General features: G+C 47.2%; 1 protein-coding gene and 1 pseudogene across 1 annotated transcript; one reads left to right on the top strand and one right to left on the bottom strand.

Moving 5' to 3' along the window:
* Nucleotides 1-45,030: 45,030 nt before the first annotated feature.
* LOC146177161 (neprilysin-1-like) lies at nucleotides 45,031-81,728 on the top strand. Its single transcript, XM_084581474.1, has 8 exons — nucleotides 45,031-45,348; nucleotides 49,131-49,289; nucleotides 56,512-56,757; nucleotides 59,183-59,355; nucleotides 68,859-69,927; nucleotides 73,562-73,993; nucleotides 77,207-77,392; nucleotides 81,540-81,728. The coding sequence occupies exons 1-8, from the start codon at nucleotides 45,031-45,033 to the stop codon at nucleotides 81,726-81,728; spliced, it is 2,772 nt and encodes a 923-aa protein (XP_084437600.1).
* Nucleotides 81,729-89,293: 7,565 nt separating this feature from the next.
* On the bottom strand, nucleotides 89,294-132,384 carry LOC146177160 (endothelin-converting enzyme 1-like; annotated as a pseudogene).
* Between the last annotated feature and the right edge of the window lie 11,795 nt (nucleotides 132,385-144,179).

Below are 144,179 nucleotides of genomic sequence, written 5' to 3'. Positions count from 1 at the left end.
CGATAGCGGCAAATGAATTGCTCGGCAAACACCACGTTCCAGTCGCAGCGGGCCTCGACGAGGCGCCGAAAGTCTGAATCGCACAACTCGAGAAGAGTGTCGCGCACATCGTCTTCAGGGGCCGGCAGCAGCCACGTCGATTCGGCGCCCGCGGTAATGACGGCGTCGGCGGCCTTACTGATTCGAGCTCGGTTCTCCAGTATGCTGCGAGGTTCGTGTAACGGTCTGGCCGGAGACACGACCTCGGTCAGGAGACCTTCGTCGTTAATGGGCACGCTGGTCAGGCCGTTTGGCAGACCTGAGCGACACAGCGACAAGTAACGCAGGCTAGTGGAGCCGCCGACCAGCGCGACCACTTCTTTGCGCGCAGCCATGAGAGGTCTGGTCGGTGCGTCAATCGTGAGTCTCTGGAGACGGGTGTTGGCGGCTGCCGAAAGCATGGCTTCTTTCGGAATCACGTTCACGGCACGGGCGCTGCGCGTCCACGTAATGTTTTCCCCGCGAGGCCCACCGCACAGCGCGGTGCACATGGAGAGCAGACACGACAGGGAAACTGCGTCCGTGTCAGTAACAATGCGCACGGTGCAGTGTCGGGCGCGCACGATGCGATCGCCCAGCGACGTAGAGACCAGTTGACGGGCCCAGTCAAGCAGCAGCCAGGCGGGCATCTTCATGTTCCACAAATTCACGTCTACTTGGCGTTTGAAACGCACGTTGTCGCACGAGCAGAAGGGAGACACCGGATCCGGTCCGTGCCGCAGATCGCAGCAGCACATGCTGTACTCGACGGTGGGCCTCATTATGCGAGGGGCCTGGTCCGTGTATGCACAGTAGCGTGCGCGCACCGTGCCCAGGAATTCGACGCACGACACCTCGACGCCGGAGCGCTCGGCGGGCAGGGGTATCTTGCACCATTCAGCCAACTGGGCGTCGGGCTTGCTTGCGAGCCACGTGTGCTTGCGCAGGTTATGCAGCCACCGGCGCGTCATGGACGATAACATTTGGTCGTCGGCCAGGCCGTACGGACTCTTAACCAAATAACTGGCGTAATAGGGACGCTCGCGTTCCATCACTGCGCACACTTCGGACCACGGTTCGTTGCGAAACACCTCTACCGTGCGCACCGACGAGAACCCGATGGTGCCGTTGCGGTTGAGACACTGCAATAGTCTGGGCGCCTCGGCAGGGACAACGGGGAATTGGACATCTTTTTCTGCCAGGAAACGAGCGCGCGTGAGATTCAATGAGACGGGCGCTGTAGACGAGTCCGAGTCGTCCTGTCGCGGCCGTTTTCGCTCCTCTCTTTTCCACGCAAGCAAACGTTGCCTTTCTCCGTGGGGCACACTAAGCATTAGGCGTCTTGCAGTCGGCGGCGTGAATAGCGAAGCGGCGTCATGCTTTGGTGGCGTCAGATAACGAGCATCGTCTTCGCTTGCTTCGGCTTCTTCCCCGTCTTCTGTTTCTTCCGCCTTCTTCTTTAATGGGCGGCGCCGCTTGACGGGGGGGCGTTCTGTACTGTCCGACAACAGCGAGATACGCTCCATCTTGTGAGGCGACATGCGAAGACGCAGAGCCGGTGGTTTGGTGGGAGATGGTTCAGATCTTAGGCGTTCGATCGACGGCGCCTTTCTCGGCACAGGCGTCATGCACGCCATACTCGAGCCGTAGCAAAGAATTTGCAGCCGAGGGAGACCTGCCAGGATCGGCTCGAAGCTGGCAAAGTCGTTGCGCAGAGAGATTCTATACAGGTTGTCGCCGTGCTTCTTCAGAAAGGATTTGAAGCCTTTTCCCGCGTGAACGGAACAGTGCTTCCTGCCGGCGGACAAGGGGCACGAGTCCATCTCGATATCGAGCGCCGTGAGAGACCCGACGAGCTGACTCAGGGGCGTGAGAAGGTCCTGTGTGCAATCGTACGCCATTCCTTGCTCGATGAAAAGAGAAACGGAGCGCACCTGTGGCATTTCTAGCGGATATATGGAGCGTAAAACTCCGTTCTTGGGCGCGTGCTTGCCTCCGCGCACGACAATCTTCAGGCACAGCGTCTCGGGCCCCAGTAGCATCCAAGCCCGATCGTTATCCCGGTACTGCGTGGTGACGTTGCGCAGTATGAGACGCTTGGCCCGCACCGCAACCGAAGCGTCAAAGCACATTGAGTCTACGTACATAAGTTCCAATGGAACGCCGCAGCTCAGGGCGGCCAGGGCAGCCCTGAATACGCCCATGGGATTGTCCGTGCTGGCTCCGTGACCCTTCAATCCCATGTGCAGCCACACTTGGCAAAAGCAGGTGTGTGCCCGTAGCAAATGTTCGGAGTAGCCCAACGCGCGGTACGACACTTGGCTGGTGACATTCATATCGACGACAAATCGAAATCCACCGCCGGCTAAAGGCACGCGGAACTCAGACACGTGTCCGTCGTATTCTGGATACGGCACCGTGAACAGTCCGATGGCCGGGTTCGAAAAGAGGCACGAGCGCATACTTTCGTATTCCGGCGACGAATAGAGCGGGCATGTGGCAGTGTTGCCTGTGCAGGGTGGTAGAGTTGGAATTTCTTCGCAGATTGCCGATGTTCCTTTAGGAGGTAGTATGCCGAAGATGGGGCATACGGCGGCGGCCGTGAAAATCCGTTGAACGGGCTTTGCGGCCATGGCTTGTGTGTGTGTGAGTGGAGTTGGAAACTAAGACAAGCGCCCCTGTAAAATACGCGCCTGAAAGGGGGAAAGCGCCCGCCCCGCGGAAAGGGAGCGGCGCGCCTAACTGGTCGCGGAGAATAGTGACGCGACACGGGAGCGCGCTCTTAAGCGCTGCCAGCGGCGGCAGCATTGGCGGAGAGATGGTAGGCGAGGAAGAGGTTTGCGGTGGGCCCGACTGTTGCTGGCTGCGTTCTCCTACCGGATTCTACTTTGTTACGCGACGAATGAGCGGGCCGTGCTTTACACTGGCTCTGCTGCCCCGCGACAATTCCGACGAGGCCGCTTACGTTCCTGCGGAGGATCTCGGAGACCCCATCTACGTGGTGGGCAGGCCGCTCAGCCTTTGCGCACTGGTCACCGTGGGCGATTACGACGAAGCGTACACCTCGTCGCCCAACATTTCCTACGCTCTGTCTACCCTGAAACGGCATTGCTGCATCGCACAAGTAACTAACATTTTCTGCCACGCATTGCTGCACAGCTGTTGCATTGCTCTCACAACCTTTCTCCATTTGCAGTACCGAATCTTCGACCGCCGCACAGCCCCGACTCCGGATGACTGTGGCAACGCTATAATCTCCTCCGTGCTAACGACGGGCCATGCTCTACGACGTCTGGCGTTGCACAACGTACGAGCTGACGTAGTACTTCACGTGGGGCGACGAACCATTAGTGCTGCCGAGATCCAGACCTACAACGGGAAACTACAGCCGCGGTCGGCGACCGCCGCATTATTTCCACAGTTGCTACGGGATACGACGCGACTCGTGTTGCTATCTGACGATTCTCGCGCCGACCTGGTGAGTATCGCTCTCTCTCCTCTGCATCTCTGTCTATCTTGTCATTGAGAGTCTCCTTCTTTTTTTGCGCAGCCCGAAACGTTGGCCAACGGCGTGTCCCCAAATCAACTCAGAGCACTGTCCATGGAGGAACTGAGCCCCGTGGACGGCATGCACCTAACCGTGTTGCGCACGCTGATCCGTTCAAGCAAATCCCTGCAATATTTCCGCTACGGAGGCCACACGCAGCGGCGGGTCGGACTGGCAGCGGCGCTTTGGGACTGCCGTACTCTGGAGCGAGTGGACCTGGATTTTGCGTCGTGCTCGGTCATGTGGGCTCTGGCCAACCTGCCGTCGTTGGTGAAACTACGAGTGCGCAGCACGGACAGCGATATGCAACACAACTTTCCTCGCTGCGCGTATGCCCAAACGCCATCGACGCCAAAGCCTCGAGGATGGGTGCTGAGCCTGTGCAAGCACTTGCTCACGGATCCGCGGCCTGCACCGGAGCCTAAACAGACGCTGCGCAAGGTACGCCTGTTACACGACGAACAAGAGTGCACTATAACTATGTGCGTTACTGCAGACGCGGACAACGAGCGACACACAAACACGGACATTGTGCACGTGAACTTGCCGCCCAACTGCAAACGCAACGTGGCCTCGGCTGTGTTGCGACTGACCGAACTTTGCGACAGCGTGAGCATCACGCTGCGAGGCGCAGTCCGTTCGGACCTCTACGACGGCAACGTGGTGGCAGCCGTCGAGCGATGCGCGGCTACGTGCCGCCGCTTTTCGTTCGAGTCCAACGTGCCCTGGTACGGGACGTCTGTACGCGGAGGCCAAGCGGCTCCTCTGCCCCTGCTGCTGCGCGCTCTCACGGCTGCAGCGACGAACGAGCGCGTTGAGAAACTGGCCCTGTTTGCCCGCGGTCCCGGAGCGGCGCCCCCCGTAACCACCGAGGGCCTGCACAAGCTACGCGTAGCCGTCGAGGCCGTGCAGGCTGGAGCGCCCAAGCTGCGAGTACTGCGGGGGCCCTGGGTGAGCGAACTCCCTTCCTCGACGTGGCGGTGCGAGTCTGCTAGCCTGCTGCTGCGGCCCGACGCAGGGAACAAGGTAACGTTGCTGCTTGCTTGCTTGCCCAATGGAAGGCTGGGCCGTAACGTCTATTCTTCGCGCAGGAACCCGCACACGCAAACGCGCTGCGATTCCGCAACTCTGCACTGTACTCGGGCGCCGTGGACCTGGTGGCCTCGGACGCCTGGGACGCGGTGCCTTCGGCCCCCGAAGCCCTGGACAATCTCGGACGAATGCATGAGCACATCGTGGCAAGCGTGGCCGAGGCGAGCTGCTCGGCTCACGAATTTGTCAAGGCGGTGGCGACGCGGGCGGGCGGCGACACGTCGGAGGCGCGATTCCGCTGCAGCCGCTTTGCCCTGTGGGTGGCTGCCCGGCTTTGGGGTCCGGACTGCGGCAGTAGAGACAAGGTTGTATAGGTGACAAAGTATTCGTTCCCCCCGGTATGCGCGCTGTGACAGTAGTCTTTAGTGCGCTGACCGTCGAGGGGGCTAACTGGTCGCACTGGGGACGCGGGAGCGGGGCGATGCTGGAGGCGAGCCGCTGGCTGTAACGCCACCTAAACAACGGCCGCGACCCTTGTCCTAGTGCGTCTTGTTGCTCCGTCGAACGGTCACGTAAGCGGCATTGAGATGCCCGTTTCGCTAGCGGTATTGCAGCGTGCATTGCCGTTAGCGAAGTGGGCATCAAGAGGGCCGTTGAGGAGATGTGCGTGGGCTATGGAGCTTCGCCACAACCTCTACATCATCGGCCTTGCAAGGCGAGCGCGCTGTTGGCGGTCTTGCAACAACACGCTCGCCACTGCAACGCCGGTCTCGACAGTGCAAAGGAGCCAGTCCGGTGGAGCATGCTCATGCACCATAGCGTCGACCACGGTGTGTTTGAAACTACACCAGGCCTGCGTCGAGTCTGGTGCATGAGCGTGCACTAAATTTCTCCGTGCGATTGCTCGCCGAAAGCGTCGTGGCCTGAGATCACCCGACCAGAGGTTCGTCACGACGGCTGTCGAGTGGTTGGGCTGTAGCTTCAACAGGGGTCGCCCCGCCACCGATCCCCGATAATAATCCAGCAAGACCCAATATACAGGCACATCATGTACGATTTCATTCCACCAGTCAAAACAATGCTGCTATGCAATAGTGCAAGCCGTACAACTATTCCAGCCGACTAATAACCTGCTGTACGCTTGTCAGTCTATCGGGAATGTATACATGCGTGATAGGCTGCGTCTGGGAGTGCTTAGGAAGCTCTATTTCTCCAGCGTCTGTGTCTTCTTCTGGCAATATTACTGCACCAACGGCTTGCACAATGATTTCGTCTTCCTTTTGCTGGTATTTCTTTATCATGTTGATATGAGATACCTTTGTGACATTGCCCAATTCCATTTCATAGTCGACAGCGCTCCTGGGGCTGATGACCGTCCCTTTCAAGCATGATCCGCTTATTGATCTCTGTAGGAAAAAGAATAAGAACTTGCTTTCCCGGTTTAAGTGTGCGTTTGCGGCTCTTCATGTCGTAGTGGCAGCGCTAACGCTCCCCTATGCTCCAGCTTTTCATTGGCAAGTTGACAGGTTTTCTGTAGTATGCCCCGCAGAGCAAAGATGAACACACACATAGTTCGCAAATCGTCAGGCATGGTTGCATTAGTTCAAACTCTCTAAGTACAGTCAGGGGTCCATGCACCTATCGCCCAGATAGAAGTTCGAATGGGAAAGAAGCCAAGGCCTTCTTGGGGTACTTTACTCTTTCGAACAGGAGTGGTGTCAGGTACCGATTCCAATTAGTCGGCCTCTCCTGACACATGCACTTCAACATTTGTTTTAGCGTGCCGTTAAACCGTTCGACAAGGCCGTTCGCTATTGGGTGGCAGGGAGAGGTATGCAGCTGTTTTACAGACAACAAACGGTTCACCTTTTTCAATAATTCGGATGTAAAATTACCGCCCCTGTCACTGAGAACCTCTATGGGCACTTCTACACAGGAAAACACTTCGACAAAAGCTTCGGCTACCCTTTCGGTCCCGGTATTAGCAAGCGCGACTGCATCAGGGCACAGAGTGGCATGCAACGCCATGGTCACGATGTACCTATTGCCTTGAGTGGACTTTGAGTTGAATGGGCCAAGAATGTCGATCGCCTCCTTCTGAAGCATCTGAGAGCATTTGGACCGAGCGGTAAAGTAAAAATACAGCAGAGTTAGTAGCAGTGATATCTTCCTTCCGCACCCAGTCCTTTCTTACCCCCCCACCCCCGTGCTGCAGCCTGTGTCTCTTAGGGCTCGAACAGTGTAGTCCCCATTCATACGGTCACGACAGGCATGCACTCCCTGGCTGCGCATTCCTTATTAGTGAAACCGGCACTGATGACGGGGATCTTTCCTTCGTCCTTAAATACAAGCTATCCGTTGTCATTGCCTACTGCAGTGAACGCCCGATTTTCCTCTCTGTAATTTGAGGCATTTGCCCAGCATCTCCAGCTTGGATGACCTAGCTTGCCGCATTTTCGGCCTTTCTTGGGCGGTTCTGATTTGTCGCCGTAAACAGCCAGGCAATTTTCGGGCCGATGTCTTGTGGGCGCACTATTAAACATTTGTTTCCATTGCGGCTCTTCGCGTCCGATGATGGAAGCAGTGTTTCCCTTCTCTCGGTAGGTTTGGAGATGGCGTTTTCCGCCTTGTCTTTCGGGAATGCTTTGCTTTCCGAAGTTTGACACGCCATGGGCCTCTATATACTTTTCTGCCCATGGTACAGTTTCTACGAAGGATGTGCGCGAAAACAGTAGAAAGGGCAGAAAAGTCTGCTTGCTTGCTTGCCTGCCTCCTTGCCTGCCCCCTTGTTTGCCTGCCTGCCTGTCTCCCTGCCTGCCTGCCTGTCTGCTGTTGCAGATTCGCATAAAAATCTGCAAGTGGAACGACGAGGAAGAAGAAGAGGTGTTGGACTGGAAGAGGTGCGCGACATATAGACAGAGCGATATTTTGGCACATTGATAGCCAGGGAAAAGTCGGGTATTAAAGATAGTCAGAGGCGGTCGTGGTGTCTCACCCACCTCCCCAAAAATACGTTTCATTCTCTTGGGGGCCTGAGCAAGTTGCAGCTTTCTCGGAGCTTATTGCTGCTCTCACTACTCCACCCAATTGGCCCATTTCAACCCATCAGCTAATACGAAACTCCGCACCGACGCAAGTGGCCATGGCATGGGAGCTATACTCGCTCAGCGACAACACGGCCATCCAAGGCTGATTTCGTATGCCAGCCCACTCCTATCTACACCAGAACAAAATTAATCTATGACCGAGCAAGAGTGCCTGGCGCTTGTTTGGCCTATTACAAAATTCCGCCCTTATCTATTTGTCCGCCCTTTTACTGTCATAAGAGACCATCATGCCTTGTGTTCGCTTTCCCCTCTCAAAGATTCTACTGGCCGTCTGGGGCGCTGGGCGCTACGATTGCAAGAATATACCTTTTCCGTCGTCTATAAGTCCGGCCGGCGTCACCAAGATGCCAACTGCTTGTCCCGTCATCCCGTCGGCTCCCCTAGTCCTACCGACACTGATGATGACGCATCTGTCTTGTCTGTCTCGGCATTTTCTAACATTTCCGACGAACACCATTTAGATCCTTAGCTGCATTCCCTTATCCTCCGTCTTACCTTCGACCGCCCTGATCCATCTCTCGCCCTATTTATACTACACGAGAACGCCTTATTCCGATGTAATAGACGACCAGATGGCACAGACCTTTTGCTCGTCGTTCCCCAAAACCCGCGTTCCACCATTCTTCAACGTTTCCATGATGCTCTCACGGCTGGCCACCTAGGTGTCTCTCGCACATACGACAGCCTGCGCCGACGTTTCTACGGGCCGGGGCTCTATCACTCCATCCAGCTGTGAATTGCCCCATGCGAACTAGGTCAGCGTCAGATAAGCCCACAATTTCGCCTTCAAGTCATTTGCAGCCGATCCCTATACCGGCTGACCCGTGTTCCCATGCAGGCATTGACCGTCTTGGCCCCTTCCCAGTTTCTGCCTCTGTGAACAAATGGGTGGGGGCAGCGGTGGCGTAGCGGTAGAACATCCGCCTCGCATGCAAGAGGACCGGGGTTCAAATCCCAGTGCCGCGCAATTCTCCACCGGATGAAAAAAAAAATCCGCGTGTCGATGGAATTGCATATACAGGTTTGGGGTGCGACCTGATGCCGGTGAACACCTCCGGCAACGCACTCCCTCACCAGAACAGGAGTTGGCCACCCTGGTGCAGTAATTGGCCACAACCTCCTATGATAAGCTCCATAAAATCCCGGCCCTCAGTAACCAGCGGCTGCGGAACAACTGACCACGGCGGCGGTCAGACCTGTGACGCAGCAGGGGGTGCTAAGAAAGCCTGGCTCCGCTGGCAGGCCGCCATTGGAAACTGACCCTGGCAACGTTTAATGCTAGAACTCTAGCTAGTGAAGCTAGTTTAGCAGTGCTGTTAGAGGAACTAGAGGACATGAAATGGGATGTCATAGGGCTTAGTGAGGTTAGGAGGCCGAATGAGGCATATACTGTACTGAAGGATGGGCATGTACTGTGTTATCGAGGTTTACCAGAAAGGCGACAACTAGGAGTAGGTTTCCTTGTCAATAAGTATATAGCGGGTAATATAGATGAATTCTATAGTAATAATGAGAGGGTTGCAGGCATCGTAATTAGGCTTAATAAGCGGTATAAACTGAAGGTTTTACAGGCCTATGCACCTACATGTAGTTATGATGACAAGGCAGTTGAAAGCTTCTATGAAGATGTAGAATCGGCAATGCGAAAAGTAAAGACGCAGTATACTGTACTAATGGGCGACTTCAATGCCACGGTAGGGAAAAAACAGGCAGGAGACAAGGCAGTAGGTGACTATGGCATTGGTTCTAGGAATAGCAGAGGGGAGTTACTAGTTGAGTTTGCAGAGCGCAATAACTTACGAATCATGAATACCTTCTTCAGCAAACGGAAGAACCGAAAATGCACATGGAAAAGTCCTAACGGAGAGACTAAAAATGAAATCGACTTCATAATGTGTTCAACCCCCGCCATTGTGCAGGATGTAGAGGTAATCGGGAAAGTTCGATGTAGTGACCACAGGATGGTGAGGTCCCGAATTAGCCTAAATCTGAAGAAGGAACGCAATAGATTAGTAAGAAAGAAACCCATCAACGAATTAGCGGTGAGGGGGATGGCAGAAGAGTTCAGGATCTCGCTACAGAATAGGTATTCAGCTCTAACTGAGGATGGCGATATTACCTTAGAGGCAAGGAACAATAACTTCAGAGATATCATTACTGAGTGCGCGGTAGCAGTAGGCGGTAGGATAGTTAGAGAGGATACCGGTAAGCTGTCTAAGGAGACGAAAGATTTGATTAAGAGACGGCAGAGTATGAAAGCTTCCAATCCAACAGACCAGATCGAATTGGCCGAGATATCAAAGCTAATCAATAAGCGCAAGGTGGCCGATATAAGGAAGTATAACATGGAGAAAATTGAGCATGCTGTAAAGAACGGGGGAAGCCTTAAAGCGGTAAAGAAGAAATTGGGCATAGGCAAAAACAAGATGTATGCTATAAGGGACAAGGCGGGCCTTGTCATCACTAATATGGACAAGATAGTCAAAGTAGCCGAGGAGTTCTATACAGATCTCTACAGTAGCCAAAGTAGTCAGGACCGTAATGAGATTGGCGGTAGGGAAAAACAGTAAGACGTTCCACCAGTGACGAAGGACGAGGTCAAGAAAGCACTAGAAACTATGAAAAGGGGGAAATCAGCTGGAGAGGATCAGATAACTACAGATTTGCTGAAGGACGGGGGCGATATCGTGCTAGAAAAACTGGCCACCCTGTATACGCAGTGCCTGGTGTCATCGACGGTACCGGAAGCATGGAAGAATGCAAACATTATCCTCATTCACAAGAAAGGGGACTCTAAGGACCTTAAAAATTACAGACCAATCAGCTTACTGTCTGTTACGTATAAGGTATTTACTTAGGTAATCGCTAATAGAAGCAGGACAACCTTAGACTGCAATCAAGCAAAGGATCAAGCAGGGTTTCGGAAACGGTACTCTGCTATCGATCATATCCATACCATCAATCAGGTGATAGAAAAATGCTCGGAATATAACCAGCCCTTATACATAGCATTCATTGATTACGAAAAAGCATTTGACTCAGTTGAAACCTCGGCGGTGATGCAGGCATTGTGAAATCAGGGGGTAGACGAGCCGTACGTGAAAGTGCTGGAAGATATATATATAGTGGCTGCACAGCAACTATAGTTCTACATAAAGAAAGCAACAAAATTCCCATAAAGAAAGGTGTTAGGCAAGGAGACACAATCTCCCCAGTACTATTCACAGCTTGTTTAGAGGAAGTATTCAGAGACTTGGAATGGGAGCAGTTAGGATAAGGGTAGATGGAGAATACCTCAGTAATGTGCGATTTGCTGATGACATTGCCTTGCTAAGCAACTCGGGAGATAAACTGCAAATAATGATTGATGACCTAGACAGGAAAAGTAGAAAGGTAGGCTTGAAAATCAATATGCAGAAGACTAAGGTAATGTTCAACAGCCTCGGGAAGGAACAGGAGTTTACATTAGGTAGCGAAATACTGGAAGTAGTAGGCGAATATATCTACTTAGGACAGGTAGTAACCGCAGATCCGGATTATGAAAAGGAAATAACAAGAAGAATAAGATTGGGATGGAGCGCATTTGGCAAGCACTCGCAGATTATGACTAGCAGCTTACCGGTATCGCTCAAGAGGAAAGTATACAACAGTTGCATCTTGCCTGTACTCACCTATGGGGCTGAAACGTTGAGGCTAACCAAGAGAGTTCTACTTAAGTTGAGGACAACCCAGAGGGCTATGGAACGAAAAATGGTAGGGGTAACATTAAGAGATAGAAAGCGTGCAGAGTGGGTCAGAGAAATAACTCGAGTTACTGACATTCTAGTGGAAATTAAGAAGAAGAAATGGACATGGGCAGGACATGTAGTGCGAAGAGAGGATAACCGATGGTCGCTGAGGGTAACAAACTGGATTCCAAGGGAAGGAAAGCGTAGCAGGGGGCGGCAGAAAGTTAGGTGGGCGGATGAGATTAAGAAGTTCGCAGGGGTCAAGTGGATGCAGCTAGCACAGAACCGGGTTAAGTGGCGAGAGATGGGAGAGGCCTTCGCCCTGCAGTGGGTATAATCAGGCTGCTGCTGCTGCTGCTGCTGCTGATGATGATGATGATGATGAACAAATGGATCGCCGTCGCCGCCAATTACGCTACGCGGTACGCTATTACCCGAGCCATCCCGACTAGCTGTGCCAGAGACGTCGCTGATTTCCTTCTAGAAAACGTGATCCCTCATCATGGTGCCCCTCCTGAACTACTAACTGACCGTGGCCGCTGCTTTCTGTCGCGAGTGGTTGACAAAATTCTCCGTTCTTGCTCCACCCGCCACAAATTCACCACCGCCTATCACCCCCAGATCAACGGCCTCACGGAACGTCTAAATTGTACCCTCACAGACATGCTGGCCATGTACGTGTGTTTGATGACCCCGCAGATTCGGGCGTTAACCTAGCCTTTGTTATATTCGCTTACAATTCATCTGTCCATTCTACCACTGGATACTCTCCAATCCTTCAACACCTCGCTACCCGCGGCAGACGCCACCAGTACTTACGCCAGTGATGCCGCCGCCCGCGCTCATGACGCGCGCCGGATAGCTCGTGCCAGGCTTTCTGCATCCCAAGACTCCCAAAAGTTCCGGTACGACAGTCGCCACCGTGATGTCCATTAAACTCCTGGATCTCTCGTCTTGCTGTGGCTTCCGTGCCGTCGAATGGTTTTGTGTCAAAGACCTTTCCCCCGTTACACAGGCCGCCCTTACCGTGTTTTGCTCCCCGTGACGGACGTCATATACGAAGTAGAACCTGTGTATCTGAAGTCCTCGTCCATAGCGCCAACCTGCGAAATAGTGGATGTGTTCCGTCTGAAGCCCTATTATGCATGTTCTATTTCGCTAACGTAGAACGCACCGGGACTGTGCTTTTCCCGAGGGAGGGGGGGCGGGCCGTGTTGCCTAACGGTATTCGCTGGCCGTGCTGAGGACGATGAAGTGCGACAGAATCCCTGACGCTGAGGGTGCTGCAATCGGTGCTGTCATTAAGTTAGTTGTGTGGACAGCTATCGGACTGTGGTTCTTCCCGTAACAATATTATTCGTTGAACATCACCTGGCTAGATTTGTTGCGCTAAAACCGATGCTTCGAGCGCCCTTTTTGTTTCACGAAAATAAAACAGTTTGTAAACCTTCCTCGCTAGCTACCAACAGTGCAATATAGTGAGCATTTAGTAATCACGGCAACCGCGGTTCTACGGCTATTCTGTCTACTTTGCACACAAAATAAAAATAGAGGACGGTCTTCATTTGTTTTTCATACTTCTAATGTAGCAGTGCTTCTTATTCCATTCCATATGATTTCACGTTTACTGTCTCGGTGTACTTCCCGTCGGAAATAATGTATATATAACTAGATAAGTTCATTTTTAGCACATTTCTAAGGCGCTACCTGTTTACATTGTCGTTTATGTACTGGGAACCTAAATTGAAGGGACAGTTTTCTGCTTTAGCTTTTTCTAAGCATTGTTTGTGGATACCAGCTGTTCTAAGTCCTCCGACTAACTTGTTTCTTTTTACTTATAATTGCATTTTGTATGTCTGCCTGTATCGTAAGAAATCTGGAGCAGCTGATATGCCTCCTCTCTTCTTTGCTTTTATAAAGGAATATTTTTTACTGAGTCGCCTGCGGCCCGAAATTCGCCTATTCGTTATAACTATTTCCAATGCTTAAAAAGTTCCTTTGCCAATTGAACCACATTCATGTTTCAACTAGTTCGAAATTTTTTCTCTCCTTTCTTATGTAAGTTCAGGTGTAATTATTTCCACCATTGCCAGTTTTGAGTGGTCTTAGCTAAGCTGATTTCTATTCTGCTTCCCTGGCCTGCTCATTTGTTTCAGAAGGTTACCCTCTTAAAGCTCCTTAATAACATAGCTTTAACGTAGTTCAGAGTTTCGCCCTCAAAATATTCTCTTTCGACGTCTTCGTTTCCGCTTTCTTGGATTCTTTTTATCCGTCCATTTATAAGGTCCCCGGAATACAATGACTGTGAATACATTGAATGCATTGGCACTAATGACTATGACGTCATAACCAGTCATTACTGCCCCCTTCCTCCTTTTCTTTACAGCTCGGGTAAGGTGTCCGCGCAGAATTGTGACAGATACTGCACCTTTTCTTTGATGTCAAGCAATTTTACATGCTGCTGAGGCCTGCTATACTGTGTCTATTCCTAAATTCTCTTTGGTGCGGCGTTCGAGGAAGCACCAAATTACGGTAGCCAAATGAAAGGCGCCACATGGACGCCTGGATCGAACGCGCGGTGGAGTCAGCTTCGTATATGTGTGATGTGATCTGATAACAACTTTATCCTAGTTCCCTCCCCCGGAACGCAGGCCTGGTGAAAGAACGCCGGGACCTCCGCGATCAGAAGCAGGGAGTGAGGTCTTGGTTCTTTGTGGCTTCTTCCGCCAGGCGGATGGCTTGTTGCTTTGGAGCAGGGACCTCGCTCCGCAGGCCTGCACCACATGGTGTGGACCTGCCCACACAATCCTCCAGATGATCCGAATGCAGTGCCAACAATTGAGGGGTGGGAGGCTGCCCTATCCAGCTCTGGACTAGAGGCCCAACGGGCCATCGTGACACTTGCGCTGGTAGCAGCGGCAGCCGATGGAGTCCCGGACTAGGGACCCCACCTACCATCCCCCTCCCTTAAATATACTTAATAAAGTTTTTCACTCACTCACTCACTCACGCTCCGCAATCCCAAAACGTCTAAAATTTGGCAATAGAATTGCCTGTCGTTATCAATGAAGTGATGGCTGTTGCAGCAGTACGTAGCTAGCTAGAACACACAGCCTTTGGCAATGGCTCTGCAGGAAACGCGAGGTGTATGGAAGCTTTCAGGGTACAAAAGCTACACTAAAAGCGAGTGCGCTCCGACGCCGCCTGGCAGCGCTTCTTGCCTTCCACGAGATAACACCATCATCATCATCATCATCATCTAGTGACGGATGCTGCGCCTTTCCTTCCTTGTGAACGAATTATACAACGCCGGTCAACTTAAACGCGCTCGACATGGAAGCCAAGGAGAGTTTAGCAGCTGGCGAACGGCGCAGAAGACTGGAGAAAAAATAACTTTGATCCCAATGTAGTTACTGCTTTTCGCTACGTATATCCAGGCATAACAGAACTAAGCCATCTGTCATTATTTTCTACCGGGAAGCGGGTGGTTGTCATCGCTTCGCTTCAGCCACCGGCATGTACTGCATGCTCGGGGGCTCGAACACAGAGTTGGCCGCTTCCTGTGGTTGGCCAGGCTTGACACTTCGCTGCATGTTCCTCCTGAGTAGTTCCATCCACCGGAGCTTCCTGAACAATCTCACCCAAGAATATATATAAATATTGTTGCGAAGAAGATCGACAGTGGCGCGAGAGGAGCCCTCAAGCTAGGCCAGCCACTAACATCATTCATCCTGTCACCATGTTGTGCCGTCTCTTCGCTTGTCACCACGTAACGTTTTGGTTGGAGGTGCGGCGTACGTCATCTCCATTCTCACCTTGGAGCATCGACGCTATCTTTAAGCCGTGACCATCGATCAAGAGCCCTGGGATGCCGCCGCGCAGCGTCGCCCCAGCCCTTCCTACCCAGACCCGGCCAGCCGCAAATACCGCCATCCAGCCCCCAGACAGGATCTGAAGACAAGGCGCGCACACGAACTGACCCCAGATCAGATCAAAGACCTGACGGGGCTGAAGAACCGAAAGACCCGAACACGGAACACCCGCCCGACGCGACCTCGAGCCATCGGTCCTATCGGTGGTTTGTTGGCGGATGGCTGAAGAGCTCCAGGGGAGGCGGATCACTCAATAATCGAGGTCATCGTCATCGTGCTGACAAGCACATCATTCTCTTCTATCTCTTGAACATTCTCACCGTCACTTCACCCCCAACTTCAACGAACCGATTGGAACGATCGTTCGGTGGCCCCGGAAGCGTATTTAGGTTTGCTCGGTACGGTGGCTTCGCAAGAGACAAAAACGATAGAAGAGACGAAGAAAGCGGACTGTTCTGACCGGCATCTACCGCCCCCAGAGGCAACGGAATCGTTTCAGGTGTCCAGAGAAACAAGTGTGACAGATACTGCGCCTTTCCCTTCCTTTGAACCAATTGATAATAATAATTTAAAATAACATTATTATTATATATTACTCAAATTATTATTATTATTATTATTATTATTATTATTATTATTATTATTATTATTATTATTACGGATATTTCATTATCGCTTCCCTTGCGCAACTCCCCCCTCTCGCTCCACCAGGAGCGTCCAACTGAATCTTCCTTCTCTTCACTGCCGTCGTATCAGACTTGATACCATATTTCTGTACAAACTCCTTCATGGCCACATTATGTGCCCTCAGCTCTTAGAGGACATCCTACGGCGCGTTCCGCGATAGAGCATGAGAGAATTCAGACCATTTCAGGTTTCTCCTCTTCCTCCCCACTCCCCTCTGGGCAGGATGCAGTGGTTATTTAACTCTTTTTGTCGTCACCTTGACATCTTCCAAAACTCGCTCTGTTCATTTACATTGGATGTTCGTAGCGTTGTATTCTAAATAGTACTTTATCACATATAACTCCCACTTTCTAGCCTTAATATTGTATTTACTTCACTTTTTGCTTTTTCTCCTGTTCAGTGCTGTCTGTATCTTGAACTACTTTTTATCCGTTTCTTACTTATATTTCAACTTTAAACTTTATATTCGAATCTTACTGTCCCTTGTTCAATTGTACTTCTTTATTGTATTACTCTATATTTCTAGCCTGTGTTTTAAGTACCATGCACTTGTTGCGCCTGGAATGGTTGTTTATTTTATGTATATTTCTATACTACTATAATCAATGTCAGCTATTTGTTGTTGTGTTTTTTTTTCTCTTCTATCTACCGTTCTTCTTTTATTTTCTTTCCTGATGTGCTCAAAAATTCTATCACTGTGTGTATAAGTGATGCTACTCATTGATTGCTTACTTTCCGTGATACTTTTCGTCTCAGTTTCATTTCATGTATTATTTATTTCTTCTTTTGTATTCTCTGTGTGTGTGTAAACATGTTTGTGCATTTTAAATTTTGTTTCTTTTTTTTTATTTGTGCTGCAGCACGAAGACCACATGGTTGTTCCTGCGCACATTAAATAAAGATTTATTATTATTTTTATTATTATTATTATTATTATTATTATTATTATTATTATTATTATTATTATTATTATTATTATTATTATTATTATTATTATTATTATTATTATTATTATTATTATTATTATTATTATTATTATTATTATTATTATAGGCTCTCTCATGGTAGTGCCGCGGCGAACATGACGCCTATTGAAAAAATATGGCCGATTTGAATAGTTGATCAAATACGATGTAGGTGCATAGCACCGCTTATCCCCGCTATACCTTTCATGCATACACTTCAGCGATTTACAATCTCTCCAAAATCTTCCCTCAGCTCACGGAAGAGGTGGCCAGCAGTCACAAAGACCAACAGCGCCGGCGCTTGCGCTTCCGAAACACACAACACACAAACCTAAGACCCAAACATTCCGATCGCTGCCCTTGGTCGGTTGTACCCAGGCGGCGGTTTCAAAGGGACACATGTCCGGGCATCTTCCCAAGAAGGCACCGAACGCAGCTCCTTCTGCCGCGCATTCTCCACAGCCCGTGTTTCGCCTCGTTCCAGAGATTTATGGCCCTCGCGCCCTTTCCCCTCAAACCGAGAGACAGAGCAGTAACGCCGAACCGGACCACGTGCGCGACCAAGGCACCTCTGCGAAAGCAAGAAAATCGCGTTCAAATATCCTTGTAGCAGCTTGATTTTTCGCGAGCCTCTCAGAGGCGTGTACATTTTTGGCAGCAGCCTTCGCTTGCAGTCGAGCATCCCGTTGCCCTGGAGTTTCTACCGCACGTTTCTTCCTCTTCGCTTCGGCAACAATTTCACGCCGAAGCTCAGTGTCTTGAGGCGTTTCGTGAGCACTCTCGGCACGTTCCCTCGTTCTTTGTGCTTCTAAATTCATACACCGTTTAGCTGCAACACCAGATTCAGTAGACTCACGTTCCCGCTGCCTTCGTAATAATAGTGCATCAGCACGTCGAGCCCGGCGAACCTACGCCGCAATGCCAGATGGACCTGCTTCGTCCATTGCGACGCGAAGCAAAGGCACACACGCTTGTGCAACGCTGCCCTGGAACGGCCGCCACGTATGCAACTGACACGCCCCTCTCTGACTGTCTTCTTCTCTAACTGGGTGCATTATGCTGTCGCTCCGCCCCCTCAGGGATGTAGCGTCGCCACTTTCCCTTCCTCCTCTCAAGTTTACGGAGAGATGGATGGAGAGAGAAAGAGAGAAGCTTCTACTATAGCTCCGTGGCTGCTCCACCTCCTCAATGCTGAGACACGCGCGAGCCAAAGTATCAAGGGGCTTTAGCGCGAGCAACCTTCTCTTTCTCCGCTTCTAGTTCACGAAGAGAGAGAGAGAATTAGCGGCTTCGGATAGACCCCGGCGAAATCCGTGATTGCGGCTAGTAGTGCGACGCACTAAAAGCAATGCGCCGCGAACCGCTAGGCCGCTCGGCTCCTGGGGGCTGTAGATGCTAGTCGGAACAGCCCGCTTAGTCTCTTCTGTTGTTTTGTCTCTTGCGGAACCACCGGACCGAGCAAACCCAAATACGGGCTTCGCGTAGTGTTGCGAGAAGATGCGCAGTGCCACGAGAGGAGCCCTCGCAATAGGCCAGCCATTAAATCATCTTTCATCCTGTCACCTTGTTGTGCCGTCTCTTTGCTTGTCACCGCGTAACAATATATATATATATATATATATATATATATATATATATATATATATATATATATATATATATATATATATATATATATATATATATATATATATATATATATATATAACACCGCCGGGGTGGCGCAGTGGTTACGGCGCTCGACTACTGTTCCCAAGGACGCGGGATCGAATCCCGGCCTCGGCGGCAGCTTTTCGATGGCGGCGAAAAGCAAGGCGCCCGTGTGCTGTGCGATGTCAGTGCACGTTAAAGAACCCCAGGTGGTCGAAATTTCCGGAGTCCTCCACTACGGCGTCTCTCATAGCCTCAGTTGCTTTGGGATGTTAAACCCCACAAACTAAACATATATATATATACATGGATGTGTGTGTGCATGAGCTGCTCCACGGTGCTCCTAACCTTGCCGTGTAATTTCAGTAACCCCTTTTAGTTTTTTTGAAGTTGAAGTTTCTGATAACAACGATGTGCTGAGGCAGAATGGAAATGTGAAGGTTTTGTAGAATTTAGATTTTTGCGTTTGGTACTCAACTACAATTGTAAAATGCTGATTCTCGTCCTTACCACTTTTATGCGCTTTTTAGAGTGGCATTGAATCACCCGAGGTGATGCTAGGTGATTATAGACCATTGTAACATTCAATGATGATAGACCGTAACTCTCATGGGATGATGTTCCCTGAAGCCGCAACATTATTTGTGCTTAAAAAATCAACTCGACCTCCGCAGGCTTACGATTAAGAGCATGTCAGTTTTGTAAACGTTGGTGATGATCAGATTATTGCTATTCATACAGTAGTTAGCCTAGTTGCCTCCTTTACTTCTTTCTGATAAAAGAGCGTAATTTGTATGCATAAAGGACAATGGTTTGCAAAATAGGGAAAGCCTCCGGTAGCTAAATAGCTGGTTTGAAAAATGCGACCCGTCCTTCCATCTAGAGCGTAATTTGGATGCATAATGGACAATGGTTTGCAAAATAGGGAAAGCCTCCGGTAGGTAAATAGCTGGGTTGAAAAATGCGACCCGTCCTTCCATCTCACTGATCGTTTGTAAATTGAAATGTTTGAAACCTAAGTACATTTTTATTAGTGGACGTAACTCTGCATGGTTTGGATTGTTCTGCTTTTTTAGTTGTTCTGCAGCAATAAACTTTTGGGAGTGTGCTTAATTTTGTATGCACATGTTTGCTCTAGCCTTGTATTATTTAGTGACGCAAGAATTGTGCCTCAATGCATTCTTATGTCGGATGGAAAGATATGCTGACTAGATTGCATTACACAAAACATTTTTTTAAAGGAGAAGCAGTGATGTTATGTTCGTGTTCGGCAGGTAGAGAAGCAGAAGACGATGATCTGATGATGGTCAGGAGGAGATATATATATACAGAAGGAAACTAATTTACATTGGCAAACAGTTACAGTAACAAGAGTCACACAGACAACTGCAACTTAAGACAAAATAGACTCTCACACAGAGAAGTCACTCTACAAGCCCTTCCTTTTCTACCGATCATTTCGGTTAAAGCCTAGGGACTGTAAATACGTGCTAAGCACGGAGCCTCAATCTTGACTGACAAACATGGTCCGGGGACCGCTTTTTGATGGCAAACATCAACAAAGGCCCGAGGGCGGTCGCCTTCGGTGATCCGCCCCGAAAATGAAGCAGACGATCAAATTATCCAAAAACATGCCACAACCCCCGTGGGTTGGGAATAATCTCGGACCCAGGTCCTTAATTACTTCAAATAAAAATACAACATTCAAAACACACACTCTTTCCACTCGCCAGTCCTCAAACCCTCTCACACGGCGCCTGTCTTTGCCTCCCCTCCTCAGCGTGTCTGCGACGCGACCTTGCAGCTGGTGCCTTTGTGAAAGAAACGCCGCGGGGGATCTCGAGTCGAGGCCACTCAGCCGTCCCGTTCGAGGAAAAGGGGGCAGGGGGCACTGTCCCAGAGCAGTGTACAGTCGCCGTCGCACAGAATGTCTCGGGCACAGCGGGAAAGCGCTGGGCTGATTGCCCACTTGGGGGGGGGGGGCAAGGGTCGCGCCTATTCTCGCCCTCTGCAGGCCATTTAGCGAGCGCTTGTGGCAGTGCAAAAAGCTTCATGAACGGCGTCTCCATGCACCCATGCTTGGCGCCATGGCGGGAGATCGCTGAGACTGCTGGACGAGCTGGCCATGAAGTGGCTCGCAGAAGCGTGCCACTCTTGTTCCCGGCTGATAATTGGAAGCGTCTGTCGTTCGCGTCTTGGCGACGCCTCGGGGCGAAATGACGAAACAAAACCAGGCCTCCCGCGTGCCCCGCGAGTCCGCGCCCAAGAAAAGGGGTGAAAAGGAGAAAAAAAACAACAGCGCTCGCTCCTTGGCCTTGGCGCGTGGGGGGTTCGACCGCCAGCGCGACTCCACGCGCGAGTAGCTTTTCACTGCGGCCTTTCACGCCCCTCCCAAGAGGGTAAATGAGCTTGGAATCCGGTCATTTCAGCCTAATAAGGCCGCAACAACCCGCGAAGAAAACAAAACATGTACGACACTTCACACGTGAATGGAACACCAAATGAAACTCGCGACACAAGATGGGTATAACACAAAACAAATCACACATTCGCATCGGCGAACCGGACAGTATTCGTGAAAGTCCCGCGCGCGAGAAATAGGATATCCTCACGTCAAGTTCACGCGCACTCCACCGTTCATATCACACATTGCATCGGGTACGCGGGAACATTCACGCGTCGTCGAAAGGCCATGGCTCAAGCGTGTGCTTGCTCTACGCCCCAATTCGCATTGGGGACACGGTTTAACGCGTCGGCGTTACCATTGCTTGGCTCTTTCCTGTGGGTCACCATCACATTGTAGCGCTGTAGGGCCAGCGCCCATCGCGCGAGTTTTGCCCCATGAGGTGTACTAGTAGTGAGATAGGAGAGGGGGTTGTGGTCAGACACCACATTAATTTCTGCCCCGTACACCCAATGATCCAATTTATTTAGTGCCCAGATAATGGCGAATGCTTCCCGCTCGATCGTCGACCAGCGGGTCTGCGTTGGCGTGAATCGGTGGCTGGCAAACGCTATCGGCCTTTCCCGTCCCTCGTCTCCCATCTGCGCCAAACAAGCCCCCGCTGCAGCGTCGGACGCGTCAGTGAGCAGCCAATATGGCCTTTTAATGTCGGGGGTGTTCAGCGATGCAGCTTCGCACAGAGCTGACTTGAGCCTGTCGAGCGCGTTTTAGGCTTCCTGGCTCCACGGAATCGTGTTAGGTACACCTCGCCTCGTCAAAGACGTGAATGGTGCGGCCACCTCGGCGTATCCTTCAACGTAATCGCGGTAGTAGCCACATAAGCCTAGCATACTCCGTAGCTGTCTCTTTGTTGCGGGGGGCACGAGCCCACGAATGGCCGATATCTTTTCTGGGTCGGGCGCATGGGTTCCGCCTCCCACTATGCGTACTAGGTACTTAATGTGGGCCTGTGCGACCTGACACTTTTCCCGGCTCACTTTAAGCTTGGTGTTGCGCAACAAATCAAAAATTATTTCTAAGTGCCGCAAGTGTTCAGTCCACGAGGAAGAGAAAATGACGATGTCATCGAGATATGCGGCCGCATAAGCCTGATGTTTCGAGAGGAGGGTGTTCGTTATCCGGTGAAAGGTGGCCGCGGCGTTCTTTAGCCCGAACGGCATGACGCGCCAAGCATATTGTCCCTCGTGAGTTACGAAGGCGGTCAGATGTTGGCTCTCCGGAGCTACCGGCACCTGCCAGTATCCGCGTCACAAGTCGATAAGAGTGATATACATAGCGCGGCCCACCCTCATGATGAGCTCTTTAGGGGGTGACATTGGAAAGGCATCCGTGCGCGTCGCTGCGTTTAAAGCGCGATAGTCAACACACATGCGCACCGATCCATCCTTCTTACCCACTCATACAACGGGATGGGCGCACTCGCTTTCCACCGGATACACCAGCCCGAGGTCTAGCAACTCGTTTATCTGGCGGCTCACCTCACTCCTTAATAACTCCGGCACGCGATATGGGAAAGTGCGTTTGAGCTGGTGGCCTTTGCGCAGCTCTATCTTATGTGCCCCAACTCGTGCGACTCCCGGCGTTTCGCTGAACAAATAAGCGTAAGCGGCAAACACCTCCGAGATCTCGAGGCGGTCCTGAGTAGGTAGGTGTGCGAGTTTCTCCGCATCTATCAGACAACCACCACATCTCTCAGGCACAGACCGAGGGGTGTACTCGATTTCACCAAACTCCTCGTCTTCCTCGAAAACTACTCCGACATGGCTGACACGTGCGTAGTAGGGTCGCAGCCTGTTCGCATGCACTATCGCTGTAGCGTTTTTTCCCTTGTCGATTCTGTGCGAGTTCTACCTCTCTTACGCGGTTACGAAAAATGGACCGAGCCATTTGGGGGCCATTTTACTGCTAGGGTCTGTGTCAAAGAGCAATACCTGGTCTCCGACGACAAAGGTCTTGCTCCGTGCGCGCCTGTTATACGCCTGCGCGTAATTTCCCTGACGTGCGCTCGACGTCAAACCCGCTACTTCTGCTGCTACTTCTAGCTGCTCGCGTAGCTGTCGCAAATACTTCGCGGGTTCTTCCCTGAGTGTGTTCGGGAGGGGTTGCTGGCCTGTCCATGTTCGCTGCAGAATTGCTAGCGGTCCGATAGGGTTTCTACCGAATAAGAACCAGAACGGCGCCACGCCTGTAGTGTCATGGGGGACTTCCCTGTACGCCCAGAGAACGAACGGGACCAGTCTATCCCAGTTCTTGGGATCTTTCTCAGTAACATGGAACAACATGTTCTTCAAAACGCGGTTCCACCTTTCCACTGTCCCGTTGCTCTCCGGATGCTCAGGAGTCGAAAAACGCGTTGCGCATCCCAGTCTTGCTAACATCTCACGCGTCAGCTGCGCCGTGAAGCTCGTTCCCTGATCTGAACACACTACCTCAGGTATGCTTGTGCGGCTGAAAATCGTAAGCAAGGCGTCGCATGTTGCCCTAGAGGTTAGGGATCGCAAACAGACTACCTCCGGCCACCGCGTGCACAAGTCAACGAGGCAGAGAGCGTACCTATGACCCCTGCTCGACGGAACATCGAGCGGCCCGATTATATCGACATTTACGACCTGAAACGGATGGTCGGGTCTGGTGAGAGGGGTTATGGGAACCCTATCTTTAATTTGCCTGTCTGAGCGGACTTGACAGCCATGACATGTCCTGCAGTGTCGCGTTACGTCCCCTTCTTAGCCAGGCCAGAAAAAGCTGTACTTAATTCTGGTCTTTGTCTTCCTTGGCCCCAAATGGCCTCCCCAAACGTACTCATGCGCAAGGCAGAGTACCTCTTCACGCCTGCTAAAGGGGAGCACAAGCTGCTTCACTTTGCTACCGGAGATCGAGTCCCAGTGATACAACAAGCCGTCTGAAACAAACATGCCTGCCTTCCCTGCCTTTGCGTCAGCCCACGCTTTCTTTAAGATTTCGTCTGATACTTGGTCGGATCTGAATACCTGGCGCTGTTTTAGGGCTGCGTCCGCGTCACCCTGGATCGAGATTACATCTTCCTTCTCGCTTTCTTCCAGATCTACTTCACAGGGCTGTTCCGTCGCCACACCCTGCGCGACAATCCACTCCCTCCGCCAGCTTATCAGAAAGCGCGCATAGAATGTCTACTGCCTCGGGCCCTGCTATGTGTGTGCGCGGTGGGCCGCCTGATGCTTACCGCAAGAGTGACCAGTTTCGCGTTAACCGTCTCCCGAAAAGCCGAAACTAGCTTTATCGAGCCGGATGGCTCCCGACATATACTTGGCACGAGGCCTTCCCTAACCACGGTTATCTCGCTACCGGTATCAATTATAGCTGTCGCCGGTATCCCTGCGCACTCAATCTCCGCCTGCTGTAGCTTCGATTTGCGTACCTCGTCGAATGACTGGGGCGTTTTCACCTCTGCTACTAGGGTTGTCTGGGAGGTTACTGACGCCGGTGTTTCGCATGCCTCTACGTTGGCTACAGCTACCTTTTGAGCTCGAGCGCGTTTCTCCTTCTTTTCCACGTTTTGTGAAACGCAAGGGCATTCCTTGGCTCGGTGGCCAGGTGCGCGGCACTCATAACCTGAATTGGCCGTTTGCTATCATTGTTCGCCGCTTGCGGGGATCCCTTCGGTTTTTCCGCATACACAACAATTTGTTTCGCTGCGCGCCCCTTGCCTTTAGCCTGTTCGAACCTTTGGAGAACGTCGGATATTTCATCCGGTTTTAGCCACCTCTCCTCCTCACGAAAACGCACATACTCTAAGCCGTTAGGGCTCAAGCTACCCTTTATGCGATCTGCGATGATCAATGATACCAGGTCGTCTTTGGTTTCTACGTTCCGTGACCGAAGGTAGTACTGAAAGTACGTCTTAGTGCGCGAGGCGAACTAGGACGTACTTTCAGTACTATCTTCGGTCACGGGACGTAGAGTGCGCGAGGCGAACTGCGCCCAAGTTTCATCGCGGCGTATCGACGCGCGCTCAAAGCGTTCGAGGTATTCTGAGGGGTTAAGCTTCAGCTCCTTTAAAACGGCTGCTTTTACCGACTCGTAGCTGCCACACTCATCGTCCCCTAGGTTACGGAGAAGGTACCTGACACGCTCAGCTAGTGCTGGCATGATTAAGTGAACGCGGCTTTCGTTTGGCACCTTGAAAGTCGTGAAAATTCTCTCGACTTCCTCGAACCATAACGGCACGTCCGCGTCACACGGCAGCTTCAGTCCCTTAAGGACTTTAGCGCATTGGGAGACTGGATCGGGCCCCATTCGACGCTGATCGTCAATGTCTGACCTTACAGACGTCTGCCCGCTTCCCGCTATCGCCATTGCAACCGCTGGATCTAGCCCAAGTTTCTGTAACTCTAGGCGTTCCTGTGAAAGAATTTTCAATTTTTCCAGCTCAAAATTTAGTTCCATGCGGCGAATTGCAACCGCATCGGATACCGACATCTCCGCTACTTCGCGTAGCGCTCCTTCTACAGGCTGAGTTGTCGCATGCTCCGACTGCTCGCTGTCATCTGTTATATTTCCCCCTGTCTCTCTCTCGCCTACGCTCGCCATCATGCTGCGTGTTAAAACCATGCGCCACTTTACACTTGAGCCATAGCCACTTCAACAAAGCGCAAGAAATCCCGCTTACCCGTGCTGGTGTCGCCAGTTGGGGCCTCCGTCCCTTGGTGCCGCAGCCTCGTCGGAGTCCTTCCCCAGAACGCTTCTCTGGTTCGGGGCCTGGATCACCTTGCTGCTTCTGGCTGGACGTGCGGACGCTTGTTGCCCAGTGGGTTCCAAGGGCCTGGGTGCTCTGGGTGATGCTCGTGGTCGCTGGTTGCCGAACCCTGTCGTGCTGCGCCAGTGATGTTATGTTCGTTGTTCGGCAGGTACAGAAGCAGAAGACGAGAACAGTAGACGATGATCTGATGATGGTCAGGAGGAGATATATATTTACAGATGAAAAATATTATTTACATTGGCAAACAGTTACAGTAACAAGTCACACAGACTACTGCAACTTAAGACAAAATAGACTCTCACACAGAGAAGTCACTACAAGCCCTTACTTTTCTACCGAGCATCTCGGTTAAAGCCTAGGGACTGTAAATACGTGCTAAGCACGGAGCCTCAATCTTGACTGACAAACATGGTCCGAGGACCGCTTTTATATGACAAACATCAACAAAGGCCCGAGGGCGGTCACTTTCGGTGATCCGCCCCGAAAATAAAGCAGCCAATCAAATTATTCAAAAACATGCCACAACCCCCCTGGGTTGGGAATAATCTCGGACCCAGGTCCTTAATTACTTCAAATAAAAATACAACATTCAAAACACACACTCTTTCCACTCGCCGGTTCCCAAACCCTCTCACACGGCGTCTGTCTTTGCCTCCACTCCTCAGCGTGTTTGCGACGCGACCTTGCAGCTGCGCCTTTGTAAAAGAAACGCCGCGGGGGATCACGAGACGAGGTCACCCAGCCGTCCCGTTCGAGGAAAAGGGGGCGAGGGGCGCTGTCCCTGAGCAGTGTATAGTCGCCGTCGCTCGGAATGTCCCGGGCACAGCGGGAGAACGCTGGGCTGATTGCTTACTTCGGGGGGGGGGGGGGGGGGGGGGGGGCAAGTGTCGCGCCTATTGTCACCCTCTGCTGACCGTAAGCTGGTTCGCAGAAGCGTGCCACTGTTGATCTCGGCTGCGTTCGCGTCTTGGCGACGCCTTGGGGCGAAAGGATGAAACAAACCAGGCCTCCCGCGCGCCCCGCGAGCCCGCGCCCAAGAAAAAGGGGGGAAAAGGAGAAAAAAAAAACAACAGCGCATCGACCGCCAGCGCGACTCCACGTGCGAGTCGCTTTTCACTGCGGCCTTCCAGAAGCGAAATCCCAAAACAGCTTATTAATTCTTATGTGCAAGCCACTCGTGACTCCCTTCGTGTAAAATGCACTCACCGTGAGAAATTCATGTATTGGCTGGCAAACAAAAAACACTCTGCAGTGCCAGTCGTATAATTGCACAGTTTCAACCGGCCGTTCGGGCTTTTTTCTATGGTCTGCAGTTTAAACCTTTGCCTCATATTCCAGGATGTTCACAAGTTATCCGAGTGCAGGGCATTAGTCTCGCGGCCCAGAAGAGCGATCAAAAGATACCTATGGAATCAGCTGCTTTTGTCTCATCTGCCAAATCAAGTCAAAACGCGCTATTATGAAATTGCATTTATTATGCTTGATTTTATCATTTTATTGATAGTTTTTTTTTAAATTTTGTTGTATTATATTGTTTGTATTAAGCTGCTTTGGCACACATCCTTATGGAAAATATTGTCGCTTTGGTGCAGTTAGTTTTTGAAATGCAGCCTGGGGTGACATTAGATAACACTGGCCATTTTAGCTACATAATTCTGCATAAAGTGGCATTCGTTCATTGCCATACTTTGGTTTTAGTCATAAAGCATGGTGAAAAATATATTAAGTCAGGTGTTCATATCTTTTCATGTGTTATAAAACAAGAAATCTACATTCCGATGTAACTCGTTATTCATTGTGGGCGCACATTGCTGTTGAAATTATCGCCAGTGTACCTCCGCGTGTTTCCATTCGGTAATGGTTCAAGTAAGTGAAAATGGGCCACTTGCTTATACAGAGAAGTGTTCAGGAATTCAGCTATCTTCCTGGTCTTTCGCTGAATAGGCTTATTTTTTTGTTCTCCTAGCGCATCACACAGATGCGTATATTTTGCCTGCGAAATAAAGCTGTGCGACGTGGCACACGGCGGAAAGAAACCCGACACGTAGCTTATCAATATATCTGAAAAGCATGACAAGATGGCCAACCCCGTTTTCTTCGAACGAACGTCAATTCAAAAAGGCACCTACAATTACTATGGTCCGGTGTGTACCCCTGCGGACAAAAGTAATGGGAGTGTGCTAGTTGCTTCTAACATTTTTCATGCGTTGCATAATTGAAACCAGCAGTCGTGGTATGCGCGAACCGGTAATAGACGCCAGTGCCCTTTCAACTGAACAATTACTGTTTTCTCATTTCCAGTGCACAATGAGTGATTTTAATTTGAACGGAAGAGCGTGCTCCTTTCAATTATGCCCGCAGCTGTACCTGCAATAGAGCTCTCGTTATGACCAACAACATTTGGATGGACTACAGTGATACTTTTCGGAGCTGAAGAGCACACTCATTGTCTCCAGATGACGTTGTGTCTATCTCGTGTGTTGTACTTACGAGAGTTAACACAGAACAGCCCCTCAAGCGGACAGCGAATCGCGCATCGTCTCTAAGCACACGCTGTTGGCTCCCACAAGCTTGGCTCCCGTTGAATAGAATTAGAGCTTTAGGACACTGTTTCGGAACCCGCTTTTGTCTCATTGCGTCTGTAACTTTGTAGACTATTTCCTTGAGAAACCTGGGTAATGGTATGCTTGTGTATAAACGGCATAGCTAGAAGCAGAACAAAAACGCCTGAGCTTTCACCAGACATTACTTCACCATATAAACGGCGCCGGAACTAGATATTTCATCTTCAATATCTAGCACATGTTTCTTGGTTCCCCTGTTTCACTTGATAAGCCTAAATTTTTAGGTGGCGTTCATTGTTTACATTTAAATACCACATAATATGTCTTTACTTATTCCAACATCATCTTATAGTGATAGAATAAATAAATTAGCACGGCAATATACAAGCAGTAGCGCGATGAGAAAATGAAGTTCTGAAAAACAATAAATTGAGGGTTAATCATTTTTCGGACTGCACGACGTATGCTCCAAGAAAATGTATAGCAAAAATTGTCTCTATACTTACGTTGAAACATATCTTTGTAGACAATACCTCAGGTTGAATCACAAAACAAGTATCTTCTGTTCACAACACGTCTTAACCTTGACTTTGACAAAATAAATTACGATGATTCGAATTAAAAATTAAATCCACGAATAATCTCTGAAAATTCTTACGGCCACTTCAATTACATTCACTGCTATAGTAATTGTGTTTGAAAGTTTGAAGATTTTCTTTTTTTGACATAAAATGAATATTCAAAAGAACTTGAGCCACTCGATTAATTTTGTAAAGGTCCACCAAAGGTAAGTTAAGCTTTCTTTTCCGCAGCATAACGATTTAACAAACTGCACGAGAGCAGTAAGGACTAACAGCAATGTTGTTTCCTACACTCACATTGTGTTTCCTATTCTGCATATTCCCAGGTTATTATAAAATTACCTCCTACGTAACATGGAGACGTCGCTGCCCCTGCCATATGGTCACGTAGACTTAGTAGCGATGCCACTGCAGGAAACAAACACATTGCAGACAACAAAACTTCAGTGATCCAAAATAATTTCGTTGAATCGTACCAGCAAAAACATTTCTTTTCATCGATCATAGGAGAATTGCTTATAAGGAATGGTTGTCTACATACCTCTCACGTCTGGATATATTTCTTGCTATGCTTGCTGCCTTTCAAACCAAACTGCTTTGCTGGGTTCCGCTGAACAGGAGGATGTATAAATACCAGGCATATTGATTGATCCTCTCTCCTTTCAGAGACCGTGCGGAGGACAACGATTTTTGGATTGCTGGCACTAAGTCACGCACACAAGAATTGACCGCTAAGCAAGAAGATCGACGGTAAAAACTTTTGTAAACTGCTCTGATAAGCCATGCGTGTTTCCGAACCTAAATCTACGGAATAAAGTTTGCATATGTCGAGCGTATACCTTTGATCGACAGCGAGAGTGTTGAAACAACACCTACCTTATCTGTTTTGTTTACGCTTTAAACATTACCGCATCGAATTCCGCTCTCATGGCTTCAAGACAATGCAAAGTTCTACTTCAATGACTTCGATTCCGCGCAACTACCAGCTCAGCAGCCTAACGAGTACTATCAGTGACAGTGACGGTGATGACTTTATCAGTTTTACGCTTAACATCCAGATTGGTACAACACTTTTTATGCTTCATAATGTGTTTTTCCATGGTCGGAACGTCTGCCATGTTGTTTGTTGCTGTTTGTTTTTTTCGCTTCATTCGCTACAATTTTTAAAATTTTTTATGCTTTGAAATGTGTAGATATGAACATTTTATCAAGCGCAATCTTGAGAATCCCATTTTCATCCGTGAGAATATTGCGTTTGAAGAATGGGAGGTCATGTAAAGTGTGCCGAGTGTGGGTACATGTACCCTCTTGTTGATTATGACATGCTTTCTCAATAAGCTTATGATGCCAAAGGCGACAAAGGCCGCAGGCGTTGCAATGGCCAGATCGTTGAGCAACAAAAGGAGAAATGTTTGAACGGCATCGTATTTGAAATATCTGTAGTTATGGCGGACATGTGACAGTGGCTGGGAGTTCGCTCTGGCCTGCATATGTAAGTGAAGGAAGTGAAGTATTCGACTCAAATCATCTCATGAATAAAATGAAAGGGTCTGGCAGCAAGTCAAATCTGATTGGGTGGCTCGAACATGTGTGCAAATAAACAAATTTCATAAGTGTTGGGCTCCCCGCAGACTGACGCCCTAGACACCCAAGCCTGTGTGCCGAGCGCTCTCGCGCGCTCACTTTTCTTTTGAAGCGACAGTTTCACTGCGAATTCGAGTATGGGCGGTTTTCACCTTCAAGTGACCTTAACAGATACTGCGCCTTTGCTTTCTTATTAACCAGTTTACAATGGAGGGGAAATCTTCACTACGCTAGGTATAACAGGTCTTTGTGTGATACTAAATTTGCCGTTCGTATCCCGTTGACCAAATTATATTGTTTCAACGATTTCTTGGTGCTCACTGAAATGATACTGAGCCTTCCTTTCTCTAAAACACGAAGAAGCAGGCCCTGCCGTGGTGGTGCAGTAGTAACACGCCAGACTACTTTAACGAAGTACCCGTGTTCGAGTTAGTAATTGAATCAACTGTATTGTCCGACGAAAAAGCCTCTTTTCTACCCGGGTCCTCCCTGTAGAGGAGAGGCGCCATCGGTGGTAGTAGAATTAGAAAACGTTTATTAGCCAGGAAAATAAGACTCGACGAAAATAACGATGGTTTGTGTTTTCATTTCAAAACTCCACTGGCCTTGGCTGCCGCTCTAGCCTGAGCAACGAGTGCGCGCTGCACTTCAAGCTCTGAGCTGAGCAGAGTGGTCTCCCATTGCTCCTTCGTTTTATATGTTTTGATGTTCGAGGGTTTCGCGGCCTTGCATCCCCATGTGATGTGGTATGTGTCGGGCCTATCGTCGCACTTGGAAGTTCAGCTTTATGGCGCTTGAGAAAAGGTATGCTGTGTTTGTGGAGATTGGAGAATGTGTCTGTCTGGAGTTGCCTCCAGTTCCGAACTTCCTGAGCATTTAGCTTCTTGTGTGGAGGGGGAAAGTGCTGTCGTTGCTGTCTCAGGAATTGGTGTCGTGTGCTGTAAGTGGCGGAAACTTTGGGAAGAGAATTTCAGTCGGCGTTGAAGCCCGCTTGGTTGGTATGTCCTCGAGCTAGTGCGTCGGCGACCTCCCCCCTAATTCCGCGTGACCAGGCACACACGTGATCTGACGGCCTCAAAGTTTTTTGGGTACTCTTCCTGCAAGTAGGAGCCGACAGGCTGCTTGGGAGTCTGCCATAACGTGTACACTCTGGCCTAGGCCATCGCCATAATGGATCGCTAGCAGGATTGCTGCCACTTCTGCCTCCGTGCTCGTCGCGTATTTCAACCATGCGCTTACAACCTCATTGGGGGATGAGTTCACAGCAACTGCAGCCGCCCTCGTGATCTCGCTGTATGTTGCTACGTAGACATAGACTGTATGGGGGCAGCGGGCCACAGTTTGCTTAATGTATTTTATTCTGGCTCATCGTCTGCCGGTCTCGGCTCCGTTCGACATGTTTTTAGGAATTTGGGTGACGTGGATCTTCGAGCGATATGTGGTTGGGAGGTTTTTCGTGCTCTGGATGATTTGGACTTCTGCCGGGTAGCCTACCCGCTCCATAATTTGCCTTCTGGTGTCTGCACGAAGTAGGCGTGCGCGTTGCGAGAGGAGGACGGCCTCATGAATCTCCTCGAATGAGTTGTGCAATCCAAGAGCCTGTATTGTATCGGTCGGCGTACACGCAATTATTGCCTCAGAGACTACGCTAACTGGTTTTCCTGAGATGCGTTGGTTTATCGACGCAGCGGTGAAATCGAGAGCCTCGGTGATGAAGAACGGCGGCGAGCAGGCGGTCGGTCGGCAGCGGTATCAAGGCCGATGGAAGAGAAGGTACGTGACGTGCTTTTAGGAGTCGCGTAGTCGTAGGGCCGGGAGTAATCTGCAGGCGGCACGACGCGTCGACGAGAATAACGCAAAATGTGTCCAGGGACACCACACTCATAATAAATTGGTAGATTCTCCTAAATACTCCAAGGTTTGAACGAACAGGGGTCGGTCACTGGGGAATGAAGGCATCTGGAGGCGAAGGAGGGAAGAACGGGATATCTCAATAAGCGCGTTGGCTCCCGAGGACGTCGCCGTACTTCGGCGGAGGTGTGTCAAGAGACTAAATGGCTCTTATGGCACTATTTCCACCAGAAAGTGGCCTGTTCTGTGCTTCTTTGCTTTGAGGTTTCGTCCAATGCAGTTTTTGGTCATTTTGGCGATGACGAAAGCAGACAAGTTAATTATTGGATCATCTGTAATCAAGTAGATTATCAAGAGGTTTCCGTTGTCTGTGCCATCAGTTTCATGTATCTTTCATGTAGTTTCATGTGCCATATGTTTCATGTTTCATGATCGGCCCTTGTGAAGGGCCGATCTTTCTTTTTTGCAGACTATTCTATACGGATTGTATACAATACGTGTTCCTGAAACTTTGTCGCCTCTGATTCACATTCACACAGACGAAGGTGCCGGAGCCCGTCGCCTGGTAGACAGAAGAGTAGTCCACCAGCCGAAGCTTGACCTTGAGCTCCACCGCCACGGATCATGGTTTCTGCCCTTCACCTCACAACTTATCCCCACGGTAGGAATGTCAGCTTCAGAATGGGCGCTAGGGATCCTTGGTGGCGCCAAGAATCAGAACGTCTTGCTCAAGGGGCACATGTGGGTGCCTTGTAAGGAGTGCATATTATATGCCTAGTGTTGACGGATCGATTAGGGTGATTAATAGTGTGACTGGTTGGATAATTGGTTAGTGGATAATATTTGGTGATTAATGAAGGAAACAAGCGTGGTGAAAACAAATAATATATTGTGTGTGTTGCTGAATTAGAACACGTGAGATGACCTGTGGCTGGTACTGGAGCGACAACGTTGTCCGACATTGTACAAAAAGTATGTCATAGTGCGGGGTTTCATTTGAGAACATGTTTTGTCGTTCGGCCCAGCTGAAGCGTCAGTGTCATTAAATAATAGGTCATGGAGCCGGTATAATAATGTAGCATAAGAGTAGCAACGAATCGTTATGAAGATTAAGTGACTTTTCAACTTTTCACACCTTTTTGCTTTTGAAAAGAATTAAAGCGTATAAAAAGTTCAATTTTTCCAAAGGTGTGCTTTTTTTGCTTTAGATAGAATTATGAGCTGCTCTATAAACCGAAAGTCACCTTTTAAAATGCTTTCAGATGTCCTTATTCATTAGGGCATCTACATATGTACATTAGGCATGACAAGCAGGTTGTACCAAATGTAGCGTAGAAAATAACCTTGGTGGAACGTAGCACAAGCTGTATCTAGGAGCGATCGGAGGGATTCCTATCACGATTCAACATAGCGAATAAATCAGCAAACAGTAAAATATCTAATTTTGTAGTGCACATACTTCGAAGATAAGCTTTAATGTCAATACTATCCAAGAGTTAGCGGTGAACGACATCTGTCCTCAAATCTCCATCAGATTTCTGGGGCTGACAGGAAATATATTTTAAAATTGTAGGATGCTCTACATTAACCAGCATCCATGACGCACGAGAATTCGTGTCAATATTTATTTTTCCACGATCCTACTTTAATTGAACCTCTTTCAGCAATCTTTTTCGGCTAGTGGCGATAGGGCAGTCATAGCAGGTGCGCTCGAGCTTCACATGCAGAAGGAGAAAATATCTGTTCGCTGCTTCACAACATAATTTGATACACTTCGGTGTTACATATTAAGCCTCACTTATTATGCCAACGCAGAGCAAACTGCTGCGAAAGAAGTCAGGACTGTTGGAATAGTGTGTGGACTCAGCAGCCCCCGCTTCCGTATGCGCAGGCAAGCTGTGGTGATGATTTATAAAATTTATATTCACTAAATTTCACAATTTGGCTGTGTTTTGTTTTCTGGAGCCGCTGCATATAAATTACGTAATCTTCTGCTCTTAGAGAGAGAAGCTCTTCATGTTTTTCGGACTCCCTAAGTCCATACCCAACAATGTTTTATATCTTGAAGCACGGTTGCAATCTCTTACCTCGATATTTCGCATTCTGATCGTCCAAGTATTCTTAAAGTTTTGCAATTTGGGGGACATGTGACCATGTTGGTTTTTCTTTTGCATCCAAGGGAATTCCTAAGTGTTAGGTGGTCTCGCTTTCAGTCTCCCCAAATTTGTTTCGTTGAATCCTTTCTGGAACCACTTAATGTGCGAATTTCTGAAATTGTTCTCATGCGATCAATCATATCATATGTAAATACAATTGTCGATGACATTTATTCACGCAATGTAAAATGACTGCCTTTCTCCTTGAAAGACGGCATACCACAGGACTACTTTAGGACCATTTTCTCACTGTTATAATTCGACTAATGCCTTGGTGTGCGAAGAATAGGCAGGCGTGGGTATTTGTTCTCAGTTCCTTGACTGGTCTTTTTCCCCTAGTCTTCCCGACTTCACAACTATTTATTTAGCGGAGTTACTAGCAGGTTGTTTGGGGTGCTCGTCACAGGCTCCTTCATTTCAATGTGTCCTCTGATGCTTAAGAAAAGGCAGCCCTGAGTGGTCCGATCATTGACCTCCTTCCGACTTGTGCGATCGTCACAGCAGCACATTTTTGTACATATATTTTACTGCGAGAATTAAGCACCTCTGCGCTTACTTCACCTGATGATTTTCATCGCCTTCTATTCCCTTGGAGGGGTAAAGCCTGGCGGTCTAGCAAACTTGGTTTCCTTCAAGCGACTTCGTTGTCGTGTCCCTCAGCTAAGTTTTGACCGTTACAGGCCTGACCTTGCAACCTCTCTTTCGTGCCAATATTGTGATGAATAAGAAAGAATTGAAGATTTGTTCCTCTTTTATCAGCAATATACATCGCAAAGGAGTCGGTTGTTAGAAATGCCATTACAGAATCGTAGCTTGCGCTAGTCGTCAGCAGTTGTTCTTTCTCTTCGGGCTTCTCTGCGTCGACGTACTGATGGGAATGTATGCTCTGCTGTACAAAACGTTTTGCTAGAATCAAATCGCTTTCCATCATAGCTGGTTGTTATAATTCATTGTCGTTTATTTTTTATATAATTTTGTTACTTCTAATTGTGCTTTTCTTAGTTATTATTTTATTATTGGTATAATTATTATTATTTATTCGCATACATTTATACTTGAGCAAGCCGATGCACCACCCTTAACCATAACTGTCACTGAACCGGATTTGTTCAATTTTCTGATCTCAGTTCTGACGAATGAAAGCTCCGAAACTGTAATCACCGGCTGGTCTTGGCCAATCCCTCTTGTGGGTATGCGAAATGTTTATGAGGACAACAGCAACAGCCATCGCTTTCTCGAGTTTCTCGCCGCGTCATACCGTCTGAAGATACCTCCACTCCCCAAAACATGCACCTCTTCTACCATGAAGCTGCTGCAGTGATAGAGCAGCAATGTTTCAAGCCTGTTTTAAGGGCAGGCAGGACGTCTTGTAACAGATGCCGTACAATATGCTGAGTGCATGGGACGCATTTTGGTAACAACTAGAGAAGACAGGGGCTCGATAGTGAGCACCCGACACTCGACCGCAATGAAGACAGAAGAGGCAACTATTGCGCTCGCTTAACCCAGCAACAGGTCAAAATAATTGTCTGTGACTCAAAGTCCGCGATTTGAAACTTTGACGCGGGCCGTTTTAGGCCATAGCGGTATCAGTATCGACCAGTGGTGGCCACCCGCCGGCAGGGAAGATCACGCGCGTTTGGACACCGGCGCACTAGGGGTTGAGAGGGAACGAGAATGCGCAAGTACTGGCACGATGATTAGCTGCATTCCGGAATATCAGTGACGTCTCATGCGAAACCCCGTACCCCTTGAGGATGATTAGCCATTACAGTTCAATGATAACTTTAATACACATCATGATATCCTAAATCATTACAAATTAGGCAGAGGCGGTTATGAGGCGTGAGCTACAAAGCGGTGCATTTCCGAAACCCTTGCTTTACAGCACGTTTCACCCGTACATGTTAGCCCCTGGTGCAAACGTTGCGATGGCATAGCGGGCATGATCCACATGATATGGTAGTGCCCTAGATTTTGACAACCTGACAAAACAGACCAGTCTTGGGAGGCACTACTACACAAACAGTACGAAAAACCCTAAGGTGAAGTCATCCGTCTCGCCCTGACCGCCACTCTGATCCAGGAGATTCCGGTCGATGGTTGCCGTATTCCATTCCCCGAAAACTGCAGCAACGGAAGTGCCAGATGAGTCACTCAAAAATAAAACACAACAAAATGAAAGTCAATAAAGCTATACATTTTTTGAGTATACATTGCAGTACATAAACTAAAATGCAAACGAAATAAAATAGTTTGCTGGATTAAAATTGCCTATTGGATCACGTCCACACATGACGGCTCCGTCATCTTCACATGATTCCGCAGTGATTTCTGTCCATTTTCACCCAAGTTCTTGCACCAGCAGTTTCGTAAAGTGGCAGGGAATTCGTGGATACCTGATTTTGAGGTGGGTCTTCATTTTTCAAGAATCTACAACTACGTTTCTACCACGTGAACGCCGCCGCCGAACTAAGCCAAGGCGTGCATGCCAGACGCTAGCGCTAGCTCGGCGAGACGCCAGCTGCCCTTCGCGCTGGGCGCAACACGAAGATAATGGCAACCAATGAAATGGATAGCTGTGCGGAGGATTTACCACAAGTATCGACTACAGAAGACGACACTGGTTGGAAAGTGGTGACCAGCCGGATAACGAAGAAGGAACGCGCCCAACCTACTGCGCAACTTTCCCAGCAAGCACAACATGCAAGCGACGGGCAGGTGAGCTCTTCTCGCAAGCCTCCTAACATTAACAACCGGGTGATAAGAGCCTCACGCATGCCACACCTGCCGCAAGACAACATCAAGATAGTGCTTCGCCCAAAGGGCGGCTTGAACTTCAAAAAGATCGGACCTACCTTAGTAAGCAAAGCCATAATGGCAGCAGTTAATCTTGATCCACATCAGACCACGGAGGACATAATATGCCCCAATATTACGCAGAACATCATGGTGGCGAGCACGCCCTTTTGAGAAAATGCAGACAAGTATGCGCAAATAAGGGCTATCCGAATAGCCGAAAAAGAGTACGCAGTCAGCGCTTACGAAACTGCCCCAAGCGACACCTGCAAAGGGGTAATCAGACACATCGATAGTGCCGACGATCACAGGACGATTGAAAGAAACATTGTGAATGACCGCAACCCCTTGGCACTAGCGGCGAAAAGAATCAAGGGCTCAGGATCAATGATCATTGTGTTCGATGGTCTTCGCGTCCCAAACTTCGTTAGGTATGGACCCACACTGGTACCCTGCTACTTATATCGCAGACAAGTAGACATATGCTACATATGCGGCAAACTCGGACATCGTGCGGACGTTTGCCCCGAGCCACACTCAACCGAATGCAGGGGTTGCGGACGTCTTAACCCCACCTCATCCCATGTGTGCGATCCAAAATGCAAGCTGTGCGGGGGCTTGCACGTGACGGCGGACAAGGTGTGTAGGAAACGCTATCTCATTCCATACGTAGTACGCGCACGACGACAACTAGCGCGACAGGAGCAACAAGAGGAAGTACAGCCAGTTGAGGAAGACAAGCAGCACGCGGCACGAAGCCGATCTAGGTCCAAGACGCCGACACGCAGCCGCTCCCGCTCTCAATCGAAGAGCCGCACGCATGCGAGGACAAACGGAAGTCGTTCTCAGGTGCGCTTCGGTGGAAAGGACAACTGAGGCGATGGCACGTGGGCGGACAAGTTCAGAGACGCTATCACGCCTCCAAAGAAAAGTGAGTCCCGCAATCATGATAAAGAGCGAATTGCTATGTTAGAACAGGAACTAAGAGAGCTAAAAGCCGCTTATATTAAGCTAACGCTCGAATTAACTGCAATGGGTAAAGCGAACAGCCGTAAACAAACGCTCACACCTGAGCCATCAACGGCTATCGAAATTCCCCAACTCGTTGAGACGAAGAGACATGAACAAATCGAAGAATGCCTGCCTTCTAAGAAGCGCGCTTTAACGCAACCGCGAACCACGAAGGACGCTATGGACGCCATGAACGAGAATATGAGGCTAATGCACGAGAGCATGGTGCGAATGAACGAGAAAATGGACATATTTAGCTCACGAGTACAGAAAATAGAAATGTATCTAAACAATACGGTAGTACCGGCAATGGCAAGGATGATTTCACAACACATCGGTGCACAAGGCCCACCTCGCGATGGTCTCATTGCAAGCGAAGGAGGTTACAACGGCCAATATGACAGTGCCGAATAAGACACGCAGTCTCCGCGTCTGGCAGTGGAACTGCAGGGGGATCGCATCAAAAAAGGCGGTCCTCTTGCAGATGGTCAAAACAGAAACCGAGAAACCACACGTCATCATGCTACAAGAAACACTCACAACCGAACTGGCCATTACGGGATATACGGCCGAAGCCCACAGAAAAGAGCAGGGCAGAGGCGTCGCTTTACTGATTGGAAAGAAGATCCCGTACATTCGGCATGAGATCCGTCACACAGCCTGCTATCTAGAACACCTCACGATTGAGATCATACCGAAAGACCACGTAGGGAACAAGCAAAGCATCTTCCTCACCAATCTGTACAGCAGCCCTAAGGATACGAGGCAAGGGTTTAGATGCATTCTGGCCAAGATTGCGCACATCGCCAAAGACAGTCCGCTGATTATAGGTGGAGAATTTAACGCCCCACACCAGGCTTGGGGCTACGCGTATCCCTCTAGCAAGGGAAATCGTCTTCTCACGACTGCTTCCGATCTTGACTTCACGCTGATCACAGACCCGGAGACCCCAACCAGATGTGGCACTTCCACATGTCGAGACACCACACCGGACCTTACTTTTGTCCGGCGCCTAGAAAAATGTGCCTGGCAGAACTCGGGAATAGACCTTGGGAGTGACCACTATATTCTCCGAATTGATGCAGAGATACCGGGAAAGAGGCAAAGGGAATACAAACTTATCGAATGGGACAAATCTCGTGCAATACGGGCGCAGCCATCCAACTCATCAGGAGCAACCACAAAGCACACGAAAACGAGCTGGACCGAGCAGCTCAAAGCAGACATCGCAGCCTCGGAACGGGCAATTACCACGGACGTTAAGGTAGAGAGGATGGACAGTCGGCTAGCGAATCTTCTTGAAGCCAAACATTCCATTCTAGCCAGGTGGAAGGATCAGCGTCTTAACAGAAGACTATGAAGGAAACTTGCCGATCTCAACAAGACCATTGAATAATACTGCATGGTTCTCTCCCGACAACAATGGGATGAAGTCTGTAACTCCCTCAATGGGCAAATACGAAGAGGAAGTGGGTGGGCACTCATAAAACACCTCCTCGACGAACACGGAACAAAGTCCAAAACAATGCAACGGATCAGGCTAAGTAAATTAGTGCATCGCGAGAAGCAAATCAGTACCGCCGAAGCCCTTCTGGATGACCTTGCCAAACGGTACTTACCGCTTAAATTGGGGCTACCCAGTACCTTACAAAGGCAAAGCTATGACGGTGCCCCAAACTCAGAGCTAGATACGGACTTCATAGAAAGCGAAGTACGCTTCGCAATTCACGAACTCAACAGTAACTCTGCAGCCGGCCCCAAAGGTATCACAAATCGGGCTGTCCGAAACTTAGAGGACGACTCGGTCACGTTCCTAACGCAACAAATCAATGAAGTCTGGAAAACTGGCCCACTACCTGCAGAGTGGAAGCATGCCAATACGATCCTCATCCCAAAACCGGGCAAGCCGCTGGGCCTACCCAACCTAAGGTCGATCTCACTGACGTCCTGCCTAGGAAAGCTAGCCGAACACGTCATCCTGAATAGACTATCGGAATACGTAGAAGAAAAGGAGTACTTCCCTTACAATATGATTGGCTTCAGGCCAGGTCTCTCAACGCAAGACGCTATGCTACGCATCAAGAAAAGTCTGTTGGATCGCCCCACACGAGACACCAAGGCGCTACTGGGACTCGACGTGGAGCAAGCTTTTGACAAAATACAACATCAAGCCATTCTCAAAGCCATATCTGACCACAATCTCGGAACACGCTTCTACCACTACGTCAAGGCGCTTCTGCAGGATCGAACGGCCACTATCCGGATAGGCGAACACGTCTCGAAGAGCTTTAATCTGGGAGATAAGGGAACACCACAAGGCTCAGTACATTCACCATTCTTATTTAGCATGGCGATAACAAAGCTTTCTCGCGCATTGGGTGAAATTGCTGATGTGGAGCACATCATATACGCAGACGATGTTACCATCTGGAGCACCGGTGACAGCGATGCGGAATTAGAAGAGCGCATGCAAGAAGCCATCACGGTTACCGAGGCCCATCTTGCCCCAATGGGACTTCGCTGCTCTTCTAGAAAATCCGAGCTACTCCTCTATCATCCCCCAAGACCAGGGCGCCCATCCAACGACTGGCGCCGACACCACACACCATGCATAGAGTTACACGACAGGGGTGGAAATCGCATACCCACGGTCGATAAAACACGAATTCTAGGACTAATCATCCAAAGCAACGGGTCCAACTGGGCGATGCTTGACAGCATCACGATCAAGATAGCAAGCGCGATCCGGATGTTTCGGCGCATCATGAATAGGCACAGGGGACTGAGCGAGGACAACGCTATTCAAATGGTCCATGCTTTTGTACTCTGTCACATCACATACGTGGCTGCAATGCTCAACTGGAAAAAGGAACATCAGAGAAGGCTTGAAGTACACATACGCCGAGCTTTCAAGACAGCGTTGGGGCACCCCGATAATGCCTCCACTGAACTACTCTTACAGCTAGGAGTGCACAATACCCTTGCCGAAATCATCGAGGCACAGCACACGGCACAGATTGCACGCCTATCAAGCACCAAAGCGGGCAGAGAGATTCTCGTTAAGCTCGGCCTGAACACCATAGTAGAAAAGGACAACGTCCTGCAGTTACCTAAAGTCGTGCGAGAAGCAATCAAAGTGTCCCCCTTCCCAAGAAACGTACACCCGATCCACAATCAAGGAAGAAGGCTCGCCCGCGCCAAAGCCCTCGCTGCGGGTGCGACACAGTTCCCCGACCAGACAGCTTTCGTGGATGCAGCGTACATACCGGGAAAGCATGCCTACTCGGTAGCAGTAGTCGACGGACACGGGCGTACGCGCAACTCACACTTTACACCAAGAAGCCAGAGGTAGCTGAACAAGCAGCGATAGCACTAGCTCTAAAAGACTCGGACTTCACAACTGTATACAGCGACTCTAGAGCAGCCACTCGAGCTTTCGCCAAGGGCGGGATAGACAAGACGACGCTACGGATCTTAGGCGGAAGTAACATCACCAATCACTCCATCGCATGGTTCCCGGCACACATGGGCAGCTTAGGGGGCGGCCTGCGGAATCTCAATGAGATCGCACACGAGGCGGCACGAGGACTCATCGACCGTGTCCCTCATCTTTCCCCTGCTACTCCACACATCCAGTACAGAGATCAATTATTCACGTACAACAAGCTCACTAAGCACTTTTACCTAGGCAGACGAGCATTTCCCCTCCCGGATAAGAAATTAACCCGCAGCCAATCAGTCTCGTTACGCTTGCTCCATAATCATCATCATCATCAGCCTGATTATGCCCACTGCAGGGCGAAGGCCTCTCCCATATTTCTCCACTTAACCCGGTTCTGTGCTAGCTGCATCCATTTGACCCCTGCGAACTTCTTAATCTCATCCGCCCACCTAACTTTCTGCCGCCCCCTGCTACGCTTTCCTTCCCTTGGAATCCAGTTTGTTACCCTCAGCGACCATCGGTTATCCTCTCTTCGCACTACATGTCCTGCCCATGTCCATTTCTTCTTCTTAATTTCCACTAGAATGTCGGTAACTTGAGTTATTTCTCTGACCCACTCTGCACGCTTTCTATCTCTTAATGTTACCCCTACCATTTTTCGTTCCATAGCCCTCTGGGTTGTCCTCAACTTAAGTAGAACTCTCTTGGTTAGCCTCCACGTTTCAGCCCCATAGGTGAGTACAGGCAAGATGCAACTGTTGTATACTTTCCTCTTGAGCGATACCGGTAAGCTGCTAGTCATAATCTGCGAGTGCTTGCCAAATGCGCACCATCCCAATCTTATTCTTCTTGTTATTTCCTTTTCATGGTCCGGATCTGCGGTTACTACCTGTCCTAAGTAGACATATTCGCCTACTACTTCCAGTATTTCGCTACCTAATGTAAACTGCTGTTCCTTCCCGAGGCTGTTGAACATTACCTTAGTCTTCTGCATATTGATTTTCAAGCCTACCTTTCTACTTTTTCTGTCTAGGTCATCAATCATTATTTGCAGTTCATCCCCCGAGTTGCTTAGCAAGGCAATGTCATCAGCAAATCGCAGATTACTGAGGTATTCTCCATATACCCTTATCCCTAACTGCTCCCATTCCAAGTCTCTGAATACTTCCTCTAAACAAGCTGTGAATAGTACTGGGGAGATTGTGTCTCCTTGCCTAACACCTTCCTTTATGGGAATTTTGTTACTTTCTTTATGCAGAACTATGGTTGCTGTGCAGCCACTATATATATCTTCCAGCACTTTCACGTACGGCTCGTCTACCCCCTGATTTCGCAATGCCTGCATCACCGCCGAGGTTTCAACTGAGTCAAATGCTTTTTCGTAATCAATGAATGCTATGTATAAAGGCTGGTTATATTCCGAGCATTTTTCTATCACCTGGTTGATGGTATGGATATGATCGATAGTAGAGTACCGTTTCCGAAACCCTGCTTGATCCTTTGTTTGATTGCAGTCTAAGGTTGTCCTGATTCTATTAGCGATTACCTTAGTAAATACCTTATACGTAACAGACAGTAAGCTGATTGGTCTGTAATTTTTAAGGTCCTTAGAGTCCCCTTTCTTGTGAATGAGGATAATGTTTGCATTCTTCCATGGTTCCGGTACCGTCGATGACATCAGGCACTGTGTATACAGGGTAGCCAGTTTCTCTAGCACGATATCCCCCCCGTCCTTTAGCAAATCTGTAGTTATCTGATCCTCTCCAGCTGATTTCCCCCTTTTCATAGTTTCTAATGCTTTCTTGACCTCGTCTTTCGTCACTGGTGGAACGTCTGACTGTTTTTCCCTACCGCCAATCTCATTACGGTTCTGACTACTTTGGCTGCTGTAGAGATCTGTATATCTTGCTCCAAAAGTACTTATACCCCAACCCCTGGCGCGTGAAGCACATCGACCCAGACTACGACGGACAACATGTGTGTGAACGGTGCCGTGACCGTGTAGACTTTAACCATATGCTGTGTGGTTGCGCATCGAACGACGCCTACGCCAAGAACAAGGAACGTTGGGACAAAGTTTTAAAAAGTGCTACACTATATGATCAGCTTCGGGCTGTCCAGGATGCCTGCGCGGCGGCGGAGAGCTTCGGGCTCTCTGTGCCCACGTGGGAGCTGCCCTCTACACCTGGCGCCTAGCCGAGTGTCCTCCAGGACCCCTATTGTGGAAAATAAATTTTTACTAAACCAAATCAATTAAAATTGCCTGCAGTAATCCTCTGATTATGCCAGTTGCATCTGTCGCGCTATGTTTAGTACGTTGTTCAAACCGAATAGGAGCGCATTTAAAGACCGCACTACCCGTTGCTTCTGTGGCGCAATAGATTAACATCATGTATCAGATTGTAAGACATGTGTTCGATTCATACAGGTACAAGTTTTGGTTTCCTTTAAATTCACCACATTCAAATATACTAGGACCATATTTCCTAGGGTATGTTCCCCTTTAGGTTGCATATTAGCATGTATTTTGTTCTTAACAGCAGCAAAACCAGCCGCCAACGCAGCCAGGATGTAACGGTACGACAACGGTTACACAATTCAATTGCCCTTACCGTTATCAATTCCTGTCATAAGTGATTGTATGTTGCCTTTAGGTTGCGTTCACAGACAGCTCTCAGCAGCAATCACCTTTTAACATGCTTTAAAGCTGTGTGCCGATTTACGCCGCGGTGATTTTTAAGTTAATTTATTCAACGTCGCAAAGATGGCGCGACGGACGCTATTGATGCATTACGCTCTTCAAGGTAAGTAATTTCAATCCATAAAACTATCTCATTAATATTTCTTTTCAGTTTTCGTACTGCGGTTCATGCTCGGACAAAACAAGGTTGTGTTTCATTTCTGAGTGATGCGCCCGGCACTTCCGTTGCTGCAGTTTTCGGGGAACGGCGATACGCCAAAGGCTGAAGGGGAGGACTTGGCTAGGACAGAGCTGCACCTCGGATTCTCGCCAACCTTTTGACGGGTGCAAATAAATGTTATTTCTCTCTCTGTCTCCTATTTAACTGAACTTCTTTAAGCTATCGTTTTCGACCAGTGGCGCTAGGGCAGCCATAGCATGCGCGCACGAGCTGCACGCACAGAAGAAGAAGAAAGCGCTGATCGTTGCATCGGCATCGCTGTCTTTCTGCTCATTCTAGGTATTACACAAAGTGTCGAGTTTCTCGCAGCCTCATGCCGTCCAAGGTGACGAAGAAATCGAAGGGTGCCAGGCCTGGCTCTTCCGACTTCGCGGAAGGTGTGGGGAGCGACAAGACCGCCACGGTCACTGAGGCCATGGGTTCGCCCGGCGAACCACTTACAGCTTCGAAGGTGCCCACCCAGTCTCGGACGCAGACCAAGGGCGCCGCGGAGGATCGCTCCAAGCGACGCTCCAAAAGTAAAGGCGCCAAAGCTGAGACGGCTACTTCTGCGATAAAAACTGCGCCGGAGACGACGACCACTCTCGAGCCCTCCACAGCTGCTCCACCCTCTGCTTCTTCGGCTGCAGCGGTAGGTCTGGCGCGACTACACTACTTGTATATCTAAATCGCTAGAGGGTGGGACATTTTTGGTTTCGGTTACATTCCTTTCGTTTTTAATCATCAGATTTCGGTTGATGTCCGTGTGCTCTGCGACTGAGCGCTGTAACTGATGAATGGCCGAGGTATTGGATGTCATTCCGGAGGCTCAGTAGCTACAGTGTCCGGCAGCTGGGACTGAACTCTAGGGTGTAGCCGCGGCCGCTGTAGGAGACGAAAAGCAAGGCACATCGAAATGCTTTGCCTCTACATCCCGTATGGTGCCAGCTTAGTGGCGCGGGTCACGTTCGGCACGAGGCATAATGTCTCTTCTTCGAACTCAGTGTCAGGCGCCAATCGCTATCCCCCTTCAGCGCTGGTAAATATAAAAATGCAGGTATACGGAGATTACGTTGTGCGCTAAGTAACTCTGCGAAGTCGAAGTGCTCCATGTGACTTGCTGCCCAACGTGTGTGAGCTCATGGTCCGCGTAAGAGCACATATTGCACGAAAAAATTATTTTTCTCATTCTTTGGGCCTCGATAAAGCTGAGGGCTCCTGAATGCATGCACCGCCAGCCAGATCTCTGAAACACCTTATTGCGTAAAGGGGGTCCTATAGGTAGTTTGCACTGGTGACCATAGGGCAAACAAATAAACCGCCGGCCGTCATACTTGCGGTGCACGTAGTAGACCAACTGCTCCACGAGCATGCTTTCCTTGCGCGTCAAAATGCCGCTTGCAATTTGCGACAACAGCAAATTCGGCCTACTGTCGCCGCGCGCAACAGCAGCAATAAACTACGTTGCAAATGAAAGCCTCTTTGGATGGGCAGCAGCGCTTCCGTGACATCGGATAGTCGGAATGAAAGCCTTATTGTTACCTCACTACAGTAATATTTTTTAAGCAAAGGTTGCTGCCCACTGTCTCAAATAATGGTAGCAGATTAAGGCACCAAACTTGGTGTATGGGGGGGGGGGGGGGGGGGTTGTTTTTGCACTATGTGCCGTGCATGTTGACAATGTGTCTTATGCATGTTCGATTTGCCTTAAGCATAGAATGGAAAATACCTACACTTCCTCTCCTATCATTTCCTTCCCATCGTTTGCCTCCTATCGGCACTCGCTGTAGGGCTAAATATAATTATAATCGGTGTTCAGGAAAACAAAGGCGCAGTCTGTCACACTTTCTCTAGGCAAGTGTGTTTGGACGGTGCACTATCGTTCCTGTGGCGTGGTGTTCCTTGGCGCGGGATTGCAGGTTGCAGGAATGATAGACAAAAAAAATCTGATTGATTTGTAGGAAGGGAAAGGCGCGGTAACTGTCTCACTTGTTTTCTGTGGACACCTCAAGGGGAAGGGAGGAAGGTGTGAGTTAAATTGGATAGAGAGAAAGAGGAGCCGTAATAGAGGGCTACGGAGTAATTTCGACCACCCGGGGATCTTTAACGCCTGATGACATCGCAAAGCACACGGACGCCTCTTCGTTTGCCTCCATCGAAACGCAGCCGTCAAGGTCGGGTTCGTACCCGGTACTCCAGCACTAGTCGGACGTCTTACCACTGCACCACCCCGGCGGGGCGGAATGCTAGACAAGAACACATTTCGCAGAAATTCGCAGAATATGACTAATCTCGCTCACTGCCCTCGCGCACGGGATTATGTTTCATGAGCCTACAAAGGCTTTCGCTTTAAACGTGCCCGCCAGTATTACCCCGGTATCCTCGGAAGACAAAGCGCTTGCCCCAAGGACTCATTTCAAGGTCCCAAATAATGCGAGATCACATATCATTTCATCGTGCATATGTCTAAGTCATATACGATGGAAATCAAGATTTCTGCGCAGATACGTCGTCTAGAAAAGTTCCAAGAGCACTGCAGAATATGCAGTCGAGAAATGAGAAAGCGTGAGCTTTGCTCCTGCACGCGGTACATAGCAGCCGGTTGTCGCACGCAATCAGCGTTCATTTTTGCGCAACAAAGTTCACCGACGATTTCTAACTGGCTTACAGGAAAGGAAAGGCGCAGCATCTCTCACTCGCGGAATCTCGCTATCTCGCGACAAATCTGCCCCGCCACCGTAGTTAAGTGGTAAGACGCCCGACTACAATGCCGGAGTACCCACGTTAGATCCTGAACGCGGTGGCTGCGTTTCGATTAAGGCGAAACGAAGAGGCGTCCGTGTGCTGTACGATGTCAGCACACGTTAGATTCCCAGGTGGTCGAAATTACTCGGAAGGCCTCCACTACGGCTCTCTATCTCTTTCCACTTTCACTCCCATCTTCCTCCCTTCCCTTACTGCGCGGTTCAGGTGTCCACAGCGAAAGTGTGACAGATACTGCGCCTTTCCCTTCCTGTGAACCAACCAACCAACCAACCAACTCGCGTGCCCCTCGCGGACATGATTTCTTTCTGTGAGCCTAGAAACGCATTTTTTCACTTTAATAATAATGGTAATAATTACTTCACAGGAAACAAAATGTGCAGTATCTGTCACGATTGTTTTGAGGACACCTGACTGATTGATTTATAGGAAGGGAAAGGCGCGGTAACTGTCTCACTGGTTTTCGGTGGACACCGCAACCGCGCCGTAAGGGAAGGGAGGAAGATAGGAGTGAAAGTGGAAAGAGAGAAAGAGAGAGCCGTAGTGAAGGGCTACGGAGTAATTTCAACCACCTGGGGATCTTTAACGTGCGCTGACATCGCACAGCACACGGACGCTTCTTCGTTTCGCCTCCATCGAAACGCAGCCGCCGAGGTCGGGTTCGAACCCGGGTACTCCGGCACTGTAGTCGGGCGTCTTACCACTGCACCACCCCGGCGGCGCAGACTCGCGCAGTAAGGGAAGGCAGGAAGGTGGGAGTGAAAGGGGAAAGTGAAATAGATGCCGCAGTGGAAGGTTCCGTAGTAATTTCTACCACTTGGGGATCTTTACCGTGCACTTACATTGCACAGCACACGGACGCCTTTTCGTTTAACCACAATCGGAAAACAAACGAAGAGCCGTCAGTGACATTTACAGACACGTGTCCGATGCATGCAAATTCTATGCGACAGCATTATTGTGGCACGTCAGCCACCATAACACGATGAAAGCACACCCTCGGAGCAGAACTCGCAGGACTTCGTCTTGAATGCAACCACAATCTCGGAGCAGGACTGGCAGGAGTTGATCTGCTACATGCACCGCACAAATGGTGGACGGCGGCGTAGTTGGGTGCCATGTGGGTGGAGTACATACCAGCTATACTGTCGTCATGCATTCACTTTAAATATGATTGGCCGACTTTCACGGACAGGAGAGAATTCAGAGCTCTTAGTTCTGTGATGCCTGTACAGCGTTTTCTTAGAGATGGGTATCGGATTAAGGGTAGCGCATGAAGCAAACTTATCTTTCAATAAAGCAAGCATCCGAAGCGCTCGTAAAAATTAGCCCCTCACTTCGCGGACGGTTACCGTTGAGCCTGCTGGCTACCGGTTTCAATGGGGCGCCATCTTCACGCACGTTCGTCATTTAAAGTAATGAGAACTGCTTAATTATTTCACACCAGACACTACGAAACCCAGATGCCACTCAGAAACTGCATATCAAGCCACCTATTCAGAAATATTACACAGTAGAGGTTCTAAGCATATAAATGTAGGTCAATCATAGAAGTCACGGCCATTTTAGTTGTTGACGTGATCTGTCTATCTTCATAGGAAAGACTAGTCAGCACTATAACCTGTAGGAGGCCTTAGCAAAAAGGCACACTAAAGTGAATATTTGGTGCAGGACGCCAAAGAAATCGCCAAGCGGCAACTGCCTACGGAAGCACCTCCAGGAGGACCGTCCCAGCAGAACAGGGTGTCTACGACCCCCGAGACACGTGAGCCGTCCCAGTACTACACGTCGACGGCAGTCAGCCAAAGGACAAGGGACGACTCCAGAAAGGTGCCTAATGACCAGCTGAAAGGAGGCATCGACGCAGCTTCGCTGAACTAGTGCTCAGCTACTTGGAAACGCGGCGACGTAATTGGGCTGCAAGATTTTTCTACCATCAAGTAATACTGTTGAGGTTATTTACAAAAATTAGAAAACAAACACGAGTAATAGGTACCCCTTCCATCCTCTCCGCAACGCAAAATATCTTAAGATAGAGCGGCATTAACGCAAAATATTGGCAACCAAAATTGCGCCCTCCTCTCCACTAAATGCACGCTGGGCCGCAAGAAAAAAAAGATTGGTTAGCTCTTGCACGCCTAGATGTACGTAGAAAAAAGCAGTGACTACCTCGGGATCAAAAGAAGTTTTCTCCCGCCTTCTGCGCCGTTCCCCAGCAACTAAACTCTCCTTGCTTCCGTGTCGAGCCCCCGTTCACCGGCGTTCGATATTTCGTTCTCAGGAAAGGAAAGGCGCAGCATCTGTCACTCGCGGAAGGCAAAATGCGCCGCCCGGCGGCGTTGGAACTGTTGTTGTGGCTGTAGGAAGAAGGAAAAGAAAATGCACGGGCCTGCTACTGGCTCTGTAGCTGAGCCACCTCCGCTGCCTCGTGCGGAAAGGAGAAAATAGAGAAGAAAAAAAGAAAAGGGAGAGAAAGACGCACGCCGCAACCACAGCTGTCGTACACCACTGCCAACATGTCACGAGAAGGCCATAATGGGCGGCGCCTGGCGCGAGCGGAACCTTGGCCCACCATTATGGCAACAAATCAGGTGTGTTCTACGTGGATACCTCGGGCCCCCATCCGGGGGACTGGTATACGGTCGCAGTCATTCACAACGGGAAAACGCTCGATGGCCTTACATTCAAGGCCATATCTATAACACACCCTGAAGAGAAAGCCATTGCACTCGCCGCCTCAGACCACACTTCTAAAGATATCATCGCTGACTCACGAGGGGCTTGTCGGAACGTCGCGCAAGGGTGGACGACCCCCTTAGCCTATAGAATATATCAAAATTATAGTCCGGACATACCCTGTGTGCCGATGTCTCATCTGGGCTCCTAGCCAACAGGGTCTTGCAGGGAACGAGGCAGATAAGGCAGCCGCCGGCGCGCGTTCTCTCCGGGCAGTTTCCTCGGGACTCAAATCGGGTGAGGACGTCGATTCCAATCCGGCCTACACATTCAAAGATGTTGTAGTGTTTCATCAAAACTCGCATCGCAAATATCCTAACCTCTGCAGAGGGTTAGGAAAAGCGGACGAGAGGCTGCTCCTGCGCCTCTTCACTAACACGATGCTGTGCCCGGAAATACTTGAACATTTTGACTCGTAATTCACTGGCGAGTGCCAGTACCGTGGAGAGGTGGCTGACACCTACCACATGGTATGGGCCTGCCTACGAAACCCATTTCTTCCCCCAATCGCTAACCCTTCCCGGGAGGACTGGGAGGCGACCCTGCTCGGCTGCTGCGACCTACAGGCCCAAAGGGCCTTAACGCGGTGTGCGCGGGTGGTGGCAACCGCCAATGGGGTCCCTGGCTAGGGTATCCACAGAGTATTGTAAGACCGAGCTCCTTATGGCTCGGCGCCAAACAAACATCCAAAATGTGCAATAAATGTTTTCACCACCACCATTACCACCACCACTGAAGCAGTGGCGGGTGCAATGACGGCCTACAATAGATAAAATAATCAGTGTGTACTGCATCTTAGAATGAACCGGTAGGTATTAATTCACTACTGGTTCTTTCCCTTCCCTTAGAAAAATGTCATCTCTAGACGTATATAAAAATATAAGGAATCGGGCAGATATGAAATATCTGGACCATTCTGGATCAGATAAGGCATATCGGCCCACTTCCTTATTTGCCGTATCAAATTTGCATTTGGCGAGGTATACCTTATCTGCGCAATTCCGTATTTGCAGTACCTGATATGACAACTGATATTGCGCATAAATGTGCTGAGAGCACAACGGATGCTAGATGAGAGCAAAAAGTTACAGCAGCAAGGAAGTTTGGGCGATTTACTCAGGAAACGGGGAAAATAACGGTTTGCACCATCTATATGTCAGGACGTGAAGCTTGAATGTAAAAGCGCGAAATTTAAACATTCATTCAGGCATGAATGACCGACAGCTGATCCCGTCCAGCTAATAGCTTGTGACTAGAACCAATAGGATAGCTATTTCAATCCTGCTTGCGTTGAGCTAGGCCAATACGTGCTGGTGCATATACTCACTGAATCAACAATAAGGACACGAGTAGGATGAAGGAATTGCCAAGGAACAACAACCGGCTGGAGACCATTAACCAGTTATTGAGTTACATGTATCGCACCCATATTTTTCCCTTCTTTTCACATTTCTAAATTCACAGCAGGGCATACAAGGGGGGAGCATATCACCTATGATCTGCAACTCAACATAACAAGTTATTAAAACGTACAGAACGAAAATTTCAATATTCAAGCTAAACAGACAGCCGCACGCTCAATCAAGTTTGCCAAGGGGGAAACCTCATTTTTCCTTCCATACCGAACCTATAGACAGGAATACAGCTTTCGAGCCTCAGGTTTTCTTTTTTCCTCTCTATGGAATCGCTCAAAGACAGGCCTGAATTACTCGGGTACTGAGAGTTAGGCACATGCTTATTCGTTATTAATTATTGAGATCCTACTGATTTACACGCGAAACTATAACAAACTAATGAGGTATCTGAACAAAATAATGGACCTACCTGTTTAACGAGAATCTAAAGAGAAAGATAATAATCTATTTAACTAGATATTAAATTTGAACCTACTCTTTTACACAAGGCATTAACCAGTAAATGGATCTAAAGGAAATAAAGAACGGCTATTGAAATCGATCTAGACTGCTGAAATCGAATTTAAGTGTCTTTAGATACTCAGAAAAGGCGCAGCTAAACCGTAGGGCGATATACCACGCAGTGCTGGGACTGTTTCTAATACCTAAATTTAGCAGTGTGCATAGGCTGTCAGGAAGTACCGGTGTTACTTTAAGCAGAGGCAAGCAGAGGCAAACACAGCAATTTCCTCTGTGCTGGCGGTCAGACTGAAGCCCCTGTATTTTTGCTGTCGCATTTTTGTTACATGGACACAGCTAACAGCGAACAGGCGCTGGCACACATACACGCACACCAGCATCACAACCCTCAGCATGCCCACCAGCCACACCGAACCCCTGATATCTGCCACCGAAAAGAAACGAGTCACCAACACGCGCTCAAACACGTACGGAGCGGAAAGGCAAAAGGACACGAAGCAAGCACACACCAAAAAGAGAGCGCGCGGCATCTGCGGTAGAGCGCAGCAAGCCGCGGAGCCGATCGTAGCAGCCACGAGGAGAGATGAATTGCAATCCCGCGAAGCAGGCAAGCTAAGCGACCGCCGCTGCCTCTGAGAGGGAAGAGGGAAACACCGGACAAAATGAGTCAGCATCTAGCCAGCGAGAAGGATGCCGTATACTGAACTGCCATCATTTTCTTAATATTTTGAATCGCTAAACTGAATCGACTATGCTTCTAGCGAGCGCGGCGGGGGCCTTATACTGAACTGGCATTATTTTCTAGATATTAGTACTCCCTCAACTGAACCGACCAAGCTTAGTGCACCGGACTGCCGCAGCATTTTAAATGAAAACGCGAGTTGGTAGGGGGCAAGAGGAGCATGTAGCCATAACCTAGCGCAGTCTTGGATTATGGAACACATGGTATAATAATGTGCAGCGAAATATGCAGAATAATTGAAATAATAAGAGTCGATCGTAGCTTCTCTAAATTGAATACAATTATGTCAAAAAGCATGCAGGGCATGCTGAATGTGTAAAAAAATTGAAGCTGGGCCACGTGATGCCAAAATTGCATATTTGCAGAAGGTGGATGAAGGCCATCTATTGCTAATCCATAGTCACTATGGCGCCCACATATGGCCCCAATGAGGTTTTATAAGATAGTGATGACACCAGGCATGCCACTGGTCTGTCCATATAAGGTAATTACGACATCATATATGCCCTTTATCAGGTAAGGTCATGAGGGTGCCACATATACCCATATTCTGGCAATGTAAGCTCCCATTACCCGCTCAGATATGAATTGTAAGTTACATGATATAGCCATATCTGAGATATATAAGGGCAATATTTAGTACATATAAGTCCCTATCTGGCCTGATTTCCGATTGGATTTGCCAAGATAAGATTTTATTTGTTGTCCTATATATTTACATCTGGCAGCACATAAAGCATATCTGGAACAGATATGGAATATCCGTAAGGGTTTCCTCTGCGTTGTATGCACTTCCTAACTACATCTTTCACTATGCTTTAGCCATCATAGCCTAGGTACCTGTGCCTTTGTAATCGGCGGCATGACTATTCCTGCAACCACGAAAGATAATCAAATTGATGGGGATATTAAGCTTCGTCTTCAGTTGAAGCGTTATCGCCTTTAAAACACATTTTCATTCCCTGACGTCTTAAGTGTTTTTCTGCAAAATAATGTAAATCTTCTGTTATTTTGCGCAAAAAACACGACACAAAAGAAACGAGGTAGACAGGAAAAGCGCTTGTCCTGTCTACCTCGTTTCTTTTGTGTCGTGTTTTTTGCGCAAAATAACAGAATGCTAAGGCACCAACTAGACTGCAAAAGCGTACTCGCAATGTAAATCTTTTTATAGAAAGGAACTGCGCAGTAACTACCACACTTCCTTGTGGACACCTTAATTGTGCCGTAAATGAAGATAGGCTGCAGATCAAAATGTAAACTGCGCGAAAAGACGGGACAATAGGCGAAGGAACACAAACAAGACAACACGGGCGCAGACTTCCAATTGTTTATTGGTGAACGAAACCACATGCTATATACATGAGGGAACGCAGGCGCGTATCCACTGCTATCTTTAACACTAGGCGTGATAAACATAACACGGTAAAATTTTATCGTAAACGTGTTTCACACTATGAGAAAACATATTGCAGATTGCACGATAAAAGGTCTAGCACTCAGACGCCATGTTTCAAAAAGGCAAACCACAATCATAGCATGTGCTTTCGTTCACCAATAAAACAGATGGAAGTCTGCGCCCGTGTTGTCTTGTGTTCCTTCGCCTATTGTCCCGTTTTTACGCGCAGTTTACATTTTGATCTGCAATGAACCAACTCGCCCGCAAAACTATTCTAATGAAGATAGGTCACCCGCATCGATGGCTCAGTTGTTAGGACGCTCAGATACTCATCCTATGAACCCGGGTTCGAACCCGACAGTGGTAGCCGTGTTTCGATCGAGGCGAAACGCAAATGCGTCTGTGTGATGTGCGATATGCTACGCATCAGCGTTATAGGGGCGAGGGTGACTTCTTAGAACACTTAAGTTCCCCCTATCGGATTATCACTGCCAATATTGAGCCCGCTCTTAAAGATTTTGAGTCCACAAGTGCCGATAAACGAGGGGCTTGGTACATCATGCCCTAAGTATGTCATAAAGGACCGTTAATTTTTCTGCTCTAGGAATACAGGAAGTGAGCCAAAATTTAACATGCGTGCGCTGCATGCAAAGCTACCTTAGGACGCACTTTTAGTGATTACATCATGGCTATATATTAGGAGAAAAACACAATTGACATTTTTACGACGGGACCTGACACAAAGTGGTCTTGAAAAATTGGAGGGACATCATTTTGGACAGACATCATTTTGGCAAGTGCAGAGTGGCCCTATATGAGTCCTACTTATATTCACCTTCTTCCATGCCATATTTACCTTAGCCCACCCTGATTCAACCGCTAATCAAACTTAGTCTGCATCTTATGCTACGTTAATTAGCTTCTTATTAAGGCGAAAATCTTTTTAGGTTCTTGGTGCGTCGGCTGAAACTGACCAACGGACGCGTCATTAAAAAACGTCTGCCGTATGAAGACAGGTTAAAGAATTTAAATGATTTAGAGTGATAGTGATTAATAGAGGTTATAATAGAGATTGGTAGAGGTTATAATGACTGCTAATGACTTGTAATGACTCACATGTCAACGACAGTTTGTATGCTGCAATTGATAAAATTACTAATGACTTATAAGGCCCAATATATCTAACGGCGACTTGTCTATAGATGATTACAAGAGACTTAATTGCTTAGTAATGAGTAGTAATGATTAAAATGACTACTAATACCTTGTAATGACAAATATGCCTAACAACGACTTTTATTGACGACAATTGATCAGAAATCATAAAATGTTTATTAATTTGGAGTAATGACTAAAATGACTATAATTACTGCTGCTAGGTTTTCGCCCTTCGCCTCTTTAGAGATATCGTAAGAGACCCTGTAATTTTTTTAGACTCATGCTCTCGCATTCGCAACATGGAAGTGTTAAGTGGCCTCCGTAACTGTTTGCAAAGTTGTCAGCATTGACTTTCATAATTGTGGTAAGGGGGTCCATGAAGCGTTCTTTGCTAAAATTATAAAGCGAGCACTAAGAATAAGTAACCCATCAACCTCCGAAACTAAAAAATATTTGTCGTCTTCATTAGCACTGAACATATGGCGCTAAAACTTCAATATCCGACAGGTACAGTATCCGCTTAGACGGCGGCCTGGAGTACTTGGACCTGGGCGACGTGTTCTGGAAACCCTGCTCTTGAGCTGACACCCCAGCATATGGGCGATTTAAAATGTAGCTCTTCCTCTCCCCCTTTCCAACTCATCCTAATGCGGCGCGCAAGGAGCAATGAAAAGAAGCCACGACGGTGCCCCTCGCCACTTCGTCCCGCCCGCATAACTAGAGAGCGTCTAATGAGCAGGCGAGGCCAGTATGCACTAGTGACTTCACTGGGAAGGATTGGGAACTGGGATGGGCTACCCAAGTCGATGGCGAGCAGTTGTCACGGGCAGTTTTAAAACAAATTGACTGAGTAATATCGGCTTCACACAAAGCTTCAAATCTGACTTGACTGCTCACAAAGGCCACCTCTGAGGATTTCTTGGTTTATAAGTTCCCCTGAAGTATAATTTCAGTTCCCTTAATTGCTGAATATATTTTCTCGGACAAATTTCTGAAATCGTGTATTTTCCATTTTACCGCTCAATTGAGAAAACAACAAAATCCGAGGATCTTAATAAACTGGACGTCGCTTGTGCGTGCGTTCGGCACAAGCGCGGCTGTGTTCGCTGCTGCTACAACTATCGGCATCGCCGTGCTCTCCATCAGGGGGAGTTTACCGTCAGCGTCTTTTCGCAGGAGCCCAACGACGTCGTGAAGCGAGAGGAGCTTCTTCCAGATGAATGCGACTCCACTCTGGCAAGGGGATCGGCCAAGACGACATCGACCCGCACGTTGCGTGCGCCGTCGTTACGCTCCACGACGTCTAAAGCAGCCAGCACATGGACGAGGGAAGAGTCCATGAAGGCACTGAACGATCTGCTGAACGCCGGCATGGGCGCCGTATCCAACAAGGTGGGCTGATGCTTGCTGCTCCAGCAGATCGGCGCAACGAAAAATTACTCGTAACGGAAGAGTCTGCCGGAGATTAGTATAAAATATTGGCTCATTCTGGTAGATTTTACCACTTGTTGGCAGTATCGATGGAAGAAGGAAATCAGGGCTCTACACATGGTGGTACCATACCATGTCCTTCGTCCTACTAATATTTTTCAGTTTGGAGTGCCGGAATTGAATATACTACGCTTTATGACTACGGCACAGTGTCACGCACACAGGTATTTTTGTTCATATCAACGTAAGGCAGTACAGGTCTTGTTAAATGGAAGGCAGCGACTTTTATACTTTGCTATGTTTTGATTCGCTTTAATATATGTTTATAGCAGAACACCTCACCAACCAATGACATAGACAAAGACGTCGCTATATTTGTGCCAGCGCTGCCAATAGCATTCCTAAAGCAAACACAGTTGTTCTTACCTGCGGTAGGTGTGAACGGGTGTGTTTTCTTTCTTTATTCATTTCATTCTATTTCAAATTGGATATGGCTAGCACTATGGCTGCCGCTTCGGCTTCTGTCGACGTTTTTGCTTTGACAGAGGCGGAAACTGATTGATGAGAGGTTTACCAAATCACAATGATGGCATATGTCATGGGGCGACTGTATTCTGCCGAGTCTACGTAGGCCGCTGTATTGCCAGTAGCATGGGCTTTGTGTAACGCCTTGGCTCGAGCTTCTTGTCGTGCCTGTTGCGTTGTGCATTCCGAGCGACAATGCATGCTTCGTGAATGTACACTTTGGAAGGCCCTGCGCGGGATTTACGCATCTACGTATTAATCCATGAATTTTCATTTCTCCTCAGACATCAATTACAGATCAGGCGCAGTCCTAACTCTGCTGAATAATAAAGCTGGTACCAGCGCCTCTAAATACGTTTTGAATTCTCGCCCTTCGTTCGTAACCCATGTGGTGAGACTCGGCGTCTGTCAAGCGTGGTTGTCCAATCGTATTAGTCTGTTCGTTATCGATGTGAGACTGGAGAATAGGCCGAAAATACGTATCTGCTCTTCCTTTTGAATTTCGGCTGCCGCTATCAGAATGCGAATTTCCAACTGTGCCTTACACAGCAAACAGCTTCGATTTTTGTGGCTAACAAGCCAATCCACGCTCGGCCGTCAAAAAGCGGAGATGCCTTTAGAGGGTGCGCGTCGCTGCTCTGCTTCAATGCCTACTCAATTAATACTGGGTATTGGGATTGTGCGCCCCTAGAACGGGCAGGACTTTCCTGGCTAAAGTAAGAGTCAACCTCGACTGGTGCGCACATCCGAGGGCAGAAAGTGAGTGTATCAGCAAGTGGCTAACAATCCCCTTTTTGAAGCGAAAGCTTCACTACCCGTGTCAGATCGCAACTTCGCGTGGCTCCACATAGCCTAGTTCTGCGCATGCACGTGACCTCACAGCCAAGGCCAGCTGCGCATGCCCCCTTGCCAATCTCTGCCGACGTTACTTAGCAACGCTTAAGAGGTTAGCGACTCCTCGTTATAAAAAAAAATAGTCTCCACCGCGAACCGAACCTCCATCTCTTGGATCCTCAGCCATCACCAACTGTCGGGTAAAAAGAAAATGCAGATGCTTGTTTTATTTCGAATGACTTTTAGTTAATTCTTGAGACAGTTTTCTCTATCTCTAAATTGATGTTTAGATTATAGAAAAGTTGATGCATGGTATTCGGGAAGTGTCTCAATGAAAGCACTATAAGTGTTTTCACTGAGACAATGATGGAACAGGAGGAGTGACATACTTTGTCTCTTTTTCTTTCCACAGAAATATTAATCAAACACTGCATTTTTATGCAGTCTATCTTAACCCTTTCGTACACGGAGAAAATAAATGACGTATCTTTAAATACCATAGTTCTTTCTTCTTTATCATGGCCTCTACCCTAAACGGCTCTAACACTGCATTTCGGCTCATCCCGCGAAAGTAATAATTACGTTTCAACGCATTGAATTATATTGATTTGATCGGTTTGGGGGTTTTAACATCGTAACTTTATTCAGGCTAAGGGTAAGTCATAATCGACGACTCATTTGGATTTTTGATGAGAGCTCTCATCACACAGCCCACCAGAGCTTTGCTTGCATCAATAAAATAGTGGCTGCCACACAGCTAGAACGGAACTCGGGTTCCCTAACTCAGTATAGTGGAGCCTGAGTAGCAGCCTATTTACTGCGCCACATCAGCTGGAAATTGGAATAATGTTTGTAGGTGTTATAGTGATACATGGAGAAGGGTAGAGTTCACAGAGTAGAGAGCTCAACAAGTGACGCATTGAATTGAATGCTCCCTTAAACGTCTGCAACTAATGCCTTGTCATTCATATCGGTTTGGAGCATGCGACACACGTTGCGCTCTGACAATTTGCTATCGCTGTCACAGTTGACACTCTCGCCGCCGACTGTCCCAAGCGGCTTAAAATCGTCGAAGGAGGCCAAGGTGTGCGCCATCATGCTGCTAGTGGGCGTTGTGTTGGCGTTAACAATATTCCTGCTGCCCAGCCCGGTCCCGAAGACGGCTCAACTCTGCACTACACAATCCTGCGCTCAACACAGGTGAGGCGGAGTCCCGTTCTTTCTCTCTTACTCGGTCAGGTTAGCCTAGAAGTGCTGTTCGAGGAACACGCAGCTAGTAGATATCATTGGCTTAGGTTGAAAGCACAAGTCATGCACATACGGCGTTAAAAGGGGAGCTTAATACATTATCGTGTAGTGCACTGGAGCTAGGTGTGTGGCTATTGTTAAATATAACTGGTAACATATTTTTTTGCAGAATTAACAAAATGTTGACCGTGATCATAGCAATGAGACTATGCACAACGCCGGCAACTAGTCATAGTAATTCGACAATCGAAGTCTTCTAGCACGACGTCGAATCGGCCTGAGTACAGCAAAACAGTACAATGTTCTAATTATTAAATTTTCAATAGAAAAAAAAAGACAAGCGAGTAGAAAGTAGGAGATCGCGGCATATTCGTTTATTGTAGGACAGATTTACGAAATATTTTAACAATCATGAACTCCGTTTTCCGCAAACAGGATGGCTGAAAATAGACAATGAAGTCATTGTTTACGCAGCCTGGTATAGTACTTGACACATATGGGCCCGCAACAGGAGAATATATTTTACGTACGATTGTGAGGTATCAAATTCGGCTAGAACTTAACAGAGAACCCAGGGAACCGAAAAAAGCAATTGCTCATCTATATGCTATTGGTGAGGGAGAACGTTGCTAAGCACTGAAAAGGTGAAAACGTGGCTTCGACCTACACCCTTGACCATTTTTAGTTGTTCTTTTTCTTGGAGGGTGCCGCGGAAGAAATGTAAATGTTTTTGAAGATACACACAGGTTCCACAGCGAGCGCAGGCAAGGTGAATAAATGAGAATGAGAAATCATCAGACATGCATACGCTGTACTTTTTGTCGCGCGTCTAAAAGTTGTATTTTAAATGGCGCGGAAAAGAAACGAGTCCTTCTCATAACTTAGATGCTGTGTTGTTCGGTTGTTTACTAGGCTCTAGGCTAGGGGAAAATATACAAATCGCTGCTGAAGGGGATGCCGCTGGTACTGATGTTAATAAAATACCTCTTCCAACGTGCTCCCCTGGTTAGCTTGAAGACCTCAATATACAAAAAAGTTGTAAATTCCTCGATGGTCGGATATTGTGACTTGACCTTTCACGTCACCGCCTTGCGTTCCTGTCGGACTCTTCATTCGCCTTTGGGGACTCGGCCGTGGGAACTCTTCATTCTGGGGCAATCCTTGTTGTTGGGGATGTGTACAATGCTGTTTGTTAGGCTCGATGTCACTGCTATCTGACAGAGTCCGTCTCAGGTGTGCACAAGGTTTCGTCTGCTGCCATCCACTAAACATCATAAGTTATGAACCAATGTGCTCGATCACAATGTATTTTTCATGCATGCTGCTGTATGATCGGGTGGACTGAGTTTGCCCCCTTTTTTCAGAGGCGTGAGATCTTTGGCACATTTGAACATCACACACTGTTGTTTTGCTCACTTCTTTCTCTGAAAGTTTGCTATACTTGACTGCAGCAAGACAAGAGTTGAAAGGATTGTTTGTGTTATTGGAGTGTCGCTGGGCTGGCTCCTATTCCTAAAGGAGCACGTTGAGGTAATACAAGAAGACTAGCTCTTGGTGACTACCAGTTTCAAGAGCTTTTTGAACAACAGCTTCGCTCTTTTTGCCACATAATCCTGCATAATATTTTTTTCGCAATTTGGGCTTGAATTCTTGTGTTTAGAAATGCGATTTACGAACAAAGGTATGAAATTCAACTTTTCAAAACTGCGTTTCAGGTTCACTGATAACAAATAAAAGTTATACTTAGCGACGCGAACCTTAAGACACTTGACAGAACTTGCAGATGCTGTAGACATCAGCAGATCATATTCCAAAATGCACTGATCCATTAATCTATTACCAGAAAAGGATTCCTTTGAAACTCCATTAGGTCGGAAATGGCTATTTGCCATGAGACTCTGGAGTTTGACACTGCAGTGTTTTAGCAATGCTTCTGGTTGTGTGTTGACCTGAACCTGGTGTATTTTCCATGTATAAAATATTCCCCACTCACCATATCTCATTTCTGGCCAGATGATGCATTCGCGTGTACTTCCTAGGTAAGGTTTAGTATCAAGATGAGACGAGAGCAGCCTCTTGAATTTGTCACGTTTGCTCAGAGAATGACGCCGTGTTGAACTCTGTACAGTATTCTGTCTCTTAAAGAGATACCATTAATGGTCAGGCCGACGTCGGCGTTATCGGCGTTTTTGGCATCAGAATTTTCAGCGAAAAATTACCGGCATCCTTTCGGCAGGTGGCTGGTGACATGACGCTGTATCGACTGATCCTAGGTTTGCGATATTACGAAACTGCATGACATTGCCGAGTAGGCAGGCGCTGCCAACTCGGGAATTTATTTTAGATGGATGGGAGAGATCAGAATCTAGCCTTCCATGATCATTGGATCCCACTTTAGATATGTTGGCCACAGTCCACATACCTATACGTTTTAGCGGCGTGGTTAAAGCGGTGCTTTATGATATGTATTAGGTTTTGTTTGAGCAGTGCTTCATTCCTCTGATTAGCGCTTCTGACCGCCTAAAGTGTTTCTTGTCTTACATATTAACATGCAACGAAATTCACGTCTGTCTACTCGTGGCTGCCTTCGGTGTCTGGAAGGAGAGCTGTAGACATTGTGTTTGCGGCGACAAGCTCATTGCCTGGGTAGTACTGAGCTCTATGTTGTATGGATTCACCTGCAGCAGCATGCTATGCAATCTCCTTGGCACTTCGTTGTGCGACGTTGAGACTGTAGATTGCGGGAGACTTTGATCAGTAACTACTTTTCCATGACTACCAAACACATATTGGTGGAAAAGTTCGGGAGTTAAAAGTAATGACCAACGTCTCCTTTTCAGTCCGAGTATGCTTGGTTGAAAAACGGTAGCATTCCGCTTGTAGCAGAGCTGCTCGAAGTCCTTTTTCAATTCCATCACACTGTACGTTTTTTTAAAGCATAGCTCTGCTAGTGCTTCGACCACATGTTTCATGTTCGCAAATTCTTGGTCTTTTGTTGACGTCCACTAGGCATCATGGGGTTTGTTTTCTTATTTTTTTCATGCCATCGAATACGCCACATAGTAATCTGCAGATGTAATAAACCATGGTGCACCTGAACGGTTCCACACATATCGATTAATGGGGATATGCCACAAATTACCGGTCTTTTCAGGGTCTGCCATAGGGACTAGGCTTGTCAGCTCATGACCCAAGACAATCACTTCAGTGTTCAACTCCCGCTCTTTCCAGTTGATGTGAATTCCTTCGTCACATCAAATAGCTTCTGATTCTGGTCGTGCTCACCTCGTTCGTTCTTTCTGCTCTTTCGTTTGCCATACATGAGAATGTCATATGCAACACATCGATGTCTTTCTGACCATCTAAAGTTCTCTGCACCTATCTCAATATCGATATGCTACTCACAGCCAAACTAAAAGGCGAAGAAAAATAGTTGTAGAGTTAAAAGGGTGCCTGGAATACGATTCAAACATTTGACTTAGGTCTACGATATAATGCGACTTCAGATTGAATATAAGAAGCCCTCTGCGTTTTTAGGATTGGCACTGAGAGCTGTTGTCTGCTCATCTTTTCGTTCAGATTATATTGGTCTATTCTTATTCTGAATGCGCCTAATTTCTTTCCCACTGCCATGTGGCTCCCCTAACCTGTTGCTTGATCGTTTTGACGATGATATTTTCTTTCAGTTCTCGAAGCAATACCTGAAGCTGAGGCTTTGTGCTCACAGGAACTCGACACAAACAGCGACATCTGGTGCAAACTGGATTTATACTCTTTAATGCTCTTCCTGGAAAATGTCTCTGATATTGCACAAAAATCGATTAAAACTTGTCCACAGTAATACTCTTTGTGGCTGACTGTGCACCCTGCTGGACCGCTGACGCCATTTTATAGCTGCCTTTAGAGTCGTATTGCTTCGGACGCATTCGTTCTCCAATGCATACCAAGTGGTTTTCCACCAATTGAGTACAATATTAATTTTGTGATAAAAGGCTTCGGGCGAGAAGCCTACAAATACAATTAGAGTGATGACTATTCCATTGTGTAACCCCAGGTGTTGGGGGCTTCATAAAACTCGCTTACTTATGTGTATCCGCTGGAATGGCATATACTGACGCTCCATTTTAAACCTGGAATTTGGTTCGCTGTTTTTCACTGTAAATGAAATTACATCTGTTTTGGCTCAGCAAGAACGTCATCTGAACATAAGTTACTTTCGTAAGCAGTTGTGACTCTTCGCTTGGTGTTGCACAGTTTCGCAAAATGGTTCTTTCCACATTTGTTGCAGTGTGTTTCCTACGCCCGACATGCGCCGTGGAATCTTCCACGGCACCCTTACAAGTATCATCGGAGTTGTGTTAGCTGGTAGAGCCTTACTAATGGTTCTGATAACGTGAACAGCGACCGGTGTTTTGTTTGGGATAAGAAGGTTCACTTTTGAAAGCCTTGATCTGTTTAAATATGTCCTATACATCATACATACCATTGCGAAAATTTCTAAGATAGAGTGCTCGTGCTTCAGAAGGTTTGTGCGCACATTCTTGTTAGCCCTGCCGAAATTACTGTTTCGGAGGATTACTTCTTGCTGACCTTCGACAAGTGATTTGCAGATTTTGCCTCGAGGTCTGCGTGACAAGAGCCACAAGGTTCTTCGGTTTCTTGATTTCTACATCGCAGCAGGTATCTTAAACACACATCGAATTCTACTTGGGCGAAATAAAGTTATGCCTGCGACCGGATGCATTCCTAAAGGCTTTTTCAGGTTCCGGGACTGTATTTCTTTTCAGGTCCAAACGACCGATGGCTGTAACGATAATTATGAAGCCTTTGTTCGGCTCCTGGACTGATTTTAGTTGCCTCATCGAATTCAACCACATTGTAGACAATGATCATTTCCGATCCGCCGATAGACGGAACGCTTTTTTCTGATAGTCTGTTCTCTTCGCTTGTCCCGCTGCAGTCAAATATGGGTCAAAAGCTTGCTCCATATCTTCCGATTTGCACGCAAAACAGCCGAGAAGCGCAATTGTTCGCTGGCGCTTAATCGGCATGCTACTCTTTATTGTGTGTTCGTGAAGAGTGTTCGCGACGACAGGTCACTCGCTCGCATTCATGTCTCGCTTATGCGCAGCGCGTCTCCGGCACAGTCACTGTCATTTTCTAGCGTCATTTCAGGCTGTGAATGCAACCGTGCGCTGCTTCCACCATACCAAAGGAGTCAATGCGGCGTGAAAGAAACGAGCATGTGTTACACTGACGCTATATTGTTTATTATCCACTAGGAGAAAGAATACATTATGTTGCCGTAGTGTATGCAGCTGCTGCTGATGATGGTAGTAAAATACCTATTGTATAAGTATTCACAGAACTCTTTTTCAGAATAGCTGCAATCTGCAATTGAGCTGATGATATTGGCTTGCTAAAATACTAGTAGTAGTTTCGAGGCCCTTCCATTGCTGTTGAATAGTAGTTTAATCTTGTGTACGTTAATTTCCACTCACCTTTCGGCTTTAGTTGCCCTGATCATTGACAACGCTCTAATAGTGCATGCATGCTTTGCAAATTGTCATTATAGGTGCCAGAAAGACTCAAACTTCTTTATTTCATGTCGTCAGCATCATCATCATCATCATCAGCCATCTGAGAGACCGCGTTTATTGAGGAATATGTAAGAGGCCTTCGCCCACTGCAAAGCGAATGCTTCTTACATATTCCTCGATAAACGCGATAGTGTGCTGGCGGCATCCATTTGAACCCTTCCAACTTCTTAATTTCATCCATCCACCTCTCTGCGTCCCCCTGCTAACATTTCCCTCCCTTGAAATTCAGTTTGTTACCCTAAGCGACCATTGGTTATCCTCTCATTGCACTACATGTCCTGACGATGCCCATTTCGTCTTCTTGATTTCTGCTAGAATATAAGTAACTTGAGTTATTTCTCTGACCCACTATACACGCTTCCTATTTTTTAGCGTTACCGCTACCATTAAGGTAAGATACAAATGTTGCATACTTTCCTCTTAAGCGATACCGGTAAGCTGCTAGTCATAATCTGCGAGTACTTGCCAAATGCGCTCCAACCCAATCCTATTCACCTTGTTATTTTCCTTTTAAGGTCCGGATCTGCGGTTACTACCTGTCCTAAGTTGACATATTCACCAACTTCTTCCAGTGTTTCGCTACCTAACGTAAACTGCCGGTCTTTCCCGAGGCTGTTGAACAATGTCTTAGTCTTCTGCACATTAATTTTCAAGCCTGCTTTTCTGTTTTTACAGTCTAAGTCATTATTAATTATTTGTAGTTCATTCCCGGAGTTACTCAGCGAGGCAACGTCATCAGAGGATCGCTAATTACTGATGTATTCTCCATCTACCCTTATCGATAACTGCTACCATTCCAAGTCTCTGATTACTTCCTCTAATCAAGTTGTGAATGTTACGGGGTAGATAATCTTTCTGTGCCAAACACCTTTCTGTGTGGGGATTTTTTTCAGTTGCATTATGCAGAACATGATAGCTGTGCAGCCACTGTAGATATCTTCCAGTACTTTCACATACATCTCGTCTACTCTCTGATTTGGCCATTCCTCTATGGCTGCCGAAGTTTCTACTGAGTCAAATGCTTTTTCGTAATGAATAAACGCAATGTATAAGGGCTGCTTATATTCCGAGCATTTTTCTATCACTTGTTTGACAGTGTGAATATTGTCAATAATGTAGTATCCTTTCCGACAAATTGCTCAATCTTTTGCTTCACTAAAGTCTAAGAGTGTCTTGATTCTGTTAGTAAACACGTTATACAGTAAACACGTTATATGAAAGAGATATTAAGCTGGTTGGCTTATACGGTTTCAAATCCGTAGCGTCCGCTAATGAATTAAGGTAATATTTGCGTTGTTCTATGGTTCGGGTGCCATCGATGACACAGGACATTGCGTATACAGGGTAGCTACTTTTTCTAGCACTATATTCTTCCCTTCCTTCGACAAATCTGCAGTTACCTCATCCTCTACCGCTTCTTTTCCCTTTATAATTGTTTCCAAAACTTCCTTACCCCGTCCTTTGTTGCTGGCGGCACGTCTGACTGCTCGTCATCACTTCCAAACTCATTACTCTCCTGACTACTTTGGCTACTGTTCAGATGAGTACAAAACTCCGCGGCTACTTCGACTATCTTGTCTATATTCGTGATGAAATTGCCCGCCTTGTCCCTTAGTGCTTGCGTTTGATTTTTCCTTATGCCCAATATCTTGTTCCCCGTTTTAAGGCTTCCTCTGTTCTATACTGCATGCTCAATTTGCTCAATGTTATACATTCTTATATCCGCCACTTTATGCTTAGTTATTGGCTTTGATATCTCTAACAGCTTTATCTGGTCCATTGGATTGGAAGCTTTCTTATTTTGGCGTTTCTTAATCAAATATTTCGTCTCCTTAGACAGCATAGAAGTCTGCTCCTAATATCCTATCGCCTACGTCTAAGCTCGCTCAGTAATGATATCTCTGAAATTATTGTTCGTTGCTTCTAGGCTAATGTGGTCATCCTCGGTTAGAGCTTAATATCTATTCTGTAGCGAGATCCTGAACTTTCTGCTCCCCCGTCGCCACTAATTCGTTGACTGCCTTCTTTCTTACTAATCTGTTTAGTTCCCTTTTCAGATTGAGAATAATCAAAAACCATACCATCCTGTGGTCACTGCATCGGACTTTCCCGATTACTTATACATCCTGCATAATGGTGGGGTTAGAACACAGTATTAAGTCAGTTTATATTTTTCGTCTCACCATTAGCAATTTTTTTATGTCCACTTCCGGGTCCTCCATTTGCTGAACGAGGTATTCATGATTCTTAATTTATTGCGCTCTTCAAACTGAACTAGTAACTCCCCCTGCTCTTTCCAGAAGCAATGCCATATTCACCCACTCCCAGAATTCCGTCCTGCTTTTCCCTGCCTTGGCATTGAAGTCGGCCATTAGTAATGTATACTACGTGTTTCCATTCCGCGTTGCCGATTCTGCATCTTTGTAGAAGCTCCAAATGGTTTAGTCATCATGAATACATGTAGGTGCGTACGCCTGTACAACCATCAGTTTATAGTGCTTGTTAATCTTAATTACGATGCCTGCATCGTAAGAATGTTAAATAATTACACTGAAAGAAAAATGACTGTATTCATATGGAGATGGTATCATGATTCCTGCATGATTGGCGAGTCAGAGAAGATGCTTCTATGCCATCAAAGCACATTCATTTGACTTTGTTAAGAAACTGATTGTGTGTATCGCGGTAAATTAAAAAATAAAGGTAGTAATTGTCTTTTTACGGAATGGCCTGGAAAGTGCACAAGAGGTTGCTGAGTAGATCCATTAACACTGTCGAATAACTGATGTAATGCGTAGCTTAAGTGTATCCCGAACATTTAGAGCGAAAACACTCATACACTCAGTAACGCCGATTAAGAATCTTGTCCTACAGTTGTTTGTGCCACCGTTCTTTTTGGTGAGGTTACAATCACGTGGCCTCGCACAGATAATTCAAACTGAGTCCGGTATAGCGGCTGTAACGCGCGAGTCTCCCCGACGAGCCTTTCAATCTTACCAACTAAAAGAGTGACGTAGCCTGTTAGTCACCAGGATCACTACAAGTGATTTATCAATAAAAAATCATTGAAGTGGCCTCGAGCCGATGGGGTTTAAACTGTGTCGTTTAAACCCGTTTACTGCGGTTCAGTAGCATAGTGTCATAGCCACTAAACCACCTGGTGATTACTTTGCCTCTTCATAACCATTCATAAGGAGGCTTAATATATGCCGCTTCAAGCAGCGATTCCCAGGTGGCCCCACACATATGTGGCCTCCACGGTGAAGCGCGTCGTTGCAGCTGAGGTAATCATAAAGGACATGGTTAAACCTGCACCAATAGACGCAGCGGCTACCAGATGTCGCCAAAAGTCCAGCTGATGCTTTGGTTCACTGTACAATAATGTTACTGGGAAATAATATTGAATCTGCCAAACATCGGATCGTTCTCCTGCTCGTTGTTTCCTTAAGACATTTCCATCTCCAGAATTTTAACGACACTATCCGGCTGGTCAGATGAAACTATTGTGTATTACATTTGTCGTCCGAAGCCTCGCTGGAATACTTAGGCCGTATGAAGAAGAGAAGAGAAAGGCGTATGCGCGTGTTCAACCATCCGCTTGGTGTGAATTTACAGTTTTGAAAACGTCGCAAAAAGCGGAAGGTACTGTGTAAAATCCTAAGCTTGTGCGCTACATAAGCCATTGTTCCAAAAGGTGACGCACTCAGAAAGCGACACATGTCACTTCGTTCAGCAACACTTGGTCTAAGTAGTAGGGTACACGTATCCCCCTCTCATTTAAGCTGTGGTCTGAATGCTGTGTGACACAGGGCGGGGATGCAGCAGTTGAGTCGCATGTCTTTGTGTTTTTGATAGGGCCCTAATCGAACTCCAGCTGGACATGAACGTGGATCCGTGCAAAGATTTCACTGCGCACGTCTGCAGTCGTTGGGAGCCCCGCAAAGAATTCGCTGACATGTCTCGCTCTGTGCTTACGGACATGGTGATGTCGTGGCTGGCGAGGGTACCCGACAAACTAGCAGAGGGACTCGCCCGGCTTCCCGCCGGAAGAAAAGCTTCTGCCATGTTCAACAGCTGCATGACGCAGACGGGCTCACAAGTAGGCGTCTTGAAGAATTTCATGAGCGAGCATGGCCTCAGCTGGCCAGAGGATCCGCCAGAAAATGCTACAGGAAGTACTCCAGTGGAAGTTCTCTTCGACCTCGCCTTCAACTGGAACGTCAACCTTTGGTTTTCGCTGAACTTACTCCCATCCGCGGCGGATGACGGCCAGAAGCGACGTCTATTCTTCTCTGCGAACAATCTTATGCTGGAGTGGAGAACCATCTTTAGACAAATACCAAGGCAGTTTTTCGACCGAGTCTACAGCGCCATCTTCAAGCATTTTGCTAAGGACCAACACATATCGCTGCCGCCGGAAAGAATTAAGGAAGCTTACAGTATGCTCCTGCAGATTTTTGACGTGTTCATTTCGTCGAGCAAGGGCAACGTGAGAGTGCCTGCCGTAATGCCATTGGGGGAATTGGGCAAAGTCCTGCATCTCACGAACGCGGCCTACTTAAAATATGTAATCGACGGAATGCTCAAGATTGAGCCGCCTTTCACGATGGAAGATTTATTGCTCACAAGTGATCTGGACCTGCTCGATGCGACCTTGCAAATTTTCGGGAAGTTCAATGATAGCAGCGTGCGCCGTAATTTGGCGTGGCTGTTCCTGGAGGCGTACGCAGCCGTCGCCAACCCCGACGCTGTCCTGCTCATTTTGCATGGAAGTCAGCGCCGAGCCAATCAAGTGCGAACCTTATTCTGCGCCAGCCAGGTTGAGGCGAGCTACAAAGTACTGGTGGCCGCTATGGCGGCGGTGACTTACTTCACTGATGAGGAGCGTCGGATCATTGACGCCAAGCTGGCTAACATCGTACAGGTAAGGGCAGAAACTTGAACAATTCTTAAATCCTTGATTTTAAACTGTAGGAGAGAAGGGTGGATGACGGGTATAAAAGACGTAAGCGCTATTAGCGTCTTTATGCAACATTTGACAATAGGAAAGAACGCCGATACCATCGGAGGTGGATGACTGTTGTCTTTATCTACAAAGCGAGATATATGTCGCAGCAGGGAAGACCACTTCGTTTGTATCTCTGATGCCTCTCTGAGAAACTTTGGGCGAATGTCCAATAGCCATTTGATTATTTGTGGCAATAATATCGACTAAAACGTACTGTACAACTCAACGCTGGGCAGTGCGCAGGCTTTTGTTGGAATTATTTTTTCTAATTTGCGAGGTGGGGACACGCTGCGCCCAACAGACATGCTCGTACGGTTTGATTCATGCGAGGCTTTTTATGTACGTGTAATGACATTTTATTTAATTTGAAAACCTACAAGAGTATCTTGGATGACAGGTTCACAAAAATAATGATTAAATTAGTACCAATGTTCATCAAAAAAAAAAAACGATGCAGCAAGGGAATGGACAGGTGGTAGCCACTAAAAGATCACGTGATACCCTCGAAGTCACGGATTAGGTGTCCTTCAGAGTTTTAAGTGATCAATGTGCAAGGAGGCAATGCACAGAGCGAAACAATCGGTACATAGAGTACTGTGTGCACATTTGGCTGCAGAAAACAATATACGAAAGAGAAGTGCGGACAACATGACTTGCTTTAAATTGTATATAAGTGTGGGGCTCAATATGACCTAATTCAGTTTTATTTTAAAAACAATTCTGAATGCGTGGGGGCAAGGGCTGTATAGGATCGATATATGTGCTTCTGAGATAGGTTTAGCCGTGCATTTTCAAGAGGCAGTGGTAAATAAAACAATGCATTGACTGCGACGTCATCTGCTACTCATATACTAAATCGCTGAAACATGCATGTGCATAAAATTCCTTCACTATGATGTCATCATAGCTTTGGTCGGTATGCAAAGTTGAAACCCAGAGCCAGAGGAAATGTAAACACCTGAAGAGGTCTCGAGGGCACCAGCTCGAGGAAACGTTTTTCTTCTTGGAAATAAAGTGCTTGTGCTTAGACATTGAGTTCTAGTTGTTCGATGTCAGGCTACCAACCACCGCCTTTACTACCACCGTCTTTACTACCACCGTCTTTACTACCACCGTCTTTACTACCACCGCCTAAAACGCCGGTGCAATTGATGCGTTCAACGGAACGCTGGTTGTGTTCGATGCAACGCTCGGTCGCACGCAGCCAAACATTTCACTCCACACTCGTATACCGTAGCCACAATTGGCAGGCGCAAAGAAAGCCTCAGGAGACGACGTGCAGAAGCAACGAATGAAGAGCTCGCTGCATGTCTCGAGAAAACAAAGACGAGGGCTCTGGCAGGTTTAATCGTTGAGCCTGTAGATGGGGAAGGTGGCCGGCGCGCAGATTTTGCACAAAGAGCGGGCGAGCCCTAGTCTGCCACGCGAGTTTCACCACCGCTTCACGAGCAACCTCTTTGAAAGTGCGTGTTCTGTGCGCGACTGGCTGTGGCAAAAAATGATGTAACACCGGTGAGTGAACTTATGCATCCCATTCTCCCTTTGGCCGCAAGTATAATCATGTAGCAGTTGCTTTTGCAGTTCAACCAGGGTTAAACAGAGCTAAGCCACAGCCAACGTTCTCTGGCGGCTTAGACTCTAGGCTGTAACCAGTGGAAACGAATGTACGGCTGCATATTTATTTTGATTCGCCCAGTAAGAAAAGTTGGCAAGCGTAAAAATGTCGCAGAACAGCGTGCCTTTTTTTTTCAGATTCATTTCTGATGGCTCCACTGTGCCTTATTTGAATATTTCTACATTTTGGGACAGGGGTTTATAAATATTTTCTTCTCAGAAAGCAGCAGCCTCCCACGCTTTTGAGCGTTGGTCGCCTCGATCCTCGCCCTTTATTGGCGGATACAATCCTTGGCCTATCAACTGCCTTGAAAGCACACAAGGCTCTGTTTTGTTAGCTAATATCAGTCTTCTGCAGTGACATATTGTGACTGTGCTAAATGTTCCTTTCTTCTTCTCGTCTTTTTTCTCATCTGTTTTCTTCTCTCAGGGTAGCCTTTCTGATTACCGCCCACGCCTTTTCTATCTACTTGTAGGTAAACTTTCTAGAGGTCATATGCAACACATGCGTGCTCTTTAAAACCAAATAGCCCCGTGAGAACTATCATTCTTGCTTTTTATCAGAAAGTTAGTGCTCACATAAGACGCACAGTGCCGATATATGGCGCATGGACTAACTCGACCGTCTTTTTTGGATCCACCCAAGCTCAGAGAAGGCGCGTGACGGCATAGAGTACGCAGACCTGAAGTATTATAGAATGGTTAAGCCACGCTTTAATGTCGTAAGGTTGGCACATTGTTTAGTACAGTACAGTACGTTCAAGTGACCCTGTTTTCGAACACTGCCGAGTTATTGCCCCTTTCCGTATGTAGCCCATTGCCCTTAACGACGGCTATAATCACGAAATAAGCGGCTTGCAAATGTTTTTATTCAGGCGCCAGACATATATTCAGCAACTTCGCTTGTCGATCCAGTCCACATTGCATCAAATGTTTATTGGCGTAAGATGCTTGTCGATTGATTACAGTGCCGACATATGCTGGCATTCCTAACCTCGTATTTATCTCACTTTCTCTAAAGCAGTGAATTCCGATATGATGTTTTTTTTTGCGCAGAGTAAACATTTTGGTTAACCAACGCATAAAACAATGCATAGTCTTTATTCATAAGCTTATTGTAACATGACGTGAACACAGCACGTTAAACGCGACATGGCACACAAAGCTCCTTCCAGCTAACTGGTATGCGATCGAAAACGCTTGTTACTATTGTGCTTGCCAGTGAGTGATATCTTTGTGCGGATCCGGCCAGATAGTGTCTTAAAACGCGGAGTTTAACATCGAGAAATAACATAATTTTAGCACTTTTTCTGGGCACTTCAAACCTCTGCGATAATATGCGCATAGTTTGCGGCAATATGGTTGTCCACATTGTCCACGGTTGTAGTGTCACAACCATCAATTTCATATGCTTAAGCAATAATGAAGGTAATGACAATGTATGTGCTGTAGATGTTAGTAAAAACGGGAGAGGAATGTGGACTTAGAGTGACCGGTGATTCAATATATATATGAAAACTTGCTGGGCGTTGAAATCAGCAACTGCTATATTTCAAATTTGAGAATCCCATTGGAAAGTTTGAGTTAAGAAATGAGCCGAATAAAACAAAACAGAACAAAAAATGACATTCCGGGCGTGACATTACCCGTCGAGATATTTCAAAAGGAATGCCCCTAACAAACATTGTATTTAGGCTGTCGTGATCCTGTGGAGCACTTGGATAAAATGTTCTTGACGAATCTATCGTTTACGTTTTTTTCGGATGAAGCTGAAAGTCTTGTGGGTCGTCGAGAGGGAGTCATCCTCTTCGCGTGTGGTTACAGGCATCTCGCATATATAATCTTCACAGCGCGAACACTGCTAGACGGCACGTTAGCATTTCTGCCGTCTCGAGTACGCAGTAAGAGCATACAGGTGAGCTTCATGCTTCCACAGACTGCCTTCGAGAAGGCATCTGCCGTACCATGGCTGGACAATGGGACCCAAGGTGTCGCGGCCGAGAAGCTCCGTGCCGTGCGCAGCGTGCTGTGGCCGGATAAGAAGTTTCTCACTGCTGAGGGTCTTGAGGAGGCGTACACCAAGTTTCCCGAGAGTGCCCCCTCCTTTGCCCATTTCTGGATCGAGACTCGGCGCAGTCTGCGCGGCCTCATCGGCTCCGACGCCGGCTTGCAGCAGCTGCGGATCGGAGAAAGTATGGCCCAGCCGTACGCTCAATACGTTCACGTACTGAACCAGCTCTCTCTGTCATTGGGAGCTCTGGCCCCGCCGTTATATTACAAGGAGGGCACAAAGGCCATGTTATACGGCGGTCTGGGTTATCTTTACGCAAAGGAGCTTGTCGGCGCTGTGGACAGCGAAGGTGTCAAGGTAAGCGGGATCTGTATACGGGAAACGCAATTCACAGTTTCGTTGTCCTGACTAGTCTCGTTGTACACTCTGCGACATTTTACTTTCGATTACATTGCATGAATTTTACTATGCCGTTAGTTCTGAATTCCCGTGTAAGAGTGAGCCGTTGCGACCAGTTCACGGGAATGTCTTTAAACGGATCCACATTCAAAGCCTTTGCAATGTTTTTGTAGCCGGCCCAGAATGACGGACGGACAGCTGAATGACGTGGGGCGTTATTGAATTAAATGTGACCAGAGTTCTATTATTTCCAAGTTGGCCTCGATTACATTTCATATCTTAGCTGGCTCTTTCCGAAGTATAAGCTGATAGTCAACGCACGGACCATGCTTGATTCTTTTAGGAGGTATTTTCGTTGCCATTAGCTATCGTGTTATACAAATCATTAATTGTAATTTGTTCATCTTATTGAATGCAAAACAATTATCGGTAAGGTTAAGCTCCACCTTCAAGTGAATGGCATGACAGCGTTAGCGGCTCCTGTCGGCTGCTTAAGTTGCCGGTTGTACCTGAATTAAATGCATGTTACTACTCGAATAGTTGCGGACCCCTAACGTTTGCCACTGTAATCTCACACCTAATCATTAGCGTGCCTTCCTACGATACTACACTATACGGAAGACCGCCCATTATGTGGCAAGCTCCGCTTCTCGAATCCGTATATGAACGTGCCTGCTTGGTTTAGGATTAGCCAACGCCTCTGGTCACGTTGGATCGCGTGGTATTGCCAAGTCGCACAAGCAGCTGATCTATCAGTGGGTGGTCTGCAAACTACCGTCACCCTTGCTTGGGATTTCTCGCTAACGGCGCTAACGTCGATGGTGGATTTTCTGCAAAACGGTTATTTAGCCCTGCAGCGTTTAAACAGGGATTGCCTGTTCAAAATATTCCGATGATGGAGTGCTGTGCACTGGTGTCGATGACTGGATCGCTTAGAGGCACCGACATCAATCCTAATGTTGATAGTTGTACACAAGAACAATAAATCATGCAGTAAACGACATTTAATCGGAGAGTTCTACACATTTATACCACGCGTCCCAGCTAACTTGGGCCATTGGTTAAAAATTACATTTTTGAGATTGGCCGCGGAACCAGTTGCAAACAGCTGCCTTCCATATTACGCATCACCGGCAATATGTGTTTCAGAAACAGTTAATTTGGATAATCGATATAGTTTACTTAATACTGACGATAGATAATATGCACAATTAAAAAATTGAAGAGCCTGCTCATGAACCCTTATGACATTTATTGTCGGGAAAGAAAGTGGGACGCGTATCTTTTCTCCGAGTTCCAAAGAAAGCCCACGAATAAAAAAAAATCACGCAACAGGGGCATGCGCGCACGACGATAGTGCTGCTTTAAATCATGGCTTGAGTTCAGGAAATCAGCTGGCCCGTGTGCAGCGGCAAGCCGATATATCTGCGGTGCTTTCTTCGCTCACGTGAGCCAGTCGGTGCATGTGGACGGTGCAAGCGGGCAATCTGCAGCGTGCGCAACGAGCCGGCTGAGCGGGCTGCAGCCATCGCTAATTTATCAGCCTCGCGCTTTAACTAGGTCATTGAGCCACGACCGAAGGTGATTTTGGCTCCCTCACTGCAAGCTTGGGAGCAGCACAATCGCGGCGCGCGAATGCGCTTGACACGTGATTGGTTTTGCATTTCGCGGGCTTCCTTTCTAGTTCAGAAAAAAGACGCATGCGCGGCTTCCTTTACCGAAAATAAGCGAGATGGAAGCTTTTGAATGTGCTCTACATGTTGCAAATCACATTTACTGTTTAAAGTCAATATTAAGTTAATTAGAAAAATAACGTAAATAATTATTCCCGAAACAAAGACGTCTGTGTTGCGCAAAGCAGCCGGTAAAGGCATTTCTTGGCTTATCTCAATTATTTAATTTTTGAAACCTTGACTCAAGTTATGGGGAAAACGTGGGTTAGAGCCTGACAGCATTCCTGGAGCATTCACAGTCCGGGTTGGAAGCGAAGTTCCATAAGAAAGGCCCGGATGTATGCGATAAAACGTTGTTAGGGACTTACTGCATTAAATGCAGCGCTAAGGTTTGAGGCCCTGTCATGACTGCTCTTTCGGCATCTGCAGTTCCTTTGCCTGCCCATTCTCTTTCGCATTTCTGCGGACTTGGTTGTAGCCAGAACTAAGCACATACTTCGGCGTGGGTTGCAAAAACACTCACGTTTTTGTGGGAGTGTACTAAATGTTATATTCGTTGAAGAATAATTTTATATTATAATAGCATTAGAAACTATTTCCAGGGAAAAATCTCTGCCTTGGCGTCGTACGTCGTTTAGGACACGTGTGATATCTTGAGAGTGAACTGCGACTGCAGTGTCGCACATCTTTGATTGGTTGAAGAGGTCAAAATTTCAAGTGATGTCACGTACACGTCAATCCGTCAGTACTCGGCCACGACACTCGACCTTATGTCAACCCGTTGACTAATGAGGGAATTTTGTAGGTAGGTAGGTGGATGCTCTGCCAGTTTGCATGGCTGAGGGCTGATTGTTTAGCAGTTTATGTGACAGTACAGGAGCACGCGACATCGTCTAGTTGCCAGGTCCCCTAGAAGCGAGTTCCAAGATTATGACGTCATCCACAGGGTCGCTCCATCAGCCAAACAGCATTATAAATTGTATGTAAAGAAAGAAACTAATTACAGGGGTTACCTCTGCTAAGCGCATCCGGTGCGAAAGCACAGAAATGTTTAGTCGTAATTTAGCTGAGTGGGACTGTTGTCTTAAAGACGATGCTAACCTTACTCTTGAGAATTTCTTCAAGACGCTCAGTAAACCGGTTAGACATATTTTCTGTGATTACGTTACGTAACCTTAAAGCTGTTTTTACCAATCTGTGTATAAGTATAATATGTAAATTCTGAAGAAACTGCTTGGTTTCTTTGTAAATGTATATATTGCACGCAAGAAAATCGCATAAACTCCTTGAATAAAACTAAGTTTTTGATTTTAGGGGAGAGCAAAAACACATGAAAAGTTTATTTCTATCACACAAACTGCCTTTTGACCACCACCAATCGTTAGCTTATGCTTACAATGTTCGTTGTTATATTGAGGTCTGTCTTTTATCATCCTTTCTGAACCACTAAACTGTTGCGTACTGATAAAATGAAGCTCAATCCAGCTTTACTGCTCAGGTGGACCCGTTGGGCAACATTGTATCATCATGGTTGAGCGAAGCCGTGAAGACCACCTTCAAAGACCGCGTGCTAGGCTGTCTGCCTGGTGGCAATCCCAACCTCTTCCCAGAAGTGCCTGCCATTGAGGTCGCTTTCGCCGCCTTCAAGAATGAGCTACAAGACGACGATCTCCAGCTATCCTTAGTGGGTGATTTGAAATATTCGGTTAACAATGCCGTGGGATATTATGTGCACGAATCTTATATAGGTTGATGTTTGCTGCTTCTAGGAATGCGTTTGTGGCTTGCGTAATATACGACTCAATGTAACAACTTGTTCACAAGTCCTGCAGATGAGAAATTGTAGTTTCAGCCATCATATGGAGCCTTCACGGAGCCATTAAAGACTAAAGGGCCATGAAGTTTTATCAGACAGTATATTACTGTCGTAACAAATACATTTCTAACATTTTAAATGCCCTTCGGTGATTTGCTGATGACATTGCCTTGCTAAGTAACTCGGAGGATGAACTGCAAATAATGATTGATGACCTAGACAGAAAAGTAGAAAGGTAGGCTTCAAAATCAATATGTAGAATACTAAGGTAATGTTCAACAGCCTCGGGAAGGAACAGCCGTTTACGTTAGGTAGCGAAGCACTGGAAGTAGTAGGCGAATATGTCTACTTAAGACAGGTAGTAACCGCAGATCTGGACCGTGAAAAGGAAATAAGAATAAGATTGGGAAGGAGCGCATTTGGCAAGCACTCACAGATTATTACTAGCAGCTTACCGGTATCGCTGAAGAGGAAAGTATATAAAAGTTGCATCTTGCCTCTTATTCACCTATGGGACTTGAACGCGGAGGCTAACCAAGAGGGTTCTACTTAACTTAGAACAACGCAGAGGGCTATGGAACGAAAAATGGTAGGGGTAAAATTAAGAGATAGGAAGCGTACAGATTGGGTCAGAGAAATAAGTCGTTACTGACATTCTAGTGGAAATCAAGAAGAAATGGACATGGGCAGGACATGTAGTGCGAAGAGAGGATAACCGATGGTCGCTGAGGGTAACAAACTGGATTCCAAGGGAAGGAAAGCGTAGCAGGGGGCGGCAGAAAGGTGGGCGAATGAGGTTAAGAAGTTCGCAGGGGTCAAGTGGATGCAGCTAGCACAGAACCGGGTTAATTGGAGAAATATGGGGGAGGCCTTCGCACTGCAGCGGGTATAGTCAGGCTGCTGCTGCTGCTGCTGCTGCTGCTGCTGCTGATGATGATGATGAAATGCCTTTTCCCTTGAAAGATGGTATGACAGCTCCATTTCGCGGCTGAGACGAAATGGAGTCGTGAGACAAATTTTCGCGGCTTCGGGACTTTTGTCATAGATTGTACGTACCTTAAGAAAAGGCTTAGTGGTGGAATTGTGAGCACCCAACCTTTGGCAAGAGAAGTAATGTATTTTATATTGATAGAAATAAGAGCCTAATACTGACCAAAGTTAGGATATTGAATTTTCTTTTTCGAACATCCATTCGTATATTGCGACCTCAGCAAGGAGAATCCTGGTTGCAAATTTTCTGGAGACAAAAAAAAAAAAAAGAATTGTGGTGGCCAAAACATGAATTGGTGGACGACTGAGTGGCGTAAAGTCAGCTACACTCAAAACCTAAATCATTACTTAGTTCTTGGCTGGACGAAAGAGTGGCATCTCTTCATCATTTCTACTCCCCGAAAGGCTCCCATGCGTTGGCAATGTCGTGTTAGAGGCTGGATTGTTTAAGCGCATATCTCGCGTAACGTTCAAAAGTCTGGCCCACTTCGCCGACATATTTATGAACTGATGGGTCATTCCATGTACGTCGAACGGAACCTTGCGAAAGCTTTAATTGCAGATGTCTAAGGTAAAGAATGTGGGATCGTAAAGTTACCTAAGGGAGCTAGCATGAAAGGGCTGTCGTCGTTGCAGAATTCTGACCGCTTCGCCATGCTCTCGAATGCCCCATTTGATCTTCGATATTTTTACATGGTGACAATTGAAGTTTTGGGGATTTCTACATCGCATAGTCTGTGCCCTGTGTCAGACATCACGTGGAAGGTGCAACAGATGGGCAACACAGTGTGGATTGCAAAATTGTGCTGATTGGTCAGTGATTCTTACCGTGTCTTGCGGAAACATTTTTATACATGGCCCTTTTTGGAACCTTAAACTATTTCCATTTCACCCTAAAACAGCCGATTAGCAGGCTGGGAAAAATGTTGTACCCATTGCAAACAGTTGGTTACCCCGCAGAACCAGGAAACGAATAAGAAGAAGGAGAGGTCGGCCGGTGGTTAAGAGACACTGGCCTGCTACTACACACTGGGGAAGGGGGAAGATCATGTTCGAGAGGTAGGGTGAGAATGATGGGTGGGTGATGTCATATTTCTATGAGGTTTCACTTGTGGTCTGAGGTAATGAGAACTCCATGCACACATGAAACGAAGTCGTGAAACGCAACATGCCTCAAGCGTCTTGGACAAACACCACTTATCATTGTAGAAACGCCTCCACAATTTTCAAAACGAACCTGCTACCTCCCAAATGTGAAGCAGATGCTCTAGAAAGCCACCGCTTTTGCAATAGGTTGCAATTGCAACGGGATACGAAAGAAAGCGAATAAACACGCAAGACTAGAGAAAGCACACACACAGCCGCCGGAATAGAACTGGTTTATTCTTGACACAACCACGTACTTAAAACCACCTTCCTGTCCAGGTGCACGTGCAAAAAACCGAGTGAGGTCACAATTTAAGTACGTGACGAGGCACGGCGGTCTTTCCTGATGATCACAACGGATGGATCACTTATGCAAGTCATCTTTTTGATTTTAACGGCTTCAGAAGCTCGCATTCGTGTCTAGTCTTTTTGTAGCGAATTATTCAGGTCCGGTAAAACAATTGTGAACGGCTTCTCCATTTTTGCACATGAAATGCCATGTTGCTTCCATTACCTTGTAGAGAGGAGTTGCCGTGCTTTCTAAGCCTTTCATTCAAGCACTGCTAGTTTTTCCTATGTAAGCTTTTAGCAGTAAGTGGGGATAAATATACTGTCTAGTTTTGGGTCTTTTTTTCGCCGCGCTTTTGCTAATAAACACGAACCAGCTGGCCCAGCAATTCCCTGTTCTGAGCAGGTAAATGAGAACTCAATCAAAACTTGTTTAAAGCTATCAGTTTCTTTCACAAGCGCATGTACAGACGCGACGCCAAGAGCATATGAACGAACGATGGGTGAGGACAGCCCTAAGCTATGGCGTGTGTCAATGATCTGCATAAGCGCCCGCCGCTCTTGCGTTGACTCTTTCCTTTCCAGTAGTTGATCCTATGTTAGCGGGTTCTACCTCGGTATGGAAAGTATTATTTCGACCGTTGTGTTATAAAAAAGGCACATGTTCTGTACGATATTACTGCATGTTGAAGGGCCCCCGGAAGCCATAATTTAATTCTCGGCATGAAGAATTCAATATCGCTGCGACTGTGAGAATTTTTTTTTCTTTCTTGGAGTGCCTGTCTTAGAAACTCCTACTAACGATCCACTTGTCACGTTTGTTGTCATATTCGATACTGTACCCTGACCGATACTGCAAGATGACCGCAACACTTTAGGAGAGCGCATGCGATCGGGGTTACAACACATTTAAGCACTTTTGGCACAGAGAAGAAAGAGGTACAAAACTGATTGGCGCAGTGTATCCACTGAGCTGGGCCATATGACTTGGCTGCTGTTTTGACAACTTTAATAACAGTGGATATTTTTGTACTTGATGGTATGGAAGAGCAACTGGATGTAATTCTAATGAAAAATCCGTGACGGCGGGAAACCGTACACTAAATCCTATTTGTAGTGCACACATTTTCAAAACCTTTCACCTGCGGTCATGTAACGTCAGCAACAAAGCATACAGTTTATTGTGCGGTTTCAGTTTTGGGTCCTATCGATACTTAATTTGTCACCATCCTTCTATGCGACCTACCATTCAAGTACCGAAATCGAGTTGGCGCGTAGAGCTACCCGCGAGGACGGGTTGTGACTGCAGCTATTGTTGTAGCGTTGCCGAAACGGTGGATATTGCTCACATAGGGCCTCTCATAAGATTATTGGTTATATTTCGCCGTGAGTACAATGTGCCGAATGTGGGTTTGTGCGCACTGTTTCCTTGTTCGAGCACGAAGAAATGGAGCAACTCCGCAGGCAAAAGACTGCGAGATGTGAAGCAGCAGTAATAGGTAGTAAATATGTGCATGCATCTGTTACAAACTTTTTCACGCAGCCTTAATGCATGATATCAATGACACAATGTACGCTTTCTTTGACGTAGGAGCTGACAGAGGAGAAAGTGTTCTTCATCACTGCCTGCCTCCTCAGCTGCTCGAAGACGCCAGATGACAACTTGTATGGCGGCGACTGCAACAAGGCGATGGCGAATTTCGCGCCATTCGCAGAAGCGTTCAAGTGCCACCCGGGGTCAAACTTGAACCCGATAACGAAGTGCACGTTTTTCGACTAACCTCTTAGGAGCCCGCACCATCCACCGATCTACATAATGTTTTGTTTTTCCCGCCTCGTTCAACTTGCTGTCTTATTCAAGATCTACTGTGTTATTGGTGAGGTGAATATCATTTGTTTATTGAGTTTCTTATAATTTAGGGCTTGTGTGCCACTACAATCTTCCGGAAATCATGGTGCAATGTCATATCTGCATGAACTGTTATTTCGCACGTGATTTTGAGCTGATACTTTCGTTCTTGCTAAAAGAAAGTTTCTTTAGTTTGGTGATGTTCATTTAACGTTGGTATTTGTTTACACGTGCTTTATGGGATAAGGTCGTTATTGATCGTCTTGGTCTGTGCCTGTATACTGTAATACTTTCTAGGTAGCTGCTTTTTTGTATTGAAATGTGATGTTACCTCTATGTTTCCGCAGCCTGCCGCTGAAGCGCTCCTTTTGAAGCGACTTTGCGATGTGCCTAAAGGCGAAGACGCATTGGTTATTTCTGGTGAACTGCGTTTGTAGTGATATCTTATCTTGTTGAAAACAATTTACGCTGAGGAGTCTTGGATGTTCCACAGAAAATTACTGTAATTGCTGCTCGAAAATGCCATAATTCTTCGTACCTTCTTCTGCTGGATGATTCGCGCAGCCAGTTTGGACTGTTGGGTGTGAGTTCTAACTTGTGATCGTGATTAGCCTGCAATGACGACTAGGATGGGGGCCGTTCAAGACGTGAGTGCCGAATTACGAGGTGCCTTCCTCGGGTCAGAAACTCAATGAGCGGCACACGCCGGTTACGCCAGTGCATGCTGATACAGGCTGAGTGCTAAGACTATACTGGCGTGATTGCTGTGCTCGTTTTCCCAGCGCTGCCATAAAAGTAGCAGCACGGACTGCATACCATGCACTACGTGATCTACCCTCTCGATGTGCTTGGCACCACGGTTGGTTGCCCTCCCCCCCCCCCCCCCCCCTTTCGTTCCAGAGAGTATTCAAGCCTCAATAACGTGTGCGTATGTCGCGGTGGACGAAATGAGCGATTTTAGCATGTTGCCTGGAAGCGAAGCGTATGAACAGCCTTACCTTTGTTTAATAACGTTTGGTAAAAAAAGACTTGTTTGCTGATTCTTAAGTGCATGCTAAGTAGATCACGGTGTTATGCTGCAACCCCTGATAAGCAGCAAGAGCATACGGGCAAGCATTTTTGGCCAGCATGTTTTCCTTATAATTATCCACTGAATAGCCAGAAAGTATAGTAACCGAGCCGGAGTATGAATTTTTGTAGTATGAATGAAGTGGTACTGAGATGATGTGTTTTTTGCTGGAGATCCTTTCTTTCAACCGTTCAATTCAGAAAGATCTCAGTTCCGCATACTAAAGTTCAATTCAGGAACATCTCAGTTCTACATACTAAATACCGGTGTACATTGTAAATATGTACTTCACTGGAAAAATAACACCAATGTTTTGTATTCACTCTACATCAATGGCATGAAGACTAAGTACATATCCACATGTGTATCAAGGTGCCAGAGACAAATATAAATGAGAGTAGAAACACCGGTCAGTTCAAAATCCGAATAAACTGATTACGACGCCGGAAAGGACAGTTTGGCATGGTTTTTCCTGGTGGCAAAGCATTGAAAGACTGGAACACAGCTTGGCAAAGTGTGCCTTTACCGAAATGAACATTGGTTCATTTTGAACAAACGGTTGTGCATTGACACCTGCGCTTTCAATTAAGGGCATTCAATTGGAGGCATACATATGTCGTCGTTTTGCATCCATTGCTCTCTCTCCAATTTTGATAGGATACAAAGTTATAGTTTTGGTATAATTCCTTCCACCACCGTTTTGATGCAACTAAGGCATTCATGCTAATGGGGGAATGAAATTAGGAGAGAGATTGCCTCCCGTTGACTCGATGTGAACCACAGTGGCTATCCTGGTCTTCCTCAGATGAGGACTGAACAGTGATCCCACTCTGTCTGAATGAGGTTAATTGCCAAGAAAATAATAACATTTTACCAACGGCCTCTGGCAAAATCCCAACTTTTGGTTTGCATCGGCACCGTAAGGACAGTCTTTGATAGCTCAGTGCACGCAAAATGCACCTATAGGGTATGCATAACTATAGCTGTAATTCACTCTATAGAGAGCACGCTATGGATGCATGTGTACAGCTCTGCACTATCATCGTACCTAAGCTGTCTCCCATCCACAAGGCTAGCCTGCGTGTCTTAGCTGGTGAACCCAGCAATGTCTGTGCATAGAGAAATGACAGCTGAGCCGTGCTTAGACTGAGCCGTGCTTAGACGATCATATGTAATCAACATGCAGTCCCAAATAAAATTTCTGTTATGACACGGGTACAAAATGGATCTCCTAAAACCTACTGCTCAACTGCTCAAGAACAAGCCCCTTTATTGTAAAACTATCTATACATAAAAGGTAAGTAAATGTCTGAGAAAGACCACACCAAACCAGAGGCTATCGAAGGCAAAAACGAAATAAAAAAAAGGGTGAGACAGTCGCCCCCCCCAAAAAAAAAGTTACGACCAAATATACAAAAACAAATATACAAATCAAAAGCTGGAAAAATGAGCAGAGGACCTATTACGGAAGAAAAGCGCAAAAACTCTACTAGATCCAGCGTGCCCAGAAGCTTGACATGTAGGTGGCAAGGAGGTGGGAATAAGTTGGGAAGGGAAAGGAGGAAGAACCTTTAATGGTACAAGCCCTAGATTGCCCGCTTTTAGGAAAATGATTTAATCAGTAACACTAACTGCCTTTCCGATATTTTCTCAAAAAGCATCCACTGCAGCCATGATACAGACGGACTGGAGTATTGCAAATGGCGTTGACTTTCTTTATACATCTATATGCAAACTTTTCTGTACGTATAGCCAGGCGCTCAGGTTAAGCCTCTCTGTTGCCCCTGCATATAAAAAAACTCTTGTATTTTGCCCTATTTTATTCTCAACTGGTGTACTGTAATCTAATATGGGGTCTTGCAACAAAACTTGTTCAGACTATTTTCTTTACGCGCTTTACGCGCTTGTTCCACAAACCCTTCAAACGACGACCACTCATTTCATGCCCTACATATTCCTCCGTTCCCAGTGTGCTATAAGCATTTTGTTGCTGTACATATCTTTCATAAAATTAGGCAAGACGTCACAACATTTAGAAACAATATCTGAACAGAAATACTGGCTACAGTCTGCGTGTTACCTCTCTTGTTCCCACTCGCGCCCGGACTAATTACGGCATCCAACATACAGATAACCAAATTAGTATAGTATGCAAAGCCTATCCTTCAATAATTGGTGATGCTATAAACAGTAAAACTATTTTTCACTTTAAAAAGAAAATAAATTGCTTTTTTCCACTTCTTGGGAATGCACCCAATCTATGTGACTTGTAGTGCTTGTCATATCATTTTGTTTACATTTTGTGTCGCGAATTGTAGCGTTACTGATGTACTTTCTTTGTTTACGACGCCATGGTTCTTATCTAATTTGTTACAATGCCAAATATAAACTATGGGATTTTTTTTTTCATTGGTTATGTTTTGTTTTGTTTTGTCTTAGTGAAACTGACCTTGACCTTGTCCATCCTTCTGCTATTGATATGTGACCCGGGATGAGGCCTCGTCAGGAAGAATGCCACCAGCTTCTTTCTTTTGCCTCTTCCCGTGGGCATGTTCTGTGTACATGATTCATGTCCGAAAAAGCCTATTATTATATTATTATTAATATATGAATATAGACCAGCTCTTCGAAGAACGGAGCATTCGGGAGCACTGCAGCACTGCAGCTTGACAGAAGTCTGGCTTTCTTCTTGACTAGCGTTTAGCAGAAATATCTGCAGAGTGATTTTTTTGAAGGCTCCTAGCTCTTTAGGTTTACATCGCAGTTGTGCTTTCAATTTAAAGCCTACCTTTCCTTTAGCTTCCTACTGCAAAACCACTGGAATGATACAGCTATTTTATAGTAACTACCTGAACAGAAGTATTTAGTCTCAAAATTGAATTCATTATTGCCGAACTGACTGGGCGGCAATGCTAAAACACGTTTATCCAACCCATTGCACTCATATCTGCCTCCTGCACAGCTAAAAATGGCCATAAATGTTTGTAACACTTTGTTGCCGTATATTCACAATTCTAAGAACTGCCCCCCTCCTCCTCCTCCTCCGCGGTATATAAGCTTCTTATCTCGGAGGAACGTTTTGGAATAAAGTGCGCACCTGATTACTGTTCTCAAGGACGCGGCATCGAATCCCGGCCTTGGCGGCCGCTTTTCAATGGAGGCGGACAGCAAGGCGCCCGTGTGCTGTGCGATGTTAGTGCACGTTAAAGAACTCCAGGTGGTAGAAATATCCGGAGCCCTCCACTACGGCGTCTCTCATAGCCTGAGTCGCTTTGGGACGTTCAACCCCACAAACGAAATGAAACCAACCAGGTTTTGCGAGGAAAAGCGCGTAGATGAGCCTGTCAGCTCACTTGCTCACTCAGGCGTGGAGCAGCAGCCGTCGGAGTCCCAACGTGGTGCGACGTTTGCGGGGTTATTTTCGGCTTGTGTTGATACATGATAGCCCGGAGCACATAAAACCAAACGCCGGCCGAAATCGACTCCGAATACCTTATCAGCGTGTTGTCGCATGGACCTGGAATTGGTAGCATTCTGCTATTCGGCGGAGCTTGGGAGGTTTTGTTAGGCCTCTCGGGCCCGCGTTTGTTGTCAGCTGTCTGTCAGCCATAATGGAAGACGTCATATGAGTACCTGAAATTGTATTTGCCATTTACTAAATATAATGTTCCTTATCACGCATGTGGCCTACGGCACAAAATAAGTCATTCAACGGCCAAAAGGCTGTTTTCTATCTTCTTCACTTCAAGGTAACATTATGAAATTGTGCGTTTCAGCCTCCAGCACCGACGCACAGGTTTCTATGCCGCCAGTGGCGTCATAACAAAACAGGTGACACCAAGGGTAGTACAAAGTAGGAGTACTGCCGTTCCCCCAAAGCTTCTGCAACGCAGTGCCAAGTACGTCACTAAATATAAAAGAAAACAAAAAGGAAGTCAATAAAGTCAATAAAGCCATTTGTCCCTTGTGTCCCTTACTCCGCCCGCCTCCTTTTGCGCTACCTTTTATTCTAAGAAGTCAATAATGCCTTACGTTGTGGCGGTGAACACCCTCTTTTTCTCCTTCACGGGGACATCGCATCTTTACCCTCCTGGCCTCATTTACCCGGAGCTGTGCCGGAGAGGGCGGTGGTGAGAACTGGCATAGCATGCCGGGCGGCCCCTCCTTCTCTCTCCCTTCTCATCTCGGCTGACAGCATCTGCATCCAGAGAGACGACGCCGCATCGCCAGAGCGCGCGGATGCTGCTACGACACCCAGGAAGAATGTTGGGCACTCCCAATAAACAGCTTGGCCCGCTGACTGTGAATGTTATTCCCTGCCACGGATGTGGTCAGAGCTAGCTGCGAGGCGTATTGCTCTTAGAGCGGAATCAGGGCCCCGTTAGAACCCTCACAAAGTGTTTTTCGAGCATAGAGCGCAGTACGTAAATCGAAATGCACAATTAAGGAATTATTTTTATTTTTGTGAATTTCTGCATTTGTGAACCCGAAGCATTCAAACATGCGCTTCTTCGTAACCTATGTTAAAAATTATTATTATTATCATTGTGTGCGTCGTCGTCTGACGGTGTTAGGCTTAGCGACGGTGGTGCGCTGGCGGCTACCTTCCTTTCTCCCGTCGCCCCGCTCCTGTCCAGCCACCCGACTGGTTTTCCCCCTTCAACCGCGACCGGCGAACATGGCGGTGAGTTTGCCTCGCTACGGGCTCTCCTCCTCAACGCGCTTGAGGGAATCTCTTTTCTGAGCGATGAGGTTGCCCACCTACGGGAAGAGAATGAGCGCCTTCGTGGAGAAAACTCGCGGGCTTTCGTACAACAAGCCGAGGTCATTGCCTCTCTACGTGCCGATGTTCGCGGCCTACGCCAGGAGCTTGTGCGGTGCGCTGCTTCGCAGTGTGAGTGTCCTCTCGTCGAGCGTCCTCTCGTTGTCTCCGTGAGCAATCCTACCCGTGAGGAGCAGCCATCTGTTGACTATTCCGCCGCTCTTCATCGAGGAATGACTCCTGGCGATAATACCTGTTCATCTTCTGCCTCTGCTCCTCCCCGTGCGGTCAACTCACCCAGTGCGATGAAGAAGCACCGAAGTCGAGCCATTACTGGCGCATCGAGCTCATCTGTCCTGAACGTTGCCATTTACCAAAAGAAGCGTCCGAAGACTATTTTCGTCTCTAAACTCAGTCCCGATACAACATCGGTAGACCTTACCAACCATCTAAAATCAGTGAATATTACCCCCATTTCCTGCCGGCAGCTGAATACAAGGTACGACTCTTACTCGTCCTTCCATATTGAAGTTGATGAAGAATCCTACAGTAAGCTTGTTGAGCCTTCGATGTGGCCGCTGGGTTGCATATACAAGGACTTTCGTGGGAAGCTTTACGACGATATGCTTCATCCCTCTGAACTGACGCAAAATTGCAGTGGCCCCTAATTTGGATATCTATTATCAAAACGCCCGAGGTCTTCGGACTAAGGGATCTGAATTTTTTTCTAGCGTCTTCTCCTCTTGTTATACTGCTGTTGTGGTTACCGAAACCTGGCTGTCAAGTGATATTCCTTCCAATAATTTCTTTTCAAATAATTACTCTGTTTTTCGTAGCGACCGCCCTGAAACAGGTCCCAAATCAAGAGGAGGTGGAGTGCTCATTGCTATTGACAGTTTTGTAAAGTGTGTTCGACGTTCCGATCTGGAAACTGTTGAAGAAAGTGAGTGGCTCGAGCTCACTTTAAATCGACATGAAAAACCTTCACTTGCAGCTTTCTACATTTCTCCGAATCTTCCTCCTCCAGCCTATGACGATGTCCTGCTCTCAATCGAACATGTTATCACCCGTCATGGCAAACACAAACTTCTTATTTTAGGCGATTTTAATACTCCTTGTATCAACTGGAACTAATTTATTTCTTCTCACAACAATCATTACATATTAAGTAAGTGTAACGCTCTACTTGATTTTATAGCCTTTAACTCTTTGCAGCAACACAATTTCATTGAAAACTGCTGTGGTAATATTCTTGACATCGGCCTATCGAATTTTGAAAGTGTTCGAGTCTCGAGTTCAGACATACAGCTGACTCGCTGTGACAAATTTCACAGTCCGCTTCTAGTTACCACTGCTGTCTCTGCCTCACCTTCTACTAATTCAGATCGGGTGAGGAATTCGCTCCGTTTCGCGTATGCACGTGGTAATTATTTCGGTCTTTTTAATTTCTTCTCTTGTCGTCGACTGGTCACTTTTAAATGACAATAATGATTCAGGTGGACAAGTCAGTCGCTTTACAGAAATGGTTCATGTAAATGAGTGTTCAAGAAACCTACATGGCAGTAAGATGCACCACACCACGGTCCATTGCCAATATTGTGGTAAGCTAAACATGCGGGAAAAAAGACAGAGATGCATCTGGAGAGGATGTTGGCAGCTTGGCGGTTAGTCGAAAAAAGTGCACTTGGTAATAGGGTTCATGTCGGATCCTGGACGTCACTGAAAGGCTTCCGCAAATGGCGCGAAATTTGCCACCGCTTTGTTGCAGTCGCCGCCGTACAGGTTGTCAGCGGGCGTCTGTGAACAGCTTAAGAGGCACGCGGTGATGAAGAAGACCTTTTCTTCAGTGAGGACCTGCGACATCAATGAACCACAATACGTCAGCATTAGACTTTACTCAGTTTAGGGAAAAGCTGATAAAATGTACATGCATATATTCATAAACGCCCTCTGCTGCGTCAGTTAAACGGTATTTTTTGCTTATTGTGGTAGTCAAAAGAATAAGAGATATATTATGCGTAAACCTGCGTGGGTAATTCTTCGTAGTTTGGCAAAGCTATAGCGATGTCTGCTGACATAGTTCTCAGAGCGAGCCTTACACAGACCGCAACATTCAGGCACCAGAATGTATAGCGCCCTCAATGATACAAGCAAATTTGCGATAGGAAACAAACTTTAAGCCATGGAGTAAAACCACGTCTTGATGCCAGTGTTTCATGTCCTGAGGCGACACATCTTATGCGTTAACTTCAAGAATAGGACATCTAGTACTGTGCCCTGCCCACGCGGACAGTAACTTAACAGAACTCGTGCTTCTGCAGAAGGCGGTAAATAGCTTTCGATGGGGAAACGCAAGCGCTCTGAAAAATCGAGACGGAATGAAGAAATCGACAGAACAATCCTCCGATACGGTTTGATGGTACCACGTCGTTACGGTTCCCGTGCCTGGCGATGCCGCTAGTCTTAATATGCGGGACACGGACTGGCTAAACCCTGAGGGCGATCAATGTTCTCGGCCCCAGATCTAGTGGCCTCTCCATCTCACCGACGGCATCATAAAAGTTAACTAGATCATCGGCATTGGTGCCAAAACATGTGTCCTTGCCCCAACGTTGGCTGAGCGCAGCCATCCTCCTGACTCGTCTCCTCCCACTGCGGTAAACAGATTTAATATTGCTACATTAGGCAGTGCATGCACTTATATCTGCATAAGAAGAAGAATCTCGTAAATATTGGTGACGACGACGTTGGAGCAGTGTTGTTTGGTGCCCGGTTAACGCTGTGTTTCTGTGTGCTGTGTGCGGAGTCATCTTGGACGAATCTCTTGGCCTTACCGTGCCAAGTACCATCTTGGTGGAGGTGACTAAAAATCCCCGTTCGCTCAGAAACAGAATATAAGAGCAATATAGCACAGAAAAGTTGGATTTGCGCAGTGGCCGCCCCCTACTTGGGCTCACAACGACGTCATCAACGACCACTATAACCTCCGAGGCAGCCCCTACCATCGCAGCAACATCGGCTGAGCCAGTGGTACTCACGAAGATCCGCCATCCTCCCATCTTTAATGGGGAAGACAAGCCGGACGTTGACGACTGGCTAGATGAGTACGAGCGCTGCAGCAGAAACAACCAATGGGACACGACCATTATGCTGGTGAACGTAATCTTCTATTTGGCGGGAACAGCTCGGACGTGGCTCCAATATCACGAGCAAGAACTAGTGACCTGGGAAATCTGCAGCAGAAACAACCACTGGGACGCGACCATTATGCTGGCGAACGTAATCTTCTATTTGGCGGGAACAGCTCGGACGTGGCTTCAATATCATGAGCAAGAGCTAGTGACCTGGGAAATCTGTAAACAAAAGCTACAGGACTTGTTCGGAAAGGCGATTGGGCGGCCTCTCGTAGCAGAAGCAAAACTTTCCACTGAGACGTGATTTTAGGCCTAGACTTTTTAACAGTCCATTCCGCTCTCATTGACTGTGCCTCTGGACTTCTGCGCCTAGCCCTGCCCCATTGTGTTCACGTCCCTTGTGCTGACCATTCCCAGCCATCGCCTCTGCTCCAGTACATTGACTCGCCTACCTCCCGAGGCGGCAGTGTACGCGCCCGTGTCACCTTCTCCTTCCCTTTCTGACGGCGACTACGTTGTCAACCCCATCACCGACGTCACTCTACAGCGCAACATCGTCCTACCTCATAACATTGTACACGTCGAGAATAATTTCACCTACATTCCCGTAGTCAACTTCAGCATGTCTTCGCAAGTTCTCCCGGAGGGCATTTTCCTCTCCGACCTATCACCTTTGTCCAGCTTTACTATTTCTGCAGTGCTTTCAGACAGTCACGCCGAGGTACCTAAGCAATCTGTCCCTTCACATAGTCCAGAGGACCGCATCTCAGCCATGGTTGCCACTAACCTGCGTTCCGAATATGCAAGCGTCCTTGCCGGCCTTTTGCGGACAGACAGCGACATTTCTGATTTCGGCGACGGATCCCTGGGCCAAACGTCCGTCGTCACACATCGCATCGATAATGGAGATGCCCGCCCTATTCACAGACGGACTTACAGAGTTGCTCTTTCCGAACGCCGGCTCATTCGGGAAGAAGAGGAGAAAATGTTGGCCAGCAACATTATTGAGCCGTCGAGCAGCCCCGGGGCGTCTCCGGTAGTACTCGTTAAAAAGAAAGACAACAGCTTGAGGCTTTGCGTAGATTATCGACACCTAAACAAGATAACCAAGAAAGACGTGTACCCTCTTCTAAGGATCGATGACGCCCTCGACTGCCTGCATGGTGCCAACTACTTCTTCTCCATAGATCTCCGTTCTGGATATTGGCAGATCTCTGTTGACGAAAGAGCTCGTGAAAAGACGGCTTTTGTCACCCCAGATAGCCTCTACCAATTCATGGTGCTGCATTTCAGTTTATGTAATGCCCCTGTGACCTTCGAGTGCATGATGGACTCTCTACTACGCGGGCTCAAATGGACCACATGTGTGTGCTACCTCAATGACATTATCGTATTTTCATCCACCTTCGAGGGCCACCTCCACCACGTTTCGGCTATACTTGGCGTCTTCCGACGAGCTGGCCTTCAGTTGAACTCCAAGAAGTGTAGCTTTGGTCGCCGGGAACTCAAGGTCCTCGGACACTTGGTCAACACCCATGGCATCCAGCCGGACCCCGACAAAATTCGCGCTGTAAGTAATTTTCCTATACCGAAATCTAGCAGCGACGTGCGTAGCTTCTTCGGACTTTGCTCATATTTCCGACGATTTGTACCAAACTTCGAGGCAATGGTCCGTCCACTCACGCAGCTTCTGAAAAAGGGGTCTCCTTTATCTGGGGCCATGAACTATCGGCTGCCTTCGTCGCTCTTATTGCCCACCTCACCGGTCCGCCAGTGTTGGCTCACTTCAATTCGTCAGCTCCCACAGAAGTACGCACCGACGCAAGTGGTCGTGTAATTGGTGCCGTTCCCGCACAACGTCAGATCGGCTCTCCTCACGTCATCGCCTATGCCAGCCGACTCCTCTCTGCTACCGAACGTAATTATTGCATCACTGAACGTGAGTGCTTAGCCCTAATTTGGGCCATTACGAAGTTGAACCCTTACTTGCATGGGCGGCCATTCACAGTAGTTAAAGACCTCCACGCATTGTGTTGGCTTTCCACATTCAAAGACCCTACTGGCCGCCTTGGACGTTGAGCCTTGCGCTTTCAGTAGTACTATTTTTCAGTAGTTTATAAGTCTGGCCAGTTGCATCGCGACTCCGATTGCCTGTCCCGTCATCCAGTGGACCCGAAAGCCAACTTGAATGTGACAATGACGCTTGCGTGCTCTCTATTCCTTACTTTTCCAACATTCTCCGGGAGCAATGCCAAGCCCCTCAGCGTCGAGAAATTATCAATCGCCTCTGCGCCGATCGCATGACCCTTCCCTTCGTTTGTTTGTGCTCCATGATGGCACCTTATACCGGCACAATATGCGACCTGATGGCCCCGACCTTCTACTAGTAGTCCTCAGCACCTACGCACAGCCGTCCTTGAACAGCTTCACGACGTTCCCACAGCGGGTAATCCAGGCGTCTCTCGCACATACGAAAGTGTGCGCCATTGGTTCTTTTGGCCAGGCCTATACCGCGCAGTCCGCCGCTACGTGGCTGCTTGTGACCGCTGTCAACGCCGGAAAAAGCCATCAGTTTTACCAGCTGGACTCCTGCAGCCGATCGACATCCTCATAGACCCATTTTCTCGAGTGGGTCTGGATCTTCTAGGGCCTTTTCCACTGTCTGCATCGGGGAACAAATGGATTGCGGTGGCCACTAATTACACCATACGCTACGCGGTCACACGAGCAATACCAACTAGTTGTGCAACTGATTTCGCTGCTTTCCTCCTCAGCGACGTTATACTCGCCCACGGAGCTCCCCGCCAACTGCTCACCGACCGTGGCCGTTGCTTTCTTGCGCCTATAGTCGACGAGATCGTACGATTCTACCATCTACAGACGAACGAGCTTACTGAAAGTCTTAACCCGACATTAACTGACATGCTGTCTATGTACGTTTCTGATGACCACCGCGACTGGGACATAATGCTGCTATTTGTGACATTAGCATACAATTCGTCGCTTCACGACACTATTGGCTACTCCCCCTTCTATCTTTTATACGGCCGTGAACCTCTGCTTCCTTTTGACAGCCTGCTTCCTTCTGCCGCCACTGCCAGCGCATTTGCTCGTGACGCCATAGACCGAGCTGATGCTGCCCGCGTTCTTGCTCGCAACCGACTCGCAGCCTCCCAGCACTCTCAGAAACGTCGCTATGATTCTTGTTATTGCAAAACCCAGTATTCTTACGGCTATCTCGTGCTACTTTGGACCCCAGCTCGCTGTGTTGGCCTCTAGAAAAAAGTTTTGCCACGTTATACAGGACCCTACCACATTTTACGACGAGTGACCCCAGTGATATACGAAATTGCGCCCTTGCACCCCGCAGCGCATGCCTCTGCACCACGCACCGAGGCAGTCCATGTTGCACGCCTCAAGCCGTACTACACGGACCATGGTTTGGACGCTAGTACACACCGGGACGGTGCTTTTCAGCCGGCGGGGTAGGGAGACGTTAGGCGGTGCATGCACTGATATCTGCATAAGGACGGAAGAAGAATCTCGTGAGTTTTGGTGAAGACGACGTTGGAGCAGTGTCGGTTGGTGCCCGGTTAACGCTGCTGTGTTTCTGTGTGCTGTGTGCGGAGTCATCTTGGACTAATCTCTTGGCCTTACCTTGCCCCGTATCAATATATTGACATACTGTCAAAGTCGGTGTCTCTCGATATCGGCCACCGACGCACCTTTTGCTCCGTCTTTGTAACCGCGTAGGTGCGCAAGTTAATTATCGGTGCTGACGTTTTATGGCGCTACAAGCTCGTCGCTGACATGCGGTATAGCCGCATCTTGGGCTATTAGACGAGCTTGGCTGCCCAGGGCATCTCCTGTCACACTCCACTTCTCCGTTTGCTCAAGGTGCAAACCACCGTTCCCAACCCTTGGCCAAGTGTACTTGCAGAATTTGCAGACACTTTTCGTCCACCATCTCTTCAGTCATTCGTTGATCACAGCATGATTCATCATATCGTTACGATTGGCCCTGCCGTATCCATTCGATTTTGTTTGCTTGCGCCTTATCATCTGGGTGTGTGCAAACAAGAGATTTAGCACGTGATTAACCTTTGATTCATATGTTTCTCCTGCAGTCTCTGGGCCTCGACACTCCATACGGTGTTCCTACTTGCAACCACGCGGCTATTACCATGTTCTTAATTAGGCTATCATTTCGGACAGCTATCCCATTCCCTCAATCCAGGATTCTGCTTCGGCGTTACATGGCTGCACCACCTTCAGCAAGATTGATCTCGTAAAGCGTACCACCAGATTTCTGTGGAGCCCTCGAATATTCCAAAGAATACCAGTATTACAACCTCCGGTCTCTTCGAAAACCTCCGCATGCCATTCGGTTTGTCTTCGGATTGTAGCACAGACCCTTCAGAGTTTCGTTGACCAGGCCTTATAGACATGCTGCTTTGTCTATCTGGATGACATCCTTGTCTTCAGCCCCATCACTGAGGATCACAAGCTCTTCCTACGTGAAGTGTTCGCACGTTTCTGCAAATGCGGTTCTGTCAGTGCTATCAAGAGCGCGTTTGGTGTCCCGGAACTGCATTTCCTCGGCCACCGCGTCAATTACCGTCGCATTCATCGACTACGGCCCCTTATCACAGCGATACGTGAGTTTCGTCAGCCAGCCAGTGCAAGGCAACTGTGCGAATTTCATAAACTCACCAAATTTTATCACCGCTTCATTCCTCGCCGTGCATGCTAAAATCTCCACACGACCTTCCTTCGGGCCACTTGCTTCTGTTGCACAAAAACTGGGCGTTTTGTTAATAAACGGATAGGGGATCAATTGTGGCGCTACGGGCTGGAAGAACCAGTTTAGCTCAGCATTGCCTAAGCAGCGTGTCGCACAAGGCACGGTTGAATGATATTAGGATGCTGGGCTGAGGTTGTGGCAAACGAGCTCGAGAACTACTAGAAAAATATATTAGAAAGAGGGGCAGAGTGTGTCAGTGATACATCGATAAAGCTTTCGAGGGAAGAAATACATTACTTTGAACACGTTTTGTGAAAAGCTGGTGGCTTTGACGTTTTTATGTCTATGTCCTCGCTTACCTACAGATTTACTGGCGTGGCTGCAACAACATATTGTAAAATAAGGCTAGGTCGAGACGGCAAGGACAGCCAAGCCTTGTCTAGCGTTTCAATCCGATCACGAACCCAGGCGCGCGCCGGAGCCGGCGCCGCGGGACGATGATGATGGTGTGTACAAATGAACGAAGAAGATCATGGCATGTACAAATGAAAGAAGGTCCACAGAAGGCTCACACAATCTGCCCGGGGGGTCGGAAGCGGCCAGCCTGGTCGCTCCTAATTAACCGATGTACCGCGGCGCACAAACGGTTTCAAGCGAGAAACATGAACGATTTCAGTTCCACGGTGCCGTCGATCAGCTGGGGGAACAACAGGCGTGACTTTGTAGTTACCTGGAGAAGTTTGGCTGATAATCTCGTAGGGACCAAGGTAGCGGTGGTGGAATTTGTCACTAAGGCCAGGGGTGCGCAGTGGTGTATACAGCAGTACTTCGTCACCGGGACGATAAGACACCACGCGATGCGTAGAATCGTAGCGACTCTTGCGGTCTTCCTGGCACGCTGCTGTGTTGAGGCGGGCAAGATGACGGCATCTGGCCACACGAGATAAGAACTGGGTAGGTACTGATGTGGAGTAGTCGGGCGTAGAGAAGAAGGAAGCGTCGAGAATTGTAGTGGGAGGGCGGCCATAAACGAGGAAAAATGGAGAATAACCGGTAGTCCGCTGTACTGCTGTGTTATAGGCGAAAGTGACGAATGGTAGAATAGTGTCCCGATTTCGATGATCCGGTGTGATGTGCATGGAGATAATGTCCGATAAGGTGCGGTGAAATCGCTCAGTCAGCCCGTTAGTCTGGCGATGGTAGCTTGAGGCTGTCTTATGAAGGGTGGATGACGCGTGAAGAACTTCGGCAACGACTGCCGATAAGAAGGCCGTCCCGCGGTCACTTAGGAACACCCGAGGAACGCCATGACGCAATACAATTGATCGCAAAAAGAAATTTGCTACTTCTTGAGCAGAACCGGTCGGTACAGGTGCTGTCTCAGCGTAGCGTGTAAGGTGGTCGACAGCTGTTATAATCCAATGGTTACCGCCATCGGAGAGAGGTAGGGGACCATATAAGTCAATGCCGACTACGTCGAATGGCGTGGCGGTACAGGGAACAGGTTGTAGAAGGCCAGCGGGCGAAGACGTCGGCCGTTTGCGACGTTGGCACAGAGGGCAAGATGCGACGTATTTGGCAACGCAGGAAGATAGGCCAGGCCAAAAGAATCGTTTTTTCACTCGGTCGTAGGTTTTGTCAACACCAAGGTGACCTGCAGTAGCGTCCTCGTGGAGAGCCGCCAGTATACGTGGACGAAGCACACGCGGCACGACTGGGATCCAGCGAGTTCCATCAGGGCAATACACGAAGCGGAGTAGGATGCTATCTTCGAGCTTAAAATTGCGAAGTTGTCGGCGAAGCCGAGCATTGGGTGGGTCCGAAGCGCCAATAAGGCGGTCGATGATGGGTCGGCAGTAGGCATCGGCTAATTGCTGTGAGCGGAGAGCGTGTTTGTTTTCAGAGTCATCAAATGAAACTGTTGTGATATACGTCGGAGAAAGAGGTGGTCGGCTGTGGTCATAGGTGAAAATGCATTGAGAAGAATAACAGCAAGCCGATTCCGAAAGTGGACAGCGCGAAAGAGCGTCGGCGTCTCGGTGTTGGCGACCCGATTTATAAGTGACGTCGAAATTGTATTCTTGCAGGCGTAGAATCCAACGGCCAAGTCGGCCTGTCAAATTTTTGAGCGAAGACCGCCAGCAAAGAGCATGGTGATCGGTCACAACTGTTAAATGCCGACCATATAGGTAAGGGTGAAATTTTTAGACAGCCCAGACGACGGCAAGGTACTCCTGCTCGGTAATGGTGTAGTTTTTCTCAGCTGGAGTCATAGTCCGACTGGCGAAGGCAATCACTTTCTCACGCGAAGTTGCATCGCGCTGCAGGAGTACAGCTCCAAGACCGAGACCACTAGCATCAGTGTGCAGGATGGTTGGAGCGCTGTCACTGAAGTGGCCAAGAACAGGGTCTGATGTGAGGGCGTGCTTCAGATTATTAAAAGCGGCTTCGCACTATTCAGTCCACACGAAAGTGTTGCGTGCTTTAAGTAGTTCATGAAGTGGAGCAGCAATACTTGCAAAATACCTTACAAAACGCCGGAAATAAGACGCCAGGCCGAGAAAACTGCGCAATTCTGTAATCCGTTGTGGACGAGCAAAGTTCAAGACCGCGATGATTTTTTCAGGGTCTGGACGAAAGCCGTCATGGCTGACTAGATGTCCCAATATTTTAATTTCCTTCTGTGCAAAGTGGCACTTCTTAGTGTTGAGCTGAAGGCCCGCTGAAGCGAGACACGTGAGGACCTCATTCAGGCGCGTGAGATGGTCGTTAAAAGTGGACGAAAAGATGACAATGTCATCCAAGTAACATAAACAGGTTCTCCATTTTAGGCCACGAAGCACAGTATCGATCATTCTTTCAAATGTCGCTGGTGCGTTACAAAGTCCGAAAGGCATAACATTAAATTCGTAAAGGCCATCGGGAGTTGAGAAAGCGATTTTTTCTTTATCGTCCTCGTGCATAGGTATTTGCCAATAACCTAAGCGGAGGTCCAAAGTCGAGAAATATTCGGCGCCTTGGAGAGAGTCAAGGGCGTCATCAATTCTTGGCATTGGGTATACATCTTTGCGGGTAATTTTGTTGAGTGCCCGGTAATCAACACAAAAGCGTACCGAGCCGTCCTTTTTTTTAACTAACACTACTGGGGAGGACCATGGGCTTGTCGAGGGACGAATAATATTGCGATGGAGCATGTCATTTACATTTTCTTCAATTACTTTTCGTTCAGAGAGCGAAACCCGATAAGGCCGTCGGCGAACGATAGAGTTACCTTCAGTAATGATGCGATGGTGCGCAACACTAGTCCGTCCGAGTGGTGGGGAAGTGGCATCAAAAATGGCTTGGTGGTGTCGAAGCAATGTCAGCAGTTCTTGGCGTTGGTTCGGCGTGAGGTTAGGATTAATAGTCTTTGTGAGAACAGAAAGAGAGACGTCTGGCGAAACACGGCGCTGAGGCAGAGGTGCGGTGAGCACCATCAAGGACAAAGGTTGAACATCCAGTATGCAGGGGAAAGAAGTTCCTTTTGGGAGCACAAGGGATTCACGTGAAGTGTTAGTGGCCTCTACTGTCGCTAAGCCGTTGCAGAACCTCACAAGACTTGACGGGAAGGCGATACCGCGTGCAAGATGACGATGAGATGGTGCGATGAGTACGTCCCCGTCAGTGATGTGGTCAGAAACAACGGTAAGCAGTTTTTCGCACTGAGGAGGCAAAACAGTATCAGCGGCGGCAACTAGGGGATGATGTCGTTCAGAAACTTCAGATGAAAAATCGCTGTCTGTCATATGGATAACACGGTCGCCACAAGAAATTAACGCCGAAGCGGTTGACAAAAAATCCGATCCTAAAATCATCAGATGCGCACATGGTGAGAGCACAGCAAACTGCACATGATGGCGGACGCCGTCAATAACAATTCGTACGGTGCACTTTGCTAAAGGGCGCAAAGGGACGTCATTGGCTCCACGGAGTTCAGGCCCATCATATGGTGTCGTCACTTTTCGTAAACGGTAGCACAAATCAGCGTGAATGACAGAAATTGCAGCTCCTGTATCAATCAATGCTTCGACCGGTATTCCTTCAGCGAAAGCAGAAATCACATTATACGGGCGATCTGGAGGACTTTTGGTAAGTTCGCAGAGTGCAGTTTGACCTCCGCAAACTGCAGCGCTCAGTTTTCCGGATGGCGGACAGGAATAGTTGTTGCGGGTCGAAGAGGGGAAACTGAGCGACGGTATGGGGATAGGGACCGACGTCGGGATGCATGGGTTCCGCGAGGCTGACGAGGATTCTGGAGGTGGGGATGACCTTCGAGGTGGGCTTGGAGTAAGCCGGCGTTGATAATATGACGTTGGAGGGATGTCACTTTCAAAGGTATCGTAACCACGGCGCTCGTTCTGGAGGCGGCGACGACAGACGCGAGATATATGTCCTCTGATGCCACAGTAATAGCAAATTGGTCGGGAGGGGCGCCAAGGTGCGTTAGGGTGGTGCAGGTTGAGCCGTCGTTATTGCATTGACGTGATTGTAGTTTGGTGCCGGTCGAGGCGGGGTAACTAAAGGAGGGGGGGATGCTGCGACGTGCGCGTAAGTCGGTACTGAGCGGGGTGCCGGAGGGCCAGATGTTATAGGTTCGGTGATTGTTGCCAGCTCTTCTTTGATGATGCTGCGAAGACCTGCATCATTAGATGTTGCGAAAGAGTGTTCGCACCCGTGTCGACAGACAGGCTTGAGCGCCTGGAGCTCCTCGCGGATGATTGCTCGAATAAGTGCCCGCAGGTCGAGATCAGCATATGTCGGGCCAGTAGCGTTGGCGGGCTGCAATCGGGAGGACTGCAGCTGGTCGATGCGTTGGCAGGTCGTAATAATGGAATCAATAGTTGAAGGATTCTGAGCAACTAGGATGTTATACGCCGTAGAATTGATTCCTTTCAAGACGTGGTGTACTCGTTCATGTTCCGCCATGGTGGGACTAATGCGCCGGCAGAGTGCAAGTATGGCATCTATGTAAGACGCATATGACTCATCAGGACCTTGACGGCGTGAAGCGAGCTCGGTCTTCGCGATCTCAGTCCGAACTGCCGGGTCGGCGAAGTACTGTCGGAACTGCTGTTTGAAGGTGGTGCAGTTAGTTGTGTGGGGCTCGCGGTTGATGAACCATGTCCAGGCGACCTCAATAAGGTAGAACGAGATGTTGAGAAATTTCAGAGCATCGTCCCAGCGGTTGTAGGCACTGCAGCGCTCGTAGGTGTCAAGCCAGTCATTGACGTCTTCATCGCGACGACCAGCGAACAGCTGCGGGTCGCGCTGTCGTGTGGGCACAGTCGGAGGGGGTGGTGCAGCCGAGGTAGAGGGTCCGGCTTGTTCGTGGGTACTGTCGGTAGACATAGCGATGGTGGTAGTTGCCAAACGGCGCCCGGAACGTAGCTCTAGCGAGAGGCAGGGCCCAAGGCAGCAAGGGGATCAAATTTCGCCTCCACCACTTGTAAAATAAGGCTAGGTCGAGACGGCGAGGTCGTGACGGCAAGGACAGCCAAGCCTTGCCTAGCGTTTTAATCCGATCACGAACCCAGGCGCGCGCCGGAGCCGGCGCCGCGGGACGATGATGATGGTATGTACAAATGAACGAAGAAGATCATGGCATGTACAAATGAAAGAAGGTCCACAGAAGGCTCACAATATAATAGATGTAGAGCTTGCTCTATTGTTTTCTTCCTTCCGTGTGGTTTTTTTCGCTTCTTTTTCCCCTCCAAAAATACGCGAATAGTGAATACGAAAACATATACCAGAAAGTGGCTCGTTGGTAGGAATAGCTAATTCACGTACCTTGCAAAAAGGCGCAAAATTATCGAGCGATAAAAGCTCAATTACAGACATTGTTATGATGAAAGCACAAGTAGCGACGCCTGGACTACTGAGGACGTTTTCGGGAAGGACTTTACACTAACGACTTACCATGGAGCATTTAACATGCGCGTGATATCGCACGATATACAGACAATTTGTAATTCATCACGACCAAAATAAGGCCGCCTAGTCAGAGATCCAGCCTGCTACGTTGGTATAAGCCGCCGAACTTCAAATAACCCTAGCAAACGTGGATAAGCTAACTCGTGCTATTATTCGTGGCGGCAGCCATTTTGCGGATGTTTATCGCTCTTGGAGCTATATGTAGATGTGTAATGACAAATAGTCTGATATTCTTATGCTGTGAGGTACTTAGGGTTTATTGGGCACCAAGCACTAAGCTTGGAATGGAAATATCAGCAAAATTTCCTTACACTCGTCCGAGAGGCATAACAACACATTCGACAGTGAGCGAGAGACAGAGAGACGAGACAATGCATGCGAAAAGAGTTCTTCTGGTGCCGTGCTTGCGCAGACGGTCCGAGAAATGCGCCTTCGTTGACAACGCTGTAGGTTTCGTGATTCGCCATCCCATGCATCTATCTTCAGCAGCCGGCTTGTTTGCATGAAACAGCCATCTTAGTTCTACTGTGCGTTAGTTTTCGTGCTGAAAATAACGAACTATGCCCACATCGACGGTTTTACTAAAGGTAGATTGGGTCACGCAAAACATTAAGTTGCTCTAAACTGCACCGAATTGTTACAGCACGCGCAAATGGAGCACGCGCACAATGGAGTACGCACAGTCCCATCATGGCGCGCAAATTTGTTCCGGGCCACTCGCGATTTGCGCAACGTTAACGGACTTAGCGGAACGTGTTATTTGGGTCAACGTCCCCAAGTGACTCAGACTATGAGGGACGCTGTAGTGTAGGGCTCATTATATTGCTACGAAGATGACGAAGCGGGCAGTGGCGCGGGGCGGAGCGCTCGCGCCAGGCTCGCTGGCCATTAAAGCATATTTCATCGTCATGTCATCACGTCCTTCTGTTTCTATTGTAGCGCCGTGTTCCATCGCTTCGTCATGCCACCACGTAACATTTGGTGGAGGTGTGGTTCGTCCCCATCCTCGCCTTGCCCCGTCGAAGCCAACCGTACGCCGGATCCATCGGCCGAGAGCCCGTGGAGATCGCCGCCCAGTTTCACCCCAGCCCTTGGTGCTCAGACCCAATCAGCCGCTCTCCCCAGCCCCGTCCCCAGCACTGACCACAACACATGACGACCAGGAAGAGCCCAAAGCAAACCCGACCGACCCTACGACGAAGCGACCTCACGACCACTCGAGCGAAGACAGCCCCCCCGCCCAAGCCGTTCGGCGTGTCCATAAGCCTTGGCCTTCGGCGAACGGTGAAGATTGGACCTGATGCTCCGGGGCAAGCATTCATCCCATCTTCGCATTCACTGTGATGTCCAGCGTTTCCTGTTCTAATCCCATTGTCTGTGTTCATCGTCACTTCATGCAATGAATTTCTAGCAATCGATCGGGACGATCGCTCGGTGGCCCCGGGTAGTGCTACGAAGATGACGAAGCGGGCAGTGGCGCGGGGCTGAGCGCTCGCGCCAGGCTCTCTGGCCATTAAAGCATATTTCATCATGTCATGTCATCACTTCTGTTTCTATTGTATCGCCGTCTTCCATCGCTTCGTCATGCCACCACGTAACAATATTTACGACCAGCGAGGGTGTTTAGCGCGCACTAATTCGCACAGCGCGCGGAGATCTGGCGTTTCGCCTGCATCAAAACGTGACAGCCGCGGCGGTGTTTTTTAAAGCCAAATTTTTATTATTTTTTCTGATTACCTGGCTGTTGTAAGTTCCACGTGTCACTTGGCTCTGGCAATAATGACGTGATGAGCTACCCAAGAAGGAGGAGGACGATAAACATTTTATTATTTGAGGAAGTCAGGCAGGCAGGAGCTTTCGCGCTAGATGGCCAGGAGCCCTTAAGGTCTGGCGACCAGGGTTAGACGCTCAATGGCCCGAAGTTGGATTACCGGGTCCGAGCTGAGCATGGCGGCCTCCCACGAGCTACCCGAAGCTTTTATATGTCACCGTACAAATGTGTCAATACTGTATAACACACTTGAAAAGATGGCGATGCATAGCAAATTCAGCGATGATGATTACCTGCGGCATGTTTACTGCTTCGAGGTTGAATGTAACAATGATACTTTCCGAACCTATATGCCATCCTACCCATCTAAAACATCTCTGTGGCAATCTGTGCTGATGTCAGGCCCAGGCGTTTACAGCCAGCGAGCTTAGACGAAAGGTCTCGAAATATAATACACCTTTGCGTTTGCGTTTTATACAGTATATAAAGCGTTTTAGGGATGGCTGCCACTAATTTGTAAACATAGGTCTTCTGATGTTCTCAACAAGGGTTCAGCCGCATCTCCCCTTTAAGCACGACGCTCTTCTCTGCTTGCTGCTCCAGACCATGCTGACAGAGAAGGTAACGTAGCAATGGAACAAAATGTTGGCTGCTCGGGGTTGCTGCTTTGAGCAGTGGGTGTTCAAAAGCGCTTTGTTCTATAATTGGTTCCTCCACAACGCCGAGGGAGATCACATTTTCATAATACTGCTAACTGCAAATGTATATATAACATGATGGATATTCGATAAGAACCCCACAGCTCGAGAGGGCTCCTAGTAATAAGGCGCAATGTTGTTTGTAGAAAAGATAATGTTTTAATGAACCGTTACACTCTTAATATTTATTGATTATTTCCATGCCTTACGGTATAGTATTATAATATAAAACTACAGTATATGCAAAGGAGAATGCAAAATAATTACTACTAACATGTTGCCGTAACGTAGCTGCAGATGAACGCGTAGTCTGGGTAGTGTTATATTATTTAATTGCCACTGACGGACAACTGATGATAATTTTCAGCATTTTAAACATTAAGCAGGTAGTACGAGGACCTGTGCTGTGCTCAATGGTTAGAATGCTCAGTAGTGGACATGTCAAGTGAAGGGGTTGGCGTTTATTGAAAAATAATATACTATGCAGTGCAGTGTTCTGCGCAATGTTTAATGGATAACATAGTTCAATATGTTAAACGGTAAGCAGCACATGCATAAACGATATTTTAATGAAAAAAAGAAAGTGTAAAGTTTCAATGATGTTTTGAGAAAAACAATATGGGGCCACAACCTGTACAGTATTGGTAAATTTTAATACATTCCTGCACATGTGGGGACTAGTTTAACAGGTTGTCAATGGGAACTCGAAGAAAATTTGCATCAACAACATTTTCCAGAGAGGCGGCATGTTGTTTGCAAAAAGGATTATGTAATCGCTTTTAATGTGTTCTGTGTTATCTTATTAGCATGTAATCATGAAGAATGTTTCGCCAAAGCTTCTTGAACACTTATGCCTAGCACTGTTTATTTTCCAAGCTTATAATGTAGAATCCTGCGAAGGGCATGATGAAAAGGTCAATAATATATGTCAGGAGTAGATACGGGCCTATTAGTGTTTTTTGCGGGACTCCAATATTAGTGTTCATTACTTCAGACACTTAGTTTACAATTAAAGACCACATTCTGCTGACAGGTAGTCAAGAAACGCTTACTAGGTTACGCGGGACACGTGGGGCACTATATCGTTTTAATGTATCAAGCAGTAACATGTGATCTACTGAATCAAAATCACAGAACCACAAATCAATGAATACGCTAATATGTGGAAAGAATCGTTTCTATATATTGAATCATTTTTTGTTTGCAGTTTACCAAGTTATTTTAGTCGGTCTTTCCCGTGTATACTCGTGCTGGAAGTCATTCAATAATTTATTTTTCAAGAATAAATATTTACACTTTTCTAAAGAAGGTTTTATATAACGTTAGATATAGTTAATACAATTAATATTGGACGGTAATTTTCTACATTTAGTTTATCACCTTTTTTAAATGACGGTACTAGTTTGAATATCTTTAGTGCTGAATAGAAGTCACCTGTCCAGAAACACACAATATTTCATTTTTTTTTAAATTTCAAAACATTCCTGCAGGCCCTCGCCGTGAGGGTATTACATAGGCGTTGGCAAAATATCAAACATGAAGATACAGGGAGGAATGTCATATATGAGGAACTGAACAAAGAACAAAACGAGAAATATGCAACAACTTAATAATCAACAAGTATGAAAATATGGCGGAACAACATAACGAAAGATGAATATAATGAAAAAAGACAACAACAACGTAGTAAAGAGAACGAAAATAGAAAACTGAAACCCATAGCGGGTAACAGAACAGACCATGAAGAAAACTATACATCGCTTTCATTTTTATAATGTTCATGAAATGATGTCGCATTCTTTCAGTTGGAGTTGTGGTAGGCAGCCGGTTCTAATAAATAATGGATTTGGATATGAACGATATTGCAAACATTGTAGTGTGTCGTGCGAGGCGTTAGATCTTGAATGTATGGTCTCGACGCTGTATGGTGTGAAATACATCGTCGTGAAGGAACTGATGACGGTTTCTTTTGTGTACAGAGCTAGTTTGAAACAATGGGCAAGTGTTTTTAAGTCCAGCACGAACTCATAGCTAGGTGAGACTATTTAAACGTAAGTAGTTTGAAAGAACGACATGAGCAGCACGGTTTTGCGGGGATTCGATGATAACTTTGATGTATGATCTGAGTCTCATATGAAAGAAGCGTACTAATTTTAGGTCAAATTAAGGTAATATAAGCATGTTTACGCACAAACACCGGTGCATGTCGATGATTTCAATGCAACAGCAAGTGAACGGTTAGCTAGCAGCTGCTAGGGCCAGGTTAATGTGATAGTTCCAGGTCAAGCCTGACTGAAGGTAAACTTCTAAATACTTGTAAGGGGAAGGTCGCTCGACTGTTAAATCATTAATATAATACGTGGTTGGGTATATGATTCCGAGAGTATGTGACTGGTATTTATATTGTCACGTGCTTCGGGGCGCCAGAAAGGAAGAAGAAGCTGGGGAGAAGAAGAAACAGAAGCCACAGTGGTGTGTGCTGGTGTTCCTTGGGGGAACTCGCAGCGCTTTAGACGACAAATAAACACCCCCGTTAGGCACGGAGTACGTAACAGTTGTGGTGGAGTTTGCGATGTAGATCAACGAGGATCCCCGTTGTCTTCAACGAAGTCGCCGACTCGCTGGTTTGCCACCGCTACCATCTAACATGGCTCAAGACGGCGATGCTGATCGAACACCTGCGGTGAGCGACTGGCAGTACAACCGCGAGCCGCGCACATTTGGCGGAAAATCTGACGAGGACGTCGACGAGTGGCTAACCAACTACGAACGGGGAGCCGGTACAATCATTGGGATGCGACCGTGAAGCTAGTGAACGTAGTGTTCTTGGAAGGCACTGCTCTAGTTGGTTTGACGATCATGAAGACTCACCAGCTGGGATTGTTTCACAGAAGAGATAAAGGAGTGCTTTCGCGACGGATCCGCGAAAAGAAACGCGCAGAGCAAACGTTGATGCAGCGGGCCCAGGTACCTGGCTAGACTTGCACCTCATATGTCGAGGATATTATGAAACTGTGCAAGATTGTAAACCTTCGAATGTCCGAGGAAGATAAAGTGGGGCACTTGCTCAAAGGTATCGCTGTAGATGCCTATAATTTTCTTATCAGTAAAGATAATTTGAACTCTACAGCTGACTTCATCAGGCACTGCCGCACTTTCCAAACCTTGAAGTTGCGTGTCATCACTCCTAAATTTGGGCGACTGGCCAACGTCACATCTGTTGCGAGCGTTGATGTCAGTGCTCCGGAGCCCATGGCTGATCTGATACGCCGGATGGTGCGGGTAGAATTACTGCGTGACAAGGATTCTGCGTGCCGGGACGAACACCAGTATGACGGTTGCGCGCTGCAAGCAGAACCCGCGACCCCATCAACTTTTTAGACTCCGGCTATAAATGCGTCACGCTTTGGCGAGAGCAAACAGCATAATGATTTAAGCATTTCTCAGCCACGGATGGGCCGAAGGACCACCTACACATGCCAGGTGGTTCGTCAGCAACGACGTCCCGATTACTACCGCCAACCAGAACGAGTTTTCATCCGCATTTACTCCTACCGCTAGCGCCAGCAACCTTTGTGTTATAGCTGTGGTATGACCGGAGACATCTCCCGGTATTGCCGTCGGCGGGGCCTGCAACTACAAGATCACCGCCCGCTGCCCAACGTTCCTGATCATTTCGACACTGAACTTCATCGACACCGGCTCTGGATACATACCGCCCGGCAAAAATGCGAAGCAGATCGCCTGAGCTTGACGCCGCCAACCTAAAGACAGCGACAATCACCGTCTCCTCTGCGCCGTTCTTCCCCTTCGGGAAACTAGAAGACGCGGCCGATGGGGGGAGGTCGCCGGAAAACTAACGTTCCCAATACCTCTGCCTGTGTTTATGTTAAAGAAATAACTCGAAGTATCGATTGACGGCATCCACACTGTGGCACTAACTGACACTGGAGCAACAGTCTCTGTTATGCGTTTAGCATTCAAGAATCGATTAGGACATAAAATGATGTTTAGCGTGAATCAAGCTGTGGTATTCCGTGGTGTTGGTGGTGAATCATTGGTGCCTTTGGGTGTGTGCAATGCGAAAGTTGTGATTGGTGGCCAAGCGTTTCGAATCGAATTCACAGTGTTGCCGCGTTCTACGCATGACCTAATTTTAGGTATAGACGTTTTGCAACAGTGTGGTGCAACGTTAGACTGGCGTAGCGGACAGATCTCGCTTAATGCTGCGTTGATGTCGGCCCTTGTAGAAACCTCGCCGCTCAATGTAAGAGCATTTTTTGTCTGAAGATACAGTGGTATCTGCGAGGTCCAGAGAATTTATTCGTTATTTCATCTATGAATTTATGCGAGGATTTCGACGCCATAGTGGAACCTACAACACTGGCCTGTGCAAAGAAGATTGTCTTGGTGCCTCGTTGCATAGTTTTACTCACCAGAGGCCACACTTTGCTATGGGCTATAAACTATTCAGACGAGCCAGCCATGTTGCCCCGTGGCATGAGGCTCGCTCATTTCGAGGAAGGTGTGTCGATTTACGTGGTGGCACTAAATAACCATGCTCCTGAAGAGAAAACATCCCATTTTGCACAGTCTCGAATCCAGGAAATGATAAACACATCTTTGGGAGCACAGGAGCGCCGAATTTTGACTGACCTGCTTTCCAAGCATGTTTCGGTTTTCAACTTCGCCAGAGATCATGAACCACCGATTCCAAATTCTCGCATCCATCATTCGATTGATACTGGAATCTCTCGACCGATCAGACAGAAGCACTATCATGTGTCTCCGACCGAACGTCAGCTTATTGACGAACAAGTTCATGACATGCTCCAACGTGGCGTTATCCAGGAATCTTCAAGTACTTGAGCGGCTCCAGTTATTCTCGTTAAAAAAAAAGACAACACATGGCGTTAAGGCGACTATCGTCGCCTTAACGCCGTCACCAAAAAAAATGTATATCCGCTTCCACGTATTGACGATGCAATCGACTGTCTTCATTCGGCGTCATACTTCTGTTCGGTATACTTGAGATCGGGGTACTGGCAGATACCAATGAACCCAAGCGACAAAGAAAAGACGGCATTTCTGACATCCGATGGCCTCTATGAGTTCAACGTAATGCCCTTTGGATCGTGCAATGCGCTGGCCACGTTCGAATGATTCATGGATACCATTCTGCGCGGACTCAAGTGGAAAATTTGTTTGTGCTATTTGGACGACGCTGTGATCTTCGGCAAGACCTTTCCGGAACACAATAGCCGCCTCGCCACCATTCTTGATTGCAGTGAGAGAGCATGCCTCGTCCTCAACTCTAAGTGCCACTTTGGCGAACGCCAAACAATTGTTCTTGGTCACTTGGTCGATAAGGATGGTGTTCGGCCGGATCCTCAGAAGATTGCGGCTGTAACCAGCTTTACAGCCCCGAAATCAGTGAAGCAGCTTCGGAGCTTTTTAGGACTGTGTTCCTATTTTCGTTGTTTTGTGCCCAGATTCGCTGACATCGCATACCCGCTCACGTGCCTTTTGCACAAAGATGCACCGTTCAATTGGACTACTGACTGCGACTCTGCCTTCCGTCACCTCAAATTCCTTCTGACATCAGGACCTATCGTACGTCCCTTCTGTCCTTCTGTCCCCCATCGAAGTTCACACCGATGCTAGTAGCGTTGGCGTTGGCGCAGTGCTCATCCAGCGTCATGGCACCGATCAGCACTTCATAGCTTATGCTAGTCGTTCGTTCAGCAAGGCGGAGCGTAACTACACCGTTACTGAACACGAGTGCCTCGCAGTGGTTTTTGCGGTGAAACGATTTCCTTCCTACCTATATGGCAATGTTTTTACCATCGTCACTGACCACTATTCGCTTTGCTGGCTCGTAAATCTTCGTGACCCTTGCGGCCGGCTCGCTCGATGGGCATTGCGGTTGCAAGAGATTAACTTCACTGTGGCATACAAAAGCGGCCGTCAACGAGCTGACGCTGACTGTCTGTCACGCTTGCCGCTTTCATCAACTGGTAGTGATGATGGCAACTTTGATTACTACCTGGCGCCTATCTCGGCAACGTTTCCTGACCCTCAACTGTTCCAGGCAGAACAACGCAACGATCAGACTTTAGCACCAATCTTCTCTGCCGCTCAAGGATCAACAGATGCGCGTTTCTGCGTTCGTGCCGGCCTGCTTTACAAGAATGTCCACCCTGGAGGTGCACGCTTTCTTCTCGTCGTGCCGGAAAACCTCCCTATTCCCGTTCTTGAATGCACGACGATACCACGTCGGGCCACTTGGGTGTCGCCCGGACCCTTCATCGCACACAGGAGCGCTTTTACTGGCCGAAAATGCGTCAAGCCATTCAGCGCTATGTAGCTAGTTGTGTCAAGTGCAAGCAGTACAAAGTCCCTACTTTCCGTCCACCGGGACCGCTGCACCCTATTGCGCCTCCGACCGCACCCTTTGAGCAGGTGGGCATCGACCTCTTGGCTCCTTTTCCGCGATCTTCGAACGGCAACCGGTGGATAGTGTTATGTGTTTACCATCTCACTAGATATTGAGAAACAGCCACAATACCCTCAGGCACTGCTTACGAAGTATCCCTATTTCTTCTGCGATTTCTCGTCTTGCGCCATGACCTTCCTCGAGTTCTGATCAGTGACCGTGGGCGTCAATTTACAACTGAAGTTATCGACGAATTCCTTCGTCTGTGCACCTGCGATTACCGTCATACAACGCCGTATCGCCCGCAATCGAATGGACTTGTTGAAGGGACCAACCGCACTCTGACCACTATGTTGGCTATGTACGTGGACTCTGATCACAAGAACTGGGATGACATCCTCCCTTTCATTACATACGCGTATAATACAGCACAGCATGAGACGACTGGTTACAGTCCGTTTTACCTCCTGCATGCTCGAGTTCCCCGCAGCTGTCTTGATACCATCCGTCCTTTAGCCCTCCACAACGAGCCTTTTATCGCCACCACTTTATGTCGAGCTGAAGAAGCTCGCCGCTTTGCCCGCCTCCGCATCCTGGACTCACAGGAACGTTTGAAGGAGCGTTGTGACAACCGGCGCCCACATTTCTCTTATGTGCCCGGTGATTTAGTGTTGCTGTGTACGCCGCTGCGCAAGTGTGGTTTAGCTCAGAAGCTGCTATTTCGCTATAGCGGCCCTTTTGTCGTTTCGGAGAGCCTGAGTGACGTGAACTATGTAATTTCACGCCGCACCGAAAGTGGCCGATGCTCACGCCTGACTCGAGTGGTGCATGTCGCTCGGCTAAAATGGTTCCATCCCCGGCACCTTCCTTAAACTGCTTGCCCTGGAGCTTTGTCTGCGAGGGGGGAAGTGTCACGTGCTTCGGTGTGCCAGAAAGCAAGAAGAAGCTGGGGAGAAGAAGAAGAAACAGAAGCCACAGTGGTGTGTGCTGGTGTTCCTTGGGAAATTCCAGCGCTCTAGACGACAAATAAACACCCCCGTCACGTACTGAGTACGTAACGATATGAATCAATGGAGGTGCTATGTGACTTACAATTGTCTTCATACTTTTAGCTCAAATATCATCCTGACTGACTGGTGAGGTCCTTTAGTGCTAATATAGACGCTTAAACTTCTTAATTGGCGGAGCTGAAAACAATAAAGATACATTGCGCTCAATTTCTGGTAAATGCATCTGATTGTTGCCATGGTTTGGAATGATCTTCGAAGAAGGGAGGTTGGAGAAGTATCAGCTAAATTCGATTGGTTCATTGCTTATAATAACTTCGTCAGTAGCTACTGGAAGTATCTTTACTGCGGGTATTTATGGTTTAGAGCCTGCATGATAACTTTTCACGCCGCAGATCTCTTATCCGAGGCGTGTGTTAACTTAGCTTGAAAATAAATGTTCTTATCGTGAGTTAAAAGATTCGAAATATGTTTTTGTACGTTTTGTAACACTTCGTCAAAGGAGTGTTACGACGCTGTACTTTTAGTTTCTTAAACATTGTTCTTTTCACGACTGCTTTAAAGAAAACGTTCGTTATAAATGTCTTCTTTTTTAGTCCTTTTGTAGATAATCTTACTTGAGCTGTTCAGGCTTTAGAATGCTCTTCCAAGGTACCTGCGAATGATATGTTTTTATATACAGAATTAAGATAATAAACATCTTCCCAGAAATCCTGTGCCAAATTCTGCAATATGAGATTAGTGTCTTGTACAGAGATGGTCATCTGCTCCATGACTTGTGCAGCTGACCTTGTTGCAAGGACAAAAAGATTCACATAATCTGCGCTGTCGAATGCTATGCTCCGATTGTGAGTTCAAAGCTTGAGTGATCAGTCATGAGATTATGTAATGTGGTGCTGCTCGTCGCTCAACACGCGTAGGAACATTTTCCAACTGCTGAAGGCCATGTTTTGCCAGTACGTGAATGCATGCATAGCTGGTCGGGCGACGGTGTAGTGTATCGATGGTAAATGAATTGTAGTTGAATATCACTGTTATGATTGTTGCCGGCGGAGCTACAAATGTTGACTTAAACCTGCGGTGAATTAATAAATATCTTATTTGTGTTATCAGCCCACCAGCTGTCTATTTATTATCATTTGCTTTTTTTTGATATCCGCAAATAGTGAAAATATAGGGTAGAATTAGTCTACACACCTGAAAAATGTTTTCTTAAAATAAGTAGTCAGCTACACCGACATACCTGATATTATCAAAAGGTACAGCCTCAGAAACGACACAGATAAAAGTTTCGGCTTCACTTCGGCTTCGGAAAGGTAAAAATACCAGGAAAAAGAATGGATATTGCATCCCTGGCAAAGAATTTGCACAAGGAAGAGTAATGCGTGTTGTGATAGACTAAGGTAGGTTATATGTGATTTTATGGGCGGCCAATAGTATGCCATGCACTCCACATTCTACTTGTGGAGGTATGGCCTGTGTCGACTGAAAAAAAATTAGCTTCTTCAGTATACAGCTTCTCGCCAGTCTTAGAAGTAATGGTTATCTTTTTAGATGGTAAATATTACAAGCTTGTCTGTATTTTGTAAAAAAAATTCAAATACTACTCAGAGAGCAGGTGGGCCCAAAATTTTAACAAAGGTATGAGTGGGCATACTGACTCCTAAATTTCTCGCTCCACAAGGATACTCAAAAGAAGGAACCGGTAGATCATCTATAGCCCGTTCCAATGTTTTCTTAGGCCCTTGTGAACCAAATATTGGAAGCTACATACTTCGGAAAGCCGGACATCATCATGTTTGAGGTTCCGCTTCAAGGCGGCGAAGGCCACCTCCATCGCGGGAACTTCTGGAAACAGGTCGGGATTGCCACCGGGGAGGCAGCCCAGCACGCGATCTTCAAATACTGGCTTCACGGGTTCACTTAGCCATGACGACACAATGTTGCCCTTATGGTCCACCTGCATGAGAATGTTTGGTTTGATTTTATCCCTACTGATTGACACGGCGGCTCAAGAAATGATCCCGTAAAACCCTCAGTGTATGGGAAAATTATCGAATGATTGGTGGTGATGCAGAGGCAGTTTGCGCGTTGAAAAGTAAAGTTGCTCAGAATCTCTCATAGCGTATTTTGTACGCATTACATTTTCTGCAGTTAGAACGAAAGCGAACAATGGCTTCTGGATTTTCATAAGATAGCTTCACGTATTTGGCAGTGTGTGAAATAATGGTATTGATAGTAAGATGAGTAGCGTCGTCGAAGAATTCATTATTCCGGACGGAGAGAAACAGGCTATAGTGAAATATTTGCAAGAAATGCCAAATAAAATGGGAAAGTGACTGTGTGAAACTACAGGCCTGCTGTATGAGGTGGAAACAGGAGTTGATAATATAGTATAGCCGTATAAAACGTATTCATTGTTGCCATGTAATGTACCCATTTAGCGGCTGCGTAGTTATCGTATCGTAGTACCATTTAGAGTTGCTTACTACTATCGTTAAGTAGAGTTCCTATTTGGTAATCTTAGCTTTACTAAAGGTGTATGTATTGTCATATGCATTCTCCGTCCTCACTAAGGTATAAGATGGTCGTATAAGTCCCCTAAACGATTGGACAGAAGACACGTCTCAGGGTTGTAGAGTTAGCGTGTTATTATCGAGATCCAATAAATAGTGGCCCAATTCCACTTGACCGAGTCTTTTCATTTTAACAAAAGGAATTTCCTTTCTTACAACGACTTCGCGGTGTTTAGCTGAGGCTGCGATTCCGTTGATGGCATGACAACCATACAAACTCGTTCAGGAGCAGACTCTGCCATACCCGGAAGTCTTGTAAAGATCAGCCAGCGATCAACCATTACACCTGCCGTACACCATAGCAGGGGGTGGCAACTTGAGAGCTGCGCGTTCGCGTTGCCTTCAGAACGATGGCAAGCGCATCGGTGGCAGAGGAAGAACGAAGGTTTCACGCTGCCTAACACAAATATAGTGTCATAAAAAATCAAAGTAGAGAACATATCTGGATACGTGACATACAACCCCCTCCCCGTCCTTTTGGATCTGCGGTGGAGAGAGCGGTGGCAGGTGTGGTCGGCCACCGCAGACTTCAGCGTACCGTTGAGAAGTTTTTTGAAAGTGATAAGAAAAAAGAAGCAACCTGATCCGCTAGTAATGTGTAAGGAAGCTGTGCGAAAGCACTGGCTACTAAGTACTGTGCAAGTTCTACAGTTCTGCTTCGCATTTCATCTAAACGTTAGCCAATCCGTTGCAAGCGATAACGAAACCATTAGCTATCTCAGGCCGGTGAGAGTTGCTACTTATAACCGCTAGGGTGGAGCATTCAGTAAGGTTTTGTTGAGCTTTCGTTAGGTGAGCTTTTGTAGGCATTTTTTTTATTAACACGATTACAGTGAAAATACGGTAGTGCCGCAGTTTAACGAGGTCAGGTTTCTTCATTGTGAATGACCGTAAGTTGTGAATGGACTCATGGGCAAACGCGTCGTTTTTGTACGTGCACTGTAGAGAATGATGCTTTGTTTGAATAAAGTATGAAATTCATGCCGAATATATTGTGCTGTGGCCGGACTAAAGCGCGATCGCTTTCGTGGGCGCCCGGCGCGCCAAGGCATATCCTACTACAGTTTTATACCACGCCTCAAATGCTAGAAGAGAACCTATACGCACGAGCTGTGGGTGCTCAACAAAATATGCGGAAACGCTGGGTGAGTGCAGCACGCGACGAAACGCGTAAACAAAATAAGCAGCATCGGCAAAAAATACGGTATGCACTCCAAATGCGCTCGTTACAATTATGGATTGGGTTGCCTTGTGGCGGCGATAGTAGCTTGCAAAATTTTAAAACGAAATCAACCCGTCTCAAAAACCTGTAAAATGTGAGGTTTTTACCGGTCGTACATATTGCTAATAATTTTCAAAGTGCTAATAATTGCAAAATAAAAGTTTAATCAATGAAATCCTGTTCTAGTCACTGGGGGGGGGGGGGGGGGTCGAATGCATTTTAACATTCAAAGTGTTTACCGTCCAAAAATAGGAGCCTCTAGTGTCGCCCGCGATTTTTTTGTCCCACTGATTCTACCGGAGTGTAATCCCACTGGCCATAATAGACATACTTGCTCCAAAATTACCTTACTGATAGAGGCAGAGAACACTCTAGGCCAGGCCATTTTTCAGACAAACGCAAGTTATTCTCTGAACCAGTGGGCAATATTCATGACGCACGGAGGACTCTGCGGCCTTTTCCTTCGAATGCGGAATCGAATGCTTTCGCAATAATGATCTATTCAGCAACGAAGCGTCGATTATACTTACATGAATATTTGTGTGCGGTCGCCAGCCCGTCCATGTATACGCTTTGTAACTGAGCACGGGCACTAGGAATGCATGTCAGAAGAGCAAACGGGGCAGATAGATCCAACCGCAACATTGAATTATAAACCATACGCCAGTCCAAATTTTCAACGAGCACTGCTGCAAATTTCGCAGCGATTATACGTTAAGTCGGTAGCCTTTAATGGCTCATGCTCGCGAATCGTGTCCATCCGTCCGTAACGCTTTCGTTACGTGAGAGGTGGTAGCTGGCAGCTGGGATGGCCGGGAACTAACTGGACGTAGGGCTTACATATATTACTTTGGACAGGAGATGCCAACTCCTGCCTCTTCTTTCATATGGGAAGGTGACATGACAATCAGCCTGTCTTCCTAGGCGACGCTGGTACGTTCATACGGCTGGGTTAAAACGGGGCTTTATGTGTTGCTTACGCTTTCGCGTCATCGCGAAGGTGGGAGTGAAAACAGAAAGAGGTGCCGTAGAGGAGGGCTTCGGCCCACCGCCCGATAGAGGCTTTCGCCTCATTGCAGTTAGGTGATCCCAATTGCCTACCAGAATTTTTAAACAAAGACCATGGGTAATCTTTAAACAAAGACCATGGAGGGAGATCGATAACACGTAGGCAATTATCAGCCGGTATCTTTAACTTCTATTTGGTGTAAGATGCTTGAGCATGTCCTCTACTCCAACCTGATGAAACATTTCCAAGAAACGTACACAGCTAACACAGCTAACGGAATTCACGCATGACATTGCAGTTGGTTTGGACAAAGGTGAACAAATGGATGCGCTCTTTCTTTAGTTACGAAAAGCATGTGATGTCGTCCCAGACAATCTGTTTTACATGAAATTATCAATCCCGGGCATCCCTGAAAATATTCCTGGCTGGATAAAAGATTATCTCCACATGCGAAAACAACAGGTTATTCTAAACGTGGTGACGTCGGCTCCAATGCATGTTTTATCGGGAGTGCCTCAAGGATCTGTACTTGGTCCATTATTATTTCTGGTTTATACAAATGATTTAGTCGTAGGCCTCCAATCGACCATTAGACTGTATGCCGATGATTGCGTCCTGTATCGTCCGGCATATGTTGTGCTGATATTTCTGTTCTGCAGGGCGACATAGAAAAAGTGTCTATCTGGTGCAACCGGTGACAGATGACTCTGAATACCGAAAAATGTTACCATGTGAAATTCACAAAGAAGATGGAAAGGTTCCCCAGTTCATTTAGCATAAATAATAGTGCACTCAATACCACCGAACATGTCAGATACCTCGGAGTAACGTTTTCTCAAAAGCTTGACTGGTTCAATCATGTTAACCAAATTACCACGAAAGCTTGCCGTCTTCATTTTTTCCGACGAAATTTTAAGCATTCACCTCCTTCATTGAAAGTTAACCTGTATCTGACTAGTATTAGACATATTTTAGAATATGCATGCGTAACATGGGATCTATACACAAAAACCTAATAGATAAAATGGAATGGGAGCAGAAACAGGCAGCGCGCGCTTCGTAACCGGAAATTATCGTTACACTGTTAGAGGGTCTGATATACGGAAAGGCTTGGGCTGGAAAACCCTCACTTCACGCAGAAAAATTCTAAGGCTAAAGTTTCTGCACAATATACATCAAAATAAAACTGGTATTAATAAGACAATGTTTATTAAGCAGCCACATTACTTGTCATCTAGAAGAGACCACAATAATAAAATCAGTCCAAACCAGTGTTGTACTAATGTGTTTAAGTATTCATTTTTCCCTTGCACGACTAACGATTGGAACCAGCTCCCTAGTGATGTAATGGCTGCGACTAATATTGAGAATTTTACGCAGAATTTTATTCATTGTATGTTTCTTTATTCATTTCTGAATTTAGGCTATTTTGTGCCCTTTAATTCTGTTATATTGGAAAGTTAGTTTTTGTTAATTTTAAAAAAAAATTGTATGCTGTGTCAGTTTGTTTTTGCTTTATTGCTTTTGGTGTTGTTGCTTGCATGTTGTTGGATTTACTGATGTATTTCCTCACGCCACCCCATGTATCTATACCCCCCTACAATAATGCCTCCCAGGCGATGTAGGTATACTGAATAAATAAATAAATATTGGATAGCGTTTTGCGCGCAAGAATGACGATATACAACGATTGTCACAAGCTGCATCACATATAGAGCGGAAGTTACGTGATCTCCTCGCTCCTATGAGCATGCTTCGACATTAACCTCCGAGGCAGCGACCGGCCAGCGCGCGTCCTTGACGATGCGCTGCAGCGCAAACAGCCCAGAGTATAAAAAGGCAGACCGCTGCACGTCCGCGGCAGAGTGCTGTGGGAAGATGCAGTATTCCGGGCCACTCTCACGGCCGCTCGCTCTGGAAATGTCTTGTTTTTCACCGAGCCCGCTATCAACTTATGATTCTTCTCTTGTACGGCCGCCGCTACCGATAAACTCTGCGATCAACTATCGATTACGCCTTATCTAATAAGGAAGCCGTGAGAATTCCTTTTCGCCACAAACTGTCGGTTAATATAGTATTGCTCTCGCCTTTATTTAACCTTGATTTGACTTGGTATTTTTACGCAGTGTTTTCTGCGTAACTCTTGCCCCTACTTATTATATCTGGAATATTTGCTGTGTTATTTTTATAGTCTCCTTTTATCGCACTGCTTTTCCATTGTCGTTTTTTTCTTTTGTCATTTACCGAGTCGTCTTTTACGACTATCGTGTCTTGGTGTTTCCTTCATTTTTCCAGCACTACTAGATATAAATATCGAATTGTTGTAAAAAATGTCTGTCTTGGAATTGGTCCCAATCACAAACTGACACACGTACTTCACGGGTTGACCAGCTTAACTTTGTTCTCAATCTCATAGAGGGACGACGGATAACCGTAAAGGGGATCCCGCGCCTCGGTTGACCGCGAATGCGGAAGCGTGTGACAACGACCTGAACGGCCAGTGAGTTCTATTTCGCTGAAAATGAAAACTTTCACACAGAATTGTCTCTATTGAGAACGATATCTCCCACTTATTTTACAGACCGTTAGCGCTTGCTCCGAGGTTTGACTTAAAGATGCAACACTACCAAACTGTCATTTGCTATATTGCTACAAACAAGGCCTTCACAAAAAGCAAGATGTCGAATGACCCGTTTCCGTTCTCAGCTGAGCACGCGCAAACCTCACTTCGTCCATTATCGTGGTGCATAACACCTCACCGTGTTTGCAGTGGGATATACTTTCCCTATGCAGCCGACGCTAGCCGTGTGAGTTACGGAGTCTCATAAGCGTGGTATAGCTTCAAGTGCGGAGCATGGGATATTTCTGTCTTCGTAGAACCGCCGCCTGTCACAGGAGGCGCGGTACGTAGTAGGTCACAATACTTAGGCGGCTAATAAGTACTTAAGAGCCATCGTAGTGGGCCTACAATTTCTGCTGAAGTCCACGCTGTCGTAGCTGTCGCCAAAACCAGAAAACGTCGCCCGACGCGTGGGTGAGGTGCCGACAGTACTAATCGCAGCGTTGCTTGAAGCGCTGCTCGGAAGCAACGGTCGGAAGCCGGCCATTCGCTGAGTCTTCGTCAAGCCACAGGGTCTCGGCGATACGGGGATTGCGGAATAAATGAAAACGGTAAGGTGTCAAGGGTGTAAGGTGGTGGTCGGGCAAACAGAGGAAACGGCTGCAGCCTGTCAACTCATAACAAAAAAGTAGGATGATGTCCAGTTGCTGAACTGTGGCCTTGTGCACCAACACCATAATGGTTAACATCCTCTTCATGCGCTTAGACAAGCCATTCGTTTGCGGGTGAACGGTGCCAAGTGGCAAAACTTTGCTGACCCAGAAACTCCTAAACGATGTCCGCAGGGAACTGACGGACCCGGTTACTTATGGCATAAAACAACTGAGCGGAGCAGACCTAATGGTACTTGAGGAGCTCTAGCTGACAGAATGGTAGCCGTTTCGCAGACACGAGGACAATAAGTGCAAATTACGATCCATTTGTTTCCGAAGCAAGACTTTGTGAATGCACCCAGTAAGTCGATGCTGTGTGGATCAAATGGCACGCTTGGAGGTTTGCAAAGGGTGCGACAACCCAGTTGGTGCAACTGTAGGGTGTTTGTGGTCACGGCATTGCGTGCAACTGGCCACACGTGTTTTAAAGGGCGATATCAACTTAGACCAGAAACATTTTTGGGCGCGGCGGAACATCCGAGTCGATATGACCATGCACGTCATACAGCACTCGTCAAATATGCAAAATAATGTAAAATAAAAAACCATCTGAGGCCTTATTGACATCTGTCACAGAGCGTGAACCTTGGCTGGCTGCAAAGGCTTCGAAAAGCCAATGCTAGTCGATTTGCCGGTTTTGGAAGCCAATGCCATAAATATGTGGCCAGGCAGACGACGTACGCTGGGTGACAGCGGAACAGAATATGAAAAAAAAAGAACGACTATATACGGTTTATAAACCTCTATGAAGAGAACAAGACAGCGGACGGAAGCATGTGAATCAAAAGAAGAAACACTAGGATGCATGCACTGGCTCGCTTACTTTCACGCCTTCTCGGTCCACAGCGCCTACCAGCTCCTTAGCGTAGAGGTAGCCCAAGCCACCGTAGAGCATGGCTTTTGTGCCGTCCTTGTAATAAAACGGCGGCGCCAGAGCTCCCAAGGTCAGAGACAGTTGGTTCAGGACATGCACGTACTGGGCGTATGGCTGGGCTGCACCTTCCGCGATTCGCAGCTGCTGCAAGCCGGCGTCCGTGCCAGTGAGGCCGCGGAGGCTCCGACGAGTCTCGATCCAGAAATGAGCAAAGGAAAGGGCGCTCTCAGGGAACTCGACGTACACCTCCTCGAGACGCTCAGCAGTGAGAAACTGTTTGTCCTGCCATAGCACGCTGTGCACAGACCGGAGCTTCTCGGCCGCGACATGTTGGGTTCTATTGTCCAGCCATGGTGCGGCCGAAGCCTTCTCGGCGGCGGTCTGCGGGAGAACAAAGCACACGTGTATGATTTACGGCGTTAACGAGGCGGCTTAACGCAATAACCTATAGCCTAAGCACTGGTTTTGCTGGCGCAATCTACTGTACGCATGTAAAATTACCTTGATTCTCAAGAGATGAGGATGACTCCTCCACAACGAACACCAAGACTTTTCTCCGAGGAGTGGTATAGATGTCTTCGCCAAGCCTCCGTATGGTCTCTTTCCAAGCGCGCCCGCATCACATGCGGTGTCCTTTAACATGCGATGTGAGTGCACAGTAACGAACCCGAGGTCGTAGAAATTTCTGTAGCCCTAACTACGAAGTATTTTATAGCCTGAGTCGGTTTGGAACAATAAACCCCCCAAACCAAATCTTTGTCTGTGCTCATCCAATCTTAGAATGCAGTCCTCCAAGCAACACAAGAACAGCTCATCATTTCCAGACCGACGGACTTACGTTTTATGTCTACGTAACAATCAGGGAAACAGTTTCTGTTCGTCGATGCCGAAAACAAGACAGATACTGTCCCCAAGGATGTGATCTTTGCCTAGTTTACAGATCACTACCACGCTCACAGTAGTGCTACCGCATGGTCCTTACGGTAACAGTGATTACGTATTTACATACTCTCGCCGTGAGGCCTGTTGACTCATCTGTTTACGTAATAAAGATCAGCAATGCACCGATGACCAATGCTACAACTCTGGACGAGGCAATGCCGACGACAAACCGCAAGACCAAGTCTGCGTTTCGACGCAGATATACAGTCACCGAGTGATCGGAAAGCTGTTTCACCAATGACTGCTTTGTCGGTAAACTGCAGTCTTCCTCAGTGACTCGGAAGCATCGCAGCAGTGCTGCGCTTGTCCGGGAATATTGCTTGTTGTACGCTTCAAGTCCTAATACGCGTGTTGTGTTGATGCTAAATTCCTATTTATGTTTGCCATTATCTTTTACTTTGTGAAGGAACGCAAACACGATATTCCATAGCACAGGGATGCCGCCAATTATTTCAGTAACTGTAGCGGGGGACCATAGCTGGCATGCGGCCTTTTCACTCGTTCTGTGACTCTCGGAACAATATGTCTGATGCTGCTGTTTTGCTGTTCGTTCAAGCTTACAACGGTGAGTGCTGGTCTCATTGTTATAGCCCTACGTTACTGAGCCATAGATTACATTGGCTCGAGCATCCAACCTCACCATTTATACGGTTTCGGATTTTTTCAAGCTCTCTGGGTGCCTTCTGGTAAGCTTTCTAAGACCCACGCGTATCCATTTCCCTTACTGCTGGCCAGTTTCCAGAGCACACTCTGTCGCTGTCAGTACCATTTCCATGAATCTACAAGAGTGCGTCAGGCCGATGTTATGCTTTTTTCACAGATTCCATGGCACCCGCATGGTATGCAAGTCAAACTTCAAGTGTCATCGCTATGAATTTTCTCCTACAGAGAGTGCAGCTCCGACGTACAACAGAACCTAATTACCGCAAAGCATGAATTTTAGCAGGCCCTGATACAGGAAGAGCAATCTCATCAATAAGTTGGCAGCGTAATAGCTGGGAACTCCAGCTGAAGAAAATTACATTTTTAGCCATTTGAAAGTTCGGTAATAGGAAAAAAGGTAGACAAGCGGGAACAAATATTTCCCACAATTAGTCATTCTAATTAAAAGACGATAGCTCTGTTATTCCCCACAATCTGGAGACCGAACTTGCCAGTGTCCAAGTCAGACTAGCTTGCTAGGACGTGGGCTAGTGAAATCAGTTGATAGCCAAACAGCGTGCCACTTCTACTCTATAACTGTTTTTTTTTTTCTGTCCTGAAACCTTTTCTTCCAGATAGCACTATCGCACTTGCTATTATTTGTAAAGCTCGGAAGAACAGCAGCAACACTTCGCTGGATGATTGGTTGTCCGGAAGTAGAAACAAATATTTCGCTTTTCCAGCAGTCAGTTGTCTCCCCTGCGTCTCTCATCTTGGCACCACCAAAGCGTAGCCACATCACAAGCACAAGGCGCATGTAACAACTGATAATTGTCTAAGACGAAAGGCTTAATAGGCTATAGTACGTCGCCAAACACCGAGGGCATAATGTGCCCGGAATGGGAAAGGAAAATATGTGCAGTGAATAGATCATTACTCACAGAAATATAATGATAATGAAATTAAATAGAAAATTGCTGATAAGAAAAAGAGTGGCAACAAAAGTAAACAAGGCATAGGAGATAATGAAATCAGTGATAAGAAAATTAATGACACAGATAGTGTTGGAAATTTTGTTTGTTACAAAAGGTGCTTTTTTGCAGTTGTTGAACGTGTCTCGATTATTTGTGGTTTCGAGGCGCATTCCTCAGTCATAAATCGGAGATTGCACAAGCAGCTACACTTACCTCTATGATACTGGCCAGGTGGGTGTCAATGTTCCGACGCTTTTCATCAGTGAAATGCGTCACTGCAACTATAGCGGCCACCAGAAGCTTGTAGCTGGCCTCAACCTGGCTGGCACAAAACAACGGCCGCATTACTTGGGCGTGACGCTGACTTCCATGCAGGACAAGCAGGACGGTCTCGGGGTTGGCTACTGCTGCATATGCCTCCAGAAACAGCCATGCCAGATTGCGACGAACACTGCTGTCGTTGAATGTTCCAAAAATTTGCAAGTTCGCGTTCAGCAGGGTCGCGTCAGTCGTGAGCAACAGGTCTTCCATTGTGAAAGGCGGATCAAACACAAGTTTTGTGTTGATGATGCGTTTTAAGTAACTCGTGGTGGCGAGTTGCGTGAGGTCGTCCAGTTTCTGCAGGGGCAACACCAACGGCACTCTCGCCTTGCTCGAGCTCGATGAAATAAAGAGATCGAAAACGTAACGAACCATGTTATAAGCTTCAGTTATTTCATCAGGTGAAGGCGTTGCATGTGTGTCGTTAGCGAAAATCTTAAAGATCTGACGGTAAACCTTGTCAAAGAACTGCCTAGGTATTTGTTTGAAGACAGTCCTCCACTCCAGCATGACTTTATTCGGAGCGAAAAATAGACGATGCCTCTGGCTGTCATCCACCGCCGGTGGAAGCAGGTCCAGCGAAAACCAAAGGTTGACGTTCCAGTTGAAGGAAAGGTCGAAAAGAATGTCCAGTGGATAGAACCCTTTGATATTTGCCGTATCCTCCGGCCATGTGAGACCACGCTTCCTCATGAACTCCTTGAACACGCCAACTTGCGAGCCCGTCTGCGCTATGCAGCTGTTGAACATAGCAACAGCTTTTCTCCCTGCTGGAAGCCGGGCGACACCATTGAGTAGTGTGTCGGGTAGCTTTTCCTGCCGCGTAATCACCATGTCCGTCAGTGCAGAGCGCGACAGCTCTGCGAACTGTTTACGGGGTGTCCAGCGGCCGCAGACATAGGCAGCGAAATCTTTGCATGGATCCATGCTTTTGTCCAGCTGGCGTTCGATTAGCGCCCTGGAAAAAAACACAGATTTGCGTCTCAACACTGGCATCTTTCCCTATGTTGAGAAGCACTACATTTCTTGAGCACTGCGCTTCGCAAACCAAGGCGCGGAGTATTTTTATCAGTCAACAAATGTGCAATGCAATGTTGCTTCTCTTCTAATAGAGCCATAATAATCCGGGGCGTAAGTAAAATGCAGTGCCGCTTCTCTTGCTTGAGTGGGGAAAAAGTAGGCTTAATCCCTCCTAGGGACACAAACTCACGTAGCTTCAAAACATTTTAATAACTTCGCAATGCGCCTTCCTTGGTGAAGACACGCCTTCCCTTGGTGAAGACACGCCTTTCCCTGGCGCAGATACACCTTCAGCAGTCCAAGACAGACTTCGAAGCTACAGAACGTGACTTCAAAGGAGGATTAATTTAAAAGAGCGCAGAATATAATGTAAATGGGTCGGAAGGAGGATCCCCAGGAACATATGTGAGGAAAACATCATCATTATAAGCCTGACTATACCCACTGGAGGGCGAAGGCCTCTCCCATATTTCTCCACTTAACCCGGTTCTGTGCTAGCTGCATCCACTTGACCCCTGCGAACATCTTAACCTCATCCGCCCACCTAACTTTCTGCCGCCCCCTGCTACGCTTTCTTTCCCTTGGAATAAACTTTGTCACCCTAAGCGACCATCGGCTATCGTCTCGTCGCACTACATGTCCTGCCCATGCTCATTTCTTCTTCCTAATTTCCACTACAATGTCGGTAACTTGAGTTATTTCTCTGACCCACTCTCGACGCTTTCTGTCTCTTAATGTTACCCCTACCATTTTTCGTTCCATAACCCTCTGGGTTGCCATCAACTTCACTAGAACTCTCTTGGTTAGCCTCTATGTTTCAGCCCCATAGGTGAGTACAGGTAAAATGCAACTGTTGTATACTTTCTTCTTGAGCGATATCGGTAATCGTCTAGTCATAATGTGCGAGTTCTTGCCAAATGCTCTCCATCCCAATCTTATTCTTCACGTTATTTCCTTTTCATGGTCTGGATCTGCGGTTACTACTTGTCCTAAGTAGACATATTCGCCTACTACTTCCAGTACTTCGCTACTTAGTGTAAACTGCGGTTCCTTCCCGAGGAGGTTGAATATTACCTTAGTCTTCTGCATATTGATTTTCAAGCCTACCTTTCTGCTTTTCCTGTCTATGTCACCAATCATTATTTGCAGTTCATCCCCGGAGTTGCTTAGCAAGGCTAATGTCATCAGCAAATCGCAGATTAGGGGTGGTATTCTCCATCTACCCTTATTCCTAACTGCTCCCATTCCAAGCCTCTGAATACTTTCTCTAAACAAGCTGCTAATTGTACTGGGGAGATTGTGTCTCCTTGCCTGGCACCTTTCTGTATGAGAATTTTGTTGCTTTCTTTATGCAGAACTATGGTTGCTGTGCAGACACTATATATATCTTCCAACACTTTCACGTACGGCTTGTCTACCCCCTGATTTCGCAATGCCTTCATCATCGCTGAGGAAAACATACCGAAATGTTTTCCTTGTGTGAGACCACCTTGGTGCTGTCGGTAGTTATTGATTAACTAATCTTTGGTATAAAAGCATGGCGAAAATTTTGCGTTATTTGGAACGGAACCTATTGTGAATAGCGCGCGACAAATAGTTCTGAAGCGAGATATATACCTGAAGGCTCAATTTCCTGAGCGCTTCTCAGAATGTAGCAATCTCCTGGCGCAGTGTGACAGGCTCTCGCGCACGCTACATTTCCTCGTAAACACTGCAGCTGAAATAATACAAAGCTTTACATGGACGGTAGTAATGAGAAAGTATAACAAAACAAACGAATTTCGTGCGGTAGCAGACGACGAACACCGTGTCTAAGCACATGTGTTGCTCTTACGGCAGATCTGGCGGAGGCCGTAGATATCACCTGCAATGTCTGCTGCTCAGTGCATAGTTTTCTTTCCTTTAGCATGGGTTTGCCACATTTCAGTGGGTTGCGCTTCCTACCAGAATACCAATACATTTTATACGCGCACAGCGATTCATAATATAGCCTTGAAATATTTCCGTTTCTTTTATTCCAATGAGAGCTAAGTCTACTTCTAACCCCTTCCTTGTGTGAGGATTCACCGCTGACTGTACCGAAAAAGGTCCAATACCTAAAGACTTTGAGGTCACCTCAAACTGCAATGCGGCCTCAAACTCGCGGCATGATCCAGGCACTGATGTTACCTTGGATATTTTACAAATCCTGGTATCGCGAGTTTGAGCAAGGTCATAAGAAACTGATAGAAGGGGCACGTCATCGGGAGGTGTCTTCTGAACTTTCTTGCCTCATCTCCTCGTGTGTGCATTTGTCGCGGGTGCAGAACCAAGATAATATAGCTGTTATCATTCAAATTCTTGCATTTGCTTTTTGTGTGTCCTTCATCATTGCCTTATGCGATGACTCATACCTCAGCCTATATATAAACGACACTCTTCAAGCACACTTAGAGGGCCTATGACTGCAGAAGAAAGGAAATGCCGCTTGACTTCGTTCCAGCTTCGAACACGAATGTCTGAAATGCGTCAACTCAATGATGGCCCTCCACAAAATGCACAAGCTGCACCCTAGTGACACCTGGATTTAAAGTGAGCTGCCAAAATACGGTGTTCATGTTCCCAGTGCAGCATAAACACAGTTCAGTTAGGAGCGGCATAAAATGGCTTCGCGTTTTGATATATAAACATTGTACAAGAGATTTATTATCCTGTAGTAAACACAGTAGATGTTGCAGACTTTGCACCATAAAATGCTATTCTGAGCGATGAAATTGATGGCGCTCATCAAAGTTTCTTAGGCAAATAAACTTTCCTGTAAAATGCACACTGTAGCATGTAGACCATAAAAGAACAGATTTCTCATGGCATGTCAAGTCTATATTTATTGCAATATTACAGACCATTGTAACGCTTGTGCAATTAATTAAAGCTGTTTTGCAGTAGCTTTAATTTTGTTACCAATCGGCGAATGTACCAAAACGTTTGCAGCCACACACAGTTCGTTATACGCTGTAAGAGATTGCCATGGGCAACTACAGGTCCTTATCTTGAATGTTCTGCGTAGGATTTAAGCTGCGTGGGACCGGACAACACGTGCAATACATATTCCTAGGAAAATCGAGCTCCTTTGCTCTTTTTAAAATTTTCTTTAATAGTAGTGCAGCTTAGTCAAATAAATGGCACTTCCATTGTTCCCCGACTATACCACTGATGTATCGAACACATGACTATACTTTGCACTAATAAAGCATCTCAAACACCAGCCGCCCTAACCCTTTAAATAGTGTTGTGCGTTCACGCTTATTTCAGGATAGCCCTCTTGGTACATACCATTGGCTATTCGTTCTTAGTGGAACAACTTGTTGTCAGCTATAGGCTTTTAGCGTTCGAAAGAAAATGTTTCCATCTTATTTTACGGAGGAAACGCAGACAATTACAGTTTTGTTTGCATATTTTCATCATGCAAAATGTTTGCATTGGAGAATTTATTAGGAGGCAAATACATTGCAAGGGAAATAAACCCGAAGTTAGTGCGTCATACTTGGCGGACACCTGCATCGCGCCGTGGAGAAAAATTATGAGAGAAGCAAATAAATAACCTCCATCTCCGTATAAAACGACGGTTTTCCTCAGTGTTCTACACTGGAGAAATAATGTGTTCGTTTTCGTACATTGGGTTGTAAAGTGCTTTTAAAAAATAAAACACACCACTACGACTTATTTAACTTTTGACGACGCTTACTGATTGGTCTGTGTTCGACGTATATGTACCATGCTTTATTCAAGACGGCCCAGCCGCAGTGGTGCAGTAGTTAGGGCGCTCAAAAGTTGTGATCGAGGATGCGGGGTTGAATCCCGTCCTCGGCAGCCGCATTTCAATTCAGGCGAAAAGCAAGACTTCCGTGAGCTGTGCGAGTTAAAGAACTCCAGTTGGTCGAAATTTCCGGAGCCCTTCACTAAGGCGTCTGTCATAGCCTGAGTCGCTTTGAGACGGTAAACCTCAAAAACCAAAATTTATCAACAAAACCGCTAGCCAAAGATTGTAGTCCAGAAATTACACCACCACAGCGAACGCGCTGAGACCACGACCGCAGAGCTTGCTCAGACGAACTTTTCATCGAGCACTGCCATTTCTCCCGAGCACACAAACCGAGAATAAAGCGATGGGCTTCAGGGTACCCGTTGACAAGGAGACTGCTTCCGATGTTGTTAATGCCACGCCGCTGATTACTTACTGTGACCTTAGATTCCACCCCATATTAGTACCATATCAGGGTGTAGCGCTATCGCGCCGCGCTCTTCTCGCAAGCCGAGGCACGGCGCTGGAAAATGAAGTTCGCACCAGGCGCATCAGCGCGAAGAGCGCAATAAAAAAAAAACAGTTCAGACCCAAACGCTGTCGGAGCTGCTGATTCCTTCTCTTTACAACATATTTGGTGACCCGGCATCGACCACGCAACTCAGCTCTCCTACATTGATTCCGCTGGCGCTTCCACCCACCTACAGCCAGCGACCCGCCCCAGGGTGCTCGGCAAAATGGCGCTTAATTGGCCACGTTTCAACCAGTCAATCTGCCACCACTGTGGCCCAACAGCCTTCGTGCCAGACTGCTCCAGGTGGAGGAGAATTTCCACTTGCGGCGTATCATTACCCAGGAGACCAACTTCCTCCATCTCGTGTCCTCCCTGTCTCTTGACGTCACCGATGAATTAGCGGACACTTTCGCCACGCCGGACTTGGCCCTACCATTTGACATGTTGAAGGCAGGTCTCATTGACCACAAATCAGTGTCCGAGCGCAACTGATTCCAGCAGCTCCTCACTGCTGCTGAACTCAGTGATAGCCGTCCTTCGCAGATCCTCTGCCGCATGCGACAGATGCTTTGAGACTTCCCCCGGGCCGGACAGTTTACTGCGTGTGTTGTTTCTCTACCGACTTCCCCAGAACATGGTCCTCGTCCTCTCGGCTGCTGGTGATGTCACTCTGGATAAGCTCGCCGAACTCGCGGACCGTGTTGCAGATTACTCAAGGCACGTCTGCGTCAGCGCTGTGACCGTTCCTCCTTGCACTACGATGACAGCCTCCCAGCTTGTGAGTATAGAGACCGACTGGATGCTTTACCCAGGCGGCTCAATGACCTCGAGCCCCTGCCACGCCATTCACCGCCACGGTTTTAGTCCTACCGCCAATCCCAGGCGCCGTCGCCCTCACCGGAACTTGAACCATCCGAAGCGCGGCACGACTCCTCCTCGGTTGTGTGCTGGTACCACCGTATTTGTATTTTCGGCAGCTCTCCCCGCAAATGCACCCACCCATGCTCCTGGTCGGGAAACTGTGACAGGCCATTGACGGCGGCAAATGGTACTGGTGGATTGACATGCCGCCTACTTTATGTTTCGGATAAGATCACTGGTGCACGCTTCCTCGTTGACGCGGGAGCAGAGGGCAGTGTAATACTAGCAGCTTGGGGAGATCGCCGTCGCAACGAATCGACCTCCCCGCTCCAAGCGATAAACACTCCCCCTTCGCACGTACGGCCAACGGTGTCCTGCACTTAACTACGGATTGCGTTGGACAATGCGCCGGATTTTCATCAACGCCGATGTCTCGCAAGCTGTTCTCGGAGCTGATTTCCTCAATTTCTTCAACCTCGCAGTCGATATTCAGGGCCATCACCTCACGAATCTCAGCACGAAACTCTCCTTCAACGGCGTACTTTCCACCTCTTCGGGGACAGATCTTAGAGCTCTCGTTCCTACTTCGTCGTACGGGAGAATCCTTGCCGATGTTCCCAACATCACGAAGCCGCACACTAGAGAGTACCCCGTAAAACGCTCTATCACCCACTAAATCGTGACCTCTGTACCACCTGTATTTGTTAGCCCTCGGCACCTGTCTGGAGAACGACTCGCTAATTTCAACAGATGCTTGTACTCGGCATTGGGCTCCTCGTTACCAGAAACTGAGCATCGCTACTACCCATGGCGCCAAAGAAAGATCCGCGCGACTGGAGGCCATGTGGAGATTACCGTTTTCTCATTGCTCACACCCCACCAGACCACTATCGACCTCGTCACATACAGGACTTCTCATCAAATTTGGCTGGTTACACGATCTTCTCTAAGATTGAGTTAGTGAAGGCATACCATCAAATCGCCGTAGATTGCGCCGATATTCCGAAGACGGCCTTTACCACACCAATCAGCCTCTTTGAGTATGTGAGGATGTATTTTGGATTGCTCGCTGCTGCACAGACTTTTCAGCGAACTTCAAACGAGGTTACGCGAGGCATCGACTTCAGTTTCACCTACATCAATAATCTCGTCGCAAGCTCCTCCAAGGATGATGCACGCAGATCACATGCGCGCCCTTTTCCAACGCCTTGATGAATACGGCCTCTTTATCAATCAGGACAAGTACCTTTTCGACGCCGCTACGAATGTGTTCCTAGGAAATTTTCATTCCACAAGGCATCCGGCCTCTCGACAGCAAAGTAAAGGCCGTTAAAAATTTTCCACCTCCTACATCACTTAGGAAGCTCACAGAATTCTTGGGCCTTCTGAACTTTCACCGCCGCTTTCTCCTCAATTGTGCTAATTTCCTGAAGCCTCTAACCGATCTTTTAGCTATCGAAAAAGATCCAGCTGCATCACTTGAGTGGACTGATGACACTGTAGCTGCATTCGCTGCCGCGAAGCGCTCGCTGACCCCACCTTGCTAATACATCCCATTCCTAACGCTATCTTGTGTCTTGCCACTGATGCATCTAGCATTGCAGTTGGTTTTTTTTTATCTCAAACGATAAAGCCACCAAAGTCTAAATACAGAGCCTTCGCTCGCCAACTCCTCGCGGTGTACATTTCAATCAAGCATTTCCGCCTCTTTCTGGAGGGTAGGGACTTTCATGTCATCCCATACTATAAGCACATGACGTTTGCCTTCCACTGGAATCACAGCACCTACAGGAGCTCCCAACTCGGGTCGTCCCTTTCATATGGGAGGGTGATATCATAATCAGCCTGCCAGAACCATTAGCATTCTCGTTACCCCTACGACACGCAGGCTCTTTCATACGGCTCGGTTGAAGCGTAACTTGATATTTGGGTTGGTAGCTTACGCTTCCGCGTCATGCCATTAAACGATGAACCTGAGTGTCCCCAATAATGTAGCGCCTTACACTGATAGGAGGTGTTAGTACAGCAGGCATCGCCGGCGTTTGAAATTGATTTACTGGATAGAAAAATTAGTTCTGGTTTAATTCTGATTAACTCTCGTTGAATTGCGATAGCAACTTCGGAAGCTCCTTTTGCCTAATACAGGATTCCCCTATCATTCCCTATCAGTGTAAGGTGCTACATTATTGAGGATACTTAAGATCGTCCTTTAAGAGTGTGACGCGAGAGCTAAGTTACCAGTCTTCTACTTCTTTATCTCCTCGTCCTCCTCCTCGGCTGTTCGAGGTCAAGCGTGGCCTCCGCCGGGACCTCGCGACGGCTAGAAACCTGGAGCAGAATTGCTATCTCAATAAAAGGCGCCGTATCTGTCAAAATTCTCCGCGTACATATGCACTATGCCGTTAAGGAAGGAAGGAATGTGAAAAAGCAGTCACCCTCGTTACTCGAAGCACACATTCGCCACATTCGGAACAAATGCGTAGCAGAATGCGGTATTCAGGCTTTCGCCTTTCATCACTTTGGTCGCCAAAGGATCTCGTAATTATTTGACAAATACCACCACACGAGCCAGCCTGGTACTCGTGCCACAAAGAAGCTCATTACGTCGCGCTTCCTTTGGCCGAGCATGAATGCCAATTTCCGTCGCTGGGCACGAACCTATCTTCAATGTGAACGCGTGAAGGTTCAAAGCCACACCGTCCCGCCTGCCTCACTTTTTCTGCCTGCCGATGCGAAGTTCTCTCACATTTACATATTGTTTAACCACTTCTGTCATCACGTGTTTGCTCATATGTGTGGACCGTTTCACCCGCTGGCCCGAGCTTATACCCATTTCTGATACTACGACAGAGACATTTGCTATGGCCTTCATGGTCGGCTTGGTGTCTCATTTCGGCTGCCCGTACGTCATCAGCACCGACCGTGGCCGCCAGGTTCAGTCGGCCCAGTTCACACTTACCAACATTCTGGGTGTCCGTCACATTCATGCTACCCCCTACCATCCTTCGGAAAATGGCGCGGTGGAAGGTCTTCATTGCCAACTCAAGGCTGCCTTTTACCACTTATCCACCGAGTGATCGCTGGTCCGACCATCTTCATCTCGTACTTCTGGGCAACCACTCAGCCTTGAAGGCTGACCTTTGCTGCTCTTCTGCTGAGCTGGTTTATGGCGTTCCCTTGCGAATTCATCGAAATTCTCTCATTCGCCCTCTTCGCTCATCCGTATTGCTTCACCCTACCTCCGCACTTTCGGAACACATTTCGACACATCACTCCGGTCATCCCTGCTAATTGTCACCTTCAATCGGTGTTTGTGATTCAGGGTCTGGACTCATGCAGCCATGATTTTCAGCAATAGGGCAGCCATAGGGGCAATATTAGTCGGATAGCATGGCCTAACTACCGTTACTTTCATAGCGGAGTGGACTAAGCCACGGCCTGCACTTTGGCTGCCATGAGCACTTAAGCCATGGATAACAAACAACAAATGCTTAGAATAATCGGCTCTTAAAACAGGTGATCAAATTTACTCCGTAGTTCTCGCCTATGCCTCGCAGGGCGGTACTGTTTCCAGTAAGGACACCGCTCCGACGTGTGCCCCACACCGGACATTATTGTCTGCGGACTGCGCGCAGTTCAAAATTACACCCAAGACCATGTGTGCGTGGTCAAGTGCCTAATATGCGGTGAGACACATTGCATCGAGTCCAATGAGGGCCCGGGCAGACTGAAAAAAAGCAAGGAAAAAGCGCCCTCTTTCCCAGCGGGGAAAGAGGGCCCAGTAAACAGCGCGGGCGACCACGTAAGCGATGGTTTAGCTCAGAGGGAGAAGCCTCGAAGAGCCGATCAAGGCCTAATTCCTTCCCGCCTCTGTCGCCGGCCATTTCATAGGAGGGGAACAAACAAGAAAAGAAAAAGCTTTCCCAGAAAGGCGGTAACAAGGTAAGCTGGGCCTCTGCCATTGATCCGCACTCGGTAAAAACAGTAGTAACACAAAGAATACAAACAACACAAACAAGAAAAATATTCGTCTCAAAGAAGCGAGAGATGTGATCAGCGATGCGCTCAGACGCGAGATTTAACTCGTTCGACGCAAACAAAATGAGCTCGAACGCAAGGTCGAGGAAATAACAAAACCTCTAAAGGCACAACAGTGGGGCTAGAGCCTTACCGAAACAACCACAAGCATCCAACAATGGAGAACTTGAAACACGAATGCAATAGATGAAGAATATGATGCGGCAAATAGGATCTCAAATGCAACACGCGCAAGCACAATTTCAGGGGCAGATCTCAGAAATCAAAAGTGCTTTTCGAAAACAAAACATAACGAACACATCAGGGAAAGAGCGTACAACCGTCCATAGTTAACGGCGTTCACTGTCGAAGAAGGCAACAGCAGTAACACATAAACATGACCAAGACGCGTCAGCAAGAACAAGAATACTTAGAAATTTGGCAGTGGAACTGCACAGGCTACAGCTAAACCCAAGGCATCCTAAAACATTTATAAACACAGAGCTTACACCCTCCGATGTAATTGCGCTCCAAGAGACTGAAACTAAGCCCAATTGACAGGGGTACGATGCTTACGAGAGTCAAAACGGAGGTAAAGCAGCCGTTCCAGTCAGCAAAGTCATCACCGCCATCAGGCACGATACCATTAATACATCGAGCACGCGCTTGTCGAAAATTCCGAAAAAAAACGAAAGGTAGGGATTGCATTCGTACTGAGCGTGCACAGCCTGCCATGACAAAGAAAAGCCAAATCCTTTGCATTCTTCCACGGAGCGAATAAGCTGGTAAAAGAAAATTTAGTCACTATTGTTGGAGATTTCAACGCCATGGACACGAGTTGGGGATACCGAAAACAATATGTCAAGGGAAGAACATTAGCGGAAGTAGCAAAATATTTTGGCTGCAGTCTAATAACAGACCCCGCGACCTCCACGAGAATCGGTAATAGTGTGAGCATGGACACTTGCCCGAACTTACGTTCGTAAAGAAATCGCAGGGAGTCACAGTGGGAAAACATCATAGAAAACCTAGGCAGCGATCACTTTGTCCTCCGGACGCGAATAGAATCGGACAGGGTAAGACTTCGGATCGCACAAGCAAACCACAAACTGGAACGCGTTTCGCGGGGCTTGCAAAAAATGTGAAGGCGGCATCCAATCACTGGAAGAATGGAGCGCCATGTTGACCAAAGCGCTAGACAAATGCACAAACTGTGTAACGCGAACAACTCCCGAAGTAGATGGGCACTTTCTGCGACTATGGGAAGACAGACGCAGTCTCACCAAAAGCTGGCGGAAGCAAAAACACAACAGGAAACTAAAACTAAAGATAACGGAAGTTACAGCAAAAGCTGAAGAATACTCAGCGCAACTCACGAGACAAAATTGGAAACAATTCAGCGACTCGCGTAAGGGAACCTTGGTCACGGCCAGAACCTGGAATCTCCTAATAACCCTAATTGATCCTACCAAAATTAAATCAGAAAAAATAAAAGCATCCACAGATTCATCCACTACTTCGGAGTTTGGACACTGACCTTTTAGAGAAGGCACGAAAAATATGTTTCGGTGCGGTGATCACAACTCCTCACGATACCAAGGAACCTATCGCGGAGCCAAAAGCGAGTCTCGACCGCCCATTAACTGTGGAAGAAGTTTGCGCAGCCTAAAAGAATACGACCAGAAACACCCCAAGCAGCACGCCGTCAATGGACCGCCAATGGTCCAATATTGGGATATATTGGTCCCAATATTGGTCAATATTGGCGTCTGATTGGGGCGCACAAAGAGCCAAGATATATGCCAACCAATTTGATCGGCTCTCCTATCAAAACCAGTATTGGCATACTACCTTGTTTACTGACATTCAACGGCACTCAATGGCTACTCAATATCTTCCACCCAAGCTCACTCACAGGTTGTTATATCACGGCCATCCCGCCAAGATCACTGGCCATCCAATATCTTGTATCCATGCTTATTCACTGGATGTTCACAACTGGCATCCAGCCAGATTTATCGGCTACCCAATATTTCCAATCCAATCTTGCCCAGTGGTTTTGCATTATTGGCATCCCGCCAGAGCAGTTGGCAATCCGACTAGTTGCTTTTTCGTGCTATGACTAATAGGCACCTGCAAAGCCATCTCCTACTTATGCAGTGCAGATAGTTTTCATGCAGCTTTTTATTTAAATAAAGCATGCTGAGGATATCCATGCACAGAAAATAATACAGCTGAAAGGTTCACTGCATGGTGATTTATTAGGTGTGCACGTGTTACAGGGCATGGAAACATTTAGGCAGAACTCTTAGACTTCAGTGCTCCTCCTGTCTTTGCGTCCCTTGGCAAGGTGTTCTCAGGTCCCAGGTTGGAGGAAGGCGCTGAGTTCATCGCAGCTTCTTTAGTGGTCGGTTGTAGGGGCAGCAGCTCCATGCAGCCTTTAAAGATATGGACTTGAGCAGCGTGCATAAATATGTATTTCCTTTCGCAGATGGCACCTGGAAATAAAAGCAACATTCATAAATCCCATTAAGACAGAAAACTTTTGGAAAGTGGAAGTGCAGCTAGACCGTGGAGTAAAAATTCAAAATAAAGCACTACCTGTTGGCCCTCAGGCAACTTTCTTGTCTGATTTACTCAGGTTGAAATAAGCTGCATGCTCAGTGAGGCCGGCCATATTAACTTGGTTACATTGGTTACGACATCTGGCAGTGCACGGCTTCCCATGTGGATGTGTTGTTGACGCTGGAAACATAAAACAAAATGATATTTGCCGTTATCTATTCGTTAAACGGTGGTCAGTGCTTGCCCCCTTATACTTGTAGTGTCTTTGTGATCGAACACCTGTAGAAGAAAGACGTCGTCATAACTGGAAGCTTCAAATCAATAGCTTTCCTTTGAATAGATTGCCGCAAGAACTAAAAAGAAACTACAAAGGAAAAAAACAGACACAAAAAATGGTAGTCGCACTCCGACCGCGGCTGCTAAATTTAGTGTGCACCGCATCATTACTGCAAACAGAACGTTTTAAAAGTTGTCAAAGCTGCAGCCAAAACAACGTACGACACAGATGCTTTTGGGTTTGTATGATACACTCGAACTGAAAAAATAAAGAAATCCGTAACTTAGCATCACGTTTGTTGTGGGAACAAGTTTGTACGTGTGGTAAAGTATACGAACTATGGTAGCAACTGTAAATAACCTATTTTAAGCGGCTATTTTATGACACTTCTACTACTCGGAATTAGCGCAAGAGAAAGATCAAACACGTGAATAAGCTACGCGTCGTTTAGACCATTCCAATAGCGCATTCATAACGGCAAATTACAATATTAAATATTCGTTTGCAACTAAAAATCATGTCCCAGAAAGCTAGACTTAACTCTGAGTTTTGAATATAGTTTGTAAAAGAAACTGACCACTTCAACACACAACACACGCGCAATGAAGTTGTAACCTGAAAATCACACAAAACACGCGTCATGTTTTACAGGACCACGTTTTTCTTTTGCAATACAAATTGGCCAACTCTGCGCCGTCAGTTTTGTCATTATGACCAGAGTTTCATACAAAATAGTGCGCTGAAAATACAGTTCAGAACTGACTGGCGTGGTGCGGTCGAAATAAATGACTTTCCGTTCTCTCAAGCATATCGGTTATTGACATTATGATCAAGGCTGACAACATACTGCACCAAATAATGCAAAAAAAAAGTATCTTACCATACGACTAGCGCAGATTTGCAGACCTCAGTTGCAACAATCTAAAATGAATGCTGCCACGCAAAGTACATCCCAGGAATCTGATGTTTTATACACCTGGTAAGAAAAAGTAGCGATCTTAAAAGGAGACAAGGCAAGAAATAATCTCAGAGAGCTCAGTTATGAACAAACAACTTAAAATGCTGGTGGTACTCACATATATCCTCTTTCAGGCATGGCCATTAAAACGATTCGGAACTTTCAGAAGGCTTGGTTTTTCGGTTCTGCTGTCCAAAGCTGCGGGAGCTCGAGCAGCTCGAGCCGGTGGGGATTGTGTGGCCGACCAGACGCCTCTGAATCAGCGACTTGTGTCGAGTTGTGAGGCACGGTTGGAAGGGAGCAGAAGGATGGTTGTGTTTTCTCTCCCTCTTTTTTTTTTTTTTGCTTGAGATCTGTCGAACGAGTAGGCATAAAGCTCGAAAGGGGGTGAGAGAAATGAAAGAGGTCCCCCAGGACCACGTGAGCCCAGAAGGCTGCCGGCCAGGAAAGTTGGCGGGAAGGAAGGGAAGAGTGAGGGGGAGTAGAGTGGGGGGCATTGTGAGCAACGCCTGCCTAGCCGGGAGGAAAGAGAGGGCAGTGAAGGTCGCTGCCCTTCCGCGATGACTGCTTTACGGGGAGAAAAGGCTACAAGACGGGAAGTTGAAAGCGGTTTGGAGAATTGCTTTAGTCAAGGCCCTCGGGCGGAGAGGCGACAAAAGGACGAGAGAATGGAAACCATATGTTCTTTGCGCCAAGCGTGTGAGGAGGAATGCGCAGAGTTTTGCCCTTGGCTTCGCTAAAACAACGAGGAGTGCGTTCGGAGCACTTTGGTCGCCTCGACTGTTGGCTCGGTAACATTTTCAGTGGAATGATAATTTCGCTATATTTTTTTTGTTAATGCAAAATACTTTTCACCTCATAGTTTCAAATAATAATCACATACGTAAAACAATCTACAGTTTTCACGGAATCGTCCTCGGTTCGAACAAATGGACATATTTTTTTATTAAAGATGGCACACAGGTCGCTGTTCATGACGGAGTGCTCTTGAAACGTCATCACGCGCAACTGAGCGATGCAACAGCCCGTATACTTGCTGTATTCCTATTAAGGAAAAGAAAAGCGAAAACGACCATAACTACGAGTACTTCAAGGTTAAAAATTCCCATGTTATTCTTTTTATTCTTTTTTTCAAATCAGGTGGACATTTAGAGCAAGAAAAAATCCGCGTAGAACTAAGCGTGGGCATATCAAGAAATACAAAATACTCGACGAGCTAAGATCTGAAGAACTAAATTTGCAGTAAAGAAAAAATAGAAAGAAAGCAAGGGTCAACATTGAAACTATATCTACGAACTTGGGACAAGGTTGTCCTCAGAAAGAAGCGCGGTGGAATCATCTTTCAGCCCGCGGAAGCAGCGCTTGTGAAAGCGGCAGAATATTTCACAAAGGAACCCTAATTCTCAATCATGTGTTAAATTCTTCGAGAGTGATGTTCTCTAAAAATGCCTCAAAACTGCTGAAGTAACGCACTCGCATTACTTTTAATATATATGAATTGCAATTAGCTGCCTGGTTGACATGATGGGATAGAATTATTTAGTTCTCTGAAGGGAAACGCCTTCGGTGCGGTCATTATATGGTTGGATAATAAGGCAATGAATGTTTGAAGAATAGTTTCTGAACAATGTTTAGGAGAGCGCTGTCAAACGCTGTGGTCAAATGCATCATTATGAGCCATATATTACAGCTTTCGAACAAAAATAACTGCCGTAAAGAACATCGTTATTATGCAATTTCAATTTTGTTACCATATATGCTGGCGACACATGTGCGCGCATTCATTACACTGTAGGTAATTGTTTTAAATTTTTATTTTTGTTTTCGTTTGCCTTGCCCCATGCAGTGCTGTTGATTTTTTTTATTATCTTTTACATGTACATTACTTTTTGGCAGTGTGCGATTTACGCCGCATTAGAATACGAACCATTCCAGGACAGTTCAGATTTGTTTTCTTGTCAAGTGAATTAGCTACACATAGCGTAGAATATATGTTTCTTGTATTTTTTCTTTGAGCTGAAATATTTTATGCGCTGCTGCACCGATGGCCAAAGTCGTTGAGTCTTTGTCTGTTGCTGAAGCCCACAGCAGAGCGCAAAAGAGTACAGTACAAATTTGTGTTTAGTAGATATTAGAACTCGAAGGCCCTGAAAGCAGCCCAACATATCTGTCTATAAGAACAGCTAGTGCTGAGGCGTGGTATAGTCGTTGCTTATGCTGAATGCCGGAAACAGCTAGGGTAATGGCGAATCATGCAGTGCGTGTATGATTGGCTAGCGCGATCTATCTCTCCCACCTCTGCTTAGCTTGAACATGTTGGGTTTCTTTCCATCACGTAAAAAAAAAAAGAAAGGCGGAAATAAGGATGCTACGCGTGCGTGTTTCCAATCGTGGACAAACGTTTACAGGATGTGGATTCACCGCATATATTCGATCGTTTCTGCGTTTACAATCCAAACGTGTTTGTTCAAGCGACTCACACGTTCTGTTGCGTTCTTTGCATTTGAGTACCTTGCGTTTCTTGACTGCGCAGGATTTTTTTTCGCGGACACGCATCTATTAAACATTTGCTTGTCAGATCAGATGTGTGCTCGAGCGTGCGTGTATGCTTGTACTCGTATGCGTATAAATAGGCCCATGGAACGAAATCCCGTGCGCGAGAGTTGTGCGCGAGATGTGTTCGAGATCTGTGCATGAATATATCTGTGCATCGGATCTGTGCATTGATGTGTTAATCACTTTCAATCATTTTGATTTGACGAGATCAGAAAAACAAATCGTCTCCACCGGGAATCGAATTCCTAGCCTAGTTAACACTTTAACCAACTGCGCTAAACCCTGGATTGCGAAACTAGCATCATACGTAATTCTCATTGTCTACCGTGAGGATAGCGACGAGAATGACGCTGCAATTAGTGATAATGACAATGATGACAGAATCAATGGTAATGACGCTGCGTTTAGTTGATAACGGTAATGATACGTAATGCACCGTATGCAGTAGCATTAATCTCGCCTTCGCTAATTTCTGCAGTGTAGATTCCACGCGCTGTCAGAATTTTTTCAACACTTGGCTGAAGTTTGGAACACTATCTGTGTTAGCTACGTCCACGCGTGATCGTCATCCGGGCCTCTAGTCTGCAGGAATTGTCTCGAAGATATTATATGCAGAATTTTACATAACAATTAATCGTGCCTAAAGTCGTAAATAAAAGAGTTCTCTACCAAAATTGTCAAGTATAATCGCAGGTCATCCACAACAATTAGCGAATCACAAAAATGTATTCAGAAAAATATATTCTACATTTTCCGTGATGGGCACTTCTGTTCATTTTGTCTGGTCAGCTCAGTCAAACAATTTTAGGACAATCTGTACATTAATCCCAAAAAAACATTATATATATGGTGGCCCAAATTACGTATGGCATATGAATATCTTCTGCAGTTGAACGTAAACTGACGTCCGGGCCAGCAAAAAAGTTAGTTGCGACGAAATTAGCCCCAACACACTGTCATATTGAGATGCAAGCATTAGAAATGTCTCTGTCGGTCAGAGCTGCTTCTACTGTTTTTTTAGCGCCGCCGCAGCCTGAAATGTGCAAAGGTGGCCAGCCATCAATGCTCGTTAGACAATATCGACCACTAGAAACCATGATATATACAATGTTGGGATGCCATCAAAGCTGATGGGACAATATTGACCAATCTATGTCAAGATATATGCAATGTTGACAAGCCAATCATATTGGCAGAACATTATTGCCCAACCTATGCCATTAGGGTGCAATGCTGGCTAGCCATCACAGTCCATCGAACAATATTGAACAATATAATGCATATGTATACATTGTTGGCAGGAGCCATCACGGGCGGGTCACTATTGACCAATATATGCCATGATTTATTTATTGCTGACAAGACAACCATAATGGCCGGACAATATTAACCTATTTATGCCATTATATGTGCAATGCTGGCCAGCCATCAGACCTCATTAGGCAATATTGACCGCTATAATCCAAGATATATACAATGTTAGGATGCCACCAAAGCTGGTGGGGCAATATTGACCAATGTATGCCAAGATATATTCAATGTTGACGAGGCAACCATAATGGCCGGACAATATTAGCCAAGCTATGCCATGATATGTGCAATGCTGGTCAGCCATCAAGGCTCATTAGACAATATCGACCACTAGAAACCAAGATATTACAATGTTAGGAAGCCGCCAAAGTTGGTTGGACAATATTGACCACTGTATGCCTAGATATATTCAATATTGAGAAGCCGTTGTTATTGATCGGACAATATTTACCAGGTTATACCATGGTGTGGAAGATATTGGCAAACAATTGCAGCTGGTTGGCCATTAATGACCAGGCTGCCTCATTGTGTATACAATAATGGCAAACTGTTCAATATGAATGGGCATTATTGACCGCTCTTAGCCGGTTGAATGCCAATAACGGATATGGGTGAAGTTCACTGGGCCAATAATGATTATGGTATAGCGTGGCTGCACATTATTGGTAGCTCAATGGCACCATTGGGCCACTTGTGGGCCAGTAATCCCCAATCAATCCCCATTATTGAGCCGATGAAATGTGCTGCCTGGGACGGCAGCAGGAGCGGACAGAATAGACAACGCCCTGATCCGCAACCTGAGTGGCGACCTCATACAAGAGCTCTTAAGCTTTCTAAACAAAACACTGGAAGACGGAGACGGTTCCCGAAAACTGCAAACACGCCGAAGTAATTATGATCCGTAAACCTTGAAAAAAGCTCCAAATTGAAAGTCTTAAGCCTATCTCGCGCACGTCGTGCCTTGGCAAGCTTTACGAGCGGGTGTGATGTTCAGACCGCAAAATTACATGGAAGATAATGAGCGTGTACCCAATACCATGTTCTGTTTCAGAGCAAAACTCTAAGCGCAGGACGTGCTCCTTCAAATATAAGATGTGCTTCGCAACGTACACTGAATGGGTGAAAATGTCATAATGACCTTTGACATCAAGGGAGCATTTGATAACGTCAATCACGAAGCGATCCTTACAGACCTAGGCGACCTGGACTGTGGACCCAGAATCCACGGGTACGTCAAAGCCTTCCCGTCAGAAAGAACTGCCACCATCGGCATGGGAGATCTTCGATCGAATAAAATTGACGCGCCAAACAAAGAAACACCCCAGGGTCGGTCATCTCACCAATCCTTTCCAATATAGCTATGATAGGTCTATCACTAAAACCAGAGACGATCGAAGGAATCTGGCGCGCCATGTATGCAGACGACATAACAGTCTAGACGAAGACCAGTTCCTTCGGGGGGAAGGAAGAAAAACTACAGTAAGCGGATTCCTGTGTACATAAATATCTCGGAGAAAGAGGACTCGCATGCTCGATCGATAAATTCGAACTGTTTCTAGTGTGGAGAGGCAAAATAAACCGGACCGTCTCAACCAGTGAGGACATGAAACTCAACATCTACCTGGAAGGAATGCCCATTCCGGAAAAGACGAAAATAAGAACATTGGGTATGTGGGTTCACTCCAACCAACGCAGTCCGCACACGCTTACCCTGCTCAAAACAACAACGCTACAACTAACACACATGATCACCCGCATCACCAACAGGCAGCATGGCATGCGCGACGAGGACAGACTAAAACTAGTCAGAAACCTGGTAGTGAGCCAAAATATGTAAAGCCTACCCTACCATGCCTCAACAAGAGCGAAATACAACAAGCGGATGCCCTGCTAAGCAAAGCGTACAAGGCAGCGTTCCGACTACCGCGCAACACGTCGACATAAAAACTAATGGCTCTTGGATTGCAAAACACTAAGATGTTTATTGGAGCACCAACACCGTAGGCAACGTCCGCAAAACAAAACGACGGGGGTAGCTTTCGAACCAACAGTGAAGTGCCAACAAGGCTCCGGCTCCACTTCGTCTACCTCTTCGGGTTGGCGCGCAAGCTGATGGCGATCGGGATTACTACAATACCCCCAGCGGAAAAGGAGCCAGCCTGGCGACTCATGGTAAGGAAAGGGTAGGGGGATCATAATACGGCTTGAGGCGGTCGACATGTAGAGTTTCTCTGCCGCGGCGGCGATGATCTGGAGATTCCTCCCTCCCTCCCTCCCTTGCTGATTTAGGCTCCCCCTCTCCGTTAACCACATATTCAGATATATTGCAGCATTTGCGCCTTGAAAGGCAGACATTCCTGATTTAGCGTCTTACTAAATCAGAACACCTTCGAAAGTGACAAACTATGTCACTTAATCATCCAGCAACACTTCACGCATTGAGCCCGAATCCTTTTCGACGCAGTGCAAATTTTGTAGCCAGAAGTCAAACTTATTCCACATGGTATGGACTTGTCAACAAAATACAAGTATTGATATAATAAATCAGCCAACGTGGAAAGGCTCCGAGGCGGCCCTGTCCACCTCGGACCTCGAGGAGCAACGAGCCTTCATCGAAAAAGCATGGGCAGCGGCTTTTACCAACGGTGTTCCAGACTAGGGACCCGACCAGCCTACCCTCAATCTAAGCCAATGTCAATAAATGTTTTCATCATCATCATCATGCAGCGCTCGTCTTTCTCTCCCTCTTCTTTTTCTTTCTTCTTTATTTGCTCTTCTGTCCGTACAAGGCATCAGAGGTGGCTCAGATATAGAGCCAGTAGCAGGCCCGTGCATTTTCTTTTCCTCCTTCCTACAGCCACAACAACAACAGCTAACGATACTCACGGACTCTCAAACAGCCTGTCGAAATTACATGAATGGCAGGATATGTCGTCACGCGTTCTCTATACTCCTCGAAGCGAAGGACAAAATTAAAAACCACGAAGAAAACAAGACCACACACAAAATTATTTGGCTACCGGGGCACAGGGGAGTGGCAGGGAACCAAGAGGCCGACAGGAGTGCTCGAGCATGCACTACTTTCCGTGCATCCGACG

The sequence above is a fragment of the Amblyomma maculatum genome, chromosome 10, assembly GCF_055883805.1.
Source record: "Amblyomma maculatum isolate TAMU_Amacu chromosome 10, ASM5588380v1, whole genome shotgun sequence".
Classification (NCBI taxonomy): Eukaryota; Metazoa; Arthropoda; class Arachnida; order Ixodida; family Ixodidae; genus Amblyomma; species Amblyomma maculatum.
Note: the sequence above shows the minus strand (reverse complement) of the source record. Positions and strands in the feature narration are given on the sequence as shown.

Coding starts and splice junctions, on each gene's coding strand:
- LOC146177161 (XM_084581474.1), top strand. CDS start 45,031: ATGCCGTCCAAGGTGACGAAGAAATCGAAGGGTGCCAGGCCTGGCTCT. Junction 56,758..59,182: donor TGGGCGCCGTATCCAACAAG/GTGGGCTGATGC, acceptor TCGCTGTCACAG/TTGACACTCTCGCCGCCGAC. Junction 69,928..73,561: donor AGCTGGCTAACATCGTACAG/GTAAGGGCAGAA, acceptor ATGCTTCCACAG/ACTGCCTTCGAGAAGGCATC.